The following is a 144,179-nucleotide window of genomic DNA, read 5'->3' as shown; positions in this document are numbered from 1 at the left end:
TCGAAACTAAACAGGATGAGCTTCAGACACATTCACATTATCCCTCGGATCAACTGAAAAACAAAGGAAAAAACAAACAAATGGCCCACTCTACAGCTCTGAAAACATCAGACAATGGCCTGCACACAAACTTTTGTCAGGACCACGTCAGAGATACAAAAGGCTCCAAAGGGAACTCTCAAGACCTAAAGAAACAACACCTTCCCTCCGAATCAGAATCAAAAAAGGAATTCCTGAACAAGGCAGCAGATTTTATTGAAGAGCTCTCTTCACTTTTCAAAGCTCACAACTCTGAAAGAATAAGACCCCGAACATGCAAAAACTACAGGAGCAAAATCGATTCTAAGAATAAATCTGCTCAAAAAGGTAGCTCTAGCCTCTCTAGTACAACAGAAAACAGAGAAAGGCTTTCCATTCCACTACCTCAAGACCTGGAAAATAAAGCAGAGAAAGCATTTGAAAAACTAGATGATCAACCAGCAGCAAACCTGGAATCTATCAATCAATTGACAAGTGCAGAACTAAAAACAGAGTCAGAATCTGCATCCATATATTCTGATGAGCCCATTGGACAGCCACCACGCTTCACTCAAAAACTGAAGAGCAGGGAAGTTCCTGAAGGAACCAAAGTGCAATTGGACTGCATTGTGGTAGGAATCCCAGCACCTGAAGTCAGGTAAACATATTCTGCACTTGTCATTTCATATTTCTGTAACAGTAGGTGTATGCCTTACTCTCTCCAGATATTTTAATGCATATATTTCTGTAATCTGCAGCAGAAATCCCTTAATCTTGGTTATCAAAATTAAGGCAAACAAACGCTTTCGTTAAATCATAAAAAAGCTAATTTATATTTTATGACAACACATTTTGGGGCACACTATTTTCTTTGAATTTTAGAGTATTGTTTATAAATACTGCATTTCCGTAATTACAAGAAACTGATAACTTCTTAGTGAGAAATTTCAGTTATGTTTATGGAAACCAAGTCTGATTGTATAAACTGGCTAAAACCACTGTTGACCGTGAGACGTCAGGCCGATGTCTGAAGGTATTTGAGACAAGTGAACGTAGATCCCTATAAATCAAGACATCCATTAATGAACAGAAAAGAAAGTAGTTCATTTATTATACAAATAACCACAAACAGCTCAGTTCTAATGCAGATTCTGACAATGATTCTGCCACAAACTTACAAAAATCAGTTCTGTTTTACCAAGTAGAAGACAATGTTATTAACTGACACTCATGTTGTGTGATGTCAACTGGTGATTAAGTTTTCACTTGTATCTACAAGAATTTTGAAGGTTAAAGAGGTAACATTTACCAAGATCACTGAAGATGAAAGGCAATGTGAAAGGGCTATGCTTTATTTGTCAGTAACACCAATGAAATAAGAAACATTAGAAGTTTTAAATTTATCTTAGAAATTATTAATCTCAGCAGTCTTTCTAAATCCAAATTTGTTCTCATAGAGCTAATTAGCCAAATTTCCCTCTCACTGACAGTGGGAATTGTATTTACTTTGCTGGGACTATACCAATCCATTAGGAAGGAAAATTTTATCCTATTTGCTATTCTAGAGAAGTACTATACATATCTGCATCCTAATATCTGCAGTATCATAAATAGATTTCCTTAAGTCTAGATGGAAGCTTATCCTATAGGCTTTTTAGAGCTGTGTTACTTTTCTAAATGTTGAAAAGAGCTGTTTGTGTCCTCAGCATCCCGATAAGGGACTCTGAGTTTCACAGACGGTCCTCTTTTTCCAATTGTTGGTCCTTGTCTTCCTTCTATACTTAAGACAATGCTGGGTACAGCACTACTGCCACTTCTACTGCAGTCAACACCTTTATCATCTTTCTCACCAAACTAACAGGCACCATCATTAAATGAAAAATATTTCAACATCCAAGTATGGAAGCTCCAAAGATTTCTGTGGTAAAGAATCTTTGTCTTCTGCTCCCTTGGATTTCTGACACACCAAATACTATTTTTCAGAAGGAAGAAGCTTTTACAACACAATTTTAAGTGCATAGGAACAAGGATCTACAAATAAATCCTCTTGTTGTGGCCTGTCATCAGTTACAGACAATCTTGTCATGAAGACGAGAAGATATCCAGTTTACAGGATCCCTGAACTATGACTGCCAGACCATTTTGCCCTACTAGTGCATTCATTATTGTCATGTAGGTTCTCAGTCCTTAACAAGACTTTGACCCATGATGCCACTTAGGGTCTCTTGCCCATGACAAGAATGCGAAGGACTAAACATTTATCTTTAAAAGAGGTATCTGTGCTGAAGCTAGAGAAATACCTTGTTTGGGAAGAATACGCTTTCTACTATGCTTCATGTCCAAACTCACTGCTATAATGAACAATTTTGACAGACTCCTTTGGTGGAGTTCATGTCATAAATGCTGTATTGTGTTCAGCCCTTAAATTCATACAGGAGTCTGATCAAAGAATGAAACAGTGCCAGAAATTTGCCTTTTTTGACAGAAAACAAACAGGAAATACCATCATTCCCCAGGTACTAACACCCGTCTCTGAATTATAAATCTCTTGATTACAAAGGCTCTGAGACTTATTTGTCCAGGCATTTGCCTTGATAAATCTTTTTGATATTAAAAATGCCACTAGGATCCCTGGACATGAGAAACCATTTATTTTTCTTCTCCCATCACTCATAATTTACAATACAAAGAGAACAAATAAAATAATTTTATATAGATAGACCTGTACACAAACTCAGTCTGTCTTTCTCTGTACTTAGAAAAGGTGAACACCATCTTGCTTATTTATAGACAATTAATCTGGTGCACAGTATTAATAATATGTATTTCTCCAGAAGGCCACTACATCATCCTTTTAAAAGCATGTCATACCCATGCCTTTGACACATACATGAAATTCAAAAGGTATTCATGCCATCTAAGTTTAGGTGTTTAACAAGTATCTGAATTAGAAGCTGACACTATAAAGTCACTGAAGCCTCACAAGGGCAAATCGGAGAACCCAAGAACAATGACTCATCCCATGGAGTATCCATGGATGGCCAGGATGCCTATGCACCCAATTCAGGGACTGTTTGATCCCACAGAATGGGGTGATGGGTATCGTTGTAACTTGGGTCTATTTTTATCCCATCAAAACTGAAGCTTTTCCACTGAAATTTCTGTCTCGATATTTGATTTTTTTTTAATAATAAAACAATCTATTTAAGTGCATAACAGTTAATACAGGAGTTGTTAAACTTTCACAGAATAGGTATCCATCAGACTTTTCCAACAGCACACTGCTGTCAGGCACTGTACTGCTCCATCAGAAATGCCCATTTGGTTTACCGGCTCATGCTTGTAACAAGACTAGGGGCTTAGAAGAGCTAACACAGAAGTCCAGAAGGGAGGGAATGCCTCTGTAGGGGTGTGAGCACACAAACAGGTCACAAGACATCTATCTGTCAGTTGCATTACCTGCTCCAGTGCATGCTCTTACCCTGATTTAAATGACAGAAGGTACCTTGCATTCACTGCAGCCTGTTAGGGCATAAGGATTTGAGTGCATGACAGAAGACAGAGGTTGCTTAGTAATTATTCACTCACATGCTAATACCCTAAGGCCAATGTAAGCCCAGAAAGGTAGAAAGAACTCCCGTAGAAATTCAGCCCCAAGCAGTCAAGCTCAAGAGAAAGATCAGGGTTGGCTTGCAGTTTCACAATTCAAACTAACAAATAAATCACAAGGGTGCCCGTGTAAACTCTCCCCTTGTGTTTGTGTGCATGCGTGTGTACGTACATGCTGTCAGCTGGGAGAAAGCTGGGAATGTTAGCTGCCTGAACGGTTTCCTGATCATTTTTTTGTATCAAGATTTTTGTCCTGTTCATCCAAGATTCTTTTAACTCCACCAATGTGTATGAGTTTTTACACCCTAAGAAAGGGTGTAAAAAATCCATTTGCATGAATGATACATACTCATGTGCTTCCAGTGATCTGACCTTTATAGTCACTGCTACAGGAAGAGGGAACCAGAAAATATAACATATTCAAGGTTATGTACTCCATTAACTATGGGAACTCTGAGAACACAGGCTTTTTTGGTAAAAATTGTGCTCGTCTTTGATCTGCTGTGTAGAGCTTCCAGAATACTGAAGAAAGCATCTTGTTAGCCATAGTAGTGGAACTGTGTCCAGGACTGGGCTCACAATTGGCAACTGCCCTTCTTTTAGGGTAACAGTTTTCTGAGGTTTATGGTGAGTTAGTTCAGCATCTATGGAACTGCGCAAGGAGAGAAGAATTCTAACAGCCAAGCAAGACAGATACAAAAATCAGTAGTCCCAGGAAAGGAATCATTAGTAAGGTGGCAACCAGCAAAAGAAAGTTTAATGCTGGCTGGCTTTGAGACATGATTTCTTCTTCCCTCAACCTATGTGAATGCCCACAAATAAACAAGCATCCCTCAGACACTCATGTGCTAATTCATGTTTGCCTGTGCCTTGTGACTTACCCTGGACTTCCTAATCACAGAAATGAATCCCAAGTTACTCATAATGCTTGTAATATATACACTTACGATGTAGTAGTGCTGTGGGAACCCAGAGCATTGTTAAACAAGAACAAGATCCGACAAGCTCTGTAACGTCATTTCTTGGCCACCATAAGGAGTAATCAGGTGGTTAAACTGATGTAATGTGGATTATAAGGGAGGATGTTAGAGACAGGAGACTTAGAAAGAAACTGATCACGGGAATGGACAGGTCTGGAAAATATGATGAACAGTCAGATACCATGTTTGAAAGCAGGACAGTACAGAACAAAATGGATGCTGTAAACAATGGTGTAAATGACTTTAATGATGGATCAGAGTCAAATGTGATTGGTGATGATAAAGCAGTATAATTTATAGACTTGGTGAGTGTATCTGGTCTATATGAGAGCTTATTGAGGGACAGATAATCGGATGGAGGAACAAGAGAAGAAAATGGGAACTGATTAAAGTATCAGTACATGGAAAGCTAAAACCTGGCCGGATGAATACAGATAGGCCCGTCCAACTGCTTTTAAAATAACTCAGCCTTAACGTAATAAGCCCACATGTTAGAGGAAGGTGGTTCAGCCTATCGATCTATAAAGAAGTTCGAGTGAAATGTTACTCTTTTTCAGTATCATCAGTTGAATGCAGTGACATAGAAGAGACGAACAAAGATTGGCACTGTAGTACAAGGGCCTGTAGCTAGCTGAAACATCAGCTCACATTCAAAGAGCACTACTACAATTATCAATACATTACTTTACTCTGACTATAAGAGTAAGAAAGGTAAGAAATAAGCATTTAAGAGATGTGTGTCATATATCTGCAAAGTGTTAAAGGTTTTGTTGACCTCCTTCCCATGCTTCCTTCTAAAGCTCTGGTTCTGTATGAGTAATGATAGGTATGATACTCACTCATCTCCGTGAGCAGAGCACTCCTTATTCCCTCAAGTTCAGAGGTGTCTGCATTTTTCCAAACTGCTTGGCACATCACTCCTAGGTTAATTTTACTTATGAATCACATTGCGTAGCATACACAGCCATCCTGGAAGTGTCATGAGGATTTAATGTTCTAAAAACAGGCTCTATGTCATAAGGTTTCCATGAAAGCATTCTTTAACATAGGCATACAAAGCCTAAAAAGTGCATTTTAGTGCTGCTTTGTTTAAGAAGACTAGATCGGCAACTAATCACAGATTTTTGGACTTTAAAGTCATGTAAGATTGATTAAGCTTCCCCCCCCCCAGCTGCCAAATGAAAACATTTATCTGTTTTAGTGCTCAAAGCCTAGAGAGCCAAACTCCTCTTAACATGCAACTCCAATCAAGTCAATGGATTAATACCTCGGATGCATTTGGCACAGTGGATGACACTGCTTGTGCTTAATGTGAACCTGCCTTGTATGATGAAGCTATCATTACAATTCATGGCAGGAATGAAATGTCAGTGACAGAGAGTATTGCTACTACAACCATGCCACGTATCTCAATGTTTGAACTCCCCTTGTAACTGACATTTCATTGCTACCACGTACAATGTTTTGATGGTAAGAATAAAATAAAATGTTAATAAGCAAGGACTAATATGGCAATACCAAAGATTTACCCAAAGCTTAATTCTACAAGAGAGAATTTTTTCACCTGTAAGCATTGCAAAGAAATAACATATATTTAGCACACTCTTTTCTTGGCTTAATATCAAAATAATTTAATGTTTGACAAAAATAGTGTTGAAAGAACACACTGTGTAGAGAACTAAACCCAGGTTTAAAACAGAAGTTTATTCCTGAAATTTTAAATCATTTATGTTGCAAATTTTGGACTAGTCAAAGGTAAAAATAACTGCAAAAAGAAAAAGCAATTCAATCCTGCTTCATCGTCTGTTTAAGTCTATTAAAGGAATATACTACTCATATACCACTAAAATAACTGGAAGAAGTAGTTTACTTGATGCGTGCAGTTTTGCTTATAGGAATTTAAAATTTGCCTCACAAGGGGATGCAGTACGGACATCTCTACATGAACACAACAGGCTACTTGGAAAAGCTGATCAGTAGGAACACAGAGTTCTTATATCTTATTGATGATTATATCACAACATTTTGTGTAATGGGTCTTGCTTTATTTGTCACCTGACTGAGGAACCGCATTTGAGTCGACACAAGATATAATGTTATTGTACTACATAAGCTATTGTAATGTTCTGAAAGATACCGCTGAAAATAAGATCAAATTTGAGAACAAGGGTATTCTCTTTGATAGTTTTTCATATCTGTTTAACATGCTAAAACAAGACTACATTATAAGGAAGAAGCATGAGGTAAGTGTATAAAAAGACATTAGTAAGTGACATGACTCAGCTCCCAAAGTATACAGTTGCCTACATGAATTACCCTCCTAAAAGACGACTTGTACATTCAAATACCCATATGTGCTTGCAGTCACACAACTGTGATGAATCACACAACCATTTTCTCTCCTGAAAACGCAAACATTGCCAATTAGCACCAATTGCAAATCTTGAAAACAACAGAAGAAGAAACCATATTTTATATAGAATAAGTATATAGATCCCTTAGGATCACAGGAATTCTATATAATTTCCTGTTCTTGAACCTAAAAATGGCACTAATAAATTTCAAAGGATCTTTTCAATCAACCCTGTAGTGCACATTACTATATTTTTCCCTTGGAACTACTAAAAAACATCACTGAACAGAAAAACAAAGAAAATGTGCACTTCTGGGGAGCCAGTCAAAAAGCAAGCTGTACCTAACTATTAGTGGAGAAAATATTCCAGTCTCAAATAAATGTAGCTGTTTCTTCTGTTTGAAGAGGTTTACATTAGAGGATCTGAAAGTTCTTGACTGGACTATGAGGAAATGTGAACAGAATGGTTCAGTCTGAAGAAAGAATTATTTTTAAAGGAAATGTACTTTGAATAGAAGTGGAAAACAACTCTTTCAAAATAAATACATATATATCTGAGCAATTGATAGGATTATGCAATAACACAAATAAAAAGCAGGATTTTCAAATGAAATGTTAGCAAAGAACCATACAATCTAATCTTATAGAAAATAATGGTAACGGTACTATGATAGAGAAATTGTTTAAAAGACAGGTAGTTTGTAAACAATTGTTTTAAGACCAGTGATTTTGCCTTTTTAAAACTATTTTAATCTTCCTTCACACCTTCAGATGGGTGTGATAAAAAGGTGTGAAAAAAGATATCTGGCAAATCGTTAAATATTCTGGAGAAATATATCAATATATAATATATAGATATGTATATACTTGCTCTGTTCTTATACTCTTCCATAAATGTCTGGTTTTGGCCACTGTCAAAGCATGCTGGGCTAGGTGGACTTTAGTCTGAGCCAGAACAAACACCCAGTAAGTTCTTATTCATCTTGCTACATGTGCCATCTCACCTGGCATCCTAGGATATGTGCTGATGTCATTGCTCCCTATTATTTCCAAAGGTGCTGTACGCTGTATGGGTTTGGTTTATATGCACAGTGGTGTTTACACTGTATTGTGAAGTTCTCCATATAAAACAATGCCAATTTCTCTTTGGTAAAACCCTGCAAGAGGGATGTGGATGTATTTTACTGCTGCAAATCTGTACTTCAGCTCTGAAATGTCACAAAAGAGAGCTGGGGCATTTTACAGCCTACTGGCATTCTCTTTTAACATCATATTTACTACGTGCCTGTCTACTTCAGTTGGAAATGTTAATTTCGTAAAAATTGTTTTGTGAGACCCATTTTCAATTACATTACATTGGAGACTTGTAGAAGAGGATAGCAAGGAGACGTAGACACAAACCAAGACTTAAATTCTACGTCTCTAGCTACAACGGGTTGTCTTTCTAAAAGGGGAAATTGTGTTATGCACTATGATTCATTCTACAGTGAAGGAGCTTCCCTCCATATCAGGCTGACCTGTATGGTGTCCAGGCTATACACTCAAGTCAGTTGACTGTACAGCCAAAGATTACACTAGTGTGCAATTTGAGGTAGAGTGGGGAATACCCTGCCTACTTTAAGAAAGCCATGTTGGACAGCCAGGATTGATGGTGCACAAATAGTACACAGTTCACTTCTTAGCTATGTAAAGAGCATTTAAGTTGCAGTTCTGTACTCCTTTATACCTCATTGTCCTTTTGAGACTCCTTTTTCAATTTTACACCATGCTTCTATCAAATTCTGGAATTCTGGTTTTCCATGACATGAGCTATTATATTGCCTTTTTTTTTCCCCCATCATATTCATTTGGGGTTTTCTTCATGCTTGATTTGTATCATAAACTACTGTAAAAAGTTGTATTTCCAAGAGGTTAATATAACTGAATGGTTAAACAAATTTACTCGTTAATGTTCTTCTAAATGATGTAAGATGGAAATGTATCAAAGTACCTTATAGTATGAGCTAGGAAATAAGAATTATTACAATTTAATAATCAAAAGCCTACCCTTAGCCTTTCCTCAATTAATTCTACTTGCTGTAACATATAATGGTAAGTACATTTCCCATTGCTTTGATAGCATTTGTATGCACCCAGAAGCTAATAGATACTTTCACCAAGTTACCATATCCAGATGGATAAAAATATTATTCATTTTTAAAAATCAATTAAATAAAAAAATGTTACCAGAATGATAGCCCCCATATACATATGCACAAAATGCATTAATTAACCATACTCAGTTAAAAAGCAACAATGAACAGCAAACACAATTTTTTTTGTTCAAGTTTTATATCCATTTGTATTTATGAGAAAAATTACAGTGAAGAAGGCAACACTGCGGTTTGGCTTTTTAAATTTAGCTAGTTATCTGAAAATATAAGTATTTCTAAGTACTAACCCAAACTGGATTCCTATACATAGTACTACACCTTCTCTATAAAACCTACACTGTCTAATTAAATTTGCATCTGGTGCTGCAAACCCACCTGCAGTTTTCTTTCTGTTCTGTATTTTCCATGTGAACAAGCAATAGCATTCACGACTGCTCTCCCATACCAATAAATAGGTTGAGCTGATGGTTGCTGTCATTAACACATCCTAAGGAGCTGTCCTTTCACGTGCTGCTTTTACTTTTGTTTAGAGTCCTGCATTTTCTGCTAACACCACCCTTCCGAACACTGAGGGAATTAAGAGCGCTTAGGAGCATCTTAGATAACAGTGTGAAGCCTCTAAAGGGCCCAAAACATTCTTCGATATGTAGCTGGGTTTGAAAGAGAAACACAGCAATACCATGCAGAAAAGAATTCAAGGTCCAGCTCTCTCACTAGCCATTGCTCCATAAGGAAGTGCTTATTACAATGTAGAATATTGTAGTAGATCACTTCTCTTTCCTTATGATACATTTATGCACTCTTTTGTTAAAAGATTTTCTCAAATATATGAGAAAACAAAGATTAATATTACAGTGTATTTTAGTCACATTCTGAATCAACATGAACTTTGGAATCACAAGTTTGAGGGAAATTTGTTTATTTAGTTTTTTGTTTGTTTGTTTTTGCTACGCTTTAAGCCATAACACAGATCTGAATGTACCTCAAGCGAAATTCAGTGCTAGACCGATAGCATTTCAAACTCATAGCTCCCTTTTCTTCCACTCTACTATTGAAATCTGTGTAGCAAGAAATGTATGTGCTAGAGTGGCTTATATAAACTAGTCAACAAGTTTTAAATACTGCAAAGAAAAGAGTTCTATTATTTGCCATACTGTGAAAACCATAAATATTTTTACTCATATGACTGATGATTCAACTTGCCTGCAATATTCTGTTGGAACCTTCAGGCTAAAAACTACCCATTTTATCATCAGAAAGATTTCCAACATTGTCATTCCAGCTGTCAAGTTGCTTGCACTGACAAACCATTTTTTTTTTTTTACCTTGCAGGTGGTACTGCGAAGGGAAGGAACTTGAAAACTCACCAGACATTCAAATTACCCAGACAGGTGATCGACACTCATTGGTTATTGTTGAGGCTTTTGAGGAGGATACAGGACGTTACTCGTGCTTTGCTTCAAACATCTATGGAACAGACTCCACCTCTGCGGAGATTTACATAGAAGGTAATGTTAGAATTGTTGCAGAAATTGGTGGCTAAAACTAGTAATACAGGATTAAGATGCAATTATATATTGTGTATGTTACCTACTTATTAGGTTTGTCACAAAAAAATATGTAGCAGGAAGTCAACTGTTTCAGTCACTACTAACAATTTTATTATTTCTCTGTATAATACCTTCACAAAAGTGACTGCTCTTTACATATCATTTTAATGTGTTGCTTCCCATAGATTTTATCTATCTGATTGCAAGATCAAAGTTGAAAAATACTGAAATTCTGATGCCACCTATATTTTTTGCCTGTGGTTACTCTATATAAATAAGAGAAACCTCAACTTTGTGTCTAATTCTTATTAGACCCTTTTCCCTAGAGTCTTTATTATAGATGGAATATCTTGTCAGAGCTGGTCTTTTTCCACCGGAGAAATTTAAAAGTAGCTTGATCTTAACCCATTACTGGGACCTTGGACCTTGTAACTGAAATGAATAGGTACATATCAGCAATTTGATCTTTTACTTGCAGAATAGATGCTGTAAATAAAACAAAATATATACCTGCAGATTTAAGTCTATTTTCTTTCTCCTTATGCTATCTAATATATCCTACTTGGCTTAAGAGAGGTTTATATGTCAAATTTTTTAACACTGTTTTTGGTAAGGTTTTAGATTGCATTCATCACTGTGTTAACAGGATTACAAATTTAATATAAACACATAGAATCTTTTTTTTCTCCTTTTGTCTTTTTTAATTTCTCAGGCAGAGAAATATCACACTATGTGTAACGTCACTGACAGCAGCGTGACCATTCATAAATTAAAGCACCTACCGCACTTCATACAAGGGTACTTCTGCTCTACTGTTATACTTCTTTCACATCTCTAATCTGACAGTGAAAGGACAAATCCTTTTTTAGTATCAGCACTGCCCCTGGCATTAATGGGAGATATCTGTGCTTGGCAGGGCTTTACAAGTTCTTGAGACTGGGGCCAAGGCCTGCTTTTACCTAACTCAGACGATGTTGGATGGAAGCCATGGCTTGTGGAGATGCTCACTGGCAGAAACTGCAGAGAAAATGCAAATTCCAAAAGTAGTGAAGGCTGAATCAGAAGTGTAAAATGTCTCAGGAAGACAGCTGTTAGTAAACCGAGCTGTTGTCTTCTCCAAACTGTGTTACGAGGCACTAGCTTGTGAATAATAACTATGATTCCAGGTGTCTCTCTCCTTTTATCCCCCCCTTTTTAAAAATGTTAGTATCAGGTGTCTGAGAAAAGAAGCTCTTATCTGATCCACAACAGCAATTAAAGATTAAATCATACTAGTGGCATTTTAAAGAGAACCTGAGGAGCGCTCAGGTATGCGTTCACTCGTGGATGCTATTTTCCTCATTTCAATTGCACGTCATCCTAAATCTGCCTTATGTCAAGAGCAGTTCTGTGTCTTACACAGTCTGTAATGAACAGGAAGGTTCACTTCCATTGCAATGGGACCTCTTGTTTTGGCATAGCTTTATAATAAATATCCTTACACAGCATCCTTCCAATGCTCTAGAGGAAATCTTAATGAAGATGATAAATATGATTCTTAGATAAAATGCTCCAAAAACCACTTCACTGTTTTGTTTTTGTTTTTTTTTTTTTCTTTTTGGGTTTTCATAGGAGTCTCTTCTTCTGACTCTGAAGGTGAAACCATCAAAGACGAAATGGATCAGTGAGTTTAAGATGTTTTATCTTCCTTATTTCTTATAGCTAAAAAAGCCACAAGTGTAGACATTTCCATTTCCATTAATATTTTGCAGCTTGCAAAATGTTGGCTATTGTTTGGGGTTTGTTTGGATTCTTTGGGTTGCTGGTGTTTTGTTTGTTTGTTTTACAAATAATATGGAACAACAAACTTCAGCTTAAGCACTGAAACTTATTATTAAATATAAACATACGAAGAAATATGCTACATTAAAATACTAAAATAAATCTACTAAAACATGCTATTTGACTACATACAAGTTAAATGGTCAATTAAGTGTCTGACTTGGAAAAACTGTAGTAAAATTTCTCTCAAGAAAATCCAGTATGTCATAAAGTCTTTGACAGAAGACAGCTATACACAGATTATTCAGACTTAAGACATGGAAATTAATACATAGGAACTGGAGTAAACTGAATTGATGGGCATAAGCCACTGTTTTGTTTGAGCTCCTTTGCATGCATTAATTCAATCCCAAATGCAACCAGTGCTTTATAAAGTGCAAATTTGAATTAGATAGAGTTATGCACTCTTTCCCCATTTTTTCCCATTATGCACTTTTTTTCCCATTATTTATTAGTGACGGTTATATTCATGACAAATTTCATTTTCTTTTAAGACACTAATACCATTTTTTTTTATACAATACCATGGACCATGGTATTTTTACTATCCTGTGAGCTCCAATCTGCATACAAACACAAGGAACAGTACAGGAGAAACTAGCATTGCCCTCTCATGCTGCTCACAGCTGATAGCAACACCTTTCAAGCCACAGCTGGGTTAACCCAGGCCGTTTTATTGCATTTGGTATAACTGAACTAGATAAGAGAGCTTACAGTGGCAAGATATGCAGGCTGATTCTTACAAATCAAAGTTTACTTGGTAGTACATATCAGGTTAAACTAATTAGAATTCAATCCCAGAAGTGAGGCTGGGGTTGGTACGTAGTTGTGACAGACGTAACTAGAGGACACACGTATAGCCCTAGCTTCCAGTTACGAGAACTTCTTTTTGGTTAATATTTCACAGCAATGCAAAGCCAGCTGACACCTCCCTGAAGGCAGCATCTCCTGCTACTAGAGCTGCAACCAAGCACCAAGAAACCTCCAAGGCACCATCAGCTGTGGTTCAGCCTGTGTCTGTACCTGTCCAGCCTGTGTCTACGCCAGTTACTCAGGTAGCGGGGATGATGTGTTATATTTCAAGAATGAAAAGAAAGCACTTAAAATGGTTTCTTCTACACCTTGTGACTCAGAATCCCAACATTTTCTAGTTTTTACTTTGCTGTTGTACTTCAGCTCTGAACCTTACAGCCACACAGTAATTGCATACGCAGAAGAGATGTCCTGCCTGCCAGCTAACCTTTAGCACCTGGCAGAGGGAAGGGAAGCTTTCATCCCCGGGTTACAGGCATCTCTGCGGCAATGAGCAGAAGGAGCAGCTGCCGCTAGCTCGGCCAGTGGCGGGAGTCTGTGCGCTCCAGCAGGTCAGACGCTGCATGCCATGAAGGGCACTTGGATGCGTAAGTCAACTCACTGGCCTCTTACATTGCAGACTGACTCGCTCACTTCAGTAGTGGCAGCCTATACCTTTCTCCTCACCCTCTCCTACAGAACCCACTTCAGATAATTTTCTTTTAATGGAATTTACTTCCAGCTAAATCATTTCACGGTTCTGTTTACTTTATATGTAGTTATGTTTATTTACCATACTATCATTTTAGTATCCATACTAAAGGATTTCTGATTAATGTTAGCATGCGTTTATAGACCTGTTTGTTGCAAAGTATCAGAATAATCATAACTGTGAATTCTTTCTTAATAGGAAAGAATAGCGACATTTTCTTAAAAATAAAACTGAAATGTTAAATTCCCTTTATATTGCCTTTACATTTGCAGCCTAGACTAAGGTGGTAACCAGCAAACAGATACTGAATAGATGAAGTAATGCAGGTTTACTTTTGACTGCAAAGAGAAAAGAACTAAGCCTTTGCAATACTTTTTGACAGAGGTTGCCTAAGTCAAATTTGATAGCTATCTCAGAAGCTTATTACCACTTTCAAGCTTCTTGATTTGTAAGACAACATCTATAGAATTTGCCTATGTTCTCCTGAGATACCAAATCACTAGTTCTGCTGTTCTGGAGCAAATTCTATTTTGACTAAAGAGAAAAACTCTATTAACCAAGTTATATAAGAAAGTTTTCCAGTAGTCAGCAATGGAGCAACTTTTATTCACTGCATTTAATATTTTGCTCTAGACTTCATCAACCAAAATCTCTTTTGTGTCATTCCATGAGCATAAAGCACATTTTACGCTCACTCAGATGATCATACAATGATTTGCCTTGCAATCTGACACAAAGCCAGGTATCCACGTCCGTTCAGAACCCATACTTTCTTTGTGTCTAGTGTGCAGCACCTGAATGATTCTTTAGTCTATAGTTCTGTAATAGCAATGCTTTTTAAACCCAGTATATTTTTCACTCTTCAGACCCAGATATTAGTTAATCTAGAGTAAAATATTTACAGGAAGCTCTCTCCATTTAACTGCCAAGAATGGGGGTACCTGAGCCTTTCAATTTTCAAAGTACTTAATTAGCACATAAGGGATGTACCATGTTTCTCCTGTATGTGGAAAAATATCCTATATTCACTCAAACACCATGTGATGTTTTGCAACCCACAGGCTCAAAGCCCCACTAACTATTTGCAAGGATTGGATGGAAGACCTATAGTTGCTGCTCCTGTATTTACGAAGGTAACTTCTTTCATGACATATTTCATAAGGAAAGAGGCCAATTAATTGTGTGGAGAGATAATTAAAACTTTCTAGCTATGAAAGGGAAAAATGTCTTTCTTAAGGCATTCAAGGACTCGAGTGACTTTATGAAATCTTACTGAAATCAATATTACTTCCAGATCAATAAAGCATTTACTGATTGCATTTAAACATTTTCTCTATTAGATGTTACAGGACATCTCAGCTTCTGAGGGGCAGCTTGTAGTATTTGAATGTCGGGTGAAAGGAGCTCCGTCCCCAAAGGTTGAATGGTACAGAGAAGGAACACTAATAGAAGATTCTCCAGATTTTCGGATACTACAGAAAAGTAAGTTTCTTGTGTGGAAATGTTGCAAATATAAAATATAGGCAAGCAACAAAACTGCTAATATAGCAACACTTTGAATTTCTTATTAGAATGGTAAGAACTATATAAGCCTTACTTACAGCAATAAATCTGGGTCACAGAAGCCAAAACTGGAGATGAATTGAACAGCATACTCAGAGGTAGTGTGTGTCTGAGATTCCCCAGACTGTTGTATAGTTTTGCCTTCTGCTTTGATCCCATTGTCACTGCAATGTCCTTTTCTAATTTAGTCTTAACTTCTGCTGATTGTTTTTCTTTCTGCACCATTTATATAGAGTTCCATCGCCTTTAAAGTGTCCCATCTTTTACTTAAGTGACTGTGCTTATGAAGCACACTTATACTAGTGCTTATGGACAGTGATTGCTTACTTCTCCACAAAAGTAACTGGATTTATACATGTTACATTATAGCATGACTCTTGCATGCTCACATATACATGTGTGTGCACATGATACATGATGGGTTGAAAACATACTTTTACTTCCCTTTTCTAATGCAGTTGAAATGTCTGTGGTTTTCATGCCACTGGACAGCTAAAATTGCTAAAACTCAATAGAAATTCCTTACATATCACACTAAATCAAACCTAAATGAAAGATATTTTTTTATCATAACTTGATTTCATGTGTGGAATAGTTTCAGAAATTGTCTTAAATACACACTAAAGTAATACTAAGATTGTAGAAAACTCCTTGAAGAATTTATTTCCTCTTTATAAGTGGTCAAAGGTGTCCATAATGTTCAGTGGATTTGACATACCATTGAGCACAATGCTTGGGTGTCTCTACTACCCTTTAAACAGAAAACTCCATCAAAGGGAGTATCCTAACATATAGAGAAGATCAAGCTTTATAGTTAGTGTTCAAGAAAAAAAAAAAAGCAAAAGTAAACATATTCCATCTGCTAATTCTGCTTTTCTTTCCTTTAGAACCACGATCTATGGCCGAACCAGGTGAGGATCATCAAAAGTTTCATCTTCTTTTTTTTTGATTATACAAATATGGTGGTTTAACCTCAAAAAATATCAATTATTTAAACTCCACAGTTTAATTAAGGCAATTTTTAATTTCCCCATGTTCTGTAGTTACTAGTGAGAGGCATTTCTAGAATGGTAGAACGTTCCATAAACATGTAACTTAAATGAATTTTATCACTGCAAGAAAATAATGTTTCCATTCTGTTTTGTCCCAGTTCTAACTCAGGATCTGTTAACTTTTTACAAAGCTGAATATTAACAAAATTAACGTATGAGTGTTCCCTATATCTGAACTTCAGAAGTACACCAGATGATGCAGGACTGAGCTATTTTTATCTAGTTCACCGGTTAGGGAACATTGCATCAGATGTTTAGCCATGTCAGCCATTCCCTTTGCTCCCTACCAGTGTAATATGAGAGTATCACATCAGGTGTTCCACCCCTGATATCAGCAAATCCTATAAAAGTGGCTGGATTTGTTAATTTCAACAGTCAGAGGAGAACACAGGCTACTCTGCTTGATTGGAGCAAAGGAACCTCATAGATTTTGATTACTTCTCCATGAGATAATCACCCTCTCTGTTATGCTCTTCACTATCAAAAAATAAAGCAGCCCCTCTTTAGACAGAAAATTACCAAAGGAGTATCAATTCTTATGAAATATGGACTTCTGTAACTTTTCTCCTTGTCATATTAAAAGCTTTTCACCCCAGAAAGTATCTTGAAAGAGACTCTTGCAAAATCTATAGGATTTTCCCCCTCTCTGCAATGTCTGTCTCTTAGACTTAGGAAAGAATAAGTGGAGCTTCTACCAGAACCCGCCGATGCTGTTCCTTTAGTGTCCAGTGGCATCACTGCTGAGTAATGTGAAGCAGTTTTCAGAGGGTAATCAGTCGGGTGCAGTTGTCACTGCCTCATCACCTGCTGCTCATTCAGAAGGAATTTGGATTTCCACGCATGCAGTGGTTGGCAAATCCAAGTACTATAAACTAGATACTCTAATGCCTTAAACTAGTTCTATAATCCTACTACTATAATAAACTATGATTCTCCTATGGTTGTTAGCAAATAATCTCTTTGTTGCTACTAGATTCTCCACAGTGATGACACGAAACAATTACGTTTAAATATTGTATGGTCTTCTATAAGAACTCACATAAAATATTAATCCTGTGAATTTTTTAGGAAAGTTTCTTGCAAAATGGTAGCAAAACAGTCACTGGCTATCAACTGAAGAAATGTTATCAGCCCATGTTTCAGTACCCTTTAGATGTTACCCTCCCTCCCCATTCCAGCTACCTGACCAAAAAAAGTTGTAAAATCCTATCACCACAGGTATTTATCAGCTGGTACTGCTGCCTGGACATCAGACACAGACTGGGGAGGAATGTCATAACCCCAGACTGACTTTTCAAGACAGAATTTCATTTCTGTTACTACAATTTTGCACTAACATTTTTTCATGCCCACATGAGTCTTTGCAAAGAGAAAAGGCAACTTCCTATAAGCACAATTAGCATGATCCCATCTATCTGCTGATCTGTAGTAGTATTTTTGAAAAATGCTGGCCTAAAAGGATGTATTTTGCATTTCTTCACCTTACACTGTCTCTACTTGAATTATTCCCAGTTAATTATAACTAACCTTTCAATCTGCAAAGATATATATATATATATATATATATATATTAGTGACTTGTGAGTACAGAGTGCCTTTTATTTCTCCAGATTCAATATTAAGATCTTCATAGAGAAAGTCTGTACTTCATGTGATTAGGAGGACATTCTCTAATGTTTTCCAAACACTGCTGCCACCTGTTCTTCACTTTTGTTGGGCATGCTGGAGCACAGAGGGTACCAGTTGCTGCACACAATGCTCATAACAGCTGCTGCGCACAAAGGCTGCCAAAACTGATAATACAGATGAAAATAAAATCAAACTGAGAAAGGTGGAAAACCTTAAGGAAACGTCCCCTACGGTAGTCAAGGCTTTGTGTGTTTGTTCAATGTGTGCTCATTTCAAGTAATAATACTGCTCTGATGCTTTGCAGAGGAAATTTGTACTCTGGTTATTGCTGAAGTATTTTCAGAAGACTCTGGCAGCTTCACCTGTACTGCAAGCAATAAATATGGCACAGTATCTAGTATAGCTCGTCTAACTGTCAAAGGTAAGAGATTGTTTGAGTCCTTTGCTGGCTAGTAAATACAAGCAGGGAAGGCTGATGTGCTGTGCGGTCCAGGCTGCTTATCAAACATACAGATTGCTATGTCTTTTCAAAGTGTCTTTCCCCAGTTAGAAACATGAAGCAACAAGCAACGTTAGGGAATGAATCCCACACAGCCCTTCCTAAAATAAGACTCTTGCTGACTTCAAGAGTTGGGCAATAGCCATTTTTGGAATCTCCATGGACTGACTACTTTGCTCTTTAATAAAACTTTAGCGCAGAACCCAAAGGAGGAACCCCCAAAACAGATTCTTTCATACTGCCTACGTGATTTATGCTACCAAGGCACTAAGGAGGTAGGTGAGTGAAGAGCCAGTACATAAAAGCATAGCATGCTGGGGACTCCAATTCAGCTCAAGTCCTGGCAGTGCTCTGAACAACTAAAAAGTTTGAGAACTCTCTGAAAAGAAAGTTTGTATTGCAAAGATGCTGGTGGAATTCGTAGTTGTAGACCACTACTGGATCTTCCAAACCAGGGCTGTGGCTGTTCCTCCCACCTTTCCCTTTTTACAATATTCCTTTGTTAAGGGAGTTTGTTGGTGAACAAATGAAGTGAAATTACTCATTCCAACAGCTGGCCAGGACATTAGAGAGTTTTTCCAAGTGTACCTTTTCTGATTTCATTTCACTATAATTTATGGTATTTATGTATCATCAAAGGTTTGATATTTGTTATTTTAGCATCTGAAGACAGTAGTAATGCTGCTGCCCTTCACACAATGAGCTCAATCAACTTAGTTGCTGCTGAACATCAGTCTCCCCCACATATTCCTTCCCAACGTGTAAATCAACCTCCCAAACCTAAACTTGAAGGTGTTCTTGTGAACCACAATGAACCCAGATCAAGTTCCAAGATAGGTCTCCGTGTGCACTTCAAGCTGCCTGAAGACGACAAGGAAAGTGAGTCACCACCAGAGGATGGACTCAGCACTACAAACCAAACCAGACCCAACTATTTCCAGGACAGGATAAATGGACAGCCAGTGAAAGTACCAGAGCCAACATCACCATCCAAGGAACCCCCCCCAGTACTGGCTAAACCAAAGCTGTAAGTAAAAGGTATTCTAAGTCTCAGGAGCATGATTGCTATTATTTTGTATCTGCTTTATCACATGTCTATTCGTAGACCAGGACACTGTAGCACTAGAGACAAAAATGCAAACATGGAACAAAAAGACAGTATCACACGGTGCTGGCCTAATTAACCAACTAAGCCTTAGAAAGCACTTTCTAAAGAGACAGAGATTTTTTTCTGTATATCCCTCTTGAGAAAAATGTGCTCCAAAGGAAAATATTTTCCCTTTTAAATTTTATTTAATTCCACAGCTGCTTCTACTGCAAATAACAGATGAACAACATTGCTTTTGTGCAGGCAAAATAAAAGCAGGTTCTTCCAATATATCTCATTCAATTCTCATTATGCAGTTTTGCCAAAAGCAGACGTACTCGTCTTGCACATAGTATGCGTTAACAACTGTAGTCCCAAAAGCCATGCCTCATGATTTTATGTCTCACAAACATAATTCCTCCTAAAACAGAAAAAATACTTGCAAGTGTTTGATAATGTCAAACCACATAAACTAAAGAGCACCTGCATGATTAGTGCACTGTGAGTCCAAGGGGAAAGTTTAAGGAATAGTGTAATTTTCTTACAGAATGATTTCTGGAATGCACACTGCAGTTTATTAAGAAATATCCTTTCAGTATTTTTGGAACCTCTAAAATCTAGTTTAACAAAAAGCACACAGAGTCCTTCATTTCACTTCTTAAATAGGCAACAGCTTTAACTAAAGGTTCAGGAAGAACTTTTATAAAATAATTCACTGATTTCCTTAAGCAGGGATGTAATTTCATAGGACAAATATTACAAGCGAGAAAACAGAACTTGCATACCATGTAGGAGAGGAAGAACTTGGAGCAGTGTTGCTTTTATTTATTTATTTATTTTTGAAGCCCAGACACACAGCCCTATTGACTTTTAAAGCTATATTTAAGGGATGAATAGAAGCAGACTTTAAGTTGTCCACAGCTCTCATCACTGCTTGCATAAACCAGGATTTCTCTCAAAAAATCTACAAAATGTTACACAGGAGTGCATTATTGTGCAGATGCATATGAAGGAGATAAAATCAGGATTGCACAACTTCTAATTCTCTAACTCTGTAATTTTCAAAAGCTTGAAATTGCTAACTTAATCTACCTTTAATGTGATTTTTGTTTAGTAAATTATAGAAAGAGTAATTCCTTTAAATAAATTCACTTAACTTCTTGTACTTGGTTTACCAGTACCATTGTGTTTCCACTTCTACATTTTTAACTTTTTGATGATATTTATTTAATACTGGACAATTTATTACATGATAATTTTCCAAATCCTCTATGTCGTTTCTGTTTTCGTAAGGAGAAAAGCTAGCCTGTATTTCCATACATGCAATAACAAAATATACCACTTGACAATGTAAAATAGTTTTTCTTAATTGCAAAGTAAAAAAGCTCTGAAGACACATACAATAGAGAGCATCTAAGAAATAACAATTGCATGAGGTGCAAATACTCTCTGAAAGATGCACTATTACCTGTCACTAAATGTCAATGCCACCTAAACTACATTGGTGGTGTCTCTTTTGGTGGATTATTGCCAAATTCTATCAGCCAGAATGCTGGTTTCAGAGCTCTCTTTAACAGAAGATGAATAACTGCACTCTGGCTTGCAAATTCTCATTTTGACAAATCCAGTCCTACTCTTTATTACACAAGTAGAGATGTACTAAGGTGACAGAGCAGAACTTGACAATGTTATCTCTTAAATATCTTCAAGCAAGATTTTTATTTATTTTTTATGTGTTAAAATGCAAGAATTATCTTCAATCAAATAATTTTCAGTCAAAAAGCTTTTATCATGACTCTTCCAAGGAAGGGCAGAGGAAGGAAAAGTTTATTTTTGTAGCCAACTAATACTGTGCTCTTCTCATAATGTTAGAGAATATGTCATTTAGCAGCTTTCCCTGCCCCTTACTCTATCACGGGACATAGGTCTTTTCTCTCGCAATTGACATACGGAAACAGAATCAGCCAGCATGTTCAGGGCTTCAGCCAGGCTCATGACCAATCTTGTTTATCTTTGTTTTGTGTGCAGTGATCAGACCCAGTTAAAACAGCTCCACAACCAAGTCTTGCTTGAACAACAGCTTGTGCATCAGACGTCTACAAGAGAGCTGTCATTCAACACAGCTTTATTGAACTCTGCTACTTCATTCAATCAACAATCCACCTCAAGCACGTACAAACAAAGCAAAGCCTCTGCTTCACAAGCATTCAACTATACCCGACCTAAGCAGTTCCTACCATCACAGACCCCACCGCCTACCATTTCCTCTTCTAGCTCCTCGGTGACAATTTACAGCAGTGTCTCTCAAGGAACTCAAAGAACAAATAACAAGGAAAATGTCACGGCAAATCCTCCACCTACACCATCAAGGCCATCAGGAGCATTTACAAGCAAAAGTGATCAGTCTCTACCAAGCCCAAAAGAATCCACGGTGCCTCCGTTAACACTGTCTACATCCAGTGTAAAACAATTTCAGCCACAGAGTGTGACTCCTACTCCTGTCTCCCCAACTGGTCGAATTCCAAATCCAGTAGCTTTCCTTAGCGCTGTTCTTCCTTCACTTCCTTCTGCACCATCAACCAATGCTATGGGGCTGCCCAAAAGTACACCAGTCACGTAAGTAGTATGAACTGTATGTGCAGAAGCAGGGACATGAAATACTTGTAAAGGAAACTAAGATGTATTTTTGTGCAAGTGTTCAGTGGAGATTTTCCTGAAATGCAAGTCATTCATATAATAGAAAAGTGAGTAACTCATATATTGTGGTCACTTCATCTTTACATTCAGTTAAGAAAGGAAGAGAGAACTGCTTCTATTAAAAAAAAAAAAAAAAAAAAAAAGGTAAAGGTTAAGGTTATGCATTTTATTTATCTTCTCTCTTAAGGGTAAGATAAATTCAGGATAGAGAAGTGGGAGTTTCCAAACAGATACAGACAAGAATGTGGGGGCTCAGTCAGAGATTCACAGAACTGTTCTAGTGGGAGAAAAGAGATTTCATCATGAGCTCGCAGGATAAGCCACTCCATCTGCCTATATGAGCTATAAAGGACCATTTGCCTAAAAGCCCTTTTGCCTATATGAGCTATAAAAACTTTCTTACCTATCGTACCTCATATGTTGTTTCTTAGGCCAGATAAATTGAAGAAATAACTTGTGGAAAGGTATTTTTCTGGCTGCAATACTTTCTGTATTTAAAGTCTCCTAGAAAATCTCAAGAGAGTTAACGGCTTGCACAGAAATATTTTAATTCACAGCCAGAATGATTTCTGTGACAAAATGGCTACCACCACACAAGCAAATCAGGACGATGATGTAGTAGAAAGGTTGTGGCCTTATGAGTTCCCTTTTCACTAGAAGACTTGAAATTAATATCCCTTTTGCAGACACTGAAACTTGTGTTAGCATGGCTAGCACCAGTAGATTGATAAAACTCTTTATCTGCAGAACTCCAAATTCTGCACAAAGTAAGGAATATTTCCCCCTTTTACTGATGGTACACTTCAAAGTAGTGATAGCCACCAGTAAGTCCCAAGCTCCTATTTACCTTGCTGATAGTACATCCACTGACTTGTAACTGTAACAGAGAAAGTGTCCCTGCATACAGAACATTCACCACTTTGGCAGGGAAATCCTGCCTTTGATCCATAATTGCACCTCTGCTCCCAGACTTCCTGACTGCCCAGCACAGGCAGGTAATCACAGCTACCCTGTGGCATATGCCTGGGGTACTTCAAGGCCCTGGCATCATGGGCAGGCCATATAAAATAAAGTTAGCAGGTTCACAGTGAAGGTTTTAACTATACCCAACTCAAGCCTTCATCCTGCTTCCGTAAAGTTGCACCAGAAAGCACAAATCAAATGCAACTGCACATCCACTACCCTTCCTCCCATTCAGAGCTGGTGCACAAATGCTCAAGCCCAATTAATTTGCACTAATAACACTTAATGTTTGCAAGGTGCTTCACTTTTTCTAACTGTCATACCAAATAAACCATTATGAAGGTATTATCAAATAAATCCTTACACTATGCCTACCAGCTAGGGCAGTTAAATACTGTTTTTTACATTTCACCATTCCCCTGTGAGCTGAGTTCTCACATAACCAGAGCATATTGTGCTGAGACTCGGAGCTGGTATCTTGCTGGTATCACAAGGCAGGCATCTTGCACAGCAACGGTCAGTTATGCCTTTTACCCAGACCCCTGTTATTAGGATCCCAACTACTGGAAAGCTACTTGAACACTGCACTCTCTCTAATGTTGTGTGGCTGTTGTGTTTCAGCAACACACTCGTGCAGTCCCCTGACATTATTTAAAAACTATTCTCAGAACCTGCTAAAATAAAACACACTAAATCTATAAACAAAGAGAGATGTTGATGTTAGGTGTCATAAAAGAGTGAGAAAAATGAAGGATTATAGGAAGAATAAGCAATCACTGAAGTTGTAAGATAAAGATCAGTAAGAAATTGCATTAACTTTCTAAATTATTGCCTGATACAATAAAATGCACTAATTGTACACCTACAGTAATACCTTTGCACATCTCTTCAGCATCCATTGCAACATCATTATTCTAGGATAAGTATAAATGGAACTTAGAATTTTATTACAGTATTATAATGCTTATTCTCTTTAAGATGTGCATCTTTAATTCCTGATGGCATTAATGGGAATGGGATGCATCATAAAAACAGTACCAAAAAAAACAAATCCTATATTGTGCTTTGGCTTCTACATAAATAAATAATAAGTTCATCCAGACAACTGAAGCTTAACATATTATATCTAAGGTGACTGTATATATAAATATCTGTACTGGTTGCTGCATGTTAGTGTGAGAATTTTCTTTAAATAGCTCAACCCAGGGATTAACAAAGAAAAATCTGAAGCCTCTGCCATTAGCAACAGATGACTCTATTCGGGAAAATAAAGCTGCACTTGTAAAGGACCTGGAAAGAAAACTACATTTCAGAGAGGACATTAATCAACAAAGTAGTCAGCAGGTAAGAAAAACAAGTGTCATTAAAATAAATTTCACTTGTGAACAAGGCATGTATTATGACTTGTGGCACAAAAGGTGTTTGCATGGTTGAGCAGCTACACTACTCTGCAGAGGAAGCATTTGTGGTAAGTACTGTTTTGGAATAGCAAACTGGAGCTTTAAATAGGAAGTCCAAGGGGATGCAGCTGTAGAGGTTTTGCTTTGTGACTGTGTAGCAATTTTCATTTCTGATAATCTCAATTAGAGAATGGTAGGAATGCAAAACTTTTTTCTTCTCACATAACGTCCTGCACACAGGTTTTCATTTTTTACTTTACAAGCTGCTCAACTCACTGCACACACACACATTCAGACACTGTACATTCCTAACCCAAACTAAGGAGGAAGGTAATCAAACTGTAACAAAAAGGTTTCTGCTTTCACTTTGATTGAACTAAAATACATTTTTCATTTTTTAGCATTAAACGTTTTTCCAAATCTCCTGATACATATGAATTGTCAGGAAGTTGTTAGGAAAGTACTTAACAAAGAAGTTTTGGTAGCTGTTACTGGCAGACATTAAGTTTAGGGCTGTCATTATTAGAATTTAGGAAAACAACAAGCCTTTTACAAAGCTGAAGTTAAAACATACCAGTTCATTCTTAACTGGAATCAATAAATCCATGAGTCTGGGCAGTGTTTACAAAATTAAAGAAGGAATAAAAAATATTTTGAGGTTAAAATCACTGTAGGACAGGTTCGTCCACCCTTGTAGGGTGTCCTAAGGACGGCTAGATAGCTGTTCTGCCTGCAGGCGATTATTCTGCTCTCACCTTGACCATGGAGCCCTCCATCATCATCCTGCCAGCTCATGCTTAACACAGCAAATAATGGTTTATCCTGATCTGTCATCAATAAGGGAACTTTTCACATTTGTTAGCCCTTCTGACATAGAACATGCAAAGATAAGCAAAAAGCCATGAGATTTCTGGAATAAATTACCCTCTGTGGACAACTGCAGTGTAATACCTGTTTGTTAAATTTTGCTCTTGACCCTTCCTTCTGACAGATCACACTGCCACAGCACTTTTGAGTAAAACAACTGGCAAAGCAGTATGTTTTGTAGATGAATCACAAGTGTTACGATTTGTACTTGCTATGGTAGTAAGACAAACTATTTAGAGAGCTATTGTGAAATACCAACCAGTCTTTCGAGTTAACTGCATGATAACCCCTTTAGAAACAATGATCACCACCAGCATCAAAGTTATCAGCTGACAGCAAAAGTTATTTATATACTTATTTACTATTCTGTATGACACCAAACCTAAATCGTGATTCCAAAATCCTTAAAACACTGAAAACGTTCAAGTCTGAGTTTTCTCCCCAGTGAAAGCAGTGAATTATTTAAGAAGCATTATTTAAAGAGACTCGGCAATGCATAATACTTTTCAGAATTCTTATAGCTTTGCCATTTATAAAACAATCAACATCATGAGAGTCATACGTTGTAGAGGTGGATTCACACCTGCAGATTTTGTCCTGTTTTTTCTTCTTGTAGTTCACACAAATTTTAAAGTGAGACATATTCATCCTATATATTGCACATTTGCATTAAATTGTTTATTATAATGGGAGGAAAAAGCCTCTTACTCACTTTCTCATAAATACAAATGCAACTCTCCTCTGTATGAGATCACTGCATAATGAATGGAGCACAGAATCCAATAAGAATCCTGAAGTGTTGGCTTCCTTGCATTTTTTACATACTATTTCAAAAATTCCCTCTCATAAAATGTGCTCCATAGCATTTTCCTTACTGTTATCCCATATTTCAATTGCAGCACTTGGTCTCATTTACAGTATCTGTAGAACATGTAGGGATCATCCAAAATAAAAGCTGTAAATGACAATCTATACCTTAAAGTACTGGTATTGATTAATATTACTATATAAAGTGCAGTAATTAATATGATAGACTTACATCCTGGTGTACTATTTATTATTATCATTGACTTCCATATGATAAGTGTTTAGCTTACAAGTCAAGATTTTCCTGTGTGTCAGCATTATGCACTGAGCATGGTATCTAATAATCCAGATGTACTCCTCCTGTTTCATCCAGTACATCATTCATCACCAACAATACAAAAATCTAGAATCAGAATGCAGTTGGTGATTTTGCTGTTGCAGAGAACAGAACACATTAGCCTTCAGTCTTCTACAGCTATGATAATCATGCAGTTTTAATAGAAATACAGATAAAATTTTGCTAAGATTCTAGCTTCACTTTTGATCAAGCACATGTAATAACAAGCTGTTATTTTTGCCAGAAATAACACCATACCTGTCATTTATGCAGATGGTAGTATGTTAGATTGCCAGGTGAAATTTCATCACCACTGGAAGTGCTGGAAAATATGTGGTTCAGTTATTCCAAATGTCTTAAAGTCAGATTTGCTCGGTTCTTTCAAACAGATGATACACTAAATGAGGATTGGTTTATCCAATTGCAGGAAGAGGTTAGGACAAATCCCAAGATACGGGAGAAGACTTAACCCATTTTCTTCCTTAGCCTCAAGACAGTCCAACGTACAACTCTTAACTCCCAGAAGGACCGCATGACTCCGTGCCAGTGGGTACAGTGAATGGTTGGTGCTGTCCCAGCTTGCACAGACCATTAACTGTTCTTTAGCAGCAGCACAGAAATCTGGAAATTCCACATTTCAGAACAGCTCTCTGACCAGGAGACATGAGTCCCTCTCTTGCCTTCTCCAGCTCAGTGAATAAAAAATGAGAATTTGAGGCAGCATAGAACAGGCCCTCCTTTAGCAGGACTTTTTTTCAGAGAGTATTTCAGCTCTAATGATTATGGTTGTCTGAGGAAGCTGTTAGAATTCTTCCTTCCACTTTGTGCTGGAGAAAAGAGGTAGGGACAGGTTGAGAAAAAAGGAGAATCCACTCTTCTGCCTAGGAACTAGGACAAACACCTAGGTCCCTGTCCTTGCTCTAGTGGATGTTTAACTATTTACACACAGAGAAAGAGAACAAGGACAAAACTTCCCTCTCATCTCCACCTCCACAATGCTGTATTAGAATGGAGCTTAGAGCTTCCTCTTGGAGACTGAGTTTGAAATCCTGTGAGACACAGCATCCAAGTCTCATAAGCTGAGTGAAAGTCCAGGTCACTGCACTCTTTGATGAACAGAGAGCATGTTTCCACTTCCCCAAGTCTGTCTATCCAGTCCATCAGGCCTCTCACCTTCCCTGCAAGTAATATATCTTCATAACTTTCATTCAGAATATGCCACATAGAAGCAAAAGTAAGTGTGAGAAGAAAAGGACAGACATAGAATCTAAGGAATAAATATATAAATTTGTAATGCAAAGTGATTATCCTAAATTTCTAGTTGAAAACATTAACAGGCTTCACATCAATGGGACTATAAATAGACGAAATTATGCTTTACAGGCAAATCTTAGAAACAAAAGGCATTATTCCCTTAAATCTTTGCTATACAAATAATATCAAACAGAAAATTGAGGTAATTAAACCTCAAAATCCTGTGCAGTAACAAAATTAAAGCAATTAGCTATGTAATAATAAAAGAAGGGAAGAAGTAAGTACCTAGGCCTGTTTAACATCCTTTTTCAATAAGAATTATAAATTGTGCCCATATATCTGTGTCATTTACTATGAAGAATAGCATGTGGCAATGCTCATTGGTTGTGTCTTATGGAACACCCAGATAGCAGCATGGTCACTGCCTTATTTTTAGGACAAAGAGAAAAACCACAGATGTTTAGAAAATGATGCCATTATTCACAGCCCTCAAATGAATATTCTTTACTTTTGCTAGTATATACTGTACAATAAATTTGAGAGCAGAAGAAATGCAGGGGTTGTCCAAAAGCTTTTAGAACATTAAAGACCATGGTCTGTAGAGCCATCTGCAGAACCCAACTCACCACACAGGCCACATCATCACTAATACCTCAACAGTGACAAAACACAATCATCTTCTTGCAGTTCCTGTACTAAGTCAGCCTCAGAAAGGTCCCAAGAATCAATAAGTCTATTCCCCAGAGCACAATAATTACACTTAATTCAACCACTCCATAAAGCTTGCTCAAAGACAAGCTTCATATCATATCCCAAAGTCAGCAAATGTAGATAATTTTGAACTACAGATGGGAATTAAACCCCGAGGAGTCCTCATGGAAGTTTGCTCTGAACTAGAAATGAAAGTGATTTAAGAACCCATCCAAGACAAGTTAGAAGATCTTAGTATTAATTGGTATAAATTCTCAATAATCATAGTAATGAATCGTTGAACCGTCACTTGCAGATGCCTTCTCAAAACCTAGATCTAAACAACAAAGTACAAACAAGTTTTCTTCTGTTAAGGATCCTGGCTTGCAGAACTCACCGCCTAGGAGAGGAAACCTGAGCTCCTCATGCTGTTGCACACACTCCTGAGCCATTCACTCCAGCTAAGTTTATGGGAGTTAGAGATACAAACTTCATTTCTTTTCTCTTCTGTTTTCCTCTTGCTCAGTCACTTTGAGCTGAATAATATTTTGAGTATCATCTATTGTGTACCACAACTGACTTCCTAGTCTCTTCAAGGGCTTGGTATTTACATACGGATAGCATGATATTCAGGCCTTATGCTATGTAAGAGGCCCAAAATAATTCATTTGCAAGAAATAAGTTACTTCCCTGCTATCTCTGCATGGGACATGATATATGAAGAAAAGCAAGAAAAGCATGCACATTGGATCTGTTGTATTTTTATCCTGATTGCCAGAGGAGTGGTGTGGGGGTAGAGAGAAAGAATCCAAACTAAACAGAAGACTTCAGTCAGAGTAGCCTAGATCAGACTTTAAAGCTAAGGAGCGTTACAGCTTAGAAATAGACACTGAGATGAAATATATGTCAGTTTCTTAGATAAACTGCTAACTGGATTTAGAATAACTCTGCCAAATAGCCAATCTAGTAGAAGTTACAACACTGGGATTAAACTGGGAAACTTGTCTGGAGTTGGCAATGAGTGGCGATCAGAATAAGGTTTTTATATGGTATATGAGAATCAACACTCAACTAAAGTTCCTCTAACCTTTATGATTGTGGTAATTTCCATGGCTTCTAGTCTGTAAAAATATCATGTTCCAGAAAAGTTGCCAAAATGCAGCTGGCCCCCTACATTTTTGACCCAGAAACAGAGCTTGAACCTTTGTACTCTTTGCCTTAGTCTCCTCAGCATGCTGAACTCCAGCCTAGTTTTAACATCATACCCAGCAATCAAATTGACTTGTTCTTTGTGTGACGCTTTACGAAATACTTGTCTGAAACACAACCACAAACACTTTGCCCTACTCCACTTATGTAATTACATTCAGAAATAGTTTTATGGCTTACGTGATAAAAACAGTTCTTCAGAAAGCCATATTAACAAATACTTTCTGTTCTTGCTAATCCTAGAAGGAAATCTACCAACCAAGCAAAATCTCCAAGATTATATTCTCTATAAGACTATGTATTTCCCCTTATTTCAGAGATTTATGTTTTTCATAAGAAGTGTGGTATAACACCTTCAATCTATGAAAGTTGGTGTTAGAATTTTTATAACAATATTAATTTAGTTTTGTTGATTTGTGTGTAAACTTAAATAAACATATATATGCACACTAATCACATTTAAAGGGCTAAGATTAAAGTATAAACACAACACACAGGCAACACTTCTAGGCCATGGGAAACTTAACTTCAATATTTTCTAACATGCATTAGCTCAATCCAGCTAAAGACTACACAACTAAGATGGTCTAGTGGCAGATTTGTGTACTGCTACAAAATAACGATGTTAATTGTTGGTAAGGCTCACAGGGCAGTAAATAACTGATCTGCTCTCTTCTTGATTTTGCGTCTTTGTTTTCTATGTGAGAGAAGACAGGCCCTCTGCTTTTTCTACCTTTGTTCTTAATTAGGTTGTACTTAACAACTAAAAGGAACTGACTTTTGCAAAAGCCCTCTTCCACTTTTTAGTCCTCTAGACTACTGCTTTTTTTAGTAGTCTTCTAGACTATTGCATTCATTTTATTCTCATCTGAGTTCAGAGTTGCCCTTCTGGAGTATAAAGCTGTCATGGATTTACTGTATCTAGTTTTTGAGGTAATGAAGTTGTGGGTCACCTCACCTACTCTGTCCATCAGCTCTGTTGCCCTGTAAACACTTGAAAAATGGCTTATCTTCACAAAGGGAATAACTGCTAAAAAGTGCTCAGATACGACAAATGAGAAACATACATGCAAAGCAGTGTATTTAACTTTATAATATGCTGTTATAGGACCAATATACAGAAATAATTACATTATTTTTGAGAAGTTCCTTACACAAAAAGCAGTAACATGTTTAGACAGGCAGAAATGAGAATCTGTACCATATTTGCTATACTGTCCTGACCTTTTATCACATTACGATTCATTAAATGAATGAAAGGAAGGGAGAGGAAGAGATTACCCCTAGCTTAATTAGTCCTTAATTAGCCTCCACATTTCCAAAGGCCACACAACATGTGAAATCACTGAAAATAATTTAATTCTAAGAAGAATTATATATAGTATAGTCAGGTCCTATTGGATAACTCAGAGACTCGAGATAATCCTTTCTGAGCAGGTGCAATTTTTTGCCACAGATTTTGCTTTCTGCTGTCAAGAACTATCTAAAACAACAAGAAGGAATCTATTAAAAGCTTTCAAAGAAGTGGAAGGACAACCAAACTCCAAATATGTTCTTCAGTACATCGGTCACCACAAATCATTTATGTTTGAATTCCTTAAGTTATGGCAGATTCTAGAAACAAAATATGACTGCAGTACCTTTTGGTGACAGGGATATTTCTTAAAGCAGATACTCCCAGATTTTTACTTGATTCTTCCTAAAAACACACACACCTTTTCTCAATATCAAGGCTAAAAGACTGATTGCTTAACTTTCCCCTTAGGACACTATAACCAATGTAACCACTAGAAGCATTGGTTGGTTAGAAATCAGAGAATCTCCGGTTTTACACTGGCTTAACTGATATCAGAATTTGATTTATTAAAATGATTTGCTGAGACATGCTGTGAGAAACAAAAAAAGCTCAACAGGATGAAACTTTATAAGGCTGCTTGCTGATCATCAGCTGCTGGCCAGCCCCCAGAGCAAACAAAAGCCCACAAGGAAAGTGGACGGTTCCACCTAGTGGCCGACTCTCCCCCTTTGGTGCATGTCTTGCACACTTTTAGAGATGTGCAAGCTCTAAAATTCCCTCTTAGCAAAGCTGTACTCGCAGTGGTATATTTGAAGAGAATATCAGCGACAGCCTGTCCCCTGTCAGAGTGGAGAGAGAGTGTTACGGGTAAGGAAGGTATCTTGAAGGTGGGATCCAGCAACCAGAGCTCCCTGTGAACACTGTTACACTGCAATTACAGGCAGTGCTCCAAAGCTGTGTGGAAGGAACAGCCCTGCAGCATCAGAGAAACTGGGATGAGTGGAAGGAGGGCTCAGTTTCCAGCAAAAACAGTTCTTTCATAAAGTACTTTCTTCCCTACCCTGAACTATCTGTCTTTTCCTATCATAGCTAACGTTAGTAGAGCAGACCTTACAACAATCCCCCCCCTAAAAAAAGATCTTAGATTGAGAGTGTTAAACAACATCTACCATTACAGTACCAAAGATGGATATTATTAGAGCATTTATTCGACCACAGCAATTTTCAACTTTTTTACTTAGGCTTTGTGGCTGTCATGTTAATCCTTTCCATTTCTCACACTGAGCCCTAGACCCCATCTCCTCAGAACTCCCCTGCAACCTCTCAACCTTTGGCCACTTCTGTCTCCATGGACTCCTGAAGAATTCAAAGACTTCTTTAGCTAACATTTTGTGATGTTTCTCTACTTTTGCTTCTTAATACTTGGGAACTATTGGTCAAAAGCACAATCACAAGTATGATGGAGTGGCTAAATAATCAGGGATATACTTCTCATAATTTGGAATTTTTGATGATTCTTTAATCAATTCTTTAACAAAGAAAAAAAAACACCATCATAACAGCAATATCTGACAGCATAATGTGAGATTCTGAAAATCCATGCTTGCCGTGGGAATAGAAGAAAACAGAAGCCTGCTCTCAGAAATGTCAGTGGTCAGACAATAGAAGCCAGAATGCAAGCTCTGGACTCACAAACTGCACAAAATCAGGTCTAAAAAAAGAATGTGGTTATTGCTAAAGGCCTACACATGGTAACTTCTCCACAAGTAATTTTTAATTACTTGAGTAAGATATTCCTGCAGCTATTCAGGTGTATCTGTATTGCTTTACCATGCCCAGGATAAATACAGGTTTGGTGTCAAAACCTGAAGCTGGCTGTTGGCATGAAGCTTCACATGTTACAGCAGGAGACATCTGGTCAAATGTTTCTTGGTCTTGACAAAAGGCATCTTCATGCAGAACAGTGCTCAGCTAAGTAATGAGAGGCTTCTACCTGACATCAGGGCACTATGGAGGAGGCTCCTAATAACATCATGTTATACGGAAATGGTTGTTTATGCAGGGATATAATGGTTTTCCATCTATTTAATCTTCTAAGGGTTTTAATGCGCTTGTGTTTCATTTTTTTTGATTTTTTTTTGCTGCCTTTGAAAACATTCAGTTTCATTAGTAAAATTGTGCAAACTTCATATGCAGTGAGAATCTGTTCCTGCAGACCAAATTCAGACTGTTTCAGTAAGTCCTAGTTTGCATAGGTTTTTTTATTTTCACTCATTTTAGCATTAGTCTAAAAGTGCAAATGACTGCAAATACCATAGAACATGACTCATCTAGCTCTGAGTCGTGCCTCTCTCACTCTGCAGGAATACAGGATTTCAAGCTTTGAGCAGAGGCTGATGAACGAAATAGAATTTCGCCTTGAACGCACCCCAGTGGATGAATCAGATGATGAAGTGCAACATGAAGAAATCCCTACAGGCAAATACATAGCACCCATCTTTGATAAGAGACTCAAGCATTTCCGGGTAATGGAAGGATCTCCTATCACATTCACTTGCAAAATTGTTGGAATACCTGTTCCCAAGGTAGGTCATTCTCACTGTTTGTTAGCTGTGGAGGAATAAAAATGAACTACCTGCTATTTCCTATACAGCCCTCTGGCAAGTCGCATTCTGAAGAACGTAATTCTGTGGAGAGAGCTTTAAAACAAATTATTTCCCCCAACTTGCTCAAGTAACAATACCTGCTATTGAGCATGTATCAGGCCTTGCTGTACTGTATGGACTGCATCACAACCACCTGACTAAGAAAAACAGAAAGTCCTAACAAAACAAAACAAAATTAACTTTCAGAAAGATGAGTTGGTCTGAGATAACCAATAAAGTTTCTACAGCCAAGAAAACAGAACCTGACAATTTCAGCTGTGCAAAGGAGACATATTGTTTTCTCAGCTCAGCCTGGAAACATTCAATTTCACTTTGTAAACCACCTGTAAATTTTATGGTATTCTAAAATTTATACAAGCAACTTGTTAACTTCTGTTGTGTTCTTACCTACATTTTTATAGTTGCTATTTGATTACAGAGCAAGAGTAAGTCACTTCTTTTTCTGATCAGGTATATTGGTTCAAGGATGGCAAGCAGATTTCAAAGAAAAACTCACGTTTCAAAATGAGCAGAGAGGGAGATGGAACATGTTCTTTACATATTGAAACTTCTACTAATGATGATGATGGAAACTATACCATTATGGCTGCAAACCCACAAGTAAGGTGTTTTATTTTCCTCTATAAAAAAAAAAAAAAGCTTTTTTTTTTTTTGTCTCTGTATAATATGTGTCAATAGTAACAAAGATCAAGCCACCTAGTCCAACCTTGAGTGGTGACTGTATCAAAGATCAGATGCTTCAGAGGATAGGAGAGGGAAATATAATGCAGAATGATGAAATTACTCCCCTGTTCTTACTCATCTCAGTCACAATCATTAAGGATATTCTTTTCACATGAGTAACCCCTGCCCGATTTTCTGAAACCCTGCCTGTTGTAGACAGCTATCTTTTGAGATATAATGACAAGGCAGACATCATATTTCAGGCAGGAAGAATAGAGCAAAGGGAAACCAATAGGTACATCAAATTTGAAAGCATTAACAAACACAATTATTCTTTATCTAGCCTGCAAAAAATGTGCATCTGCAAGTAGTCTTGTCCCCTAATCACTCCTCTTCACTCTATGTGCTAGCTTAGCTGTTTATTTAGTTATACAGTCAACTAGATCAGGCAAGTTTTCCAGTTGAAATTTTCACTTTTTTTTCTGAATTATACTTCAGCCAAATACCCGGTTGCCATGTGGTAGCACAAACAACAACTATGCTAATACAAATACAGCAGCAGACAGTACCTGTGGAGACATAGTAGCAGGAATGAACAAGCAAGGACAGACACTAAGCCGGTTTATATAGCGCTGCTGCAAAAATGCATTGACACAGCCTTGAAGAATTTGAGAAACACTGCTCTAGACACACAAAGAAACGCCTGCCTCACCTGCACTCCACCACACACTAAAAGCAATTGCTTCTAAAAAGTAGTTACACTTTAGTTCACTTACATAACAAAAACAAATCCTAGTGCATTGTAGATGTTAAATATTTATACTTTACAGTTAAATGAACTATTAACCAACTACTAATTCTGTTTCCATTGTGATTTGCAGGGAAGAGTCAGTTGTTCAGGCCACCTGATGGTTCAGAGTATCCCTGTTCGGGGCCGAATATCAACAATTCAGCCTCACAGGTAAAAGGAAAAAAAACCCTTCACACCTTCCTTATGCTTCTTATTGAAGGTATTCAAAATAACTGGCTGCTATACTTCAGCATACTCTCCACTTCAGTTCTCAACCATTAAATGGAAATAACAGCACCACATACCTCCCAACAAGTCGCTTCTAGAGTGTAATGTTTTTGAAAGTTATCTTTAAATGCAGGGAAGTTTAAATGTAAAGTATTATTTCACTTGTTTCAGTAGAGTTAGAGGAAAGGAATGGATTAGCATGATGAAATTCAGCCAAAACAAAAAAGCAAAAAGAAATAAAGGGCATCTTGGGAATCCAATGATACTACCTGATATAGTTCATTTGACAATCTAAATGGAAAATATGCAATTAAATCATAGAATCATAGAATAATTACAATGTAAATTACAATGTAAATCAGTGGATTTCTTTCTACCCTTTTATTTAGCTCAAACTGTCTGTTCCTACTTTTCTGCAATTTCATTCTTTACTCAGCATTAAAAAAAGTAAAATAATTTGGCTTCCAAACACACACATGGAATTTTTGTCTTGCAGAACACGATCCCGGGTACCAGAGGGAGACAGAGAAGCAGTTCAAGAACGCTTTTTCAGGCCCTATTTTCTACAGGCTCCAGGTGATATGGTAGCACACGAAGGGCGACTTTGTAGATTGGATTGTAAGGTATTAACAGTTTCCTCTGTTCTTCTCTCTATTCATATCTGTGTATATGTATTGGTAGGTGTTTTCATGTTTTTATTGCTTGCATGAACACTTTCTGTTAAAGTTTTAATGCTTCATTTTTAAAAATTATTGCTTATTGCCATTCTCTCTGAGTGGATTCAGGGGACTTCTGTACAACACATGCTGTATGGCATGAAGAACACAAAGAACACAACCCCAGAAATAGAAGGCCCACTTACGGGGTTGTTCAAATCACTAAATACATTCACCGTGTCCTTACCAGTACAAACTCCAAAAGTTCATCTGGGAATTACAGGTCTTCCTGCTGCACTATCAGATTCTTGAACTTAATCCATAATAGCTCAAAATCATGAGAGAATTAGCATGTTCTATTCTGTTCAAACTAGCATTTCCATTGTATTGGACTGAATTACTGAAGATTAATACTCCCTAAAAAGAAGGAATAGAGCCTAGCTCATTTTATGCTTCCCTAACACACACAGATGCTGAAGAATCCCAATTTATAGATACAAATCCCAAATACAGAGTTGTCAGAAATTAGAGCACACACATAGTGAGCTTCCTGTTATTGAACAGCATTAAGAAACTCATGTTCTCTGATATATTTTGGTAGCTGTTCTATGTCCCAGTAGTACAGACAGAAAGGTGGTAGTGCTGACACTGACCTCTTCGATGCTCCAGAACGTCTCCTACCCTGAACAGAGTAGAAGCTTTGGAGCAGATGTAAATGCTTCCCTGAAGATGAGTAAGATTGATTACTACTTAATTTACAACATAAAGTTTGCTAGGGAGCATGCCAAAGAATTTGACTATTCTTAGCTCTGCTGTCCTAGCAGAGCTTGAGAAGTCTTAGTGCATGTCTGGTATTACACAAACCTGGAAGAAAGCAGCTCTTCGTTCAGGCAAGTTTCACTTCCGTCTTTCTCTGGTTTGTAGAATAGTGTTTGGAAAGGAATATTTTGGAGATGAGTAAGTACTTCTATCTACTGGAAAGATCTTTAAGAGTATAGTAGTCTAATAACCTTTCTATAAAATATGTATCTTGTGATAAAGCATATAAGTGTAACAGCTACAAAGAACTATAAAATTCTTCATCAAAATTTCTGAAATACAAAGTCATTTGTATAGAATGCCTTTTTAAATGTATGTTAAACTGAGTAGTTTTGATTTATAATCATCACAAAAAAAAAAAGGCAGATTATTAGAAGCCTTCTGTGAATCTGTTTACGTAATCAAGCTTTGTCCTTTCTGACTAAGAAAAATGTAAGCATTTCATATATTTGTTTCTCTTGGTATTTGTTTGTTTTCTGTTTTGATCATTTTTGGAACTAATCAGTAAAATAAACAACCCAGAAGCTGACATTATTCAGATGATATCTGAAGAAAGGCTTACCTATGAATTTACTAAAATCCAGTTGTCAGTTTGACATTTGCCTCTGGCTGTTTCACTCTCTGTTAGGTGAGTGGGTTACCAACGCCAGACCTGACGTGGCTTCTGAACGGCAAACCTGTATTACCAGATGGCACCCACAAGATGCTGGTCAGAGAGACTGGAGTTCACTCTCTGCTCATTGATCCTCTCTCACAAAATGATGCTGGAACTTATACTTGCCTTGCCACTAATAGAGCAGGACAAAATTCATTTACTCTGGAGCTGACTGTTGTAGGTAAGAATCATTCAAAAACTAGTCAGAGTGCTGTAGTTATTTACATGCATTTCTCCAGAAATATCTCACTTAGTTTTCCTACAGGCAGGTGTAAGTAAATAGTTAATTCACTGACAGCAGTTATAGTTCAATGGCTATAACACTCATTTGATGGAGAGAAATGGACCTGGTGCTCAGCTGAGAGGTGCAGTCCTGTTACTAGCAGAGGCCTTTAAGAATTCTGAATCATCATCATGCTATTTCTCTTGTCTTGGCAAAATTACATCCTTAATTCTCTCCCTGGAATTCATAGGGTTTGAGTTCATAAAATATGCTGAGGTCTCCTAGATGCCAGTTCCAATTTAATTGATTTTAAAAAAAAGTATTTTTGAATAAAATAAATACAAATATGAATACTGTTCTTTATTAAAGTCTTGCAAGATGCAAGCTGTTGAAATCCACTGATCTGGCATTAATTTCCTGCTATGGTAGTAGGTTTACACCCATGCATACATATATGCATGCATTCTTCAATGCATATTATTTGCTGTATGTTCTCTTATGGGGGCTGCATCACGGCATTTCACTTTCCTTCCAATATCTCATAAAAAAATTACAACCTATTTTGATATCACAAGAATCATTTTTGTTTGCATTCTTCCCTATTGTTCAATGACAAACAAAGAAAAAAATAGCTGGTATTCAATCCTTCTTCTTCTTTTTCCAGCAAAGGAAGTAAAAAAAGCCCCCATGTTTTTGGAGAAGCTTCAGAACTGTGGTGTTCCAGAAGGGTACCCGGTCAGATTAGAGTGCAGGGTTGTGGGAATGCCACCCCCCATATTTTACTGGAAGAAGGATAATGAAACCATCCCATCAAACAGAGAGAGGATGAGGTACTGTACCATCATATCCATACTAGGAATTTCTTGCAGCTGGACCAATTGTTTCACTGAAAAGCTGTGCAATTAATACAGGTGGTATTCTTAAAACTATTTATTTCTTCTGCAAAAAGTTTTAAAATGCTGGCTTCACTGTCAGGTGAACAAGAGTGGTTCAGAATAAAGGCATGGAACATAACATGCCACTGCTTCAGAGAACAGAAATAAACCTTTCAGGTCACAGGCCTAATAAACATCTTGTAATCAAAGATACTGTTATGGTATTTTTCGTGTGTTTTAGCAGCTTGTTCTCTCTTTAAACATTTTTTTCCCCACCGTTTAGCTCTAACTAAAGATGAATTCAAACAGTTCAGACTCAGAACAGTTAGAAGATGGTTCTGAATGCCACAGAGCATGGGATAACAGAGAGCTTAGCACATCAGATATAGAGGCAGATAAAGTTTGATCACGAGCACAGGCAAATACTTTGCTTATAAAATGCAACATTGATTGGATTCAGCTCTTCCATTCAAATACAACACTATTTTTTATTTTTTGAAAAAGAAAAACTGATGAAATAGTGTATGTGACTCTGATTAATAAAAAAGCATGTTTTTTTTTGTTTTGAGGTTTATACCTTCATATAAATCTGATTTTTAATATTTTACTTGGCTCCAACTATTGATCTGATGCAGTTATTGGCTCTCTGCTATCAACTTCTAAAAGCACCATTTTCACATGCATACACTGAAGCCTACCTGTAAAGAAAACTGGCTCAGCAGCAGCACTTGCTATGAATGGAAACTTTACTTGATAAAGTCCTGCCCCTTGCAGGAATGTCTAAACCCAAGCCTTCAACTGGCTCCACACAGATCCATTTGTGCAATGAGCATTTTCCTTGCTTTTCCCTGTCTCACCTATTATTTTCCTGCTGGGAAGGAGACCAAGAGATGTTTTCTGTATCGTGATATGGATATGCATGAGCTTCTACATTTCTGTGTCACCAGTGTAAGGCAAATTATGTACTGCAGATAGCAAAGGCTGAACGTTCCCTTTTTTATTTAGGAGCACAAAATGTCCTCTTGACCTGAAATTTTGTGGTTTGATGTTTCATTCCAGTTCATGTGGAAGCAAAATGTCAATTTTCAGAACATCCTGCAACTCCAAGTATTCTGATGTGCTCATCTCCCACTTGTTTCTTTTTAGTGAGGCAAACGCTTGGGTTGATAAAAACAACCAGCTACAGCCTAGAGAACAGAGGAGCCTTAGTTCTCTGATAAACTACTGAATAGTTTTTCCTGCGACTTGTGGCCAGAAAGCCTTGGATTGCTGAAAAGCAAAGGAAGAGGAGGGAACAATGAAACAGGTTTCATTTATAATGTTGTCCAAATGAATCTTCATGATTTTGCCACTCAGGCATTTTTCTCATGCCTGAAAAAAATGGGTGCCATGAGAAAGCTTCTGACTGGCTCTGATTACTGTTGTGAAAAATACCACAAGTTTGTACAAATATTATTCTTCCAGCTTCTGAACCAGGAGAAAACACCCTGCAGCAGCTTTGCACAGGTTTAGTTCATTGGACTTTGGTAAGCAATTGCAATATTAACACATACAGAACAAAAGTTCAGCTTACAGTGTCACGCCATGGCTTTGCACAGCTGAGAGGATCAAGAACAGATTTCAGCAACTCAGATCATTGGCTAGGGCCATACTGAGAGGAAGCCTATTGAGTATAAAGGTCTTGGTCTGCTACCTCTTTGAGAATAGAAGTTATGGTGTATTTGTTTCATAGTGAACGTACATACTGTAAAATCTCAAAGTTGGCGTGCTCTTGAGAAATTCTAACTCGAAAACACTTCTTTTCCCAGCATGCACCAAGATACAACCGGGTATGTCTGCCTTCTGATTCAGCCTGCCAAGAAAGCCGATGCGGGCTGGTATACCTTGTCTGCAAAAAATGAAGCTGGTATTGTCTCTTGTACTGCTAGACTTGACATATACGGTAGGTATTGACTAGTCAGTAAAACAAATCAGTATTTTCTTTGACAGGTCCCAGCCCTCATCCAATTCTTAGTTCTTAAATTGCCAGTTTTGCAATGGATAAGACATTACAGAGTCACCACATGATTTCATTTTAATGTGGCCACCAGGAGGAGGCAGAATGATACCATTAAACAACCAGATTAGCTCTCCCACATCAGTTTAGAGGGGGGTAAAGAGAAAAAAATAGAGGAGTTTTGCACAGTATTCTCCACTCCTGTTTTCCGCTTTCCACCTCCCTAAACACGTAAACATACAATGAATGCATATTCAAATTGAACCTTAACTCCTTTCCCTCTGACACACACACAGCAGTGCTACAGCACTGACCTGAGATGGAACGATACATTGCACACCAGAAAATAGACCCTTCTTCCAGGCAACACGTGTGATGCAAGCTCTGCCTATCTAATGCAAGCTAGCTGAAAGGATAATGTGTTGGTTCAGGACTCAGAAGGCCCAAGCTTAGTTCAAGAACTATGGCATGTCATTTAATTTCTCCTTATCTATGCAGGACGCATGTACTAGTTAAGGCACTTTATCTAGACTCCCCAAAAAAGAGAGAATACTTTGATTACTCAAGCAATAATTTAAAAAAAAAAAATTAAAAAAACATGGCACAAACTATGGGGTTATATCCATACCCTGAAAGGGAAAAAATAGTTTTCAACCTTGTATTTCTCACTTAAACAACAACAACAACAAAAACCACTTAATATCAGGGATAACCACAAGTCACTCACACATCTCTGTCAGTTTTCTGCCACCTTGTGGTGATATAGACAACAGAAATGTAATGCTCAAGACAGGGCTGGTGAGAGGCTGATTCAAAACAGAATACACAAAATGAGAAATAATTCCTTAGGTGTCTAAATGTGGCAAGACAGACGTTAAATTTTCATATGAAGGATGCAAGCTACAAGCCAGAAAATGAACAGAAACCACTTTTCTTTGTGCAATTTCAAATGAGTGGGGAGTGAAAGTTTGGTCTTGAATTTGTGATTCCATGCGTAAAGAAAAAACTACAGTAATGAGGGCATGGCTCAAATGCAAACATGTTGGTGGGTGGTGAAAAAAAAAAAAGAGGCTCTTTTAAAAAAATTTCCAGTAAGACAGGGTCAAAATTCAGCATGGAAAGATAATAAACATTTCCTATCAATGCTTAATATGCAGATTATATGTCTCCCACACTAAACTATTCTCAGACTTTCGTAGCCTGAACTTGTACTTTTTCATTTTAATTACTAGTGGGGTTGGAACTAGAAGAGCTTTAAAGGTCCCTTCCAACCCAAACCATTCTGTGATTCCATACCTGTCAATTTTGAATGCAGACCTGGAGGTTTTGTATGGATAAATAAAGATTAAGATAATACTCATTTCCCCTTTGTAAAATATTTTAAGAGTTATAGCTGCTAATTATCATGTAATAGCCAAATGTTCTCACAAAATTGTAACAGTATTTTTTTATACGGGAACATGTGGCATCTTACTTCTAAATTATTAAATATTTAACTTTGGATTCTATAAGTGTTAATATAATTACATTTCATTCAGTATATTATAAAAAAACTCAGAAACATTACTAATTGTAAATAGTATAGAAAAATCAAAACCATAATCACTTATTTTAAAAAAAAAAAAAAAAGGAAAAGAAAAAGAAAAAGAAAAAAGGAAGGAAAAAAAAGTCCTCCAGAGGGTGGAATAGTACAAAATCAGAGTTATGTTCAGTTTGTTCATCCCTGTTAACACTACAGTATGTCTTTTCTTTTAATTGCAAGAGCTTTGGAGAAGGCTCCAAAGATTAAATGATTAAATTTTGGACTTACTGAAATCCATGTAAGTGTTGCCATTGAATTGTACAGGGATGAAATTCCATCAATACTGCAATAAAAACACTCATCTCATAAATTATATGAATGATAATATTTGAAGGAACAGACCCTAAAACGGGAAACAAAATGCTGTGCTCTCTTCAAGGATGTTGGAAACAACTTTTCATTTGTGTACATTGGCTTCTGTGTTGTTTCATTTTTAACTTAATTAGATGTTTACGTAGTCTATTCTGTTTTTGTTGCTTCAGCTCAGTGGCACCATCAAATTGCACAGCCAATAAAGCTTCGACCTGGTGGTGGTCGGTATGCAAACCTTACTGGTCAAGGACTCGAGATTTTTTCTGCCTTTCCAACTACTGAAAGCCCTATGCTGTTTTCATCCCCAACCCAAAAGGTGGTGGAAAGTGAAGAACTTTGAAAAATATAAGCAAACAATGGTTCCAGTTACACCTGCAGAAATACTAGAACTGTGAAAAAAAATAAAGAGGTACAAGTCGAGATGCCAAGGTTTACAAGAAACCTGTTTGTAATTAAGTGTACTGCTGCTGTGAATTTTGCAAGTAACATATACAAGACTTTTGCATAGTATTTTACTGCAGGATAATTGTGGTATGGAGTGTTGTGCAATAAATTCAGTACTGTGTAGTTTGCTAAGAATTACATAGTAAACATAGTTTTCAGCACTTAAAAGCCAATACCACTTCTGCTTGAATTAAAGCTACTGTGTTGTAGCAAGCCATGTTAAGGATTGATGATGTTTAGCTGGAAAACTACCAGTGAAAACATCAACACTACAGTAACAACAATCCTGAATGAGGGTAAACAACATGACTTTGAATGTAATTCTAAAAAAATGCCAAAAAATCACAAAGCACAAGTAAAAGGGAAAAGATGTAACTCATTTTTATATATGATTATGCCAGATAATTTTAGAATTGTTGGACTCAAGACTAGATAAGTAGAGCATTTCATGTAGGTACAGGTGTGTACCCTATATATTTATATTTGTGTGTGTGTGTACTCCATGAACCGTGTACTCATGGTGTAATGATTCATAAAGTAAGGTACAGGACACGTGCCTAGGACTCTAACATAGGAAACTAAACTTCCTGTAGTCTGAAGCATCTTCTGTAGAACTCATAGCTGAAAGTATTTTCCAGATGTGCTTCATATTTTTTCTTTACATTGATAGTGATTCTCTGCCTTTAAACACAGATTATATCAAACTTTTATCTTCAGGGTTTGCAAATATCAATCTCTTTCTCCTCATTTTTAATGTGACTGAAAGAAAAGTATCTACCAGCTAGTTTGCTTTTTAACTAACTGGAAAGGAATTATGATCCAATAGAATTAAATGATTTCACCATCATTTAGGAAACAATCACAAGTGTGGTGTCTACTATTAAGACAGAGGAAATTCCGTTAACAAAAAGATATTCATAACAAAAAGTTATGAATTCAAGCAACAATTATGTACAAAGAGCTAAAAAGCCCTACTGTATCTAATACTAGTAGCAAATAAGGCAATTTAATGAAGGTGCAACAGAAGGTGCTGAGAACACAACAACTGATTTAATTTAATTTAGCATCTAAACAGTTGTACAGCACTTAGAATCTGGGAATATCTAAGATGATTTCTTGCAGCTTTATGTTATTGCTATCTCTCTTCTTTAGACATTGTTTTCAAGCAGTTCTTGCTTCCTGCTTTCAACATGGCTGAAGTGTATACAACAAAGTCCTGATCAAAGTCTCAGAGATGAAAAATTAACAGATACTAACATTTTAGATCTTATTTGGATTTTTTTCAATACTTAGTGTAACTTAAAAATTGCAAATGCAAAGAAAACAATGAGGAGTTATCTTGAGAGCAAACCAACACTAGATATAGCCAGAGACTGAGAAAGAGAAAGCCTCTCACCTCTTGGTTTCCTACAAAAACAACTTTTGATGTTGTTTTCTAACACTTAACTGTTGGTTCCCTAAGGGTTCAGGGGAAGTGAGTTTATAGTAGTGTTCCACTTCCTGTCTGAGTGGAAACCATATCACAAAACCACCATTACAACTTCAGTGCCTTTGCTAGAAATCTCAAGTGATTCAGCCCAGACTGAGCAGACCAGGAAGCTAAGATATACTCCTATCCTGAACGACAAAACAAGGTACAGTGACTTCAGTGGGAAAGCAGAAATGCCAGTTGTTGCTGATGTTGCATCTCCTCCCTGGCAAACAAAATAAAACTACTAGCTATTAAAAGTGATACACTGATTAAAGTGACATCAGTTATGGGATGCCCGATTTAAGACAAATTGTGGGTCTCCAGGATAGAGAACCCATTGTTCCTCCAATCCGTTTGTCTCTAGGATGGCTTAGGGATTCGAAAGCTAAACCTAGAGTGAGTCAAACTTGGGCAACCCAAAATTTAAAGTTTCCCATGTCAGTAACTTCTCTTGGGAAAATAATACAAGGGAAGTTTTTAGTTTTTGCTTACTTAATCCAGTGCTGTTGGGAAGTGGGAAGAGAGGAAATTAAGACACAAAAGGTAATGTTCAACCTCCATCTACAGCCCTGGTCTTCCCATTACTTCATGACAGAACTGAAAAGTGGATTTTGATCCAAGGTATTCAAAACCGGATATTGTTCATCAGGCTTTCCACCTAGTATAGGCTCAGTTGAGCTGTTTTCCTGTCTAGCACTCCACTGTGGCCCCCTTGCCTGGCTTTAAGTAAGGGGTTGGACCAGATGACTTCCTGTGGTTCCTTCCAACCTAAATCATCCTATACTTCCTAAATTCTTTTACTTTCCACTGCCTGTCTGAATATCCTGTATAGATTAAGTTACTGACTGAGTAGAAACTAAGAAGCACAAGCTTCTCCTTTTTCACTGTGATATATTCCACTAGTCTTGATACCTGATTTCTTTACACAGTTTAGAAGAAAGGAATAGTAGTACTTATTACTAGCAAATACCTGGCTACCAGTGCTAGAATCATACTTGTTAATATTACTGATGTTAGCAGTGATTCTCACATTTTATAACATCAGACAACATGCCCAAGAACTTGGTACAAATCAAAGGACAATGTGCACAGAAAGAAGATTTTTTCAATGATTTCATTGAAATATCTCCTGCCTTACATCATTATAACCTGAACAGACAAGCGGAAAGTTAAATGGTACACAATTTTTTAAAATGCACACACATTTGTTTTTGGAGGTGGGAAAGACAAAAAGCTACTGCTGAAAGACTTTTCCCAAAAATCTGTATAAGAAGGATTAATTCTTAGTCATTCAACAAGAGGCCCCAGAAGTCCCATTGAGAAATAGGCTACAGAGAGTGGGTCACCAGAATCTGTCAGCTGAACTATAACGTTATCTTCATGATGGTATTTACTAACAAAAAGATCAAAACTTTATCTACCATACCTCCCCATGTAATGCATAAGTCAGTAGAATTACTTTCAGTGCATCTGACACAAACAAAATCAGTATCTGGTCCCAAATGGTCTGTAGTCATTAATTTTTGCTCATTAACTGCTACAACACATTTCTCTTCTGCATATACTGAGCCCATAAAATAAGTGCGTAAAGGAAGCTTATGTGAATGGATGTAAATGCTGTTAATTAGTAATACTGATGTGCTCATCACAAAGAAGATGCACAAATGATGCTTTTGTTGACTGATGGAAAAGCCAAGGGGGAAAATCACTTGTGTAAGCAGAAGAGACAACACTGAGTTTTCACAAAACTTGATGTTTGAGTTCATGTGCCGTGAAGGTATCATACTGTGTCAAGACACACCAGAGACTATGCAATTGTGCTCTCTTCCTGAACAGCTTGTCTTTTCATTGTTTTGTTCAATTGAATAGCTGATTTCACACTTCACGCTAACACGGTATTTCATTCTCTTATTCAGGACAGGCTACTACAACAACAAGAATCAATGTTAGAGCCTTTACTGAAGTCATTGTTAGCTATTATCTTCCACAAATCCAGTAAAACACCACAATGTGAAGCATAACATTATATCAATGAGATACAGAAATGCTTATTTTTGTAAACTTTCACTAACAGGTCATTTTCTGATTCAGAATCTTGTAGGTTTATATAATGTCTTGATCTGTTCTAGTCCTGGTTATGTATATGACCAGAGGCACCATATATTTCAAACCATATCAGAAATCACAATTTCTATGTTGTAATTCTAGAAGGCTAAAGTATTATTTTGGCTTTAAAATTTTGGTCCACCTTGGTACAGACCCAGTCCTCAGCAGCATCATAGAGCAGTCTGCATTGAACTGACAGACTTCTTGCCTTAAAACAGCTGGATTGAGATCATTTGCTTCCATATGGAAGGTGGAGCATACCTTCTGAATGCCTCACGTACACTAACGTGAGAAGAGGAGAGCACACTTCAGAATACAAAAAGCCAAGTCTGCAGTCTTTTATTTAATACGTAAACAATTGCCAATTCCAACTGTTTACAGTAATGATAGATACTGCAAAGAAACAAATCTGGAATGAGAATTCCTATAAGAACCGCGTTCTTACTGCTACAATGGTAAAAAAGCATTAGTTTCTGGAAAATGTCTTCATACAAAATGATTAGCAAGATCTAATGAAACATTTTAATTATTAAATATTGAAGAAGTGATCCACTGTTAATTGCCTTACTATTTCCAATACATAGATATTCACTTTGAGCCTTAAAATTCTATTTTATAAGTTTTTCTTGATTAAAGTTGATATTTTTTATTTTTTTGATCCAAAGTTATTCTCTATGGGAAAGAAAAATATTAATATCAGTTTTAAAGGACATTTTAAATGCATATAAATGGAAAAAATAAACAAACGCCTGACTGTTTAGTAATGTACTTCCCTTCATCTCACCTGAACTTAAATAAATGCTTCAGAGTTGCATACAAGAGTGTGTCCTTGATGTGTTCAAATAATTGAGAAAGTGTGGAACAAGACCCGAAGTTTCTTCAGAACTTGGCTTTGACAGCCGATGACATTAATGGAATTGGACTTTACATTTTTTAGAAGAAAATCATACAGTACCCATCAAGTTAGAGATATCCTAGACATGATTCTAGCATATAGTTGTGAGATGCAGTTGCTATTTTTTTTCTTAATATCAGTTTGCTCTTGTTTTAAATTATGTTTTCTTTATGTGATAACTGCAGCCCCTCCATCAAGTTTTCTCAGGGCAACCAGAGCAAAAGCCAAGGAGTCTTTAGGACAATTTGCATGTTTTAAAGGTCAACAGACTTGTCAGATTATCAGCATCTAGTAGAATTAGTCCCCCAAATCTATGTTTGGGTATATAGTTCTTACAGACTGTCATACCTGAAGTCCATGGTGTCTCAAAATTTCTTGTACGATCTGTCTGCCACACTGGTCATCCAACCCCCACTCAACACTCCCTGAAATACCCAGTTACTGGGAATAAACCAAAGCTCCCAGAAGTTTCTTTGTGCAGTAGGCACTGGATAATGTTATACAAAACTTACTTTCTCAACCCTTAGCAGTATATCCAATACTTAGTAAGTGAAAATTGAATGAAGGCCAAACAAGGACACAAACCACACCAAATTTCACTCTTCCTGATAATTGTCTTCAACTTGAATGATTATGCATATTGTTTGTATAAGGGTCCATTATCAGACTTTGGAATGTATTTTAAATGAGCAGCAGATGCAAAATGAACACTTCAAGGAAGCTGGATCTTATAACCCTGACATAGAAAACAACAGGGGAAAAAAAGGAAGTGTTCTATTACATTTGCTGGTCTTGATTTTGTTTTCCCACTTAACCATGTTTCTCTATTCCTGCATGGCTTGATTTTTAGGTACATCTATATCTGTTAGGTCAGAGACAATGTTCTTAAGACCATTTCAGCTCAGCTACAGCTCCATGAGCTAAAGCAGCTGCAACATGTTATCCTTTCCCCTGAGCAGCAAAAGCTGCTTTTATTAATGCCTTTATATTTCAAGCATACTATAGATATAAAGAACCATTTATTGCATAATACAAAGAAATCTTGGGCCATACGTGCTACGAATTTAAGTGGAGTTCTCCATTTATATCAGTGTGAAGTTATGTTCAGAAACAGACTCTTCAGGACTATATAATCCTTTAGCACCATGTGACTTTTTTTTGAGAAACGGAAAAAGAATGAAGACATTTTGAAATTTTGAAAAACTGACTATGCACTGTGGACTATGGGAAGCCACTCAAGCATGAACTTCTCTTTATTCTTTGGAGTTACATATGCAGACATCTTAACCAAATCCTATGAAAGTTAAAATATACTTTGCATGATTAATTCTGTAGAAATGAAAACTGAATTGCAAATTAGAAAAATATTAATATTCAAAATACTAAAATGTATTATTTGGTAGAAAATACATTTTAATATACAGGGGTTTTGCTTTTTTTTAAAGCAATATCTTGAAATTTAATTAAAGAAGAACATATTTATTTTTTTATATATATTTATATATATTTATTTTTTTAAATGCACAAGTAATGTGTTACATACTCTGTTACATCTATGCAGAGGACTGTTTCTCCAATGAATAAACGTGTCTTTATTTTCAGTACATTTGTTTTTCTGTCTGGATATTTTAGAGAGATACAACAGCTGAACATAAGTAGAGCAAAAAGAAGATTATCTTATTCTGAAGATTCTTATTGAATCTGTAAAATCTAGATAAATCCAATCTTAAATTACAGAAAACTGCATCCGTATTGCTTAAGCAAAATAGATGGAAACCTAAGTGCAAGGGTAAACATTATCATAAGGCAGAAGCATATTTTGGAATATTAAAAATATGATAGGAATTGTTTAATTGCCATTTTTGCCTAGTGAATCACATTGCAATAGGGACTTCAATGAAGATTTCACCAAGGATGTTCTACTTAACAAGGTGTTGGAAACTTAACTAAATATTTAAACAATCTAACAATATTCATGCTTCTCCATGTTGCGATGTCATTGACTTTACAAGACTGTAACTAAGGTTAGGAACGTTTTTATTTTTCATAATGCGTACTGCAGCACCATTTAGGAATTCCAGTCAAGAACTGAGCTTTACCTCATATGTGTGTATAGTACAAGATGGACTGCTCCTTATAAATGGGGAGATAGAAAAAAGAAGCTTAAAAAGCGGGAATGAATTAAAGTTATAAGATTAGCTAATACATATCCACTGGTAACCTCAATAGTTACAAATAAACCACTGATTTTTAGTTACTAACATGCTACCCTAGTTCCATTTCCAGCACTGAAAAGTCACTGCTGTTAAAAATGTCACTCCAGTTTGAGTTCAAAAATAACTTTGGCCACCTTGATAAAACAGGGTGACACGATTCAAAGAATTGTAGAAGAGCACCTATAACTAGTTCAAAGAGAAAATCCTGGAATGCAGTCTGAACCTTCTAGAAGAACACAGGTTAGTTTCCTACAGACAGTTCATTAGCACTGTGCACTGAATTTCAATAGTGAAACACGTATGTCTTTAGCATGCAGCAAATATTTAATGAAGCAAGCATTTCTCATCTTCAGTGTATTCACTGTGATTTATTCAATCACAGTTGATTCACTGTGATGTATTCAATGTGATTCTAGAATTGCTATGTACTGATATTAAAAGTAGAAGTATCTTAGGTTTGCACTGCTGTATAGTGGGACAGAAATCTATGAGCAGACAAAACTCAGCCTGTAAGAACACACCAAGCTCTGTCCATCTACATTTTTCCTTCATTTGGAGACCTACTGGAAGCAAAAAATTATCTAAGTGGAAGGGGCTTCAAATGTCTGTATTATTAAAAGTCTAGTACAGAAAAAGGGTCACTGCTCTTATCTGAGGAGCATCAAACAGCCAGTGGGGAACAAATATACTGGAGCAACAATCAAACCCAGGCTAAATGGTCAAGTTTACCTTTCACAGTCTCACTAAAGTATTTGTAAAGGAAAGCTAGGAAAAGAAACAAATGACTTCCCAAATAGTTCTTGAGTTTGAGGAGTCCAAACCAGCGTGGAGAATATCTGCTATTCACATTGCCTTCAAAAATAATTTTGAATGATTAAATTTCTCCCTGCCCCCATTACACCTCCCTAAAAGCTTTGACAGATAATCAATAGAGAGACAGCTATCTATACACTACAAAGAACTTACTCTGCTGCCATAAGTGCTGCAGTAAATTAGAAAGCCTAACTTTCAGCTTAACACCGCACTATCCCAAGAAACAAAAATACAGCACCGTAATGTAAAAGCACATTTCAGTTACTAACAGCATTACTAATTATTATTAATAGATTGCACCTCAGTTAAAGAGAATAAAGCATTTACCTCTCCCCAGAACAACCAAATCTAAGAGAATGGGGATCATACTATTCAACAACAGAGACTGATGCAATGACTTGATCTACAAAGTGTTCACAGTGCTCTTTAGGGCTTTGGTTTCAATTCTTAACAATTTTAGGTAATATGACCACACATTTTTGAACTTTTATGTTGGTTTGTTGCTCTTCATGTGAGCTTACTACCATTTAATCACTCACTGCATACTAAACCATTATTTTTGTAATTATTTCTATCATCAGACCACTATCAGTAGACAGTAAATTACAATGCTGCATGGAAGAAACAAAATTAGATGACAGATGTTTGTCACGTACTTTTACATAACTTACATATAAACTGCAGTCACATCTCACAAAATCAAATTACTTGCCAGTAGTGCAGAAACACATTGGTACTGTTCTTCTATCCTACTCTGGTATGTATATTTTTATATTGTGTTATCCTTGCCATATAGGGTTAAGAAAGCTATCTTTCAGTAAGCCGAGTCTTGCATGATTTATTTGCATTGTATTCCGGCTTCAGGATGAAAAACCCACTGCTGTGCAAATAGTGCAAGTGATACAATTTCTGCCCAAAGTTTACAGCTAATAAAGTAGTACAAGATGGCACATCATTTAATTATTTGAGGATTGTATTGATTATGTACATAAACTGATCACTTAACAGCAAGTGAAATTCCAGCTGTATTAACCTGGGTATGTGATGGACAACAATTAATTCTATTATCTCTCTCTATAAATTTCTGCAAAGAAATCAGTGAACACAACATCAAATTCCCAAAAGTTTGAATCCACATGCACAGAGCCAAAGGACACTTTCTAGGTGCCAATAAAGAGCTAATGTAATTCATAATAAGAAAAAGTCCACATTTTAAAAATTACCTCTACTTACTACCACATTTAGAAAGGCTAAAATACATATTAAAAAACACACCAGAATACCAGTGTTTAAGGGAGAAAGTTGCTCAGAACATACGTTGCCTCTTCTATATTTGCTTAACCTAGACCTGAAAGTCTGTCCCAGCAGCTTTCACTCCAGAGACAGTCCGACTCCTGGCTTTGGAAATGTCTGCAGGACAGTGAGCAAGGGCAAAATGTCAATGGCAGTTCAGAGAGAAGGCAAATGATAAGGTCAGGTCTTTGTATGTAACTGTTTCTGTGGCAGAGTCACCCTCCCCCAAAACAGAGCTTAGTTCTTATTGCTGCTTTTGTTTTTCGTTGAAAGATGCTCAATTGTTGAAAATAGCTTCTATCAAAGCTATTCATTTGTCATTTGAAAGAATTCTAAAATATAAGATACGGCAGCAGCCAGCAGGGAACCTGCCAGCCTTCCCTGCTGGAAATCCACTAACAGCTGTTCTGAGACAGCAGCTCCTTTTCTCCTCCCACATGGCTAACACTAGCAAGGGGCTTGTTTCTGGAAACTCCCATCAGCAGCACCAGCAGAAGTACCCTTCAGCTTCACAGTCTGCTGCCATCACAACAGGCACCTGCAGTCAAACTTTTGTGGACTCTATATCCTGCTACAAACACATCTGCTTCTCCAGCTGTCCTGCTCTTTCTCATTTTTTAACCTTCCCAACTTCTTTCCTCTTCTGCCCTTTCTGCCCAGATCCCTCTATCTTCCACAAGCAGAAGGAGCAAGCAAACAAACAAAAGACAATTCAGGGCATCAGCAGGGATGAAATTAACTCAACTGCTTTGCAAGAATGCTATATGCCTTTAAACCAAACTCATCTTCAAAGGCTGTTTTTCAGAGGGTACAGGAAACACACTTCCTACTGTAACTGGGTAAGCAAACATCATTTGCTAGTTCATTTTTCTGCCAGGACTGTGATGGAAGCAATAGAACATTCAGGGCAAGGAAGCCACTAGTAAGTAATTTCTAGAGTAGGAATTTAAGGTAGCATGTGAGGACTTATCATAGAAAACACTTTATTTATGACTTAAAAAATCTGTTACTGTTTCCAGATAACATAAAATTAAAAAATAAAATGCAAACACAAACTCTACAAAAATCTAGAAGTTTAGATTTTCACACGAGCATTCACTGCAGTATATAATAACATGTGCGTTTACATCCACTAAAAATAAAACCATTCTTTTCATGACTTGCAACTAGCTCTTTTTCGAGCATACAAGATACAACATAAGTTGGATTAAAGCAAACCTACGCAACTTTGGAACCCATATGTCAAACTTACAAAGTTTAAGAAAGTTAGTTCTCTGAGGACTAGAACTCCAATACATTATAAAACTTTTCCCATGGGGGCCATTTATATGAAAGTAAAACAAAGAATTACTTTAAAGCTGATGTAAAAATAAAACATGGAATTAAATTCATTTCTAGTGTTATTCCATATAGTCACACCATGGGTCAATTTGTCCTGTGACTGGTAGAAAATACTGTCATGAATCATGATTAACAAAGAAAAAGCATTATTTAAAGGAGTCAAATGAACTAGCAAGCAACTGTCTGAAAGATGCCGAACTAAAACTACGCTTTCCATCAGCATTAAATAAATTCTTCTTAAATGTATATTGATTTAAAGTTCTCAAAGCAAATTTATTTTGTCAAAGTAGTGTAAGACGCAAACACAAATGAGCTATTATAATGCCAATATTACCTTATTCAAGCAGATTAACTCTTGCTAATTATTAAATTACACATCTGGCCTGCTGCATATTCTTAGTTCATAAGAAGTTCTAATTAGCTATTTGAAAGTGATCAGGGTGATAGCTGAGTATTCGCTGTGTGTAAGGATCACTGTCCGTTGCCATTTTTTGTCCCGTATAATGGTGGTAGCTCTCTGGATGAAAGTGTTCACAGTGAAGTCGTATCCATTCTCTTTCAGTACTGTATCTTTCTGCTTCAGCAAGTATTCTTGTTAGAGCCATGATATAACTCAAAGCCATCTGAAGGGTCTCGTACTTGGAGAGCTTCTTGTCCTGACCCCACTGTGGAACCACCTTTCTCAAACGATCAAAGGCTGTGTTCAGTCCTTGCATCCGTCTTCTCTCCCTGGCATTGGCAGCCAGTCTTCTCTTGGCAGCGTTCTCCATCCTTTCTGAACTGCACTTCACAACGCAGCCTGGTCCACTTCCACACTGGCTGTCTGATTCTACACCTGAATCCAAATTACTGGATTTACAGGTTTTCATATTTGATTTACAGTTGTAGCTTCACAAACACACACAAAGAAAAAACACTTTTTAAAAATGAAGCACCTGAACAGTGGTAGTGGAAGGCACTCCTATGACTAGCCTGTGTACCTCTTGAGTCTTCTTCCAAACAGCAATGAGGAGATATTTTCCTTAGCATCAAAGAATAACAAAACAAAAGGTCTTCTGGCTCTTCCGGAAGTGTCTGAAAATTGCTTCTTATTGCTTAATGAAAGAATAAAGAGTTTTCAGTGCCTTATGCTTTCATTCTTTTCATTTCTGTGAACTCAAAGAGAAAACAAAGAAATCTCCATTCTCAAAATGTGAGTTACTGAAGAAGACAGTCCTTTTAATTCAAGAAGGATCTTACTGAATTAAAAACACATCACTTCCAATGGCCATTCTGAATGAAAGAAGTTCTGATTCAGCTTAGGAGAGTATTTTGAAATGATGAACTGTTGCAATCTGAAGACATAACTTCGTAACAAAAATCTCTCCTTTCTTGACTCCTGCCGGTAAGCAATGATCGTGTCTTACAGACAAGAAGAGGCTTTATAGAAACTGCAAAAGCTAAACAGGTGGTAGCAGGTGGGCGGGCGGCACTCTGCTTCCATCCCAGTACCTTCCCACCCTGGGAACTACACGGAAAAAAAACAGTAAAACCCGAACATTACAGCCTTCATCTGTTGAGAAGTCTTCCAAAGCCATTCTGTCCAGCCCTAACAACTTGCCATCTGGAGCAGTGTCTGGCTGGCCCCACAAGACTCTAGGCAGTTAAGCAAAAGATTCTTTCAATGAATAATCTGTTGCAACTCAGGAAAAAAAAAATCTCTCACTGTGCATTGCAGTATTCATACATTAAACTATTTGAAAATTCTAGTTAGGTAGTATTAGGGCTAAAAGAAATAATCATTCTAATGAAATAGAGGAGAAATTAGCTTGGTGATAGATGGCAGAGAATACTACTGTGTTGCACTATACAGTGCTGAAAGAAGACTGAAATTATCAGAAACCCTTTAGGATTCAAGTACACTCCATTGCAGAGAGCAGTATCTTGAGAAAAACTGGGATTATATATTTCCATGTCAGTGATGTTATGAAAATAATTTAGAAAATATTTAAACAGTTAAAATGTAGCTATAGATTTATCTAAGAATAATTGTAGAAGTATTTGGAGAGGTTGTGATACAGACATGCAAAAGCACGTATGCATACAAATAGTCTGAAAACTGTCCTTTTTAATGTACTGTGCATAAACTACATATGCATATTTATGTGGTTTTAAATATAAAATGTTTTTTAGCAATATCCTTAAATAGGTAAGGAGAATAAAAGATGTGAAAAAAAAAGAATCTGCTTGCTGGTAAGAGACCATTTCTGCTACTAACTGTACCGATAGTGAAGGAACCATTCACGCACACAGTATAATCAAAACATCTCTGTTTTACTGTACTTATACTATTAAAACCATAATCTACATGAACCTACAAGGAAACATCATACGATCATGTTATGATAAACACAGAAGGTTAAAAAAAAAAAAACTGTCACACAAAGATTTATTATCTGTATTGATTTCAAACTTAATTAAACTGTTACCAGCATTCATAAATTACTTATTTTTTTCATTAGAGGCTGAATACTGTATATTTATTTAGAACTATGGCTCAATTGTTTTCATTATGACTCTAAAACTTGGTGTGGTTGTAAACAGCTGATTAATCCCTAGCAGAAGCAATGACAATGAAATGAGGTTGAATAATCCAAAAACAATAGGATGCAATTGAACACTAATGGACTCCAGCATGACAGATGTTGAACGTGGGCTGTTACGCCCAGTTGCTCTGCTCTTAATATTCTGAATCCTAATGGTCTTGAACAGGGATGATAGTTTGGGTAGGGAGTCTCCATTATTCCATTATCAAAATGTATGACACATCTTCAATTTTTAAAGTAGCACAACTTTATCACATTTCATGATAATGTTCAACATTCCTATTTGTGTGCATTGAGAGATGTTCTCCCAAACATAAAAAAATACAACCACACATTAAAACATTACTTTCTGAATGACAATTTCTGTTTACTTAAGTGCGTGAGAGAGTTGAAAACAGCATCTTTCAGAAAACCGCATAACCCTATGTCTCTTGCAGAAGGATCAGCAATTAGAACTTACTAAGTATTTCTTCTTCTGAAGACACTTCATGGGAAGTAATGCATGTGCAGCAGAAAAAAAATACAAGTCTGATCTTCATGCTATTGCTACAGCATATTTTAGTATTGCAACCTATTATGCACAAATAAATTTTAGTCAAATCTTTTATTGCTTAAAATGAATCTCAAGGGATTTTTAATGTAGAAGAATAAAATAACATTAAGGCCTTTATTAAGTTAATCAATATTGTGCATTCTCATGGGATAGCTATTACTCAATTCAGACTAGTAATAAATCAGTGTTAAAACAGTACTGTTAACTTCATACTAGAAATACAAAAAGCATTTCTAATTTAATGTCCTGCAAGTATGAATTACAAAGACTTCAAATATACTGAAAATCACAGTTCCTAAAACCTTTACTGTCATTCACTATTTTACTATTCATTAGTGGAATAAAATATACTGTTATTTTTCCCCCTTCCTATCTGATTGACCATCATCATCATGCTTTGACTAACACATTGGTATAACCTCCTGAGAGAAGCTGTGATTTATGTCTCTTCCTGAACAAAGTGTAATTTCACTTTATATGACTTCGTATAAAATCACAGGATAAGGGCCCAAGTTCACCTGGATTTACAAAGACCCCCTAACAGTATCTTATGACTTACAAGTGAGGCTAAAAATTGTTTCTTGGCAGGTCAAAATGCCTCTTTTTTGTGTCACTTTTTTTTCTTTTTTAAGTTTCTGCTTTTTAATAGAGAAATAAATTTATTTGAAAATATAATTGCTTTTATTTGATGATGTGCAGAAGGAAAAACACTTATGCTTATATGAAAAGGCTATTTTTTGCAACAGAAAATTGGTTTTTAGGGTCTTATCCACACCAATTAATTTAATCATTTGCATAGTCCATTAGCTATATGAAAATACATTATCTCAAGCTAGAAAACAAACTGCTTTATTGCTCAGTCAATAATAGAAAAGCTATCAGTGAAATTTTCCCAGGTTTCCATCACCTGGTTTGTTTTTCTCAATATTTCATCTTGTCTTGAGTATTACTTATGTAATTCTACTCCCTCTTCCATTTATTTTTAATAATTTCTCCAAGATCTTATTATTTTAAATTATCTTTCAAACAATTCTCAAGATATTTATATCAGTTTTCAGAAAACTAATAATATGTTCTAGTGTGATATATTGCTGCGTGTGGTACTAAAAAATGTCTGCATCCCAATTTATGCTAGTTTCATCTCTACCATACATCTATGATTTCTCAAGAATTTCCCTTCTACTCCTATTTTGTTCTGTCATAATGTAATTTAAAGCCAGAAGAAACATTAAAATCACCAGGAAGAAGTTCTGCTCACTCAGATTTCAATCTCTGAATCTCTTACTATGCAGATACAAATTTAGAGCTGCTCCGTGACCCTAGCAGCATTATTCTTGATGCACATTTTAATTCCAAAATGATATTTTAAATCAAAATGTTGTGTTTTTCCTCAGAGAAAAACAAGAGAGGCAGGTAAGAATGATTTTTCATTCATAAACCAAATTATTATATCACCTTTAAGTCACCACTGATACTAGGAAAACAAGGGATAGTTTCAGTCCATTGAGAAATGAACTAGGTTCAGAATTTAGGACTAGATACAGAAAAACATTAAAAGTTTTCTGCTAGATATCCAAGTTAGTAACTCAGATTAGTAACTCATGCTGCACCCTTTAAGAGGAACTTGATATCCTCCACCTGTATTACTATGAAAAACACAATTTAATTGCTTTTGTAGGGGAATGACTCTGGCTAACTACTAATTTTAAAATGAAGTGAGAGTAACATTTCTGGTTAAAATCTATTTCCTGAACACCCTCTCTCCTCTAGTTGTACTAAAACAGCATATACAAGCAATACATCAAAGCAAGAATCTTACCTCTTCCTTTTAGCCAGATCTCACAATTATCATTTCAGGTACATCCTTTCTAAAAGCCTCATTGAGATTCCTTACAACTGTAGGATCTTCAAAGGTAGTTTATTCAGAGAAAAGCTGAAAGACTGGCATGCCGTATGCTGCTTAATTAATAGCAGGCGGGTAACTACCAAAATGTGACTATCCTTAAGGGCTCAGTCTCTAGTAATATTTGACTTGGCTCACAAGACAGGCTAGCAATCTGTGGTGTAGAGAATAATGTATTTTCCTTCCTTGGTTATATTTACATTGTTTCCCCTATCACAGCTGTAGGACTATTATCAAACAGAACAAATCTCAAGTGAATGTTGTATGCTAAAGGAAAATTTAGACACTAATTCATATTGGGAAGTTGAATAGCAATCTACAGCAGTAAGATGAGTTTACAATAGTTTCTCCTAGTGCTTCCCAACTTCATAGTGTGCACCTTTTTATACATGTTCTTACAACATTTCATTTTTCTCTAAATACTTTCTGGGGTGAGCTTTTCCTTCAATAGTTCAACAAGAAAGTCTACCAGCTACACTTATGGGTTTACTTACCATACTACCCTCCAACTATTGCTTCTTCTCAATTTAGCCATTTCTCCTTGATATTCACCCTTTTCTATGCCACACTATCTTACTTAAGTAGCTTCCCCTCAGGTGATCCTACACAGAGCAGTCTTTTAATATAACTTTGTTTTAAAGCATACTTATACAACTGGGGGATTAAAACCTCAAAAAAAAAAAAAAACAAAACAAAACATAAAAATAGAGAAGGAGCTCATTTATCATGGCAGCAGAGGAACATGTTTTGAACCTGTTTCCCACCTATATTATGTATTGAATAATGATTACTATTACATACATATATACATATATAACTATACATCTCATGAAAATAAACTTAGTATGATATTGCAACACTGTGTACTGCTAAAGCAACAACAACGAAAAACCTTTGACAGATTACAAATGGATTCTGCAGATATGGTGGCACCAAAGCTCAGCAAGCGATGAACCAGCATATGTGAACTTGGATTTATTTGCCTATTTTCAAAAGCGTATAAATGTAAATAAATTTAATGAGAGCCCTGACATTGCAGCAATACCAATGTTACAAAGAAAACAAAACAAAAAATACTAAGCTTGTTAAATAGAATGGATGAACCAAAACTTAACAGGAAAATGAGCTCATGGTGTTCCTCAATCAAAAGTTATGGTCACACCATCTCAAGCAACAAAGATAAAGCAGTTTAGGACATCATCTCATCTTAGCAGAGAGTGTGATTTGATGTTACTTACATCTCGCATGCTGAAACTTTGGGCTTTTACTAAAACAGGTACTCTTACTCCTTTCCTATCCCTAGTGTCTTGCTTACTCCCAAACACTGGCAAGGTAAGCTATCGTGCAGCTGTAGGGTGAGTCAGTTCCCCAGGCCTTCTCTGTGGAAAACATACTCTTTCTTACATTGCAATACAGCTCTCTACCATGAACGTTTGCTGAATTGATTTAAATGAAAATCACACAATCATTTGATTCAGTGCAAAGGAAGTGGCAGTATCACGTGGCTGCATGGAAGCAGAGACAGCAGAAACTGTAGGCACAGACTTTACAGGGGTATGCTACTCTACAGCTTCACTACATTAGGTGCGATATATGTCATGGTAAGAGACAAAATAATTGTCTATGCCCTTTTATTCCACTAATATAAACAAAGAGGTCAACTTACAATATCAGTGAAACCTGCTACAATTCAGTCAACCTTTTCAACCAATTCAGCCTGAGGCAGATGTCCAAAGATGAAAATTTCTGACTGACTGGTTTTACAAAATTATGAAAAACCAAAGAAAGGGATCGTCTAAACAGCAAGCAAGGATGATCAAGACAAGAGTGCTCCAGGTGATCAAAGGTATGGAATGGATTTCATGGAAGGGACAACTCAATGAGAATGGACTCCTTAGACTGGAAAAGAGACTGCAAAGGGGAGATATGAGAGATGTTGGCAAAGCTAAGAGCTGTATTGAGAGGGTGCTTAAGAATCAGCTCTCCACTCCTTCCTCTGATATAGAGCTGAAGTGCATCAAATGATGTTAATTATAATGAGGTTCAAAACAAAGGCAAGAAGATATGTTTCCACACAATAAGTAGTAATTTGTCAATCTCTCTGCAACATAACTGTGGATACTGCGAGTTTACATAAATTTAAGTTAGAGACTGAAGAAATTAGAGCCATCTCAGTGAACCAGGCAGTGCAGAGTACAGTCAGGCTCAACAGCTGAGCTGATCTAACAGCTTGAGACTGTCCAACAGGAAGTTGTGGTTATACTCTCCCTCTGCACATTCTGATGCTTACATGACTACACAGTAAGCCATTTCTCTCTCATACCCATCAGAAATATTTCTTAAGAATTGATTTTCTGCTGGGTTAGTAAGTTGAATCAGTTCACCATGTAGTCAGTCAAGTAGGTCTTGGTGTGTTTGTGGGACCACCTGGCTGGGAACAGTAGAAGGGCAGGCAGGATCTTCCTTTTAGGACCACAGAAAAGCTATTAGATTTGCACATCTGAATCATGTAATGGTACTCATATGCATAATGCATATGACTGCTATATTATCCTGGAATTCCTACATTACCTATTTCCTATGCCATAAAAAATACATTGATCTTATTGCAAATAATTACTGTTAAAAAAAAAAAGAAAAAAGAAAAAGTTTTAGTTGTTCTTTTCTTTCTTTTTTTTTTTCTAATTAGACAAAGAATACCAAGATCATTAACAAATTAGCCCTTAAAATTGATTTTTGATTTGGAATTCAGAACAAAAGCTGTAAGAATTCCTAAACATAGAAACTGAGCAGGTAACTAACTATGCTGACAGACAGTTCAGAATTTCATCCTGGAATGAAATGACTTCCCCAGAAGTACCTATACCTTTTTTTCAGCGTATTACATTTATCAACATTCATCCTAAATAATAGGTGTACACCTTTACCTAAAATGCTAAATACTATAATTTCCAATTCCAATATGCCTATATCCAACTGACTTGCTAATCAGTAACAATGCATTTTACTTGGACTTTGCTGAGAGCAGTGATTTCCAGTTTTCACAAGTCAATAGGCAACAATGCTAACTATATGTTGCAGACAATGCAGTAGCAGGTTCTTACAGCTGTGTGGCATTAGGGCTTTCTCAAGCTAGCTACTGAAAGTGATTAATTATCAATGCGTGAAAAGACAACTTGTTTTTTTCTCATATACCTTTTTCTCTTAACATGTTGGGATTATCTTGCTGAGAAAACTAAAGCTGCTCAAACACTACTATAGACTCTGCATTGGCAATTAACTTATCACAGCCATGGAAGAGACAGCTGTTACACTAGTGGAGTTTTCTGTTTACTGTTGAGGGAAGAAAGAGGAATAGAAAAAGGAAGTTATAAAAGGTTCTTCATGGTATTAAAACACAGCAATGTAAGAATGTGCTCCCATGCGAGTTTCCCAGATACATCAGCAGAAAAACTCCTATTTAAAAACAAACGAACAAACTGCATGCACATACTTATTTTGGTCAGGCAAATAGCTTGACATACTTCAAAGGCAGAACCAAAAAATCCTCTTCCAGCATTTTAGCTATTTTGTTAAAAGTTTTCTATGTAATTTATAAGTGTCACAAAGTAGCAGTCTCTAAGAGTAGAAGCACCATTTCTCTCTCTGGACGCCAACAGCTAGTCCACTTGACTTCTCATGAGTTCTTTTTTTTCTCATACAGCAGCCCTCCATGGGATGGGACCAATAATGCTCTCTACATCCTGCTTATTATTCCATCCAGCAAAGTGATGGAGCATTCATTTTGTCTGTAGTGAAAAGTCATTATCTACAGTCTATTCTTTTCTGTATCAAGAAGCATCACGATCCCTCAGACCAAAGTTGACATCTCCCCTGCACCTATAACCACGGAACACTAATGAGACCTGTAAGTGGGTGTTACAGCATCATCAATCTATTTATGAAATGCTATTAGTGCGTCATTTCTATACCATAAAAGCTTCACAATCTGCAACATGCTTCACTCAAAAAGAATTAATGTGCAGGAAAAGTATGAAAATAAGCATTGAATTTTTTGAAAATATAAATACTTCTTGACAAGGGATCTTAACAACTAGAAAATGTGGAGAATTGTCCCTGCCCTGAGAATCAGAACAGTGCACCAGCACGAAGGTCTATGAGGGGTAAAATATGAAATCTTGTGTCATGAACTTGTAAAGACTTGAGTATGTTTAAAGCTTTGAGTAATCCCACTGAATTCAATGGCAGTCAATTTATATTATTTAAGATAAACACCAGCATGTGGAATTTCAGGGAAAGAGAAAAAGCAAAGAAAGACAATGGAGAAAAATAAGAGCCATAAGGTGAGATAGAAGGAGAGAGATAGGCAGGAACAGAATGTGAGAATAAAAGATGATGAAGAGTAAAGGAAGGATTCAGGTGGGCTGAGCTGCACCAATTTACTGTGGCTGGGATCTACAGTTTACAGTATAAAGAATTTTCTTATTTTTTCCTTTTCAAAACCTTTGACTTACCGTAATATGAAGAAGAGAACGTAATGCACTTTGGAAATGAATTGCAGTTATACATTGGGTACCTAGCCAAGTCAGAAGAAGACACTCAAAACTCTTCATCTTCAGAAACATAATTAATGCTGTGACTAATGTTGTCTGCCCAAAATATGTATAAATTGTACCATTCAGTCTACTGACTGGAATAAAAATATATAAAGCAACAGTGGAGAGGGTGATGACAAAAGATGGTGCAAGCTTTTCATAATTTTTTATTATTATTTTTTCAGTTCAGGAGGAGCTATTTTCTTGTGCAAACAGGCATAAAATTACTACCCACTGCCCTGCTTCTCATTGATTTCTACTTGGCACAGTTTGCCAGATGCTGTTTGGTCTAAGTGTTGCCTTGACCTCCACTGGTGATGCTGGCCTCTTTTGGCTTTGTTGCACTGTATTTTCCCAGCAGGGAGGTCCCACCCCTCTAATAGTTCAGTTGCAACTTTTGCTAAAGGCTTATAGGTTACCCATATGTTGTACCGGAGGGGCTGGTCTGACTGAAATTAACTCAGAAGTGGCGTCCAGCATTGTGGCTGGAGCTGGCCCAGGGGAGATTATAAATGCCCCAAAACTAATTAAATACCTTGTCTCCTGCTGGTAAACAAAAGAGAATGAGGGCAAAAATATGAAATGCCTGATTTAACTTGGATCTGTAAGTAGCTTGACAACACCAACCCTGAAGTCAGTGGTGCATGATTTAAAAGCCCCTAATGGGTCAAAGCTGTTAAATAAATGAGACTTTTGTCTATTACCCTTCACTTCATATACTTAGAAAACTGCTACATAAATGTACTGACCATCAGCTTTCAGAGTATTTCACAAGAGCATTTCTGGGGTAGGAGCCACACAGTCCACGTATTTATGTGGAAGTATTCTTAACTTTCAACTTTTACCCTGAAAAAAATAAAAAAAATAAATATTGTCATTCAAAGACATACATACAAATAAGAAGTTATAGTATTTTCAATAACATTTTCAAGGACCTAAACTGTCAAATGCTGCTTCACAAAAAGGAAATAGAAGAATTCACTCATTTCAGAGTATATTTGTAAAAATCGTTAGCTAAGTGACATTTTCAAGGAGTCAAAAGTATTTTAAAAATTAACTAAAATATTTGAACAATGGATCAAATGCTTTTGATATATATCATTTCAGATGTAATGTATTCACTTTTCTAAATTAAAAATCCTCTCTCATGGCATCATTTTGTGTCTATAAGGCTATACTATATTTTAAAATACTCTACTGCAAATTGAACTTTTCTTTTACTAATGTATAGTAGTTATCATCTAAATACGCCATAATATGTTTTAGAACGTTAAATATTGTCCTTCAAAACGCCTGTTAGTAAAGAAGATGAGAATTCTCATTAGATGTTCCATATACTAGTTTTACATATATGCTTAACCTTATATGTTTATGTAATACTACTGTAGTTAACGGGACTAGACGAATGTGCCAAGTTAAAAATAGCTGTAAGTCTTGGTCATCTAGGACCTCAGTTCATAATGATTTTAGTGTGAACCAGACAGTGACTGATTTAATGAAAGAATAGCATTCATCTTTTCTGGGAGGGCACGTGTTAAGTCTTTCTATTTTCCATATACATCTTTTTATTTATTTTTTAAAAAATTAAAAAAATATTATAATAAGATTATCTTTCCTTGCTGAAATTTGAAACTTTCTGAGAGATGGAAAGGATCATAAACAGAGGTAAAAGAAAAGGAAACATTAAAACAGATTGTTGTATACATATATACACACGTACTTTTATATATTCACACAAACATATATACACACGTCTTCATTTTTGATGGTACTTTACCATTACATTTTGACTTTATAATTAAACTGTTATGCAAATTAAGTAATCTACATTCAATTTAAGTAAAATTTACACTATTAACTATAAGGCCTGATGTTGCACTTAATGCCTTCCAACTTAACTAGGAACTTTGATAGCTATATTGTTTTGCATCCTGCCCTAGACAGACGAGCACACAGCATACACACATATAACACATCTGCTCTTTTGTCCAAATGGACAGCAGGACGCCACAGAGGTTTTTCCCTCAAAAGAAATGCAATCCTGAAAGATTAAGACGTTCTATTTAGGCACATAGTAACATGTGATGTTTCAGATTTTCAAATCTCCCAAGTGTCACATTTCCAAACTCTAATGAATTAGATGTGACAGATATATTCTAAAAGCTAGTACTAGAGCTGGTTGTGAATAAAGGAACACTTAACGTAGTGATTGGTCATATATAATGCTGGATTTAGAATGCACAAAGGACAATGTTTCCCATGAGGTACAAGAGAACAAAAAATGATAAAACCCAAATAGAAGAAAAGCAAAAAAAATCACTTCATCCAATGTATATAGAAAAAGGATTGAGTATTCACTATCAAAAAGCTTGTTATATGTTTTATTGTTCTCCCATGAAGCTAGTTGTTTCTCTTCGTTCCTTATTTAGAGATACTAAAAATCTCAAATGACAGCATTGTATCAGATTTTACTGGCATTTTCTCTTGAATGATCCAAACCTGAGGTTCAGGAAGTTTGCTCAGCCTTTGTTAATATTGTGGTAGAAATTTCAATTAATTAATTAATTATTCGGCCACTCCTGTTAAACAGATGTGCTTTTAAATGTAGAAAATAAATGACAATCTTGTTTATTTAATTGCACGTGTCATCACCTACTCACAGACTTTAACTCCTAATGCAAAAAATGTAGTAAGGCAGCTATGTTTTTCTATTGCAATTGGTCTTCTTCATATACTTTTTGATTCATATACGGAATCAAAAAGGTAAGTATTACATTGTTTTTCCTTATAGCTCACAAAACATCTGAGCATGGTAACAACTATATTTTTGTAATCCAGACTGACTGAAAAATATGCAGTGAATAAAAGTCCTATCAGTTAAAAAAATCAGTGATGCTTTTAGAATCAAACACCAGCAGAATTTTCAGCCCAAGTTCTACAACATCAGAAAGTTGGGAATGTAAACTTTACAGCAATAGCTACTTAATCTAACAGAAAAAACAACATGATCCAATACCTGGAGTGCAAAGTTCAAGAACCATGAACTGGAAACACGAAATATATTTTCAACAGAAAACACAGACATTTCCTAGACTTTTTACTAAGAAATAGAATAGATTCTTCATAAACTTACATTTTTATATTCAATTTGGATGTCTTTCTACTATACCCAACTCATAAAGTATTGACTTTAGTGCATAGATTACTTTGTGGAATATTACTGTCTGTGATATGAATTCAGGTCAACAGATTAGATAATGGTCTTACACCTATGCATCTATGAAATGCACTTACCAAAATTACCTAATAATCCAAGACAGCAATCTGAAGAGTCTGAAACTGCAAAGAATTCTGTCAAACCATATGCAAATTCCCTTACTCTCTGTATCTTTTTCTATAGGGAAAGCACATACCTTCTTTAAGCCATTTAATGCAAATCAGTCATTCATAGAACAAAGGTGTAAAATTCAAATTGATCAATGAAAAGAAACAAATCCAAATATTTTACTGATATCACTGAAGCTCAGAACATATCACTGCAACCATCACTTGGTGTCTTTCTGAGTTTTGCATTGGATGGGTGACAAAATAGGAACACAAGCAGGTATCTGTTTTTATCAGAAGGATTATTTTATTTTCCAGAAAGGATTTTAATGAATTCTTCTGTAAAGAAAAAGGATGAATTAATTAGATTAGACTCAATATATTGTACATGGCTTCTGCATAGGCACACGCTGGATGACGTGAGAAAGTTTGTCTCAGTTAAGAGAAGACTGGTATAATCAGTGTCAGGTCTCGATACGAGAAGTAAGATGACTGAAAACAGTTGAGAAAAGAAAATGAATATAGAGACTTCATGAACTCTTATTTTTTCTCAGCTGGCAGGAGATGAAGTCATTTTGAACCATTTTACAGGTCAAGATTTTGCCTTCTTTTTCTCTACCTCATAATCCTAGGGCATAGCACAGTTTAACCCACACTCCTAGTTATCAGGGAAATGTAGCAAAGGTTACACCTCCTGAAGTACATTTGTAATTCCTCCTGGAACTGCCTGACTGTACTGCATTTCAGTCAGTGCTAGTGCTTGATAAGACAATTAAATCCTTTGTTAAGAACTTCTGAAATGAAACAAAAGCATCAACTAATTGGTATTCTGACTGGGACTAATTCAAAGGTGTCTTCTAGTACCTTGGGATATGGTGTGCTCTACTTTGGAGAGAATCAATCAGCCAGAGATTGATGAAGGGGTGTTGAGGTCAGGTTTGCAAACACAGAGCCATCTGCAGAGTCTCCTGGGTTGGTACCTGCAGCAGAGTAATTTACAGGAGCAGGTGTTTCCTTTTAATCTACATGTTTTTTTTTCTGCTGAAATTGTAACTTTATTGAGAAAATGCATGCAGTTGGATATTAAGAGGGTACTTTGTCTATTGATGTTATTAACTGCTGAAAAGTCTCTGAAAGTTGTAGTTAGCATACTCCTTAAGAACATGGAAAGAATGGAAGCTGAGATATTAAATACCTGTATCAATCAATCGTGTCTTCAGAAAGTTACTACACACATAAACATACTGAAGCCCAAAAGGCTGGTTTTAAAACAGAATGGTTTTGTTCAGAAATTTGTCATTTCTTTCTGAATATGGGTGACTGAAAATATCATAAAGATTATAATTTATTTCTATTTATAGCCATAAATATTTATGGAGAAAGGAGCCCTTCTGGAACAAAATAAAAATCCAAGAATTCCAGCTGTAATTTCCCACCTGCATTGAGCTTGGCTGGATTGGCATTCAAGTAATACCCCCTTTAGTCTGGATCCAAAAAGCGATTTGCAAAACATCAGCAGAGAACACGTTTGGATTTGAATTCATGTTCTTGGCTTCCTCGTACCTCAGACACTGATCCAGCTCTGCTATAATCTACTTAACCTCTTCTCTAGCCTAGTATCTCTCAACCTACATTCCCACAGCATCCAAACTGTTAGAGCATCGTTAACTTCAGCTAGTGACAAAACTGAGGGTATGTCCATTAAGTTTTAACTCTGCTCACACGTTAGTCTCTGTGCAGGCAATACGTATTTTCTGCCAACTCACAAACCCACTTACTCCGTACCCTACAATTTTCTTTTTCTTCGTGATTTTTGAAGTGTTCTTAAGAATTTTCTTGGGTTTGCTTAATGTATTTTATCCACCCTTTAATTTTTAATAGGACAAAAATTACGTATGGGATAGTGGTTTCTTGGTTTGGAGGTGTCACAAAGAAGTCACAGAACAGAGGAAAGCGAATAAAATTTTTGCTTATATGACATTATAACCAGGTACTGTCCTCTTTTGCCCATAAGTAAGGCAAAACCACAGCAGTCAAACGGAATCTCTCACTAAAGAAACCAACAAAGTTAGAAATGTTTATAATTCAATGTTTTAGTATTCTGCTTACTAAGTGTAAACTAAACATCTTAGGTTAAAACTGACCTCTAGTCAAATTTTCTTACACATTTAAACTATCTGTTATAATGACATTTTCTGTTGTATCATTTCTCCCATTCTTTTGTAACTTTTTACTTATGGTTTGCAATAACTTTTAGGAAAGAAAAGTTGGAGAGTGACTCAGGAATTGACAAAATTCCTTGTTCTGTCTTTTTGTATAGGACTAGTAATAATTTTAAAGACAGATCTACTCTTCTGCAAGAATAAATAAAAATTCCAGACATCAGACTCAATCTGATTATTTTGGGGATTTCTCAGTTTTTAATTAAACTAATTTAATTTTTACTTGATCTGGCATCACCCTTTATTTTATTTTTCTTTTTTTCTCCCAGGAAGTTTCCCTTCATTTCTGGCATGTTTCCCTGTCACTATGATGAATATAGAAACAAAGAAATCTTTCATTTCCCAGAAACAACTGCTAATTTTCTTCTGTTGCTAATTTTCCTTCCTGTCCCTTATGGAAAACATGGCTCCTGTCTACGACCTCTTGCTGTGTATGTGTGAAATATTTATTTCAAATTTTTGAAAAATTTTCCAATTTTGGAAGCTTTTCGATATATGCAGTCTATTCTCATCTAGGTAACACAGAAGAAATACAAAATATTCTCAGGAATCCTTTAAGCATATCCATTAGATGGCTTACTATAAACAAAAATGCCTTCCCATTTCCCTTTCTTCCTTTTTACATATACATTCATTTCTATAGCAACAGAGTTAATGATTTCTATTGCTCAGTTTTTATTTTTGTAACTTATTTTGCTTATTTTCCTCTAGGTTATGTACTTTTTTTGGGCTCCTACGTGAGCTTTGTCTCTGCAAAGGCAGACACCAAAGAAGTGCAGAAGTGCAGTTAAATTTTCATGTCTTGGCTGCTGGATACAGCCAGGTATTTACACAAAACTTGCAGTGACTTGTAATGGTTTTCTGTCAGACACTCTCATGGTAAATAATACTTAAGCACATAGGAATTTCCAGAATTGTATCTTCCCCTTGAAGCATTTGTGCTTGCTTCAATGCATCCCTATGCTACAATCTTACTTAAGAAAGCAGCATGAAAGAGTTCTGTAAACCTGGGTAGCAGAAACACTAAACAAAGAGACACTGCATTTTTCCAGCCTCCCATTTACTACCTTCACTTAACTTTTGACTCAACATTTTAATTTAATCAAAATTACACTAAGCTTACACTAAAGCTAAATATTTTCTTGGAAAAACATAACATTCCTAAATTTTATGTTGATAACTGCAATAATATTATAAAACTTGCATTAAAAAAGAGGGAAGTCCATGATGATGACATCTGCATGAAATTTTATAGCCCTCAAACATTGTTTTTAGAATTACAAGGACATAAAACTTGTGCTGCTTAAGCTGAAGATCAATTTTCTTCACAGAAACCTACCTTTACATACTATTTCCTTTCTGCATTTTCCATGCTTAATTTAGCCCTTGGTAATTAACTTAAACATCATTGTATTTCTCACTTTTTGATGTTAAACTCATGCAATTTTGAGTCACAGTTCTCATTTCCAGTGTAATGGACGTTTGATGTGGTGCCACAGTAACTTAGCAACTATCAAGTAGCATTCAGGACTTTGTTCAAAGTTAAGTTAGTTATGTTTCATTAACTATATACAGCTAGTAGAACTACCAGGTAAAACCTTTGAATGAAAATGGGAGAGAAGGGCACACAAATTCAAAATAATTTTGAAGTGCACACAACCTATTTTTTGCATTAGGAAAGACAGACAAAATTTATTACTGATTTCCAACTGATTTCCTTTACTGTTCACTGAAAACATGCAATGCATTAAAATAAGTCTTAGTGAGTAATTAGGATCACCAGGTCAACTACACAATATTAACATAAAGTTGCTACTTGGAAAATCAATGCTCTTTTTTCTTGCCACTCTCAGCAGCCTCGCTTATTTTGCATATGGTTGCATGTTTAATTAGTGATCCGTCTGTAAGTGTCTGCAATTAGCACAATGATGATTAATAAAATAACTCCTTTAAAGCTCCATTTAGGCAGCAGAACTGCACAATCAGGTATAATTAATTCATCATTAATAAATCATGGCTGATTAACTAATCTGTTGATTACAAGCACATTACTGCATAGTATCCCACCTGAGCTCTGGTGATTTTTCTACCCTTAACACAAAGAAAGACTAAGTAGCAGCAAAGTATAAAAAGAAAAAAAAAAAAAGCATCAAGCCACAAGTATATTGGTTTGGTCAGGAAATTTAGATAGCAGATATATCTAAAATTTACATGGCTTGTTTTGTTAGTAGTCCCCCTGGGTAATAAATAAGTAAAATTAATATTTATTAAATGCGGACATGTGAACAGTAATTGTTTCTTTAGTTCATTTATATTCTTAAAGTGCTGGGGTGTTTTCAAAGCACCTCAGATTATGAGATTCGCTCTTTGCATAAACCAGCAGGAAAACAAGTTTCCAGTATTGCTCCTCAAGTGAATCCAAGTCGCTAGCTGGAAAGCGATCATTTTTCTTTACGAGAAGGCAAGGTAAAGGTGACTGCAAAATATGTCATCGCAACATTGCTGCTGAACTGCCGTCAATCCTGTGTCTTGCACCTGATGATTCCATGTTTGTAAATCAAACATCACATCCCTGATCTTCAGGCAAAACTGAATACAGAACATGCATTTTAACTTGGAAATCCGCTTGCCACCTTACTCTAAATCTTTGTGGTACCTTTAAATCACATTTTCAATATGTAGCTGAGCAGCTACAAGAACCAGAAACTTTTATTTTAAATGAATCCTAGGATTCTCACACTGTTACTTGCCTTCAGCTGCTTGGGCTTAAGTAAAATGTAAATTACAAGTTGTGATAAAATTCAAGATAGCTGGAAAGATGGTAATTTGGCACAACTAAGTTCCTTATCGTTTATAAAGGACTGCATATAATATCCAGCTGTTTCCACAGTATGACAATGCCTTTGAATTTAAAATAGGTTATCCTGAAAGATCACAAAGAAGAAGAACTAATTCAGTTTAGGATAAAAGTGATTTGGAATGGAAAACAGATTTTAGCTAAGGTAACTAAAACAGTTACTTATTATATCCCTAATAAATCCTGAGAAAAATGAGAACACAAATGGAAAAAGTGACATCTGAAGCAGCATGCTCTATGAAGAACATTACAGAAGAAACTTTTAATTTAGGAGCAAATCTTCAGTCTTTGAAAAGTAAACATTACTGTAACCAATAAAGTTTTCTTTAAAATTTCAGCTAGTTTTAAGTGTATCACTATGTCAATCTCTTAAATCTTTCTGTTAAAACTTTAAACTATTGGCTAAGCAGCAGTACTATTAGCCACTGCAACACCATTTGTCTTCGGAAGATACTGTTCATAAAAGAGAACCATAAAGGATATTTTTAAAGCTTTTATATTTGCTTCATATTTTAATTCAAGTAAATTAACAAACATGAGGAACATCTCAAGATGTGGCAGAGGGGATTTTTTTCTTGGAAGGATGACAGTCAGATTTTATGGAGAATAACTGAACATGGAAAAAGTTTGATTGCTTTATCCATCAGGTAAGTTTACAGATCAATCCAGGAGGCAGAAATGGCTTTTAAAACATGGAATTTGGAAACAAATAAAAGAATCATTTTAGAGCAGAAAAACAAGAGAGCTGTCCTTGGACAGTTTCTGAGATTAGTGCACATATGAAGTCATCAGATGAAAGTGAAGAAAACAATACCAGGGTTCTTGAAGATTAGAAGTGAGCGTTTTCAAGTACCTTCTAAAGGCAGACAGTAACTAATCAAAGATTTTTGATGACCGTGGTGATTCAGTGTCTAGAACTAAGATATAATCAACACAATAGGAATAATATGAAGGTGTGAGAGATGAAACTGTTAGTATCAGTTTCTTCATAAAGTCAAGTTTCCTTTCAACACAATAGCAAATTGCCCCGCAATTTCAACTCTTCCATCATTACGCAGTGAAATCTTCAACTCTCCTCCACGGCGAGAACACTGAAAAGCTAAATGGAAACAAGAATTCAGAGTTAAAATTCTAGTATATAATACAAATTATTATTTTTTTAAATGCATGAAAATTCAGGCTAATGATACCTCTGTCTCCAGAAAGCAAGCAGCATCAGGTCAGTCACTGCACCAGAGACAACCTGAATTGTCTTCACAGATGAAGATTAGCTGAGGGTCTATCTCAGACAAGAACTTGACACATACAGAATGTGACAGAAGTACTACGTAGTACTAAGCAATGAAGGATGCTTTGCTGTGGTGTAGCCAACTAAGCTTCTTTTGCATATTTAGGTATGTCTTGAATGCACCCATTCATGGAATAGACAGTTTCCATAAGCAAGAAGGAAGAACACTTATCTGTACAAAAATAGAGAACCACTTTTCTAGTACTGAACTACAATTAGATACAAGGTTCAAAGCATGTTTTGGGGTAAAGGGTAAATAAACATGAAGTAACTAGTGGGAAAAGTCTATGAAGAAACATAGATGCTGCTTCAGCTGTCACAAACTGAGAACAAATTGTTACGTAGACAGGAACAAATACTGATTTATATAATCCTGAAAATATCACTTAATACAGCCAGATAAAGTTTACAGAGAATAGCTTTCCACCCGTGAATAATCACAAAGCTCCATTTTTGCTGAAACTGTTTAAGTCATATTCAGGTGGGAAGATAATGCTTAGCTAGCATGTTGAGTCCGTAGTCTTGTTTCCGTAGTCCAATTTTAGCTGCATAATTACTTGATCAGCAAATGCTCCCGTTAAGAAGTCATCTTGCAAAGGTTAGAGTTTCATACCATTTTGTTTTTGTAAAAGGCTGTAAATGGATGAGACAAGCCACTGATGTTCACAGTCTCCCTACTCAATGAAATTCCAACTACAAAGGTTGCTCAAAGCAAAATACCTTTTCCTCACAATTCCTCAATTTGTAATTGGGTAGAGACTGCATTCGGTTCCTGGCAGAGTGCAGGATCTCCAACAGATGGCACATACACCGTATGCTTTAAGACGGTTTCTCAGCCACAGCTGACAAGAAAGCTCTTACTTATACCAGGATATCAGATTCCCAAGGCTCCAAAACTGGTAAGAACAGGAGCTCTATAATAATTGCTACTGATACCTTCTGGTCTTTATTTATAGAACTACTGGCTATCATTTTTAACTTATCAGAACAATACCTATTTATGGACTAATGACTTCAATTAGAATATTCCATACCATGATAAATTTGATAAACTGTTATTGCCAAGTGTGGATACACAGCTAAACCCTCCCCACCTCTTTGTGACAGCAGAGTTAAAGAAAAGAGCTAAATTATTTCATATCTTCAGAGGTTGCCTGGTTTTTGTTTTTCTTTCTTTAAATGTGGAACTAGTGCTGTATGTTTCATGGCAAGATTACTGAGGCTATTTTGATACTGGTAAATTTTATTTTACTTTCAAAGAAACCTCCAAAATACAAGGAAAAAAAGACAAAGATTTTATGCAAGCCTGTATGTAAATGGTACTTTATCTTTGCTTTCTCTCACACAGAAACAATGATATTTCACACTGTGTCTGAAAGGAAACAGACCTGCATGGAATATTTCGTTAACTAGATGATTTTATTTAATAGCAATGTCTTCAGAGAGATTCAAGCATCTCTGATGTGCACACTCGCTTTCTGGATCATGCAGTTGTTGCACATCCCTTCCATGTGTGGATTTAGCAGGAATTTCTCATACTACACACACTATTCCCACTATAAATACAAATATGTACATTCTGATCTGTAGAAATAATATATCACAGCTGAATTCAGTGCCTTAAATTCTTTTATGATTCACCTGAGAGAGGGGAAAATTTCAAGAGTATGTACAAAGACTGAACTTTAGCATGCTGATCTGCACCACTGTCTTCAGAAGGAGGCCAGTGACTTTGTGCCAATATTAACCTATTGTTTTGAGGAACTTCTTAGAGTAGGTGCATCTAAATGACCAATGGTTACAAAATTTGAGGACTAATGGATTTTCTTTGTGATGTCCTGATAAAAACATCAAATCAGCAACAAGTGCCATTCTTGAAAAGATATTTGTTTTTAGAAATCACCAGTATTTTGGCCAAAATTCTGATCCCTACAAAAGGGCTGTTGAAAAAGCATTTGTTCCTAGGCCTCTTCTAGGTATCACTTAAATGAAGTTAAGATCTCTGAGACTTTCTCTAAAAGAAGAAAGTGGACAAATCTACTGGCTGATGGAGGGAACCACTCTGGCAGAAATGTTACACTTCTGTATAAATCTAATGTAGCCCTAGGGAAAGAAAATATCTACTAAAAGTAAAAGCAGTGAATTCTATCAATCTGTATGCTGAGATTAACTGGGAAAGATGAAAGCTGTGACTGTAACTGTGCAGAACTCTTCACTTCACGAGACTTAAAATCAGCAGAAAAATAAACACACGTTTATTCCACCTTATGAGGCAACTTATTCAAAAATTGCGAGGAGACTAAAAAGCTAACAGACAGGACCTTATGTTGAAAGAAATTCTGGCAAACGTTTCTAAAGGATGATCTTACAATTGAAGTGAGGTCCGTTGCCCCCCACCCCACTCCCCAAAAAATCTCCCAACTAAAATTTATAAACCTATTCTGTATTGGAAAGGAATCACAGAAGTTAGAGGCAATAACAGGAACCACACAATAAAATAATTTAGTTAGTTGAAGTAAAGAGGTACAGAAAAGACTCCTCTAGCTTTACCAAATACAAAAAAAACTGCCCTGGATCAGGCCCCTTCTCTTTAAAATAATTTGGAAAGTCCTGTAATTTGTTTGGATATATCATATTGCTCATGTAGGTTTATAAATATCATAAAGCTACTTGAAAGACTGGATACAGTGACAGTTGCTAAATACTGTAAATACTGTATTCATTAGCAATTAAAATCTAACACCTGATACGACAGGTTATTTTTATTTAAAATATATATATATTTCAGGGACTCTTCAAATGAAAAAAGGTAAGGACTGATAGTGAATTCTCATTTAACACAGCTTAAACACAAGAATATTTACATACCTCCAGGAAAAATGATTAAAGCATTTTACCTTGTAAAAAGAATTGAAAATTCTCTTTGTAGTTGATGGGAGTTGTCAGTATTTGACAATGTGGTCTAATAAAAATAGAAGACAACCTAGACACAGGATATTATGTCTGATACTTCAGCAGAGATGTAGCTGACCTCCTCCTAGAGGTCCCAAAACTCAGAGAGAACTGACAATACATGTAATGTTCTTCGTTTTTATACCATTTCATATCTAATCTATTTTGGAACTAACAGATCTTTCATTTGGAAGAAAGCCATAATTCTTGCAATAAAAGATATCAGATATTACAAAAGCTGTTGTGAAAGTTCCTAAAGAGTCAAAATATGCTTTTATTTATAAATTTTTGGTGATAAGTTATCTTTTACAAATAATAAAATTACAAATGGAATTTGTACTTGCTTGCTATCAGTAACATTTTGAATATATATTTGTGTATATAAGTAATCAACCACAAATACATTTGCTACTTTACTAGTGATGTTTTTAGTAACCTGTAAGACAAATATATATATTTGCTGCAATACTATTTACTGCTGCTACTACTGATTACTGCCACTACTGATTTTATTTTTATTTTATATATATAATATACACACACACTTTCTTTTGTGGTAATAATTTGAAAAAGCTTGATATATACTTGCTTTATTATTCATAAGAAGACTTTCCAGTGGCGACTTATTTTCACCTGTACTAAAGTATTTTTCATATACGCATGAAACATGAAAAAATCTAGCCTATGGGAAGATGGGACTTGTTTTTTCCCCACTAAAAATACTAGGAGAGTAGATTATAGTATAAATTGCCTTTGCTGCTTGAGATAGTTTCTCTAAAAGAGGAAACAGCATGGCACAGATGAAACAAATGAAAACATAAAAGTAGAAAGTACCATACAAAAATACAGACAGAATTTGTGTCTGATTGTTTAGAGAAACACTGTTGACAGGTGTGAAGGAAGACTTTCAGCACCTGACATTAAAGACTGAAAACATCAAATCTTATGAGAAACAGCCAGTCCATAAAGATGCAATACCAAAGACAGTTGTTCTTCAGAAAATATTTTTTTCCTCAACTTTATGATAGTTATCACAGATCTGTATGATGTAAATGCAAACATGACCTTGGAACAGACTGATAAACGTTTCCCTCAATCCATGATGGAGAAGGTCTCAGTCACTGTGGATTATCATGCCAAGCTATGGAGGGCTAACAGATCCTTTAAAGAGATTATCACTCAGAAAAAGTCCACTCTGAGATTCATTTGGCTAAATATAGGAAGGCTTATATTCAAGGTGGCTGTTTGGAAAAGCATTTACTTTTACAAACAAGGGTCCATTCTCTGATTAGACTAAATACTACCAATTGTTGCTAAGTGCACAAAAAAAATAGTATTTCAAATAGTATTTCTAACACAGTCATCACCACCCACCGAGAGAGACAGAGGACTACTACGATATCATTTAAAGTTTACCAAGCTTCAGTCATGATGAAAGGTCATGACAGCTAAAATACAGAAGCTGAGATCAAAAACTAACGAGAGTTAGGATCCAGAACTGACACTTCAGATTCTATGCAAACATGATGTGTCACGTTAGTAGGCAGGAAACAAAGCAATTTTTTAAAGATTATCTCACACAAAATTATACATTATTCTACTCATGATGGGAAAATGGATAGGGAGTTATTACTATATTTTGGGGTTATAATTTTATTTATTTTAAAGTTGGTAGCTTTTAAATAAATGGACAGCTTTCCAAGAAAACAGTCCCTCTTACCAAGCATTTCTGTCTTCCCCAGCTGCTCTGACCAGTAGCTGCTTAAAACAGCATGGGCAGATCCTGAAAAGAAATTAGAACATAAAGTACAGAATTACATTAGAATCACTACTTTATAGAGCAATCACATTCAAAATGTAAATACCATATACAAATCAAGTGGCACCTGTGTGCACTTAAGAGTAAAAATGCCTAGGAGTCTGCAGAGCAGACAGAACCTAAAGCTTTGGCATTTCACTTATTTATGATCAAGCAGTATTACTTCCTCATCCTCTGACTTCACTGGAAATTTTGCCTAAGGGCTTCAAAATGAGGCTCAATTGGTAGGAATAACAGACACTACAGATTAAAACACTTGAGCCAAAGTATTCACTTTTGGTAAACAAGTGAAGTTTCCTAACAATGGAATCTCAAAATATTAAGCTTAATAATACTATTCATCTAAACATAATGTTATTCAATTAAACACAAACAGCTACCCCCCCCAAAAAAAATAGATCTTGGATTCTTGGATTTTTTTTATTTTTTATTTTTTAAGAATAGGTGGATAGAAGTCAATGTGCAAAAAAGAAAGAATTCCCTCTCTTAACAGTTTTCACAAGCAAACCTCTGGGGTTTTTTTCAGTCTTGAACACTAAGTATCTGGATGTAACTCATGGTGGTCTTTTAAGATCTCACTACAGACTCTGGTAGACCAACTCATTGTTTCCTGAGTGGCAGATGGCTTAAAAATGTAGAATGACTTAATGGATTTTTAACTGGACATGCTGCTTCAGTATACATTAGCGGCTAGGGGCAAAGACACTCTGCTGGAAACCCAACTGTGAACTAACTATAATTATCAGGGCTCTGGGACACCAGGACATGTAACAACTAAGAAATTCTCACAGAAGGAAGATAATACAAACTCATAACACTTAAAAGTACAATTCAGCAGTATAATGAAGAGATTTGTTTCTATAAAAGAAAGGGCGATTGCAAATGCAAGACAAGCAACTGTGAGCTACAAGCCTAGAAGAATCACAAAGATTCAGGGAACATGTAGCTTTTCCTACGTAAGAATAATGATAATCTCACAAATCTTAAGGAACGAGCTCTGGGATCAGATACATCCACCACTCTGCCACTGGTTTAACAGGAAAGCAGGACTGCAAGTTTAATAACTGAAACATGGCCTGTATTTACTTGCAAACCTTTCCGCTAGAAGAGCAGAATAACTATCGTTATTCCAATAAAGACCTTCTTCTATTTAGCAAAACACTTAATGAGTATTTTTGACTGAGTTCTCATCAGACTAGTAATTAACCTGTGATTAAGGGGTGCGTAAGCAAATAATATTACTTCGAGTAAGTAATTACTTCGATTACTTCGAGCAGCAAATATTATCACATCTACGGAGCAGAACATCAAAGGAAGACTTTGAACTAGTGTCTCTGTCTCTAAAAATATACCTAGCTAAGTTCTTACAACTTGCAGCACTGAGAATACCCACAATAAAATGTTCTTAAAGCAGGAAGCAATTTCAGCTGAAGCACAAAAAAAATAAACACCACTGAAAGAAGTGGATATGAACTTCTGCAGTACTTGCTCAATACCAAAGCACTCTGTTGCTTTTCTGTAATTGTAATACTTCAGGGAAAAGATCTGAAAGAAAAGAGGCAGGAACATCTGACCTGGCTTCCTGACAGCAGGAAACTGATTTTTTCTGAATGAGTTTGGCATCAGTCAAAGTTTTCCTGCTGTCCATAGAAAGCAGTAATTTATAAGAGAGACTCTGAAGTACTAATTCATGAAGTTTAATAAGAACGTTTTAACTGAACTGAAACAAGAATAATTCATCTATCATGCAAATACACACCTGTAACAGGGTCTTCCAGAACTCCATACCAAGGTGCAAAATATCTGGAGTGAAAATCATGGCCTTTATCTTTTCCACTGGAGTTTCCCTTAAGAGTGAGTATGAGTCCTTTCACCTTTCCAGTCTTTTCCACTGACAGAAATTGTTGAGCGTTCACTTGCAGTTTTTCCAACACAGACCTTGAATTTAATTATAGAGTATTTTAAAACTTCATTTCACATGAGTTCAAGTATTGAAAAGCATCAGAAAGCTACAAAACTGTCTTCTCTACACTCTCAAAACAGCCACAACAAAGTGTTGGAGCAAAGGATTCCTAGCATTGTTCTCCCAATGTCTTTCGATATAAGACTACCCTGAATATACTACACTCCTAGTAAGCAGAGAAAAAAGGCCAAGCCATGTATTTCTTATTTCTGAAAACAGAAATAAAATGCCCAGAAAAAAAAAAGCTCTGGAAATGTACACTTTCATTTCTATTTTTCCATCACTGGACAAAATATTTCATCACTACAGAATGCAAAGTGTAAGCACTCCACCTGCTTCCAGAAAAAGGAAACAACTAATACTATTCAGATCTTCAGAGAATTGTAAAGCACTCTACAACAGTCTCATTTCTCTCAGTCTCTATGAAGCTGCAGATATCTCCCTAAAAACTGAAGTCTTGAAAGAGTAAAAATACTGAGTATTCAGCTGAATTTTTTTTTTAATCTCCCCATTACCTCACTCTATAAACAGTAGTTTGGCCAAATTTGAAGTAAAAACAATTGCAATTTGACCTGATTAAAGAATTCAGGCTTGGACTATATATATATATATATATATATGTATATATATATATATATACACACACTATATATATATACACACACGTATATATATATATATACACACACACACACAAATCATACTCAACAATGAAATTCAGGTCTCTGAGATTAACAAATGCTTTGAAATCAATTGAATTGGAATTTCCTCTGTAAAGCTACTTATGATGCTGTAAAGAACGTGTAAGCAGATTACAGTCAATTGGGCATGTGAATCCATGGCATTCTGTCGATGTGTCTTGTCTCACTATGCAGACCTCTATAGCTCTACAACTAATAGTTCTTCAGTTGAGAAGCTAGACTCCCAATTTCTTGCTAGGTTCCTGCACCACTTTTGACTCAGAGGGATGGGGAAAAAAACAATGTTAAAAGTGCTTCCTACATCTCCCTTTCTTGAAGATAGGTTTCAGACTGATCTTGTTTAGCTTTGCTGGTTCTGTAAGCTCACATGGGAAGATTAGAGAATTATTTAACATGAGAGTTTAAATTAGAGTTTTTAATCTCCACCTGTTTCTAAAAAAATATAAGTGAGCCTAGCCTATAAGGAATAGTGGTTAAACGAAAGGAATCAATTTCTACATGCTTGCTTCAAAAAAGTATCACAAACCTTTCATAAGCATCACTGATGCGGACCAGGAGCTTCTTTGTGTCAGGAGAATAACGGAGATCTTGAACGATCATGTCACCAACAGCTGCCTGGTAAAAAAGAGTTAAAGGAACAAAGAAAAACAGAGTCATCTGAATAGGGCTCATGCAAGGTCTTTGACGCAGCCCTTGAGAACACACATGCAAGAAAATTAAATTCACTAAGTGCATGAATGGATATGGGCAGGTGCCAAGAGCTCCATGTTTGTCAACTCAGAAAGAAATCCGGGAACTACGAACAGGGCAAGGACACCAAAGTGCCCTCACACACATACACTGAAATACATGCCAAGCACCGGCGGTGGAAGACAAAAAGGTTAACTGCAGCATTTTGGAGAATTCCATTTCTTGAATTGCAGGACTCAGGAGTTTTCAGGTTTTATGAATCTCTATGAAGTACCTCAAGCAACATGATGTTGTCACTATTCAGCCATTTTAATATATAAAAATAAGTATAGCTAATTTAAATGTATTTCTAAGAGCACATCTCTCTACTTACCTTTATTAACTCTCCTACTTCCTCAAGTGCCTAAAGCAAAAAAAAAAAAAGAAAAACTGTAAAAGATAGAACATGTATGCTATACAGCTATCCGGCTACAGATAGGTAGATATACATACACCCATGCAAACATAAACACAGGCTTTCCTTGAAAGCCTTTTATAAATAAAATTTTGACTCACCTGTGGGTAGGTTGAGTAAAGTGGTAAGTCCAGGACAATATGATCTTTCTCTCGTCTCGTTTTTAATTCCCCACTCAGAGTAACAAAAGTAAGAACTGAATTTGTGTTTTCTAGAGAGACATAATATTGCAACGTTGTCAAGCATAAGAATTTAAATCTAAATTATTATAGCTTTTAGCCTAGTACATTCAAAAAAGTTAGTTATACAGCTAAAAACCTAATAGCTGCAGTAAACCTGTATTCCAGGACAAAATTCCCAGCTAACTTAGTAAATAAGCTGCTGAGGCTAATGAATACAGCAACTGCCAGTATGTCTTTCCTGTATGTACCTAGAATAAGTGGGAATTTCCTTTTATCAGAAACAGAGATATTCCCTATTCATCAAACTCTACTGTACCTCTCCGAGATAGCATTTGCATATTTAGCACTAGTGTTTAACAAGAGTGATGGCAGGACATCAGAATCCTAAGTGCAGACATCAGACTACAACCTTACAATTACAGAGCAGTTGATAAAAGAAAATACTGAAGGTATCTCCACATTTGTTCTCTAAATGTTCTGAAGATTTAACCACTTTCGTTGTAGAAAATAATCGAGATTTTCTTAATTAGAAACAAATTTTAATGAAAAATTATAGTAACGAATACCTTGTAAACATACTTTGTATGTGAAACAAAACAGCAGCTGAGGCAAGTGTAGCATGACCACACAGAGGAACTTCATTGGCTGGAGTGAACCATCTGAGTCCAAAGCAAGAACCTTAAAAATAAAGTTTGTTATTTAGTGGAAGAGGATTTTTTCCTCTTCAATTTATTTCAAAAACTTTATATAGAGTAAGGACATTTAAGTCAAAATGCATGTTATAATCAGTCTCAGGCTCAAACACCCTTTTAGGAATCTATTTTGTACTAATTTTTGGAACAGCCATTGCTTTTGAGCCAGGACTACAACTTGAGCCTACAAACAGAGGAAAGCTACTTTGTTATAAGGACAAAGAATTTGCAGAGCAGAGAAGCTACTTGCTTACAAGTGTAAAACAAGATTTTTCCCCATGAATAAAACACAATGCACCAGTAAAGAGTTTTGCTGGTATAATGGAATCTATACCTCAGCTAGATCAGTTATGAATTATTTTGTTTAAACTACCAGTTAACAGTGGTAAAAGACTAATGTATTCTAAGCATTTATTTCACTAAAAATTTGATTTCAATTGATTGTTAAAAAAATAAAAAAATCAAAGATAACTAGATGCTAACACAGTACCTTAATCTGAAATCTATCTTCAGGATAACACAGCTGCAAAGTGAGTAGAATCAGCAAACTGGTTCATCTGAAAACTAATCCACAAAGCAATTCTGATTGGGCTCTGTGTTTGTCTGACATTTTCTGCCTTTTTCAGCATCTACCCATTTCCTCACCCCTCACATATACAAGCCCTACCAAAGAAGAAGAGTGAATTCCATCCACTCAAACTGATCAAATAAGCAGCCTAAAGTGTTTGTTTGTGCAATTCCAGATTCCTTGTTTTTGCTGGAAACCTGTTTTTTCCAGTACTGGCTCCACAGACAGTTTCTAAGACTTTGTGCAAACTCAAAGAACAGCTTACAGTTACCCTGGTGATGATTTCCTGAACAGCCATGCCAGATTCTGCTCACTCTGCAGTCCTGTGCATACAGAATAAGCTCTGTCTCTCTTCTCCTGGCTGTATAATAGAATTATCTCAAGAGATAATTAGTAGAAGTATTAATTGAAGGATCTTTGCATAGCACTTTCAGGAGATTTTCTGTATACAACTTGCTTACTTAGTGAAAGATACTAATACAAATGTTCTAATTTATGAATGTTTGCATATTATAAAATGAATTTGATAAGCAAAACAAGTACTTTAAAGAATCCATGTGCAAAAAGCTTAATATTATTATTGTAAGATGCAACCCAACTCCACGATTTTGCTTTTGCTGTCTTACAAATTAGCTTATTCCTTATAAATGAACCCACAGTATCTTCTTATTCTTTTGAAAGCAACATTGGTGCTTAAACAGAACCACTCACTTTTAGTAAAGTCATCTGTAGGGTGCAGTTTTCTGATGAAGGCAGTTTCAGAAAGATTCATTTCTGTTGCGATTTTTTGGTGCAAACCTTCATCCAAGTCCTAACAATGAAGTGACAAAGCCATTTAAAAGCAGGCCATAAAAAGCAAAATCAAACTCTGTCAAATAAATGCAGTCATCCCAATTTTTATTGTAATAAAGCAGATTCATTTTTAGTTCAATTTTTTACTTTAATTCATTTTTACTTGGACAGTAAAAAAAAAAAACAAAAAACTTTTCAACATAAAATAGGTTAACTAGTTCAATCACTGTACACAAGCATTTCCAGTATATATTCTGTAAGTTCACAAATCCTTGAACTACAGGAAGAATAAAGTTACAAAAATACTAAACTCAGCCATTTAATGAGTACATCTTTTTTCTTAATTATGATGAAAGTCACACTGAAGTAATTATGAACAATCAAAAAATAACTAAAACCTCCTTCTGTAACTCTGAAAAATCAATGTCAGCAAAGGGTATGTAGTAACGGATAGGGCAATGGCCAAGGCAGCTTATCAGCACTTACTGCTGTACCCTCAATATTGCTCTTTGAACAACAGGAATAACATGCTAAGTCAGTAGAAGCTGAGAAGAGATAAACCGAAAAAAAAAACAAAAATGTCAGGCTCACTACATTCTGCTCTAACTGCCTGCAGGTTTAAACCAGTGAACATTGATACTGGGACACATGAGTTGTAGTGACAGTATGAAATTTCACTTACCCTTGTTCCATTGTTCTTTGCCCACAATTATGCAGACTGGCCGGGTATAAGCATTTGGTCTTCAAAGTACAAACGATGATGTACTAAGTGGACCTGAACAAGTCCGAACTCTGGCGGGTTGAACTTTGCCCTGCTAACTTTACTTATTTCCCTTAATAATTTTAATCCTTTAAACCAATGATCCCACATTATAGATATGAAACAATTACCAATGGGCACAATAGACCTGTCCTCGAAGAGTTAATTCTATACAATGAAACAACATCCTAACCTTTTACAGTACCAATAGTGTCTCCTTTATTCCAGGAAAACAATTCTTGCTGTTAATTACTCCAAAGATACCAAACCAGAACACTGACCAACAAAATTTTTTTATTAATATTAGAATTCTATTGAAATACTGCCATCCTGTGGCACTTCTGAAACACAGAAAGCGTTTGCTTTGCCGTTCTTGCTTCACTTGCAACAGTTTTTGTAAAGCATCTGCTGAGCCTTTGAAGGGAACAGAAACATTGCTGTTACCTGCACCATATGTTTTTGGAGCTTAGAATAAAACTATTAGAACGTCAGCTTTAATATGATACTAAAGCCTCTAGCCCTTTGTACTGCAAAAAAAAAGTTAAAACTTCAGCATGCCAAAGGCAACATGCAAATTGCCCTCTTAATACATTGATGTAATAAAGTAAAATCAATACAAAAATGCAATTAGAAGCTTTTAATTTTAAGTTAAGTTAGTTCTGAGAGGGAGCAGTTAGATTTCAGAGGGCAACAATGCCTCTGAAGTGAGATACTCTCTATCACAACTTTAGCTGAGCTGGTTAAGTATGCTATATGGTACAAGATCTAGACAGGATTACAAAGATTTAGGCAGGATTCATGTGGTCAAAATAAGGTACTTCCACTGACTATTTATATTTTTATACTTAAATTTTGAACAAGTGATACCACACAAAAATACAAGGTGTATAAATTTCTACTCTTATTTAGTAACTAGGTTTTGGTAGAACTTGTCAACAGCATATCAACTTGAACCATTTGTTCAGAACATCTTTGTGAAGAGAACGACTGTTGTTGAACGCCGCAGAACTACCAGGCTGCTCTGAAGTACTGCAAGCTGGCTGCTTAGACCTGGTAAAAGCAGAGCCCAGCACGTTCAGTGACCCAGATCCAGTCCTACAGGTTCCCCTCACACACACTTTTCTTCCACAGGAAAAGCAATGAAACGAATAATAAAACTTCAGTCAAGAAGAAAATTATTGAGTATTGATTCTGTTATTCAGTACCGAGCACTCAAGTCAGAAGTGGTAAAAACCACTGCAGCCCCTCATATGCTTTTTTTTTCTACTTACATTGACTTTTTTTTAAACTTACATTTTCGAGCAGACAAACTGCCGCAGGGTTTCCACAAAACGGCCGGTTTGTAAAAGCATCAACCGTAAAAATAGGAATCTGCATTGCTGCTTGCGCCTATTTAGCTTTACGCTGATTTCCCCAGGGTGCTTTCTAACCCGTTCTACCCCCTGAAGGAAGCCCAACTCTGAAGTTAATGTTTCCCTACCGATAGGAGGAACCAGCGGGGCGCTGCTCGTCACTTCCGAGCACATAGAGGGCGCCCAACGGCGGTTTTGATTCATGACGGCAGATTTTAACCTCTGTGTGGCGTCCTGCCTCCCTAACCCACGGCGGGAGGGACACACGCCCGAGAACCCGACGGGACACGGCCGCCTGCGTGAGGCGATACCCGCGCTGAGGCGATACCCGCGCTGAGGCGACGCCCGCGCAGCCGTCAGCGACGACCGTTAGGGGGCGACCGTTAGGAGCGCACGCGCCCCTCTCTGAGAGACTTCTCGGCGCCAAGCCGCCGCCGAGCCCGCCCGGCGCAGCGCGCATGCACCCCGGCGCCCCTCAGCCGCCCTCGGGAGAGAAAGGAGCGGGCGCTCCCCTCCCCACCAGCCGCGCCTGCGCTGTTGCCGCTTCTCGCTGCCGGCCGCGCAAGCCCGTGTGCCGCTCGGGCGGGGCTGAGGGGAGCGCGGTGCCGCTGTCGCGATAGTTGCGCGCTCGGGACGCCATCGCGCCTAGGCTGCTTGCGTCGCTTCGGAGCCCGGTGGCCGGTCGGGAGTGAGGAGGAGCTTCCTGCCCGGCGGGACGGAGCTGCCGCTGCCGGAGGCGCGTGCGAGGGCTGTGCGAGCGGCTGCCGGTGAGCGGTGGTTGGCGGCGGGAGGGCAAGGGTCGCCACAGCGGAGCCCGCCGGGGCCTCCCGGGGCGGGGGCGGCGGGAGCAGCGCCCCCAGGGCCGGCCGGGCCCTCCCCCCTTCGCCGCGACCGGGAAGGGGCTGAGGGAGGCGGAGGGGGGGAGGGGGCGGTGCTCGGTGGCGCCTCGTCCCCGCCGCGGCCGCCATTTTGCGGAGCTGAGGCGGAGGGCGGCAGCGGCCCTGCGGCGGGCGGGCGGCGGCTCCCCGGGGGCTCGGCGGCGGCTGAGGGGAGGCTGAGGCGGCTCCGCCTGGGGCTGAGAGGTGCCGGGGGGACGGCGAGGGGAAGAAGGGAGGAGAGGGGGAAGGGGCGGCCGTGAGGGGGCTCCGGGGAGGCGCGCTAAATGGCGCCGGGGAGGGAGCGGGCGGCGGGACCGGTGGTGCGGGAGGAGGCCGGCGGCAGCACGGGGCCGCTCGCAGCCCGGTGGAGGCGTTGCGGTGGGCTTGGGGCGCTCCTCGGGCCTCCCCCCTCCTTCAGCTGAGGGCGGCGTGCAGGCACCTGCCGCTGGGGGGGGGCTTGGCGCGGGGACGGCCGCCTCCCCCTGCCCCTCAAGGTGATCCCGCGGCGCCACCCCGGGCTCCTTGAATTCGAAATAAAGCCCTGCCTGTGTGGCCGGGGAGGGGAGGGGGGAAGCGCACACACAAAAAGGGGCCGAGAGCGCGGCCCGTGGCGCTCGGTTCGCAGACAAAGGAAAGGCTTGTGTTTCCACGCCGCAGCCGTTTCGTGGTTCCTGCCCCTCCGAGTGTCAGGCTTTAAAAAACAAAAGCTTCCAGGATTAACGCGGAGAGCCCTCTGAGTAAATAACTAGTGCTGCTGCAGCCCACGTACCGCACTCCCTACGTGCGGTTTTCCCTATCAGACTTGAGGATGTTTTCAGATGTATATGTGCTTAAGATAGGACAAAGTAAAATTTAAATGGGGAACGGGAAAAAGCTTATCATCCATAATAATACTTAATACTAGTTTACAGGAGGAAAACTACTTGATTTCCTTTGAGGTTTGTGGGGCAGACTTGGGTACATATGGAATCTAAAAAAAACTTTTTTTTTTTCTTGGTAGTGTTTAACTTAAATAAAAATGGACTGGAGTGGAAAACACAACGGGCCAAATGATACAACTAACGATGGAACAGTGGTACGACTTCGAGGCCTGCCATTTGGATGCAGCAAAGAAGAGATTGTTCAGTTTTTCCAAGGTATCTCTAGTATAGTCAAAGTATAGAGACTGACTTTTCTTGTATGTTTTACACAATGTTTTGCACACTTTAATTTGTAATGCCCATTAATGGGGTGGAGGGGAGGGTTTGTGCCAGATTAGATTACTTTAAGTAAGATTTGTGTCCTGTAATTACAGTACAAATAACTGTAGATGTAGTAAAGCTGAGTATGTATCTATTTTTGTCGAGGTGGTAAATGTATTATGCATATTGAGATAATCTATATGTTAGCATTTGGAGCAGTTAAATTGCTTGATTGGTAGCTATGTTTTCTTCATGTAACCTAGGTGGTTGTATTTTTGCATAAGTAAAACAGAAAACAAGTATGGCTAAATCCATAAATGTTTAATGAAAGATCGTTGGCTTGTATTGTTGGGTGATGGGGGAAACCTTTTTTTTTCGTTGTTGTTGTTTAGATATGCTTAAAGTATTTGCTGCAGATGGGAATGTTTCAGCCTTTAACACTGTTCCCCTTGATGGGGTTATTTGTCCTTGGGTTAAAGGGTTGGAAATCGTGCCAAATGGGATAACATTGACGCTGGACTACCAGGGGAGAAGCACAGGGGAGGCCTTCGTGCAGTTTGCTTCAAAGGAGATAGCAGAAAATGCTCTGGGGAAACACAAGGAAAGAATAGGGCACAGGTGGGGATGGAGAGTTTGGGATGGTGTTTAAATTTTTATTTTTTGGGGGTTGTGGGTCAGTAATGCTTTTGGGGGGGTTGGGGATCATAATATGGAACTGGCTATTTTAAAGATTTTTTTTGTAACTGATTCTAAGTTAACTGGGGAAATACGGTAGATTTGGGGGGTGGGGGAGTCAGTATTACTCTGTGTATGTAGCTTGCTAAACTCAGAAAATTGTTTCAGTCATTTGTGTCATGTGTAGGGTAATTTGTGCTAAGTGCTACTATAGCCAGACATTGTTTTTCACCAGTATCTTTCTCATACTGGAAAGACATGTTTTATGCTTAATTTGTACAGCTAGAATTTTCACACAGTAACTTTTGCTATTGTTAAGTTTTTCTTTGATACACTAAAGATTCTTATGGTTTTGAGGAGAAAATTAAGTTGTATGGTATCTTTAGTCATTTTTATTGGATTGAACATCTAGTTGTAGAAAACGTAGTATGGCCTTTTATAATATTCTGAGAGCTTACGCATGTATTCTTACTTGTACCTTGAAAATCCTCTCTTATTCAGATATATTGAAATCTTCAAAAGTAGTAAGAGTGAAATCAGAGGATTCTGTGACCTGCCAAGAAGAATGATGGGACAACAGCGACCTGGACCATATGATAGACCATTAGGAGGAAGAGGGGGTTATTATGGAGCTGGGCGTGGAAGTATGTATGACAGAATGCGTCGAGGAGGTGGTGGATATGACGGTGGTATGTTTATCTAATGATAGAGGTTCTGTTGTCAGTTTCATGTTTCTGACATATTTGTCAAGAAATAACGAAATGGCAGTAGCTTCCGATTAGGTTTGATGCACTTCTCTAAAAAGAAATTTTACTTGTAATATATCAAAAAATGCAGCTCTATTTAAGAGTAATGGAAAATATTTGAAAGCTTTATTTTCATTAGAATTGGATATTTTGTTTGCATGTTTCGGTCTTTTTACGGTATAAAAGGGATTCTGCACTTGAACGCTGTTCAAAAATCCAGTTTTAACAGTCTGCAGAGGCAAACACAGATATCTTGGTGCCCAAAGACTGAAAAAATGATTCTTTTGCATCACTTTGAGTTTTCAGTAACAATGTAATTGTTCTTTTTCTTTGTCACTTGTACAGGGTATGGTGGCTTTGATGATTATGGTGGCTATAATAACTATGGCTATGGAAATGATGGCTATGATGACAGAATGAGAGATGGGAGAGGTAAAAAAAAAAATACTGTTTAAAAAGATTTTTTACCTTTGACTTGGAAGACATAGTATTTTCAAGACAGAAGTAGTGGGTTTCTGTATTAAATTGTTTTGTAAAGAAAGAAGGTTACTTAGGAAAGGGGAGTTGAGGAACCTCTGGGAAATAATACACAGATAAGTGTTCAGGTTGATGCACTAGAATTGTAAACCTCTTCAATAGCCTAATTCAATAGCCTAAAGTCAGCAATTTCAGAAAAAAAATAGTAATCACTTTTCTTGCTTTTCATGATGTACTTACAGGTGTGTTTTTTCTTGGTTGTGTTTTTCTAGGCATGGGAGGACATGGGTATGGTGGAGCTGGAGATGCAGGTTCAGGTTTCCATGGTGGTGGTCATTTTGTTCACATGAGAGGACTGCCTTTTCGAGCAACAGAAAATGACATTGCTAATGTAAGTACAGTAGGAAAAAATGACTTTTTTAACGCCAAGAGTTTACATGTTCTTGTCTTCCCTATTCCAAACTAATTTACGGTTCTCCAGTGAGTGATTGATAGCTCTAACACATCTGCTACCTGAAGTCATGGTTATTTATGCAAGTTCTGCAGAACTTCACAACAAACGAGCTTTTACGAAGGTAATGTCTGTGGTAAGGTTGCTAAAGAAGTCAGATTATTTTTAACATTAATTCCTGTACTTTTCTGCTTTTTTCATTTCGTTAAAAGATGGATACAGTTGTTGCAATCAGTATCTTCATTCTAAGACTTTCAGAAGTTTAAGTTTAACTGAAGATAGAGTGATAGTAGATGTGAAACTTTGACGGTTTGTATGTTGACATGAAACTTGTTTTAGGATGGACAAAGTGGGAAAACAGTAGGGAGCTGTGTTTGCAGGGGGAAGTATCACATTTACCCGTAAGACATCAGGGTGGCAGATAAAGGGACACATGCAGGATTTTGGGAATCTTGAGTCAGTGTGGATGTCTATTGTGATTTCAGGGAGAGAAGTGTTCATGGGACGGTGGGCCTGGTTTAACCATAGGCTCTGTACAGGGGGGCACCTTCTTTATTAGTTGTATCCATATAGTGTATTTGTGGATCTCCATCAGGTTGTGCTCGTTTTCTTTTTTTTCCTGTATTTTGAAATTGAGTTGTAACATCGGTTTGGTTGTTTCCTTCAGTCTAAGGACTCTTCGAGAACAAGGGGTGAAAGTGTGGTGAATAGTACATCAATAGTTATCCTAAAAGTTCATTTGCACATACTGTCTATTAAAAGCCAGTTGGTCAGATACACCATTGCATCTTTTTGATGACTTCTGTGGGAAGGAAGAGAAATCTGATTAACAGCTTTGTTGTTGTTATTCCATAAACATGTCCCTACTTCAGGATCTTTATTTGGCTCTGCTTCTTTGAAAATTAAGTCATGACTTTCCTTTTCCAGAGTGGCATCTTATTAGAACGTATTGCTTAAAGAGATGTGTGTGGACAGGTATTTTGGTTTGTATCTCTGTTTTTAAAGAGAGCTACTTCAGATCTGTGGCTGGAGTTCTTCAAGTTGTATAAAAGGGATTGTAAGTAATGCTCTGGAAATGAGTAATTAAATTTGTCTCATCCTACCACACAAAATCATTAGTTAGTGCTTAGTGCTGTAATCCCTGGGACAGCAAAAAATGTACCTGGCTTAAATTCTAAATTTATGTGACTTTTTTTTGTTTTTATTCTTTAGTTTTTCTCGCCATTGAATCCTATAAGAGTTCACATTGATATTGGGGCAGATGGACGAGCTACAGGAGAGGCAGATGTGGAATTTGTAACACATGAGGATGCAGTAGCTGCTATGTCAAAGGATAAGAATCACATGCGTGAGTGTTGTGTTCAGATGAGGTTTTTCTTGATCAGGCTTCGGTATGGTATATATAGGTAAATTGAATGTAAGGGTTTAAACTCAATATAACTAAAGTTACACTGCATTAAATACACACATCGTGGTATTTTTTGCTGTTTATCAGAATAACGACTAATTGGTCATTTAAAAAAAAATAATCCTGTGGACTTCCAACTAATTCTGCAGGGTGGATTTTTTCTTTGAATCTTTCTGTTTTCTGAATCAAAATACAACATAGTTTATTGATTTCCTACAGAACATCGATATATTGAACTATTCCTGAATTCAACTGCTGGAGGTGGATCTGGAATGGGAGGCTATGGCAGAGATGGCATGGGTATGCATCAATTCCAGATCGAGCTCGTTTTGCCAAACGTAGTGTGGTTCCCAGCTTGTAACGGTGCACATTCTGCTTTTCAGATCAAGGTTACGGCTCTGTTGGTAGAATGGGCATGGGTAGCAATTACAGTGGCGGGTACGGAACTCCTGATGGCTTGGGCGGATACAGTAAGTAGATGTTCTGTTTTAAATTTATTTTCTGACTGTGTTGCTACATCTGTCTTCTGACAGATGATCTGGAAGGGTGGGTTCTGGGTGCTGTAGGACGTGCTGGGAGAAAGGGAAGGGAGGGCATTGGTTTAACTTCAGTTATAAATCACACTTTTTTATACCTTTGGCTACTGCAGCAAATGCTTGTTTAGAAAAATAGCGCTGAAGTATTGTTGTTCTAGTATAACTTAAGTTGGTGCTGAACAGTTTTGTATTACCCATCACATTCTTTTCTTTTTTTAAGGTATGTATACGTGACCTTGTGTCAATTGTTTGCAGGTCGTGGCAGTGGAAATAGTGGAGGATACTATGGGCAAGGCAGTATGGGTGGAGGAGGATGGCGTGGAATGTATTGAAGGATAGCCTTGCTTCTGCATAATATCCTGGAAGAAACAGTCTCTGGTCTACTAGACTTTCTTACAAAATTTAATTTCTTTTGTATTTTAAGAACTTTATAATGACTGAAGGAATGTGTTTTCACAATATTATTTGGTAAGCAACAGATTGTGATGGGAAAATCTGTTTTCTGTAGGTTTTATTTGTTGCATACTCTGACTTTAAATAAATTTTTATATTCAAACCACTGATGTTGATACTTTTTATACTAGTTACTCCTAAGGATGTATTACATATTCAGGAAACAGCCGGTTTAAGATGTTGTACTATGGTTCAATAAAGGTGGTTGTACTGTAACTCCTATGAACACTGAGTTCTATGTAATCTTGGTGTAGTGAATGAGTTTGAAAAATTCACTTGTTTGAGGGGAAAAAGGTAGATTAATAGACTAGTTTATTTGGTAACAATCTTTCCTAAATCCTTTTGATAAGTTGTATGTAATAATTTCTCAACATGGCATTAAGCTGTGGAGGCTAAAAGTCATAGTTCCAGCTTCCTTCCTTGTACTATCAGAATCTACTGTGCTTTTCAAATGCACAGTTGCATAAATGCTTAGTTTCCAAGTTGTATGCATCCACAACACCAAGCTACAGTAGTCCTGTGCTTTGCTGTAGAACTCCAGGTGCTGCGTTTCACATGTTTAACTTGCAAATGAGTTGCTAATCAAACTAAAACACTAGCACAGCTTTCAGCTAACATGAAATAGGTCAAATACTAGTTAATTTCAAGTTAGTTTAGCTCTTTTTCTTCACAAACTGTTTTTGGGTGTTTTTAGGAAGACTGGGGGATTTTGAAGCAAGATATAAGTTTCTTTCATCAAACTTGTATTTCAACACCGTTGAGCTTTTTTTTCCTTTAGTGCACATAGCTGATTTGTCTGTATTTGTTCAAAACTTGGCAACCCATTTTATGGATGAGCTTGTTAGAAGCCAGGTCTCTAAAATGACAACTGTAAGCCTGATATTTGTGAAGTGACACAACCCCAAACACATTGAAAAAAGTTTTCTGTGCATTTGTGACATGTAAGATGTGTAAGAAACAATTGTTTGAAGACACTTAACATACCTGATGTGTAACGAGGTATTTATTCTGAGCCAGTGTGATCTCCCAAAATAACTGCTTTGTCCTCAATGCCTCCCGTAAGATGTCAAATGTGATCTTGGGTATTGAAAGTTTGTCACCTGTTTTGCTAGTACTGTGTTATATATGTAATAAATGTCTTACTGTGGGAGAGAGTAGAATGGAGTTTATTTCACTAGAGAGTGTGTGCTTGTGTCCAAGTGACTGGAAGTAGTAGCTGAAAGGGGCATCTGCCATAGGAAGTTTTCCAACTAGTGAAATACTTTGGGATAGGAAGGGGAGGAAAGATGGCTTGAAATCATTATACCAGGGATGGTGCAGGGCTCTGTTTTTAACTTGGTGCTCACAATGTAAGTAGGGGGTTCTTAGTCAGTTGCTGAGGTTTGTATGCCTTGTAAAACTAAGGTAACACAGGTCAGGACAAAAATTAATCCAGTGGCAGGACAATATATCTTAGAGTCAGATAAAGTACATCTACTTCAAGATTTTCCTAAAAGCATAGCGTCTGAATACTGTAAAATAGTATCAGCTCTAACCTTTTCCTCAATCAAGTATGCTCTGCGTTCTATTTTCTGAGAAGAAACACACAAACACTGGCTTAAGACTTACCTTTGGGAGAGCAGGGGCAGTTACTTAGTTATTCAAAGTAGTTTGAAGTGTAAGTTACAAAAGGTACACTGAATGTGAGTCTTGAATGAAATTCTGCTGTATGGGACAGTGAAAGCCTTACGCCTGCCCATTCCCCCCTAATGCTTCATCCTGTAACAAGAGCAGCACTCAGTACTGAACCTTTCAAGGAACTTGGTATTTAAATTGTAGAGGAATAAAAACCCACCTGAAAACATTGTCAGATCAGAGTACTTTCAGGAGTTTCAGAGTACTTCAGGAGTTTCAGGAGCTCAAAATATTCTGAATTGCAAGTTTTAATATGACATTGCTCCCATCATTAAGTTGCAGACCAATTAAATTTATTTTTTCCAAAAGCTATTTACAGATTTACAAATATTTGTTTTGCATTTTACAAAACGTTATGCTGGGTAATTTTAAAAACACTTCTTTACAAAAGCTACATAAGCAACTACATTGATGTGTCAAAATTAACAGGATAGCTCTTGGAATATTAGCTAAATGCCTACCCTTAAAAGACACAGCTAAGCTAAACAAAGTACAAGAACGACTAAAAGACCTGTTTCTAAGCCTCCATGCTCCTGTTAGTAGGAATATAACCGGCCCATGGATGAAAGAACCAGGGAGTTGATAATTCTGCCGACTGCTCCTCGGTACTGACCAGAGATTCCACAGCTGGATCCAGTCACATGAAGGGCTGAAGGTAAGAGGGTTTGATTCTAGTGCAGTGACATCAAAGTGAGGCTGATACTAAATACAACCCAAAAGGATGTATTCTTATTTGGCTACTAGAAGAATAAAGACTTACATTCCAGTAGAAATTACCATGGGATAACAATGAGAGGAGTGAGAGATGTGTCAGACTAGTAACACTCAAAAGCTGTCTTGAAGAAAAGAAAGACCGGTTTAGAAACAAACTGGAAATTTGAGAAAGATGGTGACAAAATCAGAAATAACCTTCCTGTCAACACAGGCACCGCACAAAGGACACGGGCTGCAGTGTTTAATCCTAGTGTCTCTTGGCAGCAGATTCATGCTGCTTCTAGAGCTAAGTATGACTTACGTGAAAACAATGCAGATACTTGTTTGAAGCTACAGACAACACGGAGCAAAACAACTGTGATGCACGTTTCTCCATGAAAACACAGATACGCCAAATTAATAGTTCATTTTACAAAATAATTTGGCAAAATGCATCTCCTTTCTTCCAGTGCCTAAAGGCGCTGTTTCTCACCTGTGTGATAAAATTTTCTGCACCTGTGACTCCAAAGAACAGAGCTGTCAGCGCAATATTCTTTGATGCATCAAATCTTGAGAATTGAGGGGAAGCAAACAAATATGATATTTGGCAATAACTTACTGGACCACCTGCATTAATTTCATTACTTATTTTAAAATACAATTTAAAACTATCTATTGCAGAGTTTTACTTCACAACAGCATACTGCAGGCAAATTGTGCAGCAGAATTAAGTTGGACTTGTTGCAGACTAGCCTGTAAAAGCAGGTAAATATATCACTTTTTTCAAGATCAAAACGACTAAGATACTTATCAAATACATATTAACACTGAGTCTCCTGTATAAACTGCCCTCCTTCCTCCAGAAAAGCTTACAAGTAATCTCTTAGAGTAACATTGTGATCTGTATTTTTAACATGTTCGGTTTTAACAGGTGTTTTCCATGTTTGGGTCCCATTTTCTCTATTTGTATGAACAGGAAGCAGCCAACAAATTCCTCTATGGTGCTTGGAAAATGCAACTTCAGACTGCTTACCTGAAATTCCAGAAACAGTGCTGTACATTCTGTAGCTGGTACAGTTTTACAGAATTAGCTAAATACCAAAAGGTGATAAATTACTTGTAAAAGGATCTTAGGGCACATTAGAAGAGCACCTTTGTATAAGTATTGCGTGGCAGGAATCACAGACACGAACAGGCTTTGGCGAAGAAGGCAGAGGCAGTTCATTGTCCGAACAGGCATTGCAGAAGATCTCACCACAGTTTCTACAGTGATGCTAAATAATGGGGAGAAGGGAGAAATGTTTGTGAAGAAAAAAAAAATAAAAAATTACAGTAGAAATATACTTTGTAATTGGATACCAATAAACCACATATACAGAGCAATCTCAGGTGTGATTCCTTCCAATTCTTTGGTCCAAGCATGGAATCAGTTTTCAAAAGACAATTCATCTAAATCCCAATCTATGATGTAATCCTATACAGACCAAATTTCTAAACTTTGCAGATTTTTTTCAATCCCAAGAATAACATGAACTAACATACTTTGCCAAATAAAAATATAATATAAGCATGAGTGGACAATTCTGTCAAGCAGCTCATGAGATTTAACATAAAAAAAATAAAATAAAAATTTCTGCATACATTAATAAAGCTTGGAAATTAACACCACTTTCAAACCACAATAAATTCATAACCTTTTAAGTTTATTATACAAAAAATGCAATAAGATGACTTGCACGTGTCAAATTTTAACAGTGCCACAGCTGACAAGCACTTGAGATGATGATTCCACAAAGTAGGTTGAATAATTTTAAGTATGGTCCTCTGTAACACTTCACCCAAAGGCAGCGTTTCTTTTGATAGCAGGGCCTGACTGTGTTACACATATCAAAGAATTAGAAAGCCATCCCAGAAAATATCTACACGTTCATCTGAAGGTTGACATTTCACACTGCATCGCTACGATAGCTAACACATTTCTCATAATACATGTAAAAAAGTTGGAAGAAATTATTTTAGTTTTACCTTCCTTTTGGAAAGGGAAAATTCCTTTTCACATAACTTGCAATGTGTAGCCTCTTTGTCCTTCAACCAAACCTGGCCCTGGAGAGAAAAAAAAAAAAAAAAGATCATAAATATGTGTATCCGATAAAGGTAAACTTCGGGTTCCAAAGGACAAAACAAATCAATAGGAGTAGCGTTTACTGCCTGAAATGCTTAATGCCCTGACACCACTCTAATGTCACAGAGACATTAATGCAGAATAAGTCTGCTCCAAAACCCTGCTAAGAGAAAGGGAACAGGTGCAAAGAGAACATGCTTGGGGCAGTAAAAATGGTCAATAGCTGAGATGGGAAAAGCAGAAAGCCATCCAAGTCTCAAAGCTGAAGCTTATTTCCTTGTCCATCACAGAGGAACAGTCCTCAAGATGCTGGGGAGCAAAAAAAAAAAAAAAAAAAAAAAGGACAGTATCAAGAGCTGTTCATTTCCTTCTGTCTAAACCAATTAATAAAAACAGTAGTGTGTTTGGCAAAACCACTTCGCACACCTTTACCTGGACTGAAAGAATACCTAAGGTCACACACCACGCGATCCACCGTGTGCAGACACAACCGCTGCTCTCAAGCGCTCCCTGAGCAAGTTTTAAGGAAGTTACCAATCATTCAATGTTACAAATCATATTTTTAGTGGCTTTTGGATGATCAAGTATTTAGTGATTGCTGACAAGTAGCACATAATTTAAGCTCAGTTGGCTACATATTTTTTCCCAGATACACTGTAAAATAAAAAGGGTGTACTATTGCAAGAAGTGTCAAAATGCATACTTCTATGTCAAACAATAAAAATCAGAAACAACTGAATATTTTCCTTCCCTAAGGCTACAGAGAATCTGTGCTTCTCTCGCATTGTAGGATATCATACAATGAGTGTCTTCTGTAGAGCTGCTGCTGGAGAGGAGCCTTCTCATGCTTGCAAAACAGTTCAATGGGGACAGTGGGAAAAAAAGTATCTCTTCCCTCCAAATACTACCAACCTGCAATGCTTTGTTGGCTTCCTTTATATCTTCTATTTTCAGCTTTGATCTAAAAAGTAAAGATAATGCTATTTCAAACTTTTGTCAGTTACTTCCCAACAACTTTAAAAGGTGTAGGTATTTAACAACTTTTAAGCAGAGTACTCTGAACTCCTACTTAATATTTCATACTACAGCAGCATCTAGGAGATGCTGTCCTAAGTACTACACAAAGACAACAAGCTCTCTCCAAAGGGCTCGGAATCCTTTGAATGGCTGCAGATATGTTTGGGATTATATGGATAAAAGAAATTTGTACCAGCGTAGCTCTGTGCAAATACCTAAAGCTAGCACATGGCATTGGTATGAACCAGGAATTCAAATTTCTGGACTGTCATGCTGGGAAAACCAACCTTCCCCCAGCAATCCAGTGCCAACCCACTCAGAATTGTCTAAACTACAATATACACAATAAGTTTTTACACAGGGCATGAAAGCCCACACTAGTCATGGCAAAACCCTTGTTCACGTGAGGGCATCTTCCAGGCCACTCCCAACACTGCCGTCTTTGGCCACACGTGGGCCACTCCATTGCAGAGGCTTGCTGAGGTCACAGTGGCCACCACTTTGCTGCAGGCCCTATAAAACAGGCCCCCTGCAGCTGGCCCAGCACTCGCTGAGCATCTAGGCCCTCTGACTGCCAGCTTGTGCGGCAGGAGGAAGACTAGAAGAGCAAGGCGAGCAGCAGGCCTCCTTGGTGTGCGAGGACAGCGATGCCGCCCGGTGAAGCACCAAGAAGGAATGCACCTGAGCAGAAGGAGATGTGTCATGGGCAGAGGGATAGCGCCGGCGGCACAAGAGACACCAGTGTCCAAGGGACCTCTGGCGCCCAGCCCACAGACACATACAGGCGGTACCACTGGCACCGCAACGATGCGGGGAACAGGCCGGCCCCTCACACACCCAGCAACAGGGGGCCTGGGCCTTACCATAGGAGCAACGGTGACGTGGGGCGAAGGCGGGAGCATCAGGCAGACAGCCGCGGGGAGCAGAGGCGTGCCCATAGTCCGGAGCATAGTGCAGGACCCAGTAATGGCCGTAAACCAGAGGGCACCGTCGGACCCATGCATGAAAATGAAGCCGACGGTGGCATGGGACCGAGGTGTGGGACTGGATGACCCCCTGGTTTGGCACCCCGGCCAGAAAAACATTCCAGACAGAAGGCATCCCGTCCGGGCAGTCCCAGGCAAGGACTAGCTTAGCCTTCTGCCCAACACCGTGGAGGCCATGGAGCTGGATCCACCAGATGTGGAGGAGCAGGTGGAAGTGGATCCACCTCTGCCGGGACAGGCCTGGGACTACTGCAGCATGTCTTTGTGCTCTGCCATCCGAGAGCACCAACAGCATTGCAGGAGTGCCTGGCGAGCCCCCTACTCGTTGCTCAGGCTCCATCGCAAGCATTAGCTTGGAGCCACCAAACACCACGGACATCCCGCAGGCTTGCCTGCAAGATGTCCCGGCAATAAACAGCTCTTGCCGATTCTCAGGGGTTGTGTGGGTGCTTCTTTTTTGGGGGGAATGGGCTAGTTGTGCCAGGGGAGGTTTAGGTTGGATATTAGGAAGAACTTCTTTACTTGAAAGGGTTGTTAGGCAGTGGAATGGGCTGCCCAGGGAAGTGGTTGAGTCACCATCCCTGGAGGTCTTTAAAAGACGTTTAGATGTAGAGCTTAGTGATCTGGTTTAGTGGGGGACTTGTTAGTGTTAGGTCAGAGGTTGGACTAGGTGATCTTGGAGGTCTCTTCCAGCCTGGGTGATTCTGTGATTCTGCTTGGGTTCTTTTTTAGGAAAGATACGATATGCAAACTTGTCAGCCACTTTCAATGAAAAACTCCTCCTACTGCCCCCCATACCCTTTTTACCTAGGATTTTCCTTATCAGAGCACTGTGCACAATTGCTATGAGGTCACAGTTAGCCCACAAGTCAAAAATAAAAATAAACAGACTTCAACTAACTGGACATTATTTCTTCCTGATAACTGGTTAGGTAATCTTGTCTTATACATTGAACTTCACATGACCACCATCCTATTATTTTTCTTAATCCAAGTTAACATGACAAATGAAATCATCATGAATAATTAAATTACTCGCTTAGCTTGGATGCCAGTTCTTGGAGAGCAGCTTCTTGGTCTTGACATATCCTTTTCAGTTGCCTGTTTTTTTCTTGAAGTTTAAGGAACTCCTTAAAAAAAGAAAAAAAATATTCACACAATATAGATGTATATGCCTAAAGTCTAGCAAATATAGATGTATGTGCCTAATGGCTAGAAAACTGCTCCTAACCCAAGCTGATCTTACTGAGAAAAGTAAATGTATTGATGATTCATATCAGCTGATGATATCCTCTCTATAAAGATTTCTAAGTCCAATTCAAACAGCAACAATTCAAGATTAAATTCTTAGACCCTAAGAGCTGAAGCATTTTTGCTTCTTCAGTCCTCTCCAGGAAATAAATACAATTTATTGCAGAGATCAACAACACTATATAGCCATGTACCAAGTCAGAGAGAACCTAAAGCACTTTCTGGCGTATCATAAGAAGACCGTGTTCAATAAAACTAAGAAAGGAAAATGAGAATTTCATTTTTCCTTATTCAAAGGAGGGGGTTCTGATCTGAAGAATAAATGGGGAGTAAAAAGAAAACCAATGTTTCCAATTTTTTTCTTAATCAATCTGTGAGAATACATTAGTCTAATCTCTCTTATCTACTTGCAGAAATCCTTAGAAATACCATGCCTAAATTCATAATTAACTTTGCAGTCAGTTTCTAAATTACTACTGAAGTTATATTGCAGAATTTACTTTTTTAAGGTTAACTATTTCTTGAGTTTCTATTCGTAGATGAGATATAGTTTCTTTTTCCTTTTGAAGATCATCCTCTAGGGTTTGCCGCCACTCCTTTTCTATCTTCAAATCAGTTTCCAGTTGAAGCCTAGAATATGCAAACCAAACAAACAAACAGAAGAAAACAATCACTGAGCACAACAGTATCACTTATAAAACAAAAATGAGTTTATTTCTGGGTGCAATATCCTATTACCATAATAAACAGCTGATGTGTTTTTTAAAACAGAAATAGTGCAGCACTATCAAAACATTTTAGACCTCATTGTAATAAACAAAACACTGTCACTTAGAAAGTGCTTTTAAAAAGAAATGCATTTAAAAGGATCAAGACTATGGCATTGTTTTGAAGAGCTGTCCAATAAATGAGCAAGAAAAGATTAACCACAACCTTCTAAGGCATTTATTAAGACATGCATAAGGGAATGCCCTCCCTTAACTTTACGTACCTTGTTTCTAAAATAAACAAACAAACCACACTGCCATTGGTGATCCAGAGAATGTTTACACACATCTCTGGTGCTCACAGAAGTTATTTAATATTGTATCTTCAGGTGTTAATCTTCTTGTTTAGAATAAGGCTTATGGAGATTTGAACTGAATTAAGACTAAAGAAGGACTTTAAAGTGCTATTTTAACTGAGCTTCCTACATGGCTGAGGTTCAACATAAAGAGGGATCTAAATCCTATTAGTTTAATAGGAGGCCAGTTATTGGCATTGGGGTTAATCTGATGGAAGATCCACTCTAGCTGGAGTTTTGTTATCAGTTTTGTGGAAGAGTTGGTGGTTAGAATGTCACAGAAAACAAAGGACAGAAGCACACTGCCCAACCTTCTACATCTAAATCTTGCCAACACATCAGAAGAGGAAAAAAAAACTGAGAGTAGTCATGCAAGGTTTTTTGATGGAAAACCTGTATCCACATTAATTTCCCTGTTTTAAAACCAAAATCATTTTTAAAGGAAAGACTTACATTTGGGACACTACCTCAGCATCTGGTTGGAAAAGATCAGAAGTGAGCATGACCTTGAGGTTTCAGAATTGCAGAATTCTAAGGTTGGGGTCTGAAATGTTCTTTTGCCCAAAATCTGCAAAGATGACTGTGGTAGTAAAGTGAACATTTGTCATGACAGTTAAACAAGTTTATTAACATTCAGAGTTGTACGAGAGGCAGGGTGGGCTGGTAATCAGATTGGAATTCACTAATATTTAAGCTCCAACCCTTGTATCACAGATCTGCAACTATCTTGAATAGTTTACTTGTTATTTTCCAACAGAGAAAACACCTGCCCCTACAGGGAGCTTTTTACGTTAGATATTTATTTAGATTAGCACTGAAAAATTTAACAGGAGAAAGGGTAGAGGGTTGGCCTTTATGTTGCATTTTAGTATTTTTGATTCCTGTGGGTTTCTTGTCATGCAGAGTGGTAAATTAATCCATTTTTAAGGCTTTTACCTTATTCATAAGCCTGATCAATTGTGCTATTATGCCATTTCTGTTTACGTTTACACTATTACATACTTGCGGGGTTTGTTAAAAGTGTGGATTACTACTACTACACTATGTGTTTTCCCCTGCTTATGATAATTTCCTAATGAATTATGCCAGCACCTTTAGCCAAAAAATACTTCTGTTCTTTCTCCTCCTTTTGAGCTGCATGCCATTTCAGAGGTGCCCAAAGGTATCCTGACTTCCCTGGAATGGAGTATTTTCTGTCACCTTGCCAGTACCTAACATTACCATCTTTAGTATTTACATTCTGTTCAAAACCATTTATCAACCACCAGCCTGCATTAACACAGGAGACATGCTGCACTGCAGAAGGTTTATGGCTATATATTTTTCCAAACAGGACAGATATACTTACAGCTGTTTCTCCTTCTGGGAGAATTCTTTCTGCAGACTTTCAGATTTATTCACATATTCCTGTTTAAGTTTCTCATCCTCATTCTCAGCCTCCACTTGAGCCTTCTCTGCTTGCTGCAATCTGGTGTAATTCAAATCAACTTTGGGTAAAACTGAAGCTAGAACTAGGGTGTAGAGGGTGAAGAAGACAAATAAAAGAAAAATGGGGAAATAGAAACATCTCTAAATAAAAACAAAGCTTGGGGGAAACTCACAAACTCAAACGAGAAATCCATACAATGCCTAGAGAACTAGCTCCTGTTTTTCATACAGTAAGAGAGTAATCACTGTAAGTAATCAGTTTTTTTATTTTATGCTCATCAATAACAGATGCCAAAGCATGATGATACATTTTAGAATTGAAGCATATACCTTTATGTTTTTTTTTTTTTACTCTAGTATATGTTCCTGTGTTATTTTTAGAAGCTTTTTTTTTCCTTTTTTCTCATCTTTTTTAAAATAAACCCTGTAAAAGTACTTGGCTTGTACTAATCACCCATTAAGAGAGGGCAGAACATGTGTTGTGCAAAAGCAGCTTAAAACAATTCAAGCATAAGGCTGAATACAGAGCACTGCAATCAGACAGCAAAACACTTAACTAGCCTAATACGAGACACACCCTGACAGGTCCTACTACATTTAGAGAACTATCTCAACTACATCACATTAGTAATTAACTTAAATAATCTGTATTAAAAATAATACATTCTTACAGTGGTTTAAATAACTCCATACTACAGACAAAATAAATAAAACTGATTGATCATGAAGGGAGGGATTGTTTTTCTTTTGAATTTAATCTTTCCTTTCTGAATTCTAGGGGTTTGTTTCTGCTTCAGCTACAGCTCCCCTTGAAATCCATTAGCTCCTTGTGGTTCCTCTCTGCTTGACCACCTCTGCAAGTCCAAAAAAAAGATGGATGTAATGTAACCAAAAATAAAGGTGTCGAGATGGAACTTGTGCTATTGTGGCTACACCTGTCTTGATGAAAAGGCTGGAGAGTAAAAAGGCCTGTAAAATACCACTGAATGCCCCCACCTGCTGCGTCTGGTTTAACAAACATGTTTCAAGTGCCAGCTCAGGTAAGAGGTGGAAGAAATCTGTGATAACTCTCTTGCTGTGCTTTATTTGACAATTCTCTAGCTGAATGAAGAGTAACTCTCATCTCCCAGCTAAAAAGAAATTAAGTCAGCAATACATCTACATTTGTGCTTCCACTGATGAAGTTGCACCAGTGGGAATTTCCAAAAGCTACCAGTAAACAAGTGATAAAAGACTGGAACTAAAATACTTTCTGAAGTATGTACTATCTCACTCAACTATACCAGTTGTTGTAAGTGTGTTCCCTGTCACATTTGCAGAGGTAGTGCACAAAGGGGCCAAAGCAGATGTGTGGAACGGAGAATACTTGGAAAAAGCAGGGTCAATTTACTGGGCAAAAGACTGAATCAAGTTACACAAGACAGGAAAAGACATGGCAAGTTAAAACCCTCTCTAAATTACAAATTAAACTGCCATGCAGTTTCCACAGCCAAGGTAGAAAGGCAGCTTGTAACCCAAGAAACATGCTAGCCAACCCAGGCTACAGCACCATCCTCTAGACTAGCACCAAGGCCAACAGCACAGCTGTAATTCAGACAAATGCTGAGTTTGACTGAGTTCACAGCAGGATTTGAGATTCAGATGATACTGAGGCAGATACTTGTTCACATTAATTGACTATGAGATCATTAATGCTCCCATTTCTGCTATGGTCTACCTTGTTTCTTCATTGTTTCTGTTTTGGGTTTCTTCATTGTTTCTGTTTTGGATTTTCTTCAAGGATGGAAGATTTTTATTTTTTTTTTTTAGAAGTCAGCTCACTTTAAAGGCTCTTGCTGGTTCCAAACCAAGGAGTAAGATATATAATCACAAAGTAAGAAACCCTTCTTGAATTATGGTGTCTTGCCCCCACTTCTGCAAACACATTCCCTCCTGCTGATTCTTTTCCCAGTCAACTCCCCTTCCACACTTCAGGGGAAACAGCGAGAAGAGCACGAAGGGCAGTCAGCAGCTAAAACTCCCTTACTTCAGCAGTGCAGGCAAGCAGCAACTCAAAGCAGAGATATGATTTGTAAAGACTGCTTAGTGACGGGTGGAGAGAGGGAAAAGGGGTTGGGCAAAACCACAGGTTAGGATTACAACGACCTGCAAGAAACTCAGCTTAAAAACAAGTTAGACAAGTTCAGGATCTGTGTCTGAAATGTAAATCCTATCTACTGCTACAGCTTCCACTGTAGCTATCCTCGGCAGGAGCTACAGCTACAAAATGTGCTGGAGCACGCTGCCCTCCCTTTCTGGAGCCCTGCCTAAGTCCAGGCTCCAAACACAATGTACCTCTGTGAAAATGTTTTACCCTCTGTCACATCAGCAGAATGGAATTGTGCTTTAGCTGTTTTATCCCCAAACCCTCAAATTCGTCAACTGTATGTACTCAACATATATTTTTACACGTCCCCCCTTTTTTAAACATACTATTCTGAAACAGCACTCACCCCCCTTCCCCGAATCTCCTGCTCATGCTGTTCAAGAAAACAGTGCTAGTTACAACCAAAAAAAAAAAAATCAGAGAGCATGCTTTTGGGATAAACACAGCCTAAAAGTGAAAGAAATAAGCAGGGGAGAAGGGAAATATTAGTCAGAAGGGCTACTTTTTAAATCTTTTAGTACTGCAAACAACAGGAAAATGGCTAGATTAGCAACAAATGTCATAAATACGTACAGTCAAAATGAAGATAGCTAACCTTTTAAAATAAACTTTCACAATTAAGAAGTGATTAAATAGCATTAGAAAACTAGCTTACATTTGCTTAATAATAGTGCAATAATTTACTTTCTCTCTTTTTTTTCAAAGAGGGGCAAAGTGAGATCAGAGATGATATTCTTTCAGAAAACAAAATAGAACCCAGCTATGATCAGTTATAGTGCAGGATTTCTAATACCACTTTATATGTAAAATTGTTATTTTACAATGCTTAAGTTGTATTTTATCAGTAATTATTTAAACACAACAGATCAGGAGGAGCTTTCAGAATGATATATCTTTGACAAGTTTATACTGGTGCTGAGCTTCATGGCTGGCACATTTGACGAATGACATTGCAATAGTCCTAGTTTGAGTTAACAGATCTTTGTCACTTCATGAATGCAGTGGACAAAAATCAAAGACAGATGAAGGCAGCAAAACAGTAAAAACAAAAATTGGGATAAAGGATAAAAAGAAAAAGAAAAAAGAGGAAAAAGGATGTCAATAAAAGAATATTCATGTCACTAATTTTTAAAATACATAACCATGTTTTTTATAATCAGATTTAAATGAAAAAAAGACATGTCAAACACCAACATGACAATGTTTATGGATGTGTTATATTCTACAATTAAAAAGACCAATGTTGCATATAGGCCACTAAATTAAACATATGCATCACATTTTAATGTTATGTTACACATGCAATCTAACCATAACGGAAGTTTGTACACTGGAATTTTAGTCTTTCACTTTTCAAGCTTTCAGTGAAAAAACTCATTACATGGCTAGAACAATGGTAGTTCTAAAGCAACTGACAATAATTTTAAGAGCTTCAGCAAATTCAGCAGTGATCCATGAAGGCATTAAATGTTTATATTAAGCCCACGCTTAAGTATAAGCAATATTAATGCTTTGCTTTCTATTGCATTTCATTCATTTGGGGGGGAAAAAAGGGTAATATGAATCCAAATTTTGAAACAGCTGAAAGAACAGCTTTTGGTGTCAGCACAAAAACATAGGACCAGAAGAAAGATAGTGGACGAAGAAAAATGAAAGATTAAGTTTGTATTTTAAATAAGTGTACTTGTTAAAAAGAAAAAACCAAACAAACAGTAAAGCAGTAGCTAGAGTTTCAGAAACTATCTTCAATTTTCTAGTTGAAAGTTACATTTCAGTGGCAACTGCGTGAGAATGAAGTATATGTAAGGGGATGGAGAAATGAATGAAGAAAAACAAAGATAGACCTGTACCTTTGTTCTAGTTGTTTCATAGTTGCATTAATTTGATTGGTCTTATCCTCTAAGCGACCAATTATTTCATTCTTTTCTTTCATAGCATCTTCAGAGACCTGTGTTACAAAAAAGGGTAAAACTGAAGTAGGTATGTATTGCATACTGTTACCCCATGGAGTTTTTCTCTTCAACATCTGAAGGGAATAAATGTTAGAATGACTTCATATTTGGACTCTTTTTAAACATTCCCATCTAAAAAATGTACTTGACAAAGTACTTAGACAAAATTTCATGCCTAAAAACATGTAGTTTTGTACTTTACAAGTGTAGATGCTATTTAGTAAGTTGGTTTCCTTTCTTAGTTCATCATTTTGCAAGTCAACTTAAATTCATTGACCGTATTTTTCAGTAGCTCACTAGATCCTAACCAGTCAAGAACTAAGATGCTTCGGCCTGGAAATCACTAAGGTTCTCACACTACCAGACTTTACCATATGTGCCTAAAAATACTTGGCGAATTTTACTAGCACATTTTACAATTTTGATTGCTTGCACAGCTATCACAATCTCAGCTTGAAGATCTAAATGCAAGGGAGAACATTATCCTTGCTATACAGATCAACACTATAAACTGGTCCCTGAACAGGAAATTCAGCATGATTAAACTGCTTGACTCATTTCATTGTCCAGAAAGTGGGTCTGAACATCATTAAGTGAAATTTGTGTTACGGTCCCCAGAAGTACATCTCTAAAAGAAAAACAAAAACCTACAAATCCTAACATAACGAATAACATTCCCTTCTTATTTTTCTTCCTAGCTCTGTTTATATTTCTCATCTTCTGGTCCAGTTTCCTGACAGTTGCAAGCAGAAGAGTAGAATCCTTTGTCCTTCATCTCACTTAACTCTCAGCAGCACACTATTTTTTTCCCCTCATTCTGTCAGAGATTTGACTGGTTTCTTGTGCTGTTTTTGATAATTCCTTCCATAAATAAAACTTACTTGGTGCATAAATAATTTAATACTAAACTTCTCTGGTGTTTTGTTAAATGTATTTTGGGTCTCTGAGATCCATATTCTCACAAAGAATTTTTTTTTTTTAGCATTGCACTGTTACAGATTTTCTTTATTTGTTAACAGATTTTAAAAAGCTGTAATTAGCTTTCTCCAATGAACCTTGTTTTCAAATGCCATGCCCTACTTTGAATGCTCACATCTCATTTCCTCTTTAACTCCTCCCCATGTGCCTGTACCTTTTATAGTTCTCTTTGTTTTTATACAGCACAGGCCAAGAAGTGTGAATACCGCTAGATATTTCACATAAGATGTTACAAGGCCATGCTCTTACTCTCATGCTCCTATTCTCATGCTCCGTTATTCTACAATCCCAATAAAATTAAGTGACTTCCTTAAAATTCGCTTTGTGTGAAATCATGTTTGCATCAGTAACATTCTAAAAAAGCACACTGACCTACAAAGTGGAAAGAAACTAAAAATTAAGGAAATAGCAGTATCTAAAGAAAATGGTTATATATCTTTCTTACTTCTGTCAAAATCATTTCACCAGAGAGCAGACTTTACCTGCAGCTTTTGGTACATTTCCATGTTAATCGCTTTAACTTCATCAAGCTGCTGTCGAAGGCCTATGAGTGTATCCTGCTTCTCATGGATGTCCTTCTCCAGTAACTTCATGGCAAGTTCTATCTCATGTTTCATGCTAACTTGAACTACTAGCTCATTCTCCATATCCTACAAATCACACAAAAATCACACCAACGCAACGCAACACAGAACATTTAAACAATTATGCAACGTTTTATCTACGTTTTGAAAAAGTACAAAGCTAACTCTAACAGAGATGCAGTACCATCTACTTCACCACATCAGAGATTCTGCCCCTCTGTAACTTTGCTGAGTAATTACCCACTATCTAAACATTACAGTCACGTGCTTAGTGCCTTATGCTTTACAAAGCTTAGAGAAGACAACTCACATTTCAATACTGGAAGCATTATTTCTTACAGAGTTGACTAAGTATTAATTACAAAAATAGAACTACAGGATTTCTAGTTTTGCAAGAAATACCTAGCATACATACACAAAGCATACAGTACTACTAACAATTTATCTAAATTTTTTCAAAGAACTTGTATTTTCTTTACTATGCTTTAGCAACATTGTTACAGAAATGCTAACGTACAAATTGCTCTTTCAGAAAACCTTTTTATTACATGCAGTTAGAGAAACAACACTCAATTAAAGGCAGTCCTTGACCTGAGCAAAAGCAAAACTAGAAATAATTTCAGACTCTTCTCAAGTATAATCTCTTCTAGAAATGCTGTGTGCTCCTAGAAAAGTGCACTCACTTGTCGAAGCTGTGATTCTTCTCGAAGCTGTCTACGTGCTTCATTGTACATTTCATCTAAACCCTGCCTGGAGTGTTTGTATGTCTGAAGTTCTGCTTCAACATCCACTTTAGTTACCTACAAAGATATGCAGAATCTTTTTTCATTACAAGTTTAGCAATTAACAGCATAATCCCCAAGCACAGTAGAAACAGGAAAGCAGCTTGTTTCTGCTACGTGGTCATCACTTTTATGAGAACTGAGTAAATGAGCAAACTAAGCTGTACTCCAGTACAGTACTCCTTCAGAACATCATTCCGAAACATCACTGTTTCAACACTGAACAATCCAAATATCTGTCTAACCTGTGCTTTTACTTGTTTTCCTGTAAAAGAAGTTTACTTATTTTCCTGTGTAGGAAGTTATGTAAGGAGTTACAAATTACAGCTTAAAAAGCATTTAGCAATTGTATACACAAGTATTCCAAATGATGTAACATTCTTAAAATGAGACAGATCAGAATAGACTGTTCACCAACTAAAACACATACTACCTTGGCAAGATTTTCAGATAACAGTACTAAATGCCCTTAAGAGGTAGCTTACAGTTTAAAGAAAAAAAGAAAAAACATTTATAAAACAACCTAGTGACCTATAATTTCAACATATTTTTGCCATAATAAAGCTTCCGAGATCTAATAGATTCTTTCCCTAAAAGAGCTGTTTTAAGTTTGGCCAGGTACTGCTTACTTCAAGTTGCAATGTAAACACAGCGTGGTTCATCGTCATTCGACTATGACGTACCTCTAGATGATGCTGTGTTTTCATTAAAATCAGAGTATTTTCACTCCTTAATTGATGGTTTTCTTCCTGAAGTTTAATTATATTGTTTTTGGCTATTGCTAACTGAAAAAAAAAGGAAAAAATAGAGTGACCATGTTTGTGAGTAAAAAAAACAACAAATAAATGTTCTGATGAATGCAAGACCTAGACATTCTCTGCCCTACTCTTGCAGTCTATGAAATAAAGGATTCCTAAAGAAAACATAAAGGTCCCTTATTTAGTAATGTGTCACTTATATTACACAACACCATATGTATCCAAGATACTTCATTATTTCATGTCTGGTAAAGAAGAACATGCTTTCTTTCCATTGCTTCGTTATGACGCAGAGACCCTCAAGTCTCCTTTTCTCATCCTGCATTTTTCTTTCTATTTGCATTCAAATATATCCAATTTGATTCTTTTGCTCATCTTATATATCATATGGAGCAATTTACATAAGAAAAGCTCTCCAACGTGGTGAGAACACACACACAAAAGAGGAAAACATTACAACTGGGCCCTACACTATATACCTCCGTGACAGAAATATAAACCAGCTGATCAAAACAGGTGGACACCTTGAAGTGAAGGTTTGCAAAGGATCCAGAAAACTGAGAATTAGCACTCAGAAAAAGTGTTTTCCTCTCTGTGGATACATCAATACCCACAGCAAGCTAGCTATCTCTTCAGTCACTGAATTTGGACATTTGAATTTTCTACTTCATTAACTATTTTTCAATCAGCTTGGGTTAAAAAATAATTGTGCTCTCTCTTAAAAAGCAACATATATTGGAATCTAGCAAAGCAACAGAAATAACTGAAAATATAAGATATAAATACAAAACCAGAGCTAGGCAGATCAAAAAACTGTATATAAGCACATGGTGAATAAGCAAGAAAGAAACATTTGGCTAAAGCTGAGAACAGTAACAGAAATTGCTCGCTGAACTACTTCCTGTCTCTATGTAGCAACTGGTATCATCCATTACGGACTAGTCACCAGCACAAAATTGTCCTGACAGCTGGCATTAAGAAAGGCTTCTTTTCTGTTTTTGTCCGAAGCGGGAAATTTTGATGTTCCATAGAACTCCTTTACTGATGCTGCATGCTACTGAAGCAAGCTGACTGTAAATCCCTGGAGCTACGCACCTCTTCTACAAGCCAAATTAAAAGCATTTGAACATATTATAAAGAACTGATGTAGACTAAAAGAAGTTAAATATATTTATAAATATAGTGAGTGCAAATAATATGTATTATGTATTACTAAAAAATAATACCTCTTCAATCAGTTTAGTATTTGATTTCTCTAATGAATCAACTCTTGCATGTAGACTGCTAACTGTGCTACTGAGAGAGAAAAAGAAAGAAAGCATTATTCAAAATTACATACAAACTCATTCAACCAAGCTCGAAAGCTTTAAAGCAAGGTAGAGTGATTAACCACTAAGTGCTACAAGGTCTTCTCCCATTATTTGAGGTTTTCCTAAATATAAGAACATTAGTCTCCTTTGTTGAATGTTTATATACTGCTTCCCAACTCCCAACATCATCCTTGTCACTTAAACTCATTTTTGGATGTGATTTTACATTCCTCCTTTTCCTTTATCCTTACAGCGTATATCATATCCAAATGTTTAATGAGTTCCCTTAAAAGGCAATTTGCAATCATCATCTTGCTTTCCCCCAGTCCCATATAATGAAAACCATTCTCTAAATTCTCCTCCTCCAAAATTCATTTATTTGTATAAAATCATTGGCTTCTCCGCATTTTTTGAGATATTATCCTCAGGCTCCCTCTTTCTTGCTGCTTCTTGACTTCACTAAAAAGACGCATCAGAATTTTATTCCTTTCTGTTTGTCTGGTTTTTGTTTGTTTTTAAAAATCCAACTACACCCTTTGATCAGCACTTTGCCATTACCCACCTGCCCATTTCTGCTGTAAGCACGTTTTTAGGCTGCCCTTTATGCACTGAAAAAATCTCTATTCTGTAAAACTATTTACTTTTCCACCTATTTCTAGTATGGTGTCCTCAGAAGCCACCAATTCATTAAGAATGGCAAGGTAGAAGACATCAATGTATTTTACAATCTAAGGGGAAACGGGAAAGCAAAAAGCACCTCACAGCACTGACTTTCTTCAAGCACCATGGGATATTAGCAGCTAAGTCTGCTTTCCTGCAAACTTTGGTTCTACAAGAACCATGACCTATACAATAGTTTCCAACAGCAATGAATCTATTCAGTTTTGGTCCTAGTTATTAAAACTGCAAACTATATTATGAAAGGTAAGAAACAAAACCATGTGGACTCATCCAGAACAGTAAAATTTTTCAAAAATTATTATTAAAACAGATTGCACTTAAAATTGTACTTCCAACTGTGTATCCAGATAAATCCTATGATGCTATGAACCCCAAGTACCTTGATCAGTTTTGCCCTCATGTTTTTCATTTCTCTAAAGGTTACGTTTATCAAAAACAAAAGCATGAAAATTAAGATTTCCTCCCCTCAATCTCTCCAGAAAACGTAGACTCCTTTCCAACTTCACTGCATCCCCAGTCTAAGCATGAAGAATTTTCACCCATTTCCCTGAGGTTCTCTCTCCCAAAGCTGTGGTAGAAATGGAAATAGAGGTGTTTTACCTTTAAGCCCGGACTGACATGCATACTTCAAAACAATACTTACTTCAGTTGTCTGTTTAGTTCTTCAACATAATTCTTTTGGTCCAAAATTGCAGCAATCTGAACATTTCTAAAGTAAGAACATAATAAAGTGAGCTGTATCAAAATGCTGTAATGAATTATCATATGCAAATGTCCACATTGTGTGCTTAAAAAAAATAAAATGAAGCAACTTTGTCTCACAGTCATGAAGTCAGTAACTTATAAGTTGTGACAACAGTGAGAGACAAAAGACCAATGCTTTAACTGCAAACAATTTCTACACATGGAATGTAAAAATATATACAGTCTCAAAAGAAAAAGGATGTTTATTTACTCTGCCATATCTCTGGTTCTTTGATATACTGACTACATCACAAGCTAAGGGCTAAAAGCTTAGCAGGTTCTTTCACACTGCCACCTTGCAACCCTTCAATACAGTTCATCAGGTAAATGCAGCAGGTGACGTTGCTTAGGCTTGCTACAGGGTGCAAATATTCTGACAGCTAACTAGTAACACAGACCAAAGTAGCATGCCATCCTTGTCAAGACTGTGAGATCAAAAAATTTCGTCTTCAGGGAACTGTGTTTCTACAAAAACAGGGCACCAATCAAGAACACATTTGTTGATATGCAGAAACTGAGGCATTTGGTGTGAGGACATACCTCTCCTTTCCCCCAATGTCATCATCACTCTTTAAATACATGGAGAAATCGATCACCCCAACCTAAGGGAAAGCAAACGTATGCAGTTTCATATCATGCAAGTAACTGCTGTTGTCATTCATGGTCTTGTCTCCATTTATTAAAACCTCAGCTACATCAACTTCCAAAGGCTGGTCCAGTTTCAGTGTGTTTAAGTGAAGCTCAAAAAATTGAACAGTAATATTTTAAACAGAACAAAACAAAAGCCTAGTCTCGTGTGTTTGTTAAAAACGATGTTACCTTTGAAACAAAATAAACAACACACCGTGAAACAAACACCCTTCAGTCAAGTTCAGAAAAGATGATTTCTTACATCTGATGGAGCTTTGCCAAGAGTTCATAGGAAGATTTTTTTCTGGGAGACTATCAGACGCTACTGAACCCTATCACTGATTGATGAGACTTGAGATTAATTTGTCTATAGCATTTCACGCCATTTCTTTTTGCAGCACAACTCCCAAAACTGACCTTTCTCCCATGTTTAGCTTTTCAAAATTCCTTGCCAAACAGCACTACATCTCCATGCTTGCTGACTCCCAGGTGTGCACACTCTACTGTCCATTCATATTTTTATACCTTGCTAAACCTGAATCCAATTTATATACTTTCTGTTCAATCGTAATTCAATCATATGCACCATGAATAACATTACCTTGAGTTCTGCTTTCCACTCTATTCATGAACCCCTACAAGCGAACTTAAACCATTTATTTTACCAAAACCAATTGTTTCTGGTCTCTGGCAGCCTCTTTATAAAATTATTTCCACTTCTCTGATCCACTGCTTCTTTCTTGAGCTCCCTTTAGCTTTTGAATACAGGTAACTTGCTAAGCCTAACATTTCCTTGGTTTGTACAGTGCTCTCCTGCACACTTCCTATCACGGTCTTCTATTTGTTCTTTCCTCACCTTTTCTAAAACGTCCCTCTTGCAAAAGCTTTCATTTAAATGTATTTTGCTTATTAAAGTAAAATATTCTCCATTTACAAAAAGGCAAAATGCCATCTCTATAAAATGTACTTTGCTTTAATCCTCCATATGTGCATACACACATTTCTCCATTGAAGAGGATTCTTCTCAAATACCAAAACCATCCTCCTGGATGTGACTCCCATAATCCTTCAGAAGTCTCTTTCTGCTCAATACAACTTGCTGCTTTGGCTTTTCTGAGGAAGACGCCTTATTCACACTGCTCTTCATGAACAGAATTACTGTAGAACCTCCCCAGAGCAGCCACTATCACCTTCTCAAATCAAGTTTTCTCCCCCCTCATAGAACAAAGACAGCAAGTGATCTAGATAACAAAGGTGCGGCTAGCAATAGCTGTTTTGTAATTTATAATACACAAGTGTAATTCTCAGTACTGGGCAAAGCACTTTGATAAGGTTTCTAGAATTACATGCTTTTCAATGTTGTGTCTTCTGTTAGTCACTATCAGTGTCTAAACCATTAGACATTAACTAGCAGGAACGCTGAAGACAAGTTAACTCTATGATTCAAGAGCACACAAAACCAATTAGCTACGGCTTTTCTTTAATATAAAAATTGCTTTTCATCAAACATATGCTGAAATACAGTAACAATCACTTAAACAATTATGATTTTTTCCACAAACAATCTGGACAAAAACAATCAGGGCTGAACACATATATACTTATAAATACTTGTGCCTATGCCTTTAAAAAGATTTCATCAAGATTTTCTTGGAAAAGCTCAGAGTTCAAAGTCAACACAGTTTGCAAAGCATGCAGTGCTGCTCTACTGATACCAGTCTTGTTTGAGATTGAAAGCAGTTGCACTCTTGTAAAGTCTTTTGCTTCACACAGTGTAATATTTTATCTTTTTTTCAGGTCACATTCCTCCTATTGTGTTCCAGAACAACAATAAATGAATCGAATGGGATAATGTGAACGTGGACCTATACTCAAAGAAAGAAGCTGAGTTATGCAATTAAAATGGGAAGAACTCTGCCATTGTTACTGCTGCATCCATTTGACACCAAGCCATAAAACTTCACCTTTGCACTCTGATCATTATCAACATGCAAAGGTCTGATCCAACCAATATTGAGGTTAATGCAACATCCCCACTGATCCAGGACCTGGATCACACCCTAAACTATCTAGAAAGATTTCTAACAAGTCACAGCTCTATAATAATGAAATTCATTGTACACAAAATCTTCCAGAGTGCATGTTTGTTACTTTACCTGTATTGACTTACTTGTGAATCTAGGTCTTCACCCTTTACACACAGGTTAGCGTCTATTACATTCAACCCAACTAACAATCCAACAATAACTGCTCCTTCTTCCTCCATCATTAGCGCATGATACTCATAAAACTCACTGTTAAATAAAAAGATTGTCTAAATTGGTACATTCAGTATATGTAGGTGCAATAAATTAACAGTAAGTGACATTTAAATTTGAATTGTTTCTCTTATTCTAACCTTACTCCAACATTCTTAACGACAAAAAAGTCTGCCCATATTTTGGCTTCATGAATATTTAAAAGCAGGAAGTGCACAATTTCTCTCAGAGGCTAATAAAAACATAGATACTACCCTTGGCTCCAGAAATCTAAGCTGCAAGATTATGGTACACAAGATGGGGGTAAGACTTATCTTACCTTAAAAAAGGCTTTTTTCCTGTACACTTGCTTTGAGCCACTTCTGATAGAAAATTTATCTAGTGAAAAAAAAGCCCTGGACTTTAATAAAGACGCTCTTACTTGGCTTCTTTAATTTCAAGTGAGTAAATGGGTATAAGAAATATGGAAACGGCTGAAATTATGAAAGGGTTTTTAAAAGAAAAATACTGCACTAAGCCACAGAATATCAACATTTACTTCCTCCTCCTTGTATTTTTTTAAATAAAGTTTTAGACTTTATGAAAGAAACTGTTCTTTCAGTGGAAAAGTCCACAACTGTTGACCAACAGTGTCATCCTCACACACCAGCATCATCTACGAGAAATAACAGCTCTTCAAAATATTTACAGGTTATAGATTTGAAAATAAGATGGTAAGTCCTTTTTCCCTTTGTGCTTCATCTACCCCACCACAAAGCAGACGTTATGACAGAAGGGAGCAATGCCAGTTTTATAATTGTGAAAGCAAAGCAAATTCAAGGCAACAGCCCTTCACGCAATGGCTGCTTGGTAGAAAACCATGCACGTGGTAAGGGTGAATTAACCTCCTGTACAGAATTTTCTAGTCCATATTCTGGATGGCTGAGGAACGCAGTAGGACCCCTTCCCCGCCACCCTCACCAACGAAAGAACAGCAGGCACACTGCAGAAGGCCCCTCTACCATGACGGGGAGAAATATCATCTCTTCATCCATCAGCTGGCCCTCTCTGGATGAGAGGACAGCGTTTGGCCCCTCTGCCCCAAGGACTGGAAGAAATCAGCCCACAGGCCAGAAACTATGCCGTTCTATGTTAAAGATACATTAAAAAGTAGTAAATACAAGACAGTATTTTTTTCAGGAGATTAAACCCATAAAAAAGAGTTCTAAACAGAATTTGCTTAATTGTTTACCTGAGAAGATCTCTCTGAATGATTAAACAGCGAAGATAGTCAGCCATTTTCTTCTGCATTAGTGCCAACCGTAACCAGGCCCGGGCACGGCCCAGTGGTGTTCTGGACAAAGTGGATGGAGAAGACAAGCAGTTCAAAATCAACAATATAGTTAAGAAAATAAACTAATTGCTATCTTATCAGTATACTGGTAGAGCAACTGAGATTTCTGAAAGGTTATTTTAAATGATTGAGCAACACAGTCTGTACAGACATGATTTCTAGGCTTTGACTCCAAGCTTTGGGATAATACAAGGAAATTTTTCATTGACTCAGCCAGGTTTGTGACCAGACCCTGGAAAGAACAGTAGAAAAAGCAAAGGAGCCTGCCAGTAAAATTAGCTGATTAGCTCAAGAGGGTAAAAACATGCAGCTTTCTACACACCGTTGTACTTTGTTTTCACACAATGCATGGCTAGCCAAATGGAAAGAATTTTTAAGAGCGGTGCTTTTTCCTGTAAATACCTGCTTCTTAACCTGACAGCAATGATCGTAAACAATGACCTTGAAAGTCCAGTTTCTAGCTGAAGTAAAATGTCTGCAACAATTCAGATTCCTTTCTCCAGCTCACTTATAAAGACTTTAGAGGAATTGTGAGAAAAGTTACTGAACGCCCACTGCAATTTGCCATGCAAGTTTGCCTTCCCAATCCTGTTCTCAAAACATAGTGAATTCTAACTTGAGCTCATACATTTTACAAATTCTGTGGTATCTTGAAGAGACAATTCAAAGAAAATGAAGATGTATGTAATTAGCAAACATTAATATCTAACAAATTAAACCTGAAACTTCACATCCTCCTCTTCTAGTGCTTGCATGCTAAGTGATAAGCACGTATGTGGAAGAAAAAATAAAAATGAAAAAAGGAAACCAAGCCAAAACAGAATAAAAACAACCCTACCCCCCCCCAAAAAAAAATACCACACACACACACCTATATGCTATATCAAGATAGAAAGTGCAACACACTTAGCAAAGAGTATTATTTCATCAAGCCTGATACAAGAGTAAATAATAATATATATACCTATCTGCTTTAGATGAGGTCTAAGGCTATAAATTATAACTCTTATGCTGCCATACAACCAATGACAATGTAACCAAACCCTTTCAGAATTTAATATATGGTCAATTATAACACTAAACACAAAAGTGGAGTGCAGAGAGATGGAAGGAGATTGTAGTCTACAGCATAAATTCACATTAGAGAAGGATGCTGTACTGGAAAATACTCCTACAAAAACCCAAAGAACTGCCCAACACATTCCTCTTCAGTATGGTACCTTCTGTTTTTATACAGCTTTTGCTGACTAGAAGCATGTGTTCTTCGCAGTTCTAGACTTCAGACTGCAATACACAACCCATTTCTTTTTGTACTGTTTTTGTCTACCACTTAGAAGACTTTTCTCACAGGGATATTAGAAAAGAACACAAAAATCCCACTTTTTACAGTAAAATTTTTCAAGTAGCTACCAAGAACCACCTGTGCTCTCCCCCAGTATCTTGTGCTAGTATTCAAAGGCTTGATTAGTGCCAAACGAAATTATGAGACATCTGTAGATCAGATTTTGTGTCTTCTTGTTATATTTTACCAATACAACTTACTTGAGGCCAGGCAAATCTCTGACACTTGCTGCTATTTCCTCAGCTTCTGGATATAATTTCTCCACAAGTTCCAGAGGACCCCAGATGGTTTTATTGTAGCTTAGAAATGATTTTCTTACTAGGGGAAGAAAAATGTAACTGAATTCATTTAAACACTAGACTGGCTTCCTTCAAAACAGCTAGTCAGTTCACCAGTGTCCAAAGCCCTCTCACAAATTACTTTGCCATGAACATAGAATTATTGCTGATGCTAGAACTAAATAGTAACAAAAAGTATGACTAGCTAGAAATATAAGCTACATACATACATACAGTTGTGGAATCCTTGGATCACTTACAACAAACGGTTTACAAAACAAAAAGTTGGCAGATGTAGAAATATATGTTGTAAAGTATTAATAACAGTATTGATTATAACAGTTGACGATTTATACTTCATTCTCTTCTTAAAGCAACATAAACCACTTTGTTTTCATCTCATTCAAGATAGAAAGAAAAACTGCATGTTTGGGAAGAGAAAGATGCACCTAGCATAATTACCACACCTTTAAGGCCATGCTTCAGGCAGTGTTCCATGACAACAAAGAACTGCTGCAAAGGAGGGTAGTCAGAATCCAGAGTGCGGCCAAAGCTCAAAGCTGATTCAATGAGTCCTTTGATACTTAATTTAGCCATGTTCAGTAAATTTGCTCTTTCTACAGCTGTAGGATCTTTTACAGCTAAGACAAGAAAGAAAACAAAAAGTTATGGTTCAAGTTTTAGAAAAGATGCAAAATATTAAAATGGTTTTTGGCTGCCTTGTTCAAAGGAATGCTTATCTTAAGCTAGATAAATTCCAAGAAATAATTTAGTAAGAGCTATAAGCCACATTATGGAAAAGCATACAGTCCAAAACAAATGCCCTTACAGATTGTTTTAGTAGGTGAATGAAAAAACGAGGCCAGCAATGTCAGTTCTCCATTACTTTCTTGTTTCAGTACCTCCCAGTAACGATCAGTAACTGCAAATTAACACAGGTATCACTGCTGTCCTGAAATACTCAGCTGTACAACAGCAATCAGTGCCCTTACCATGACATCAAAGCAGCATTCCTACTGATGCCAACATCTACTTGGTGTATTATAGTATAATACGCTAACGACAAAGAGACATGATATTTCTCTTCTATATATAACCATCTTCCACTGCAGCCCTAATTTCCAATGACAGAAGCATTTGTTTTCCTTTTTAGTCTGCACATAGTCTCAGTGAGTAAATCTGGAGCTATTTCACGAAGACATTACATACGCACATTTGTGTGTTGTTTTTTTTTTTTCCTGAAAAATTAGCATTTAAGTTTATCATATAACTACAAATTAATTTCTGCACAGGAAAATTTAAGAAATAAAGGTTCCGCCTTAAATTCCACTTAAAAATGTTCTTGGTACACTTTACAAATTGCACACCACAAAATTTACATTTGGAGATTAAACCTTGGTAGTAAAATTCCCACAGCTTTTTAAAATTGTTCTAATCTGACAGAATGGACAAGGTTCCTCTTTGTAGAGCTCCAGCTACTGAAACCAGAGTGTTCAGGAGATTCTCAGTTAATTTAATTCGTAATTAAGCATTTCATGCATTCAGGCCACCTTTTATTTTGCCAAAGTGAAACAAGAGACAAAGCAACCCTCTGTTTATTCATCATGATCAAAGGAACTTGTACAGAAGCAAAGAAAAAAGTTGATGATTTACTGGTTTATGTTATTTGCAATTAAATCTAACAAAAAAAAGCAAACAAATGAAGAACACCTGTTTAAACATTGAGACACAGATGTCAAAATATGCTTATAGATTTGTGTCTGAGACAACCCGAACCTCTTCTTCTGCAAATCTTGGTGTTAGTATCCTTGTCTCTCTGGATATCAGAAAGCATGTAGCAGTGTACAAAAAAAAATATCTTTCTAAGACACACTTCCTCGATGGATTCCTCAAACAGCAATGAAATCATTTGGCTGATTTCTTACGCAGCACAGCTCTAGGTATTTAGGTATTAGATATTAGAAACTTAGAAAGCTGCATTCTAATTTTCTATACTCATAACTGCCCATCAAATGCCAAAGTACCATATTACCATATAGCCTAACCTATCTCAATTTTCCAGGAAAAAATTAATTTACTGAGGTGATATACCCAAGATAACCTTAAAAATCACTTTTACATTCTCTCAATTTACCAGCACTTCAACAGAAAATATTAAGATATGGTGGCAGACACAGCAGACAACTAGTGACAGTGCTGTGACAAGGATTCCCCCAGTTAGCAGTCACTGCTCGCTTGTTTGTCTCTTGACTGCCAGCCCTAGGAAGAGCAGCATCCATACCCCTTCTGCAACAGGCGCAGGCTTGCAACAACCTGAGCATTTCTGCTAGTATGGGTCATGTCATGTCAAATTTCCTGCTTTTTTTTTTTATTAGGTGTGGTACTGACAGTGCTAAATTCAAACTTCATCGTAGCAAAGGCTTGCTTGCTTCAGGTGGACAGCTCCCCCTTGCCACGCATTCGGTCCATATGCCCAAAGGCATCTTACAAATTCCTTTTGCAAGCGACCTGATTTTGACTTTGGAGCTGATCCTGCCCCCAAGCAGACAGAGTTCCACACCCACTGTCCTTTTAATCATCAGCCCTCCTGCCTGGTCCTTCTAATGCAGAAACACCAAATTTTAGGTCTGTTTTAAAATGCAAGCTGCTTGTATTGAACTATTTTCCTTCACCTGCTTCTTAAAACACGACTTAGGATTCTACACGGTGTGCTTTCTGACAGCTGCTGCTCAGGGACGAGATGAGGCAGACTGCCCCTCCGTAGGACGTGGCAAAAAGGGCTTTTCTCACCCCAAAACAACAGCAGCTGAAGGGCCTATTTGAAGGCAGCGCCCGTTTCCCCAGCCTCACCACCACGGCTCGTACTGCTTTAGAACCACCAGCTAACGATTTGTGAAAATAATAAAAACGTGCAGTCACAGGCTGAAGCGAGGTGTCGCCGTGCCTGCCCACAGCCGCCAGAAACCACTTCCTCCTCTCCCCGGAGCCCACCCTCAGCCTTTCCCGGCCGGTTTCTGTCTCCCCCGGGGACGGGAGGGCACCGGCCCCTGACAGCACCCGCCGGCAGCCGTGCCTCAGCGCCCCCCTGCCCGTGGCGGCCATTTTGTACTCGCTGAGGCGCGGCGCCCGCCGCCCCCCGCCGCCCCCGGCCCGAGCACCTCAGCGCCCCCCCGGGCGGCCCGGCCCGGCCCGACCCCGCCGCCGCTCACCCATGGCCGGAGAGGAGGAGGCGCCGCCGCCCCGGCCGCTCCCTGCGAGCCCCGCCGCTCCGCCCGCCCCGCCGCTGCGTGAGCCCGGCCCGGCCCCCCCGCCACACGGCGTCCCCGGCGGCGGGAGGACCCGCCCCCGGCCTCCCATCGCGATAGGCCCGACAGAGCTGCTGCAGTGGCGCCGCTCGCGTTCGGTTTCCGAATAAAAGTGTCCCAGCTATAAGGTTTTTGACGTTTGAGTGAAATAGATGGCAGTTAGCATGCCAGCAGAAAGGCTGCAGTGCTGGGGTCTTAAGCGTCCAACGCCATAGAGGAAAAAAAGGAACTTAAAGATTTAAACCTTGACCAGCCCTGATGCTCATGCTCTGATCCTACTCGTCTGTTTTGCAAAAGGTGCCTTTTTTATTTATAGAAGTAGCCCAGGAAAATATACAGCACTAAAGCACTGTTGAACCTGGTACCCATGACCACTTCTGCATGAGAAAGCCCAGTTTTCACGGCAAAGCACGTGGAAAAGGAAGAAGAAACACTGTTTCTAAGAGTTGCTTTTGATACGCATTAGAATTTTGCTACTCATTAGAATGTAAAAGCGCAACTTAAGTATGAGACTACCAGACCAAAACATTGTTTCATTTGCAATGATTTTTACCATGCATCAAGAACAGATGCATCTTAGAAACAGATAAACATGAGAACAAGCCTCTATTTCCCTTCTTTCCTATGCATGTTGGTGGAGGGATGATAATAGTTTAGTGTAAGAAAAAAGCTACATCTTAAGCCTTTTGTATACATACCCTAACTACAGAAAGAAAAACTATTCAAACAAGAATACAGTACCCTGAACTTACAACTGTAATAAGCAAAAAGTAACTGGGGTGGCAGTTAAACTATATCTTTTGAGAAACCCAAACATGCAGAGTTGCTGAAGAAGCACATAACCTGAAGAGATCCTGTCATGTATTCCAAGTATTCCTGCACTGATCAAAATTATGTAAAGTGAACAACTGGAATGAAACCAACATCAAAATTTATTATTTCAAACATTACAAAAGTTAGGGAGTGGTTTAAAAAAGTACATAGATATCCACATTTCACATCTAGAAATATGTCTGGAACTATATACACACAACTACCTGACATTGATCCAAGAGAAAATAAACACTCAAGATTTTTAAGAATAAGAAAAATTGACATTTCCACCAATGATCTCTGAAAGAAGTGTTTCAGAAATATTCTAGCATATGAGGTAGCATAAGGAAACTAAACTAGACTTAATAAAGTAAAAGATATTTTGTATTGAACATGATATCATTAAAAGCACATGTTAACACCTTAGCCATCAAGCTGCAACTCTAGTTTTGTTTCTTGGGAATTCTATTCATTTTGTATGAAGAGACTATAGATCAAAGACTGAAACCAGCAGGAGTTTTATGACAATCTTCAGCTAGGCAGCATTTCACTTCAGCAGATTCACCTGCAAAATTTATTAGTCCATAAAAAGGAGTTAAAAATGAATCAGTATCACATTCCTCCCAGATGTACGTAAAATCAAGGGATTAGGCAAGCCACCAAGGGATCCTCATATGAGAGATTAATTACAGCATATATATAAATATAAAAGAGATCAGTATTTAAAAAAAGGGAAAACATGAGACTTTGAAAGAACACATCCCCCTAAACTGCACAACACAGTTTATTAGGAACGCTAACAATGGGATTAACTGTTTGTCAGCTACATTTTAGAGTGTTTAAAACCAAACTGAGCCCAGAAAACTGACTCGATGCAGCACTGGTTTACTCCTCTCTTTTCAAGTTTTTCTCCATTCACTTATACAGAAAACTGTTCATCAAGATAGAAGTGAATATAGAAATAGCCAACCAGTAGCTGAAGGAACAGAAGACTTCATATTCCTCATTTGTTGCAAATACACTGGTACTAAAATGGCCAGCTTAAGAATCAGCTTACTAAAGAAAGAAATGCGTATTGTTACTTTTACTGAAAGGAACCATTTAAAATAATTGAATGTCATTTCAGTTTTGGCTTCATTCAGAGTGAACAGTGCACATCAGCACTCACACCCTACTATGCAGTGATTTACATTCAGCAGCAATAGAAGAAAATAGATGAGAAATGTCTTTAAAAGTCTTCATAATCACAAAATGTTACATTTGTGGATACTTTCATAAGCCCCAGCTGGAAGATTGAAGATGTAGCAAGTTAAGGAAGTAGTTCTCAAACATTTCAATAAGGTATTGCTTTCACACACACACAAACAAGATGAGTATGTAGTGATTGATGCTTAAAAAAATAAAGCATCTATTAAGAGCTTTTCAACCTTCCCATTTAAAAAGGAAATGTAAGGAACCATAACTAGAACAAACTTGGTACAATGCTGGAGAGAACAAAAAATCATATGAAAGTCATACTACTTTCCCATCTAGCAACCTTATTCCTGAACCATTCTCTCAACCTGTATTTAAATATATGGTTCTTCCAGAGGAAAACAAATCACACTGACATTAAGGTGCCAAGAAACTAAGATGATCAACAAGAACTGCAAAAAAAATTAATAGTTTAGTTATGTCAAAGTTGAATTGCAAATCACCATGGACTTATTTCTACTTTTCAAGCTAGAGCAAAGGTTCTAGATCCATCTATTAGCTTGACCTCAAAGTGTATTTTTGGTACATTTAATTGACACATTCTGTGCTGTGCTGTCAACCAACGTTACAGCTATGACCTAAATGATCAGAGGTCTTCCCAACCATACCTCCTATCCCAACAAGTCCCATCTTACCTTCCCCTTTTCACAAAACAGTTTTGAAAAAAAGGATATCATTGCCTCAGACTGCAAGTGGCACAGTAGCTTCTCCAAAGGAGGGTAGCGGCGCAGGGATGGAATGCAGCCCACCATAACTAGTTTGTGCTTGGCCCTTGTGATAGCAACATTAAGACGTCTCCAATCCTTCAGGAGGGTGCCAAGCTGTTAAACAAAATTTGCTATTAGTTTTCCTACCTTAAATTCTACATCTTATGTAGATAATTTAATTGTCAAAATGTGTCAAAAACTTCAAGGTTGTGGGTGAATTTTACCCAGATTGAAAGTCAAGTTAGTACAACCAACTCACATTTTCTTCATTACTGTTCCTAACAAAAGATACAATTATGATACTTTTGTCTCTTCCTTGGTACTTGTCTATAGTGTTGACTTCCACTCTGTTCTCCTTCAGTCTTGCCATCAAATCAGTGATTATTTTTAATTGATGTCTGTATGGTGATATCACACCAATGTCTGAAGGCTTACAACCAGCCTAAATAAAGGAAACAGAAGGGAACAAAAAACTGTCACTGCAGTTAACCTGGGATATTCTTTACAGTCAGAAGAGCCTCAAAGGCTAATCTATATATTTAAATAGTGCTGCAAGCTATCGTCCCTACACTAAAAAGTCAGTGGAACTCTAGGTATAATTGGTGTTAACTAAAGAAAATAGTAATTACTGCAAGACCCCAGGCTTTGTCTTAAACCTAGCACAAAGACATATCAAAATCCTCATCTTCCTTTCTTCCCCAGACTGCAAGGCGAATGTTCATTACTCTTAATTACTCTGTATTACTCCTGAAGTTGACTAGCTGAAATAAGGAACAAGGGCAAATCCTTTCCCCTCCCTTATAAAAAAAAGTCATCATCTCAAAGATATTGTCATCCAGCTTTTATGCAGCCTAGCTGCAACCAGGCAAGGAACAGGGAACTGAATGCAGACCTCAGATCCCTCACTATAGTGACACGCAGCTAACATTGAATTTATCCTTAAGGTCATCCCTCCTGTACATGTGGTTGGAGCTTCTACAGCAATGTAAGATTCATTACAAAGCCGTCCCTCTTGAGCAATGTAATTAAGTAAAATATACCTTAATAAATAAGGATGTGAGGAAGAACACAAGTTTGGCTTCTGTCACATTATATACACCACCTTTTTCTGCATGTTCTGGTGCTGGGACCTTTAGAAATATAAGCGGAAAATAATGAGTGTCTACAATCACACACTGTATTCTGATCCTTAACTCACCATATCATACCATTTTTATATTAAGTTTTAATAAAAAAGGGTAAAGGGTAAAAGCTAAATTTGACAGAGTATAACAACCTACACCATAAAGTAACCTCAGAACACAGCATCTGCAAAGTGGTTGAAACACTCTGCAAAGATGAGTTGCTAGTAATAGCACTTTCAAATAATAGTAAATTTCTAGTAATAGCAAGGCACCTCAGGAAACTGTCAAGGCTCAATCATCTGATTTCACAGTTCACATAATATACCATATAAAAAACAGACTTTTGTGGGTGGTTCCTTTGGTTTTGTTTGATGAACTACAGTAGTGGAATTTTTACAGCAAGTTGAAAGAGATGGGATAGAGCCTAATGCCTCAACAAAACCAAAAATATTTTGGAAAGAGAAACTTTCCTGCTGGTTCTACAAACACAACAGCTATATATACTTGAGATGGGTTTTCTAGCAAAGCAAAAAATTAAAATGGAACAGCAGATCCAGTTTTCACATGACCAATGTTGGTCAGATTAACAGACAAACAGGATATCAGCCAGTTTCCTACTGTGACAAGCATCTTCCCTATGACCAACTGTTAACTTTTCTATGAAAGGGTCAGAAAACATGCTTGAGAGCACACAAAGACTGACTGGGGAGTTCTTTCCAGGGTCAGCAGTTATTGGCAAAAGGTAGTGTCAAGAGGAATCAACATCAAAGCTGTTAGGCTCAAATCATTATAATCCAGTCACCAACTACAGTGACTCCAAATTCAAGACTGAGTGCATATTAGTATAAAATATATTTGGAAAAAGATTAATAAACTCTTCTTCATTTTACCTCATCAGTTTTGTTGCCTAATTCTTATTGATTCTGGAGTTTCATTTAATAGAGACTGAAATTATTGCAGGAAAAAACGCACACCTGAAGCAACCTACTCCTCCCCATTCAAAACGTCCACAAAATTTAGAGTTAAAATTATTCCTGCCACTGGTGCACAGCTAAGACACCGCTGATCCTCAGCCACTGGAAACGACAACAGTCTGTGGTTGCAAGGACACAGTAGGGCTGCACACTTACAGCTGCATTCTCTACATACGAACAAAGTCTATAGCACATGTAGCATTACCTGCAACACTGCCTGAATTAAACTTTTCAGCTGCTGTTAGATGCAAGATTTCCAGCAGCAGCTCTACCACTCCAATTGATCAACTCTATTAACAACATCTTTACACATTGCAGTTTATATATAATTATATATAAAGCAAGAAACCATTTTTAAAGCTATACACTTTACCCTGCCTAACTTGTATGAATTCTTATGTGCTGGCTGTATTGAAAACTTGCATCAAAAATGCAATTTTGAAAGGAGAACATAATGAACTTTACCTTCTCAGTGTTCAGAAAACACACAGGTTTGTCTGGCTCAAGTACTTCTTTCAACCATGTTTTTGAAGCATCTGCAAGTTCCAGTTTCAACTTCTTTAGGTTTGGCAAGTTAACAGTGGCATTTGACACCTTCTCTGATCCACATTCCAGTTTGCCTTCATACACTAGCATATTACTCAGTGACATAATTTTACTAAAGATTTAGAAGAGAAGAAATTATTTTAAATCCTGCAATTTCAATCCCACATTGAAAACCCTACTATAACAAGTTACAAATACCTATTCATTCTGTATTGCACAGTTAACTGGACAACAGCGTTCTGGTTTTGCTCCAGCCTTTTAAATAAGCTTTCGCTCATACCAAGATCTCTGTTAGAAAAGAAAAATCACAAAAATGTGTCAGGCCACACATCGCAAGAGACTTCACAGAATTCATATCACTAATATCTGTCCAGCAGCATTTTATCTTACCTTGCTTCTGAATTCTGTACAAGCGGAGGCAGTTGCTGATGATCCCCTACTAGCACAAACCTTTTGGAGCAGAATAGTGGGCCCAAACAGATGGGCTGGCTTATTTGGGAAGCTTCATCAACTATACAGAAATCAAACTGCTTCTGAGCAAAGATGGGGTGATTTACTCCCATGCAAGCTGTTGCTACCACTGGCTGAAAATTGAGACAGTAAAAATAAGAGACATCTTACACACTTTAACAGTACGTTTTTAGATTAGAAGAAAATTATTTTTAATTAGCTAAAAAGAGAAAAGAAAAACCTTTAATCCTTGAAATCAGAGCAGTTCACTCTTTGCATACATATTGGCCTCATACATTCCTAAAATTTTGCATCAACAACAAGTGACAAACAAAAATCAGCTTTAGAATAGGACTTGGTAAATAACTCATTCCTGACGTGCTCAGGATAATATCAAGTTCTGTGCATACACAATTCCTGGAATGTGTTAAAATGACTACCTTAGAAAAGTAGGAGCATATTTTTCTCCCCTTCTCACCCCTTTTTTAAGCTTTCAAATAGACAATAAAACAGCTGAAAGTTCACCTTTGTATTTATTTGCCCATTTATAGGACTTTTACATTCTTCTGAAGCACAGCAAGAATACGTAATGCATTGTGACTACTTAAAGGTTGGACTAGGTGATATTAGAGGTCTTCTCCAACCTAAATGATTCTATGATTCTATGATAAGTTCTTCCCATCTCTGTGCTTCCAATGCAATCTGAAGTGACTAAATATGAAGTGTTACAACACTTCTGTTACGACTTCAATAATTTTCCCGCAACGCCTATCAACAGCAAAGTGATAGGTTTTGCAATATGGCATTTATTCCAACTACCATGACATTTCATTCTTTCAATGAATTTAATTTAAAGCTGCCACCCACTCTGTTTCCCCAGTTCATGGCATGGTCCTTTGCATTAACACACAGAGCAGCACTGATCTTTCAATCAAAAATTAGTGTTTGATCAGATGAGCTCCACAGCACAATTTTTTTTCTTCCCCGTCCCCTGATTCTACAAACACCACAACCAGCACAAGTGAGAAGGACTAGAGCCTTTGGGAATTATTATATGTAATTACATGTATAATACACACATATTATTATATGTAGCTATTTTTTAAGCAGAAAAAATGCTTTTTGGCTTTTAGATTACTAATGTTGGTCATCATTGGCTGTAATGAAATTGCAATGAGACAGAAATTGAGTATCTTCTTCAGCTCAGGCTTCTCACACCAGTAACACACGCTTGGGTTAGGTTCTTTCTCTGCAGTATCTGAAAAAACAGAATACTAAGTTATCCTGAACATTTCACAGGGCTAGCAAAAACACTTTTCTCACCTGACTGTTATAGAGCTCTTCCAAATCCTTTACAGAGTTAATTGACTTGGACCTGCAAATTTCTTCTTCTGTAAATTTCCGTATATCTGGATGAACCTTCTGAGCTCGTCCCAAACGCAAGAAGCCTACTTTGAATTTGGCTAGCTTCAGCAGAATATTGTCCACAGCAGTGTGTGTAAAACTAGTCAGAAGAACACTGAAGCCACAAGCAGAGAGAATTCTCACCTAACAAGTGGCAAAGGGAAAGAAAAGACAAAAGTTGTTAGCTTATATACAAGAACCAGCAATCCCAAGTTTGCCTAAGGGGAACAGTAAGTTTCAGAGGAAACCAAGATCAAGTATCACTTCATTTATACCATTCTTCCCGGCCAAATCTGCTACCTAGCTGCTATCAAAGGGACAGACAATAGATGTGATGTTTCTCCTAAACAGCACACGTATAACACATGCTGCAAAACAGAGATAACCTCCATTCAGACTTGCCAACTGCACTAAAAAGGCAGCACACCAAAGAACATCCCTACTGTAAGAAGGAACAATTTAACTGACAATTTAACTACATCAGATTCAGTAGAATGAGCTGATCTGATAGCAGCAGCTGCTTGCTGTCTGTCCTCCTCTCTCCCCATCAGATCTCACACAGCAGAGAAGGAACAAGAGCAGAATACCCAATCAGGAAAGATGAAATAATAGTGACATCTCACTTCCAGCTGTCAAGAACTCACTCAACCTACAGCCTGAATCCAGTATGCCCCCACAGTCCGTCCCCAGAGCGAGAACCACTAGCCAGAGGAGTTGGCTAACAGTCTACACGTGCTTCAGCACCACACATTTATATAATTTAAACACAGGCAAGTTACAGACTTCTCCAAGGAGTCCTTTTTTGAGCTGTGAGTCAGGATTGGAGGGCTTGCTGACATTTGGGGCCAAAGAATTCAACATTAAAATGTCAAAGACTAAATATTACTCTTGAATCTCTTCCCTTCCACATACTTCCACAAAAGCAGAAGTGCACAAAACCAAATTTTTAGTTGTACCCAATAAAGGTTCTTCAATAAAAGAAATCAATTTTCTTATTTGGAATTATGCAAATAGCAGTACACTAAATCATGACAATCACTTTAGAAAAGTATGTTTTATAAAGTGTTTAATACTCTCCTCCAAGTGTCATAAAAAATTCAAAATCTAGGCACAGGATCTTACCAGAGCACATATTGTAGTAGTTTTTCCAGTTCCAGGCATACCCACAATAAGCGTGTAGTCCTTCGAAAGCAACACTTGTTTCATTGCCTGTTTCTGAGGCTTATTCAGACCTTTAAGAATTAAAATAACAATGAAGTGTCTGTCCTTCCTAATCATTATATTTGCTAACATCAGTAAAGCAAAACTACAGTTTCTGCCTCCCCTTAAACTCTTTAAGGGAATATTGCGGCAAGTCTGTACATTCTGATAAAGTTCAACATTATAAAGTACATTATAATGTTCAACATTATAATATACGTAGACAAGTAGTACAGGGTCTGCACTACAGTCCTAAAAATGGAAGACATTTTTCTTTGTAGGCCTTTTATGCCTTTTTTCTAATATACTACATGACCACTTCCATATGATATCTTGTATGCACATTTCTATTTTATCATACCCACTTTCATGTTCAAACACAGGACTAACAGCAAAGGGAAGTGAATTGTAGAGATTGCATAATCTTTTTTAGAAGAAGCAAGAAACCAGAGCTATTTTTCCCTGTCTGATGCAGATGAGCAGTATATTTCAGTGCCTTAGACTAGGCAAAGCTCAAGCAAAAAAAGAAGCAGCATCTAGAATTATCAGTGCCTTACTGTAAAGAACACATATGGCTTGCAAGTACGGGAAGGAACTATTACTCTTTGTCTTCCAGTACCTGTTAATCTGTCATTATTCTTAAGTTTCAGAATATATGCCTTCCTCTCATTTCCTATTCTTTCAGCAGTTGGCTAGGAGGCTGGGCAAATTCTTATTTGAAGCAGACCTCAAAGCAACAAGACATCTTTTAGTCTTCAGAAAGTTTGTATTCAGAGTTTTATTTGTTTTAAGACAAATCAATTAAATTTCTGCCTTCACAGACAAGTCTGTCAGAGGCAATGAAACATTTTCACCAAATACATGACCCTACCACATACAAAGTTTGTTTGAAAAAAAACAAAAAACCACCAAGAGTGCCACAAAGCTTTGCATATTACAGCGCAGCCAACAGGTCAGCAAGAGGTCTTATGCAAGTGAGTGCTTACATCAAGCCCATCTCCTTCCACTCTAAAAGTCCACTTCCCCTATCCCAAGAGTCTTTTCAGTTCCTGATTTTGTAAAGTTAAGAGAGCAAACAAAGAGAGCAAGCTGCAGGAAGTAACAAAAGTAAAGTAAAATTCTAAGCAAACATCTGGTCATGTCTTTCAAGCAGTTTCTAACTATTTTAATCACAGAAACACATGTAATGTTAGAACTTGTCTTATTTTTAAGCAGAAAACTACTGCTAGGCCCTGATCTAGGAAAAAAAACAAACTTGTATTTAGTGTGATAAATGCTCTGGCAATAGACTTATGCTACTAGACAAAAGATTGGGGGGGTGAGGGGAAGGATTTAGAAAGATTTTATACCCTTTAAAATATTTGCAACAGTTTCCTTTGCTTCTGCAGGAAGAACTGAGCTCAAATGCTGAATAAAACGTGGTTTGTAGAAGTCAATAATCAAGTTGCGGAGCTTTTCACTGTGGATGGAAAAAACAAGAATTAAGAGTTGCCTACTGAGAAACTACCCCAAAACCTTCAAAGTGGGAAATTAATTTGATTCTTCATACCTGACTGGGGAATCTTTCATCAATTTGGAAAGGTTTTCAAAGGGGACCCCTGTACCAAAATCTCCTTCTTCGTGATCCAGCCTAAATGTGGTATCCTTGGGGAGCTTTGATAAATTCCTGGAGGATAACAGTAACATGAACAAGTTAATTCTGTTTACAAGCAGCGTGTTGATGATGAAAGACTTATTACTAAGCATTAAGCTCCCAGAGGTCACAGAGTAAAGCAATAGCTAAAAGAAACATTACTAACTGATGCAAACAAAATACAATCAGAGCCAAATTTAAAGGCAGTTTAGTCTGAACAATGAAAGTTACCTTTAACAGCAACAATCACAGTATCCATATAGTCTCATGTTGGAGAAGTAAGTAAATTGAGTTTGCAAACATGTTCTTAATCAGTCAACCTAGCTAAATATATAGGCATAGACACTAATCAAGGTCAGACATTTTCAATCAAGACAAGATTTTCAGGGGTGTACTTCCCCAGGACCGAGTCACACCATGTCAGAGCTGCCTTGAGGCCTGGAAGTGCCCCTCCTGAAGCCCCTATCACAATGCCTTCAAACAGCTGTTTTTCCTTTTGTTCTATTACCTGCCCAACAAACAGGAGACTTTTGTTGCACTGATTTCTCTAACATAGCCAGTAGCCAAACCAAGTAACCCATTTTCCTCTCCACTCACAACCACTCTGTCACCAGCCAAGATGTTTGCTCCAGGTATTGCACCATTTTTACGTTGGAAAGAATGCAGATACTGTCCTTCGGAAATTTCCTGCACTTGATCAATTCTGATCATATTTCCAACACAATCTCCAGCCTTCTCTCTGTGAAGATATTACAAAAAATATTTTGATATTAAATCCCCTTGGTAAGAGAGATTATTTAAAAAGAAACAAACAAACGATTAAATAGACACTTTACAATAGCCACTCTGAGAAGAAAAGGATTGTAAAAATATGTAAAACCCCTCGTACTTGTTTCAAGAAAAGACTGTGGTATCTGAAATTATCTTTAACTTGCTATTCAAAACTGAACACTGAAATGAATGGATGCACTTCGCTAAATTGTTTAACATTTGTTTGAGTTTCTTGCTTCACCTTAAACAACACAATGACACTTCCCTTCTACAGACACACTGAAATGGGCCGAAAAACCGCAAATTTTTCCGCAGTTGCTAGATTAGGCAGTGTAAAATAGCATGCCACTTCAGCCAGCAAAAGCCCTTAGACAGGTTTTGTCCATGTTCTTAGGCATGTCTATGAGTACGGCCCCAAACAGATGATTCTTTATCAAATAAACCCTCAGGAAACTGGCGCAATGAGCTGGACTCAGTCAACACTCAGTGTCAACCCTCAGAGACTAAAACAACACAAAATTCTACAACTTTTGCTTCTGAAGGTTAAGGCTGCAATTAATTTACTTTTCCTGTGTATGAATTAAAACCAAAAATCTCCCATTGAAAATACAAAACCTATGAATGTAGTAAGCTAATGCCTTCATTAGGTCACATCTCACAAGAAACTACCTTGCAAAAAGCATATTTGACTATTTCTACAAGCAATGGAGAACATCTGGTTTCCTTGTAGGGAAAACTACAAGTTCACAGTGCTCCACTCCCAGTTACTGAAGGGGGGGACCATTTGTACCAGGTTAGAAATTCATCTTACCTTTCCAAAGAAGGTATCATCCATATATTTTTATACCCCTTTTTACCCTCTCCGGCTTGCAGCTCCAAGGTTAACATTAGATACCACAGACTAAAATACTCCAAATGGGAGGGTTTCAGGTGCTGGGTCTCTTTTTCAATAATTGATACCATGGCAGGAGGAAAAGAGACACTAGCAATCTTTTCTTCTACAGCCCTAGGAGTAGAACCAAACATGGGAAAGAATCAACTTTTATCTTTTTCTTCCAAGTCTCTTTGTAGGTAATGCCAATCTAAATTTAATCACTGAAAAACACACCATTTAGATTAGTCTATCATCACTGAAATGGGGTTGAATATATCCTTCGTTCATTATGAACAATTTCATATTAATAACTTTACATGACCTCTATGATTTTGAATTAAGGACAATAAGTTAAAGACAGAGTAAAGATATTTCAAAGGTAGTTCTATATAGATGAAATATCTAAATGTTTCACACCTTTTTTTAGTAAGATATGAATACTATATTGAGATTTAGTTAAGCAAATGAGATTTAACAGTTAATATAAAAACCATACTTCAAATGGATTCATCTCAGAACTATGTATCTATAGACATACTTAAGTCATGCATACAGAAATGCAATCAAAGAGAAAAAGGTTAGTTCAGAAGTTAAGATCACTTCTCAATTAGGAATAATGTAATGCTTTAACAGCCGAATATTACAAGTAATATTTCATTACAATTACTGTACAAAAACATAGCGTATACCCACAAAGCTAGTTCACTCACTTTTATCCCTACAGCTTTAAAAATAAGATCTCCCCCAAAGTTCTCCTGTTCTTTTAAAACCCACTTGATCTCTTCAGTATAAAATTTGTTGGGTTTTTGTGTTTTGTTTTTTTTTTTTTTTTACTGTGACAAAAAAACACAAAACCACCATTAAGCTTTATAATACTTTTATAACCAACTCGGTAACTTTATGTTAAAATTTATTTGCTCGTGTATTTGCTCATGATGTCTTTTAATGGGAGATGTAATAACACCACTGATTACAGTAGTATTGATGTACCATTCCTTGTTGTCCAGTCACAACTCAGCCCTACTGCCTCATAAGACTGCCCAATTCAAAAAGTTGCAAGGATATAGTTTTTTAACCATAATTATTAAATATAGTAGAAATCTGTTGTCTTCATCAAGTGATTTGTTGAGACTTCTCTCAGATTTTGTCCTGCTGAAAGTGCACCTGAGCAAAGATGTTTAAGTCTCTGCCAGATCAGACAGACTATATGCATTGTGCAGGATTTAACAGAATGTTATTTCAGGGTGCAAGAATTATAAAAAATAATAAACTGTCAATCACAAAAATCAAATTACAGCATCATTTAAAAGCGTTTAAAGCTTATTTAAAAAAAGAGTCAAACTTTTTTTTTTACCTGCTATATAGGAAACAATTGTGCATTTGGGAACAGTATTTACAGGCTTGACTGTCATCAATTACAGGAGGCAAAGCAGCGAGCTGTGACTGCTGTCTTCCCACGGCAGATTTATATGTACTGTGCATTAAGTAGAAGGCCACCTGGTTTCTTAGCTTCATTAATTCTGCCAAGAAAAAGAACAAACTAAGTAGACAGTTTAAGTTTTATTTTCAATCGTTCTTAACTGAAAAGTAACTAGGCATCACACTTAGCTAAGGCATAGGTACTCATATAGCAAAGTCCTAATGTATTAACAAAACATTTAAGTCTTTAATGTAAGCTTATTCCAATAAGTAAAAATATGACAAGCAGTACATCTGTAAGTACAGATACGTCCATAAGAGTAAGCCTTGATGTGTTTAACTATTACTAGAATGCTTAGTTTTAATTATGATAGTTAAGTATGGTTTCCAAGGCAAGGGAACAGCTTTACCTCTTTTATCCATGCGAGTCCCAGAAACAGGGTACATAGTACCAGTTTTAAGATAAAGAAGAAATCCAGCTTCAGGATCTACTCTCCTTTCTAAATTCAACAAGGTATACAGAATAACCTGCAAACATTTTATATAAAACTTTTATAATGTGTTACAAAAAAAGGATGAATTTAGTATTTCCAAAATTTATTTAAGCAGCCATTGCTATCACAAAGAATCTAGAAAGCCTAAGTAGTAAGCACCTCATGAAATATTTCAATTAAAAGGTATCTTTCCTAACAAAAGCTTGTACATGGCTACTACCTCTAGATCACTGACCAGCTATCTGCCAGGATGTACAATGCTAATTTTTAAGGCAACCTGCCTCAAGCTAATACATGAATGTATTAAGAGATCTTTGTTTTTTCTTCAGGATAAAAGACAAAGGTGTTTGAAAGTGGTAAATATTCTCACTCAAAATGTCATTTTATATCTGCAACTTTTTGCATTCCAGGATCAGCCATCCACAAATCCTGGTTATGCCACACACAAAATACTTTGCGTTCATTAAGACAAAAATAAGTCATTCTAATAAAACAAGAAGTTACTTATGGCCACTGAGAATCAAATTACTTTTTTTCTTTTGTACCTGACTCCTGTGCTCTATAGAGTTAGATTCCTTGCCAGACTTGAGCTCTAATGGCATTATCTTAGACTGTACTCCAGACTGACGATGGATTTTCACCTTGGCTGTAACATCAATCTTTCCCTTCAATCCAAACCTGGGAGACCAGATATTCTCTTCAATGTCTAAGATCTCTACAATTTCTATCTTAGAAGAGAAATCTCCAGTTTTATCACCACTTGACCTAAGAAGAAAATAAAGGAAGTCAGAAGTTAAGAAATTCCCTTAGTTCTTAATACTTAAATATTAAAATGTGTTATAACAGGCACCCACTTTAGAAATAATGTATATTAAGTCTCACAGAAGCCATTTTCCCATTAACAGAGAAAGTATATCAGAAAGTTAATTTAAATTGCAGGTTTGCATGTAGTTTTGGTACTCACCTAAACTTCAAAGATAAAATAGAATTTTGAATTTTATTTTTTTTAAACAGTGTTTGGTCTTTTCTGAATCAACATACTCTAAAAACATTTCATTTCTACAAAAGAATTAGTGATATATGCACTGGAAGGTAGCATATACATTTTTACTTTATGCTACCTTCCTGACCTGCCATTTCTCTGAAACTTGAACACCTTATGTCTGTTACCACTGACAACAAGAAGTCAGACAAGAAGAGCTCAGCAACAGCTGCGTCAAAACATTGCTTCACTGATAACCTTATTTTACTGAGGAGTTTTATTTCAATAAGTTCTAATATTCTAGTTTTCAGTCTTACACATTCATAACTTCAGGCTTAGTCAGTTGATCAAGTATGCTTGCTCTCCTAATTACTAAAATATCTACTTTGTAACACATTGTTTACAAAAATGTAAAGACCACTGTGATTATATGTAACTTCTCCCTCAGTCCTATAAAGGTCCTTTATATCTTTCCCAGTATTCATAATTGCAGCTAACTGTGCAGCTCAAGGTTAGCTATTTAGGCACCGAGATGATGAATAAACTCCTTATCACTGAACAGACTTGCATAAGAAGTGTTCTTCTAAAAATTAAAGCAAACCAAACAAGATACACAATTTTAAATGGCTTTAAATTTCTTCTTACAGTTTTAGTTGCATTTTATTTTGGTTAGCTGGATTGTGCATAAAGTCTTCTGTCCATTTAAAAAATGATGGCAAGTATTCTTCTATTTCCTGCATTACTTCTGCTTGTTTCAGATTTAAGTGATACCTAAAAAATAAAGCCATTTACATTAAGGAGTTAGAAATATTAGCTTTGCCTCTGACACTGAATTACTAACATTACTGGAAATAACTGTCAAGTTTCAAGAACCATCTATAAAACAGACAACAGATTCATTAAGGTTCACCTCAACTGATTAATCCATAAAACTAGAGCTGAGCACCAGTTACAAAAGATGGAATACACTGTTTCTGACATAACTCCCTTGGAACAACAGATTTAACACAAAGGAAGCATCAGCAAGGTGGAAGTGATGAAATAACGCCAACAGTAAAAGTGCAAGAGAGGAGTGCATTTAGAACTGCCTATTCCTATGCTTTATGCAAAACTGAAGACATGAACAAAAACAACCATTTGCTTGTATTTGTTTTTTGTCTCAATACACTGATCTGCTAATTGTTCTTCGTATACATTGTGCTACACTTCAGGCCATTTTAAATGGGGAGGAATCACAATCTTCAGCTGCTACAGTGACAAACGTGCAACAAAGCAGAAGCCTCATTAAACAGAGCCCAATCACGTGGCATTATACAATTCAGTGCTGGCATCCACTGGAAATAATGTCATTATTTTACAGCACCAGAGAAATAAAGCAAGTTTCACAAAACAAGTGCAAATGGCTGCAAACATCAGGCTTTTACGTAACATACTTTCCAATCCCAACAAATATTAGCTTACATATGCTAAGACCAATTCAAATGAACAGTTTCAAACATGGAAGCCCAGTGTGACACACATGCCTTAAGGAAATCACAATCCAAAACAGTCACCTTCATATCAGAACCCAGTCACCTTCATATCAGAACCAGAGTAATAAATCTTGTTCTAATTTTATTTTTCATCTCTTCCAAGGCTGACAGACACTTTCCCCAGCATGTGATTTGTAATGTTCTAGAGATAATTGGATTTGTGTGACTTGAATTCAATTTTAGTCAAGTCTGCAGTGGATCCCTTAAAACTGACAGCCACTCGTCCCATCATTTCTGACTGAAGTGAAGAATGAAGACTACTATTCATCCAGCTAGCATTTCCATCAGACTTGTGGAGAAAATAAATTAAAAGGTCCTCTAACATCAGAGACATTAAATAACCCGATGAAGAATATATCAAATATCTCATACTTGTTGGTGACCAAGCACCATTTCTTTTCCCAAGTATCAACACTAATTATGCTCAAATTTAATTCAGCTTTCAGAAATGCCGAGAAATAAAATGTTACAGGCAAAAACACCCACACAAGCACACTGCTGGAGTTTCTTCAGAAGCATAATTTACATCTATAGAAGTAGTTCAGCAGGACGGGTATATTAAACTACACTATGGAACAGTGAAATATCTTATTAAAAGACTCCTAAGTTTTATTAAGCAAGGTCATTTGGTAGAACATTCTCCTGATAGTAGTAACACATTTTTTGAAGTAGAAATTTATCTGCTAGTTCAAGAATTCCTATCCAGTCTTCCAAACAAAAACAGATATCTGCAATGCTACTTACATTTCTCTGAGATACTTTTGTCCGTATACAATTTTATTTGCTAGTTCTTTTACTTTTTCAGGTGACAGGTTATTTGTTACTGATTGCTGGAAAATTTCATGAAGAATTGTACCAACAAGCATTTGGCACGATCCAGACTCAGAGCCCTAGAACAGAAATTATATAACAAACATCAAGATTTATGCTAACTTCATGTAAGTTCTCTACAAAATTTCTGTTTATTTGCTGCACATGATGGACGTCACTTATTTAATAATTGCAAAACCATTCGATCTTTCATCTCACTAATTAATCTGTTCAAACCTGACTGTGAATACAGCCAAAATGAAATGGGTCTCTCCTACTGCTTTCTCTCTCATTTTTATTCCAAACCCGGCACTAAGATAAAATCCTTATGTGATTGAGAGGTGAGGAACAAAAGGCACAGATTAAAATGAATTGTGAGCAAGTTTTGCTCATGAACAGTATTAACAGCAGCATTTCCTAGTGCAACTGTCTTTACAATCTTACAAGATATTATTTTTGCATTATGCACACATTAAGCAATTTCACATTGTTTTACCAACGCACATTAAATTAGTCCAAGCAATACCAGAATGGCTCAAACCCATCTAATCCATTCCAGAATGGGTTCTGTAGACTCGTAGCAGTAAATTATGACCTCTACATAAGCCACCAGGAGACAACTGGAAAGCTAATCAGTAATGTTTTGTACTTAATGATCTCTTTCACAGACCTGGCAGTTGTGGGTTCCACTCCCAACTGGAGGGTGGTGTTATCCTGCAATCAGGACCCTTTGCATTGCCCCTTCCAAACAAATAGTTGATCCCATTACTCCTCTTACAAAGTCCTCCTATCACCACCTCTTTGCACAGACTTAATCTCCTGTACTTTAATTTCTTGTTCCAGTCATAGTCTCCCAGCCAGGCTGTTCACCACTGCATTGCAGCTCCCTTGCCCACTTGCATTTGTATTTTCACCATGTCTGGAAGTTTTCCTCAGCTGAAACTGGGCAGCTGTTGCTTCTCTGCCATCCACATATAAGTAAGGACACTAGCACAAGAAACCTTTCCTCTCTTCAAGTTCCAGTACCTGGATTCAGATTCCAGAATTAGCCCACACCAACCCTAATTCCAGTATAGGTATATTCCAGCTAGATCATGAGCTAAAGAACTCTTCTCACAGGGTAAACTGGCTAAACTTACTGATTTTCCAGAAGCTTTTAACTTGGCCAAATGAGGTTACATTATGTTTTCACACAGCCAACAAGAGGCACATCCCTCAGAAGGGATTCATATGCACAAAATGCATGTCTAAAAACCAAAAGAACATCAAAAGAAGTTGCCAGAATCTGGAGATGGGGGGAGAAAACATTTTTGTCCCCACTACCTGTATTAAGAACACAAGATTATTTCAACTGAAAACCTCTGAAAAAATAAAAAAACACAAACCACAAGTAATCCAAACATCACGAAGTTCAATACAATTTTACAGAACAGCATCTCAACTAACAGTTTTAATTAACATTGAACTAAACTAACAGTTTCAGTGAAACATTAGCCCAATAAAACATTGGATGCTTCACAATTCACACTTACCCTAAACTTTTCACTCAGCACTGCTCTTCTTACACAACGAATGCTGTTTGATATTGTAGTGCCAGAAAGCAGCAGGTCTGGGTAAAGAATGAGGTATCCAAACTGTTCATCTATTATCCACGTACCAGAACTACAGTCCCCTTCTAAATGAACAATGTCTCCTGGAACAACTGGAACAGACTCCCTATAAAGTAATACATTAAAAAAACAACATTTGCAAACAAAGGACACGACACATAAGAAATTATACATTAACATATCACATTCAACATACTTCAAGTCACTCCAGATCCATGCTTTGAGTCATTTCAGTATTGTTATATTTTATACTAGCATGCTACACTTTTAAATTATGTGACCACAACCTTTCTATTAAACTTGTTTCAAAAGCTCAGCAAAATCTCAAAATATTTTATTAATAGCAATAATTTTAAAATATTTTCATTGACTGACAAGTTGCAGGGTTCAAGATCTTCTATATTTTGTCTTCTAAAGTCTTCCTAGACTTTGCTTTCCCTTTCCCATCTTCCAGACTTGCATGCAAAATTTAAAGCAGTGCTTTTCATTTTCAGAAGCAAACTGCATGTGCATTTCCATGTGTTTCAAAAGACTAAACAAGTCCTTTCCTCTACAACATACCACAGAACACACAAACACCTAAACTAGAATCCTCATTGATTCCTACATTAAATGCTTTACAGCTCAACTTAAGATTTTAACAGATGGTTCAAAACCCCATGTTTTACAGACATAGTAAGTTCAGATGTACAGTGAGGGTTTATTGTTCAGAAGAACGCTTCTACCTGAAACTAAATAGCCTGATTAAAGTTTGTAATCTTGCTACTTCTTCACATGAAGACAAGACTGAATAAACTAAAACTTTACGGTAGCAATATCCACTCAATAAAAGTTAAATATCATCAGTTTTCTCAAGACAAACATCCATTACACTAACTTGGTGACAATACAACATTAGATAAAGGTTGTTTCAACATTTCTAGTCATTTTCAAGACAGTAAAACTCTCCTCTAAGGCAACACAGAGAAAATTGAGTTAATAATACAATATTTCATACTCCTTTCAGATGTCTACATTCCTGTGTGGCTTACCAGCCGTTCCTAAGGATGCACAACTCTGTATCTTCCAGTGACTGAGATGAGGTAACCGTCAGGTGCTTCTCAGAGTCATTTCCATTTCTCTGCTTTACGCTGACCTCCAACACACGGTATCTGTTGTTCAACCCATTCTTCAGTATTGCGTTACAGGAGTCAGTCACTTTCTTCTGAAAACTGAAATAACAATTTGTGAATACAAAGACATTAGACTACTTAAGAAGAAAAGAGCTAACCCACACACAAGAAGAGAACAAGCTTCAAGCATAAATCCAACTTCAACCCCATTCAAACTTCTAAGACGTGCGTGTATATAGACAGGTAACTACAGCATGCTTTTTTAAGTTTTATACAGATCGAGTATAGGAAATCTCTAATAACGTTTCCAAATTGTTTCTTTGAAAGAGGATGAAAAAACACTATTTAGACATATGAAGCATAAGGAAGAAGATAAATACTATAAGGAGCTTTAAAGAATATACATATCACATAAGCTGCTCTTTATTTATTGCAGCTAGTGCTTCCATTTGTTGCCTAAACACTCACACTCATCCCAAAGCTAACTCCAACTGCGCTTCAAACCCTGAGCTTGTGAGAAAGCTCCTACGGGGCCGCCTCCCGCGGTGGTTCGTTATTCCAGTCAGCCGCCCGCGCTTTGAATTTCAAACCTCCCGTCCCAGGGGCGCTGTGCCCCGGCCGGTCGCTACCTGTCGGCCATGAGGGGAGCCCCCGCGGCTCGGCCCGCCTGAGCCCCGCGGCGCGGTGACAGCGGCCGATGAGGGACAGCGTAACTGGGTCCACTCCCCACCCCGCGCCTCACAAAATGCCGCCGCTACCGAGCCCGCCCCGCCCGCCTCCCGAGAAGCCCCGCCCCCAAGCCGGCCATTGGTGGGAAGGAAGCCGCGCAGCCAATGGGATACGCCGCCTCACAGCGGAGGCTTGATGGCGCGAAGCGGCGCGCGGCGGCCCCGGGCCGTTGGGGGTGGGGCTGCGCTGTGAGGGAGCCCAACGGTCATCGCCGTCCCCTCATCGTCAGCCCCGCTGCTGCCCGCTCCTCCGGCACCCGTGTTGGTAATAGAAGATGAAATATACAATATTGGTAATATGTGTTACATTTGTGATGTACTGTTCCGGGGCTGCGCTTGGAAGATACAAAATATAAGTGCAAGGATAGCATGAGAGAATGCACCGATTCATGATGAGGAGTAAGGAGGAGGACTAAAAGAATGCCCAATTTGCAAGATACCTAGATAACTGGGGCCTCTCGGACCCCGGGAACTGGATCAAACCAACCTTGCGGTTTGGACTGAGACCAAGGGCTCAGAGAGCATGCATAAGAAGAAAAGGTTAAGAAGTTCAACTCTGATGAAGACATCTTACTTCATCCCGACGACCACCCGGATGACCACCAGAGAGTAATACACAAGCGCAGAAGGACTGATAAGATAATTAGCATACGAAGCGGGGCTAGGCGGAGCTAGGAAATGAATATGCATAGATGTGTTGTGAAACCTAATGCATATGTAATATTTTAGGAGATAAAAGAGAACCAAGTGAACAAATCGGACAAAGTTAGATTTGGGCAGGCATGCCCCTAACTTCCGGCGCCTAATAAAGCACCTTCATATAATCACTTTGTGGATTATGTGTCTTCATGAATGCTAACGCCCAGGCGGCGGCTCAAAGTGAATTTCGAGGTGCTTTTCTCTCCCCCAGTGCCTATGGGCGAACCTCAGCCTGGGCGCTGAACTTTTTCTGTGAGAACAACCCACCAGTACCGGTCACTGCTGGGCAGGCAGCCACACTGAGGGGCTCTGAGGTGGCACGGGTGTCACTGACAGGCAGACTTCTTTTTTTTGGTTGCAAGACCGGTAGGACTGAAGGACACAGGTATTAGATCTACTCTTGACACATCAATATGAGCATTCTGTCGTTAAAATGTCATAAAAGCGATGTAATCGCAATTTGGTCTTGCATCTCTTCAGTGTAGCCGAACGTTGGGAAACTATCACCCTCCAGTCCTTCAAAGACAGATTTGGCAAGGGGTCAGGCATCCTAGCAGGAGGATCCAAGCCTGAATTTTGAAAGGTAAGATCGTACTTAAGTGAGCCCGTGTTCTTTGGTATAACCCTGACATACATGTAGAAGACTACATTATATAGCTTTCCATTGCACAGCCACTAATAGAAGCTTATCTGTAGTTGAATAGTTAATATGTCCATACTATTAAATGCACAGGCACATAATTCGGAATGGTATTAAAACATTACTTTTACAGCAACTTTTACTTCGTACATTTGATAGCCTTGGGTTCTGGAGACTCTTTTATGTTGCTTCTCCCTTTCACATACACTAGAGAATAAACAATGCGAAGAGATATTGAAAATTATCAGTGTAAAAAGAAGATTCAAATACATGCAAACTTTTCTGTCTAACGACTGCAAACGTCACCATCATTCGTGTATAAATGCCTTAGTTACAGCAGGCAGAAATTTCCATTATAAGAAAATGGAGTTGAAGTATGGGGTTTATTTTAAAGATAGTGTTTGCTCACTGAAAACAAGCCCTCAGACTGCGATTTTCAGGAACTACTATGGATAAACCTGCATGGGATGTTGACCTGGAGGAGTCCTAAAATGGTGAGGCTTCTTTTCCTACTTTTATATCAAAGAGTATCTGAAATAGCTTGGTTAACAGAGTTTTAAAAGTATTATCCAAGACTACATAACCAATTCTTCACAGAAGGTAAGTACTTCGTTGGGTAGCACTAGCAGTTATGAGACTATTATGATT

At 37.3% G+C, this 144,179-nt stretch overlaps 6 protein-coding genes and 1 long non-coding RNA gene across 23 annotated transcripts in view; 3 read left to right on the top strand and 4 right to left on the bottom strand.

Moving 5' to 3' along the window:
* The window catches only part of MYPN (myopalladin), a 43,406-nt gene extending 262 nt beyond the window's left edge, over positions 1–43,144 (top strand). Inside the window, exons 1-19 of the mRNA XM_035539394.1 lie at positions 1–676; positions 10,446–10,621; positions 12,275–12,326; positions 13,392–13,539; positions 15,050–15,121; positions 15,329–15,470; positions 16,439–16,462; positions 18,537–18,653; positions 19,392–19,758; positions 21,847–22,434; positions 24,675–24,822; positions 33,703–33,924; positions 34,456–34,605; positions 35,550–35,629; positions 36,183–36,309; positions 37,790–37,997; positions 38,704–38,869; positions 40,723–40,856; positions 42,975–43,144. The exon at positions 1–676 is cut by the window's left edge and continues 262 nt beyond it. Of these exons, the coding sequence (XP_035395287.1) occupies positions 1–676; positions 10,446–10,621; positions 12,275–12,326; positions 13,392–13,539; positions 15,050–15,121; positions 15,329–15,470; positions 16,439–16,462; positions 18,537–18,653; positions 19,392–19,758; positions 21,847–22,434; positions 24,675–24,822; positions 33,703–33,924; positions 34,456–34,605; positions 35,550–35,629; positions 36,183–36,309; positions 37,790–37,997; positions 38,704–38,869; positions 40,723–40,856; positions 42,975–43,144 (3,767 nt within the window). The remainder of the gene's footprint in view (positions 677–10,445; positions 10,622–12,274; positions 12,327–13,391; positions 13,540–15,049; positions 15,122–15,328; positions 15,471–16,438; positions 16,463–18,536; positions 18,654–19,391; positions 19,759–21,846; positions 22,435–24,674; positions 24,823–33,702; positions 33,925–34,455; positions 34,606–35,549; positions 35,630–36,182; positions 36,310–37,789; positions 37,998–38,703; positions 38,870–40,722; positions 40,857–42,974) is intronic.
* Positions 43,145–53,796: 10,652 nt separating this feature from the next.
* On the bottom strand, positions 53,797–54,252 carry ATOH7 (atonal bHLH transcription factor 7). The gene has a single exon (XM_035542890.1). The coding sequence runs from the start codon at positions 54,250–54,252 to the stop codon at positions 53,797–53,799; it is 456 nt and encodes a 151-aa protein (XP_035398783.1).
* A 17,651-nt stretch (positions 54,253–71,903) lies between these two features.
* PBLD (phenazine biosynthesis like protein domain containing) lies at positions 71,904–85,958 on the bottom strand. Of its 3 annotated transcripts, XM_035563869.2 has the most exons (10): positions 85,577–85,592; positions 84,206–84,697; positions 83,443–83,542; positions 82,051–82,149; positions 81,391–81,500; positions 81,209–81,238; positions 80,672–80,760; positions 79,241–79,419; positions 77,383–77,445; positions 71,904–72,521 (listed from the first exon to the last, which is right to left on the bottom strand). In XM_035563869.2, exons 3-10 carry the CDS (start codon positions 83,501–83,503, stop codon positions 72,409–72,411), a joined length of 744 nt encoding a protein of 247 aa, XP_035419762.1. In that variant the 5' UTR covers positions 83,504–83,542; positions 84,206–84,697; positions 85,577–85,592; the 3' UTR covers positions 71,904–72,408. The 3 variants fall into 3 exon arrangements, with proteins under 3 accessions (XP_035419762.1, XP_035419914.1, XP_035419685.1); XM_035564021.2 differs by lacking the exon at positions 84,206–84,697 and having other exon boundaries at positions 82,038–82,149; positions 85,577–85,958; XM_035563792.2 differs by lacking the exon at positions 84,206–84,697 and having other exon boundaries at positions 85,577–85,958.
* A 163-nt stretch (positions 85,959–86,121) lies between these two features.
* Positions 86,122–93,590, top strand: HNRNPH3 (heterogeneous nuclear ribonucleoprotein H3). 8 transcript variants are annotated; one of them, XM_035563099.2, is made up of 10 exons: positions 86,122–86,402; positions 87,514–87,649; positions 88,174–88,312; positions 88,871–89,058; positions 89,461–89,547; positions 89,865–89,983; positions 91,256–91,391; positions 91,671–91,751; positions 91,835–91,921; positions 92,243–93,590. In XM_035563099.2, the coding sequence occupies exons 2-10, from the start codon at positions 87,532–87,534 to the stop codon at positions 92,317–92,319; spliced, it is 1,032 nt and encodes a 343-aa protein (XP_035418992.1). In that variant the 5' UTR covers positions 86,122–86,402; positions 87,514–87,531; the 3' UTR covers positions 92,320–93,590. The 8 variants fall into 8 exon arrangements, with proteins under 8 accessions (XP_035418992.1, XP_035419561.1, XP_035419406.1 ...); XM_035563271.2 differs by having other exon boundaries at positions 86,179–86,402; positions 88,871–89,013; XM_035563353.2 differs by having other exon boundaries at positions 86,179–86,402; positions 92,208–93,590.
* A 760-nt stretch (positions 93,591–94,350) lies between these two features.
* On the bottom strand, positions 94,351–121,768 carry RUFY2 (RUN and FYVE domain containing 2). 8 transcript variants are annotated; one of them, XM_035564144.2, is made up of 18 exons: positions 121,660–121,768; positions 118,918–119,091; positions 118,373–118,490; positions 116,729–116,830; positions 115,410–115,533; positions 113,150–113,211; positions 112,509–112,574; positions 111,101–111,170; positions 109,800–109,901; positions 109,018–109,134; positions 108,233–108,400; positions 106,671–106,768; positions 102,595–102,714; positions 100,684–100,813; positions 99,968–100,062; positions 97,842–97,890; positions 96,833–96,910; positions 94,351–96,081 (listed from the first exon to the last, which is right to left on the bottom strand). In XM_035564144.2, the coding sequence occupies exons 1-18, from the start codon at positions 121,661–121,663 to the stop codon at positions 95,938–95,940; spliced, it is 1,821 nt and encodes a 606-aa protein (XP_035420037.1). In that variant the 5' UTR covers positions 121,664–121,768; the 3' UTR covers positions 94,351–95,937. The 8 variants fall into 8 exon arrangements, with proteins under 8 accessions (XP_035420037.1, XP_035420120.1, XP_035420203.1 ...); XM_035564227.2 differs by having other exon boundaries at positions 111,101–111,167; XM_035564310.2 differs by lacking the exon at positions 121,660–121,768 and adding an exon at positions 119,280–119,294.
* Positions 95,484–107,004, top strand: LOC118257109 (uncharacterized). The gene is made up of 3 exons (XR_004781467.2): positions 95,484–95,572; positions 103,453–103,714; positions 106,756–107,004. It is a non-coding gene; the product is annotated as an uncharacterized LOC118257109 (long non-coding RNA).
* A 900-nt stretch (positions 121,769–122,668) lies between the features above and the next one.
* On the bottom strand, positions 122,669–142,245 carry DNA2 (DNA replication helicase/nuclease 2). Its single transcript, XM_035537861.2, has 21 exons — positions 142,094–142,245; positions 141,384–141,563; positions 140,275–140,458; positions 138,677–138,822; positions 137,046–137,171; positions 135,964–136,183; positions 135,335–135,452; positions 134,860–135,025; positions 133,443–133,637; positions 132,369–132,599; positions 131,777–131,893; positions 131,577–131,686; positions 130,150–130,259; positions 128,947–129,171; positions 127,564–127,757; positions 127,372–127,461; positions 127,093–127,285; positions 125,570–125,659; positions 124,789–124,971; positions 124,497–124,643; positions 122,669–123,869 (listed from the first exon to the last, which is right to left on the bottom strand). The coding sequence occupies exons 1-21, from the start codon at positions 142,102–142,104 to the stop codon at positions 123,813–123,815; spliced, it is 3,093 nt and encodes a 1,030-aa protein (XP_035393754.1). The 5' UTR covers positions 142,105–142,245; the 3' UTR covers positions 122,669–123,812.
* Between the last annotated feature and the right edge of the window lie 1,934 nt (positions 142,246–144,179).

Source organism: Cygnus atratus, chromosome 7 (assembly GCF_013377495.2).
Source record: "Cygnus atratus isolate AKBS03 ecotype Queensland, Australia chromosome 7, CAtr_DNAZoo_HiC_assembly, whole genome shotgun sequence".
NCBI lineage: Eukaryota > Metazoa > Chordata > Aves > Anseriformes > Anatidae > Cygnus > Cygnus atratus.
Note: the sequence above shows the minus strand (reverse complement) of the source record. Positions and strands in the feature narration are given on the sequence as shown.

Coding starts and splice junctions, on each gene's coding strand:
- ATOH7 (XM_035542890.1), bottom strand. CDS start 54,252: ATGAAAACCTGTAAATCCAGTAATTTGGATTCAGGTGTAGAATCAGAC.
- PBLD (XM_035563792.2), bottom strand. CDS start 85,660: ATGCAGATTCCTATTTTTACGGTTGATGCTTTTACAAACCGGCCGTTT. Junction 82,150..83,442: donor TACAGATGACTTTACTAAAA/GTGAGTGGTTCT, acceptor TTTATTTTTAAG/GTTCTTGCTTTGGACTCAGA. Junction 79,420..80,671: donor ATCAGTGATGCTTATGAAAG/GTTTGTGATACT, acceptor ATTAAATTCAAG/GTCTGTGTTGGAAAAACTGC.
- HNRNPH3 (XM_035563099.2), top strand. CDS start 87,532: ATGGACTGGAGTGGAAAACACAACGGGCCAAATGATACAACTAACGAT. Junction 89,548..89,864: donor CAGAATGAGAGATGGGAGAG/GTAAAAAAAAAA, acceptor GTGTTTTTCTAG/GCATGGGAGGACATGGGTAT. Junction 91,922..92,242: donor TGATGGCTTGGGCGGATACA/GTAAGTAGATGT, acceptor AATTGTTTGCAG/GTCGTGGCAGTGGAAATAGT.
- RUFY2 (XM_035564144.2), bottom strand. Junction 111,171..112,508: donor GAACTAAACAGACAACTGAA/GTAAGTATTGTT, acceptor TTTCTCTCTCAG/TAGCACAGTTAGCAGTCTAC. Junction 102,715..106,670: donor ATGAAACAACTAGAACAAAG/GTACAGGTCTAT, acceptor GAATTACACCAG/ATTGCAGCAAGCAGAGAAGG.
- DNA2 (XM_035537861.2), bottom strand. Junction 129,172..130,149: donor CTACTACAATATGTGCTCTG/GTAAGATCCTGT, acceptor GCCACTTGTTAG/GTGAGAATTCTCTCTGCTTG. Junction 127,462..127,563: donor GTACAGAATTCAGAAGCAAG/GTAAGATAAAAT, acceptor CTTTTCTAACAG/AGATCTTGGTATGAGCGAAA.